This window comes from Natrix helvetica (assembly GCF_964273705.1).
Source record: "Natrix helvetica genome assembly, chromosome: 6".
In the NCBI taxonomy this organism is placed as follows: domain Eukaryota; kingdom Metazoa; phylum Chordata; class Lepidosauria; order Squamata; family Natricidae; genus Natrix; species Natrix helvetica.
The window spans coordinates 44,365,362-44,509,540 of record NC_138553.1 but is presented as its reverse complement, the minus strand read 5'-3'; the positions used below and the strand labels follow the sequence as shown (position 1 = coordinate 44,509,540).

Sequence of the window (144,179 nt, the reverse complement as noted above, 5' to 3'; positions counted from 1 at the left end):
CTTTAAAAGAGCTGATTTTAACAAACTCAAGAGAGACCCTAAGAAAGATTCCATGGATGAAATTCCTAATAGGGAAAACAACTCAAGAAGCCTGGGAAATCAGTGGAACAACTTGCCTCCAGAAGTTGTGAATGCTTCAACACTGAAAGTGTCTATAAAGAGATTGGACAATCATGGTATTGGGCTTCCTGGCTGAGCAGGAGGTTGGACTGGAAGACCTCCAAGGTCCCTTGCAACTGTACTATTCTGTTATTCCATTAAACTCTGAAAATATGATCATAGGAACTCAGTCAAGCACAATACCACTGAAAAAGAAAAACAAGAAATCCAAGAAAAATCAGCATGGTTGCATAAAGCTCTCTGATAAACTGAAAGACAAAAAGGACAAATTCAAAAAATGGAAAGAGGGACACATAAGGCAGAATATCAACATATAGCCTGGACATGCAAGGATTGTCAGGAAAGTAAAAGTTCAGAATGAACAAAGACTTGCAACAAAAGTCAAAGATAATTTTTACAAAGTTTTTTCCAACATATAATTAACAAGAAAAAGTCAAGGGAACAGTAAGTCCACTAAAGAGGAAAGATGGCAAGGAAGTAACAGATAGCAGAGAGCAAGCAGAACTGCTTAACTCATTCTTTGCATGTCTTCATGCAAAAAGAAATCATAGTCTAATGTACCAAAAACCTAACCATAAAAAACAGACTAGAAATACAAATTAAAATAAGTAAGAAAATGATTAGAAAATACTTATCTGATCTTGGTGAATATAAATCACTGGGACCTAATGGATTACATCCCAGAGTTCTGAAGGAGCTGGCAGATGTTATCTCAGAATCGTTGTACCATATCTTTAAAAAAATCCTGGAATAACCCGAGGATTGGAAAAGAGCTGATGTGGTTCCCATTTTCAAAAAAGGAAGAAAAAAACCAGACTCAGGAAACTAAAAACCAATCAGCCTAACATCAATACCTGGGAAGATACTGGAAAAGATAATCAAAACAACAGATCTGCAAACATCTAGGAACAAATATAGTTATAACTAAAAATATGTGTTTCTTTAATGCCAAATCAATTTATTTCATTATTTGATAAAGTGATTAAATAAGTAGACCAGTGAAATGCCGTGGACGAAGTATACTTAGGTTTCAGCAAGGCATTCAACAAAGTAGACCAAAATTTACTTCTTGGTTAACTAGAAAAATGTGGGTTAGACAGCATCGCCACAGGATGGATTTGTAACTGGCTGACAAACCATACTCGGTGAGTAGTCCTTTTTGGTACTACATCTACATGGAGGGAAGTAAGCTGTGGGGTACCACAAGGTTCCATCTTAGGCCCAATACTCTTCAATATCTTCCTAAATTACTTAGATGAGGGAATAGAAGGGGAACTCATCAAATTTGCAGATGACGCTAAGTTGGCAGGAATAGCCAACATCTCAGAAGATAAGATGACAATCCAAAAAGATATTGACAGACTTGAACAATGAAACTAATCAAGGAGAGAAGCAACCTGGAATTAAGGAGAAACTTCCTAACAGTGAAAACAATTAACCAGTAGAGCAGCTTGCCTTCAAAAGTTGTGGGTGCTTCATCACTGGAGATTTTAAAGAAGAGATTGGACAGTCACTTATCTGAAATGGTATATGGCCGTGATGGCGAACCTATGGCACACATGCCATAGGTGGCATGCGGAGCCATTTCTTAGTGCACGTGAGGTGTTGACCTGTCAGCTCCAACGTGCATGTGTGCGCTGGCCAACTGATTTTTGCCTTCATTTTTGGCTGTTTTTCACCCTCTGGAGGCTTCAGGGAAGCCTCCAGCGGGTGAAAAACAACCCAACATGCAAACCAGAAGTTCAGGAATGGACTTCTGGTTTGCGCATTGGGATGTTTTTCGCCCTCCGGAGACTTCAGGGAAGCCTCCTGAAGCCTACGGAGTGAGAAAAAAGGCCCAACAGGCAACCCGGAAGTTTGTTCCTGAACTTCCGTGTGTGCATTGGCCATTTTTCACCCTCTGAAGGCTTCAGGAGGCTTCCCTGAAGCCTCTGGAGGGTGAAAAATGGCCCAATGTGCAAACTGGAAGTTGGAAAATGGGGCATTTGGAGAGGACCTCCAGGGGACAGGTGAGGCCGTTTCCGCCCTCCCCAGGCTCATAGAAAGCCATACATGTATGCATGGGGCAGCGGGGGGTTTCACACGCACATGCATGTGGGGCATGGCATGGGGGGCATAAAGTTATGGGGTGGGCATACAAGAGAGCGTGAGAGTGTGCACGCTCGTGCTTTTGGCACCCAAGGCAAAAAAGGTTCGTCATCACTGGTATAGGGTCTTCTGCTTGAGCAGAAGCGTTGGACTCTAGTTGGACTAGAGACCTCCAAGGTCCCTTCCAGCTCTATTCTGATTGATCCTTCTAGATCCCAGCTCCTTCTAACTGCGTCTGACATTATGGCATTTCAAACTACCCTTTCAGAAAATCTGAATAATTTAGTCCTAGCTAGTGAATTTGCAGCCAATATTTTGCAGGGCGGCTTGTTTTGATAACATGACAACTTTTTTTTAGTTTTGTGATGGTAACCTCCTTGAATTCTAAAAAATGGAAAAAAAGTTTTTTACATCATTCAAAGATTTTTTCCATATTAATATGGATAAGACTTGTTAATATAATTTTTAAAGAATATTTTAGAAATATGCATCTGAACTAGTGGTGAAATTCAAAAAAAATTACTACCAGTTCTGTGGGTGTGGCTTGGTAGGCGTGGCAGGGGAAGGATACTGCAAAATCTCCAATCCCACCCCATTCTAGGAGAAGGATACTGCAAAAACTCCATTCCAACCCCATTCCAGGGGAAGGATACTGTAAAATCTCCATTCCCACCCCATTCCAGGGGAAGGATACTGCAAAATCTCCATTCCCACCCCATCCCAGGGGAAGGATACTGCAAAATCTCCCACTCCCAAACCACTCTGAGGCCAGACAGAGGTGGCATTTGCCTGTTCTCTGAACTACTCAAAATTTCTGCTACTGGTTCTCCAGAACCTGTCAGAACCTGCTGGATTTCACCCCTGACCTGAATCATCAACAGCATGGCAAGAGACAGGCAAGAACTGAGTGCCAACTTCACAGTTACTTTTTTCTATTCACAGATTGTAAAAAAAATGATCGGAAATAGTTGTGGAGACTCATCTGTTGTTAAACCAAGTCTAAATCATAGATGACAGGCAGATCTCCTAGACTTTTTGTTGTGTGTACCTTATACCAGGGGTCTGCAATCTCTGGCCCATGGCCTGCTACCAGACTGTGTCCCACTGGGAACCAAGCTTCTGAAGTGGTGAACAAGCTCCATTTGGGCAAATAGCATACATACTCACAAAATCATCCCATTCCCCCCCTGGGGTCACCACCGCTACTTGTCACAAAGCCAGAAATGTTGGGGACCGCTGCTTTATACAATTAGTGTCCTTGCAAACATGTTTAATAAACTTTGCCAGACTTCAGCACTGTACTTTACAATGAAGAGTGAAGAATCTTCCAACAATAAAGAAGACACCTGCCTGAATGAAGTTCTGATGTGAACTATCAGGTAAACCATACATTTTCAGACATTTCTGCTAATGGGCACATTTGGAAGTTTGAGTTTGTGATGTAGCCATTCTAAATAAATGTCAGCCTCCCAAGTAGACCAGACAAGAAAACACAACAAAATGAGCTACTTCTACTTTATTGTAAGGCTACACTGATAGAATCTTGCAAGTCTGAAAGTACAAATTCTCGCTGTCTCTTTTTATTGCCTGATAAATGACGGCAGATCTTTTCTAAATTACTTTCTGTGCCTATTATTCAGCTGTAGATCCCACACCCTCTACCCCCAGCAGCATCTCTTTCTTTCATCTCTCAGAGTTGTTCCCAAATGCCATTAGGGTTAATGGCTGCCATGGAGGAACAGGCACACTACCAAGTAGCTGATATGCTGTCAGTCGCAAAGTACTGGGAGGTCTTTATCAGAAGGCCAAGTAGCGAGGATGCTTCCTAAGCCCTGGTGTGGCTCATGATCTTTGCCTTTTTTTTTTTGATTAAGCAGACAAACTGCCAAAAAAGTGTAGGACTTTGATCGCTTACTATTTTTATTTCCCAAAAATATGGATGTAACACTAAGAGGCAGGCTTTACAGGGGGAAAAAGTTAGAAAACATTTTCCTTTGCAGTATATTATTTCACTTTAAAAAATAAAATAAAATTGTAACCCGGAGGGGTAGTTAGTGTTTGGCAAATGACTGTAGGTAATACTGTGAGTGAGTATTAACTGTGATCAGTTAAGTATAGGACCTAGTGATATGTATAACCAAAACAATATCCAAAACTAAAGCAGACATTATTCCATGTCTTTTAAAGATACATTTGTTTCTGTTACTTGGATATCCCATGCCATGTAATTTTAAACAGCCTCAATATCTACAATTATCCTCTACTGAAACAAGGAAATAATAATACACAGTAATATATTCATGAAATTCAAATCCAGATGATCAATTTTCAGGAGATTAGTGACAGACAGCAAAAATAAATAATTACATAGTAAACTTTAGATAATTTGCCAGTTATTGTACAGTTGCAAATGATTAAGGATATTTCCTTAATTAATCATTGATTTATAGTATATTAATATAAGAAGTGAATTAAATAATATATAAATTAATGGCACAAAATTTGGGACACTTTCACATAAAGTTATATATTTCAGCTCTCACCTTGCTCACTTAGTGCATCTGTGGTGTTCTTTACTTACCTTAAATATCCCTTTTCTTCTATATTGGGATAAGCATTTTGCAGTTCTTAATATAATTTCCAAACTATCTGAAAACTATCTCTTCAGAACAATAGCAATCTGTCCTAACTATTGTCAGGAAGTGGGTGAAGCAGACTGGAAAAGAGAGGAGAACAAGAAAGGGGAAAAGAGAAAACTAACGTGAAAAAAATGGTCTCACACACCTTTGGCTATGCCCAGGGGTGGGATTCAACCACTTTGGATCAGTTTGAGTGAACTGGTTGTTATGATTTTGCACAGTTTGGAGAACCGGTAAAATCAACCACTGGCTAGCCCCGCCCACCCCACCCCGCCCCGCCCTATATATTATCTTCCCTTTGTGATGTGGTCCAAACCATCCAGCTAATCTCACATTTTCAGCAAACCAATTGTCAAGTGAGTTGAATCCCACCTCTGGCTGTGCCAATTGTTCACTTAAGTCCATCCCATCATTTTCATGTGCTCCTTGATAAAAGATAATTTCCCAGAACTGTTCTGTGCGAACGCTTTGTAAATTTATTGCCAATGACTATGTATGTACACGGCATGCAGTGGCTCAGTGGCTAAGACGCTGAGCTTGTTGATCAGAAAGATAGCAGTTCAACGGTTTGAATCCCTAGCACAGCATAATGGAGTGAGCTCCCGTTACCTGTCCCAGCTTCTGCCAAGCTAGCAGTTCGAAAGCATGTAAAAAATGTAAGTAGAAAAATAGGAACCAGCTTTGGTGGGAAGGTAACAGTGTTCTGTGAACCTTCGGTGTTTAGTCATGACAGCACTGGCTCTTTGGCTTTGAAACGGAGATGAGCACCGCCCCCTAGAGTCGGGACCGACTAGCACATATGTGCAAGTAGAACTTTACCTTTATGTATGTACAAAATACATTCTTTATATAAATAATATAAAGACTGGGTGTATGTAAAGTGTTAGGCAATTTCCTCTCATATAATTTAAGTCTTAATGTGCGCTTAACATTTAAGCCACTCTTGTCCTGTGCTCATATCAACTTGTCTATAAATCAGCTTTAAAAATTGTGTCCAAACTGAAACATCTGGCAACAGTAGTTCAAAGTAGTCCACCCAAATTGAAAACTAATGCAATTCCCCCTCGTCAATCCTCTGCTAATATATCCTCCCATCCTTCTTTTCCAGGAAATCAATGGCCAATTGATGGATCTTTCTGGATAAAAATAAGAGAAGGGTTTTTTTGAATTTTTATAAAGAGTTAAAGCATTAAAATGTACATAGATACAGGTATCTAAACATAATCTTTTCTTACTGTCCAATTACTTTATAATGTCTTTTCGACTTGCTCTTTACATGACAGCTATTAATGGTTTTCTTTGCAAATAGGACATTGGCAGAAACATGGGGATTTCTTACTTTTTTTCTTTCCTTGAACTTCCCAATTTCCCCTCTTTTTAAAAAATTGGTTGATGCAGTGTTCTATCAGTTTTTTGGGACATATATGGAAGATATTAGAGAGCATTCGCTCAGATGAAGGAGTTTTCATTCTTCTGCAGAGTAGTCAATAATCTTTTTGGATTAACCAGAAAAAAACTGAAATGTGCTAAATAAAACAGGCATGAACAATGTAGCTTAACATGGATTGTGTATTTTGGAAGGGAAGGTAAAAAATATGCCTTGAAAATGAGTGAAGGATTGATAGATGCTACATTTTCAGGACAGCAAAAATGTTAAGATTTTTATATAACTTCAAATGACATGAATCACGTGATCAGCTCTCTATAGAGATTCCCAACATTACACCAAGTTAGTGGAAAAAAGTTTGTGATTATGTACATTATTTAGCATTTTCAGTATACATCAAATTTCTGCTAATTATGCTTTTGTAATACATATTTACTACAAGGCAGATCAAAGTTTTTCTTTAGCATTTTATGTACCCCTCATACTTTATTGCCAAGATCCTTAAGATTAGTGACGTGCCAAATATTATATTTACTGTATTAGCAAATGAACAGCTATGAAAAAAGCCAATTGATTTTAACTTGGGTGATCTAATTGCTAGAAGGGAATTGATTTTTATAGTTGGCTTCAAACTACTGGCTGCTGACCAAGCAGATCCATAAGATGTTTGGCTTATTAAGTTGAAATGTTGTGGGATAAAAATTGAATTTTAAACACAAACTGTTCTCATTGCTAAATCCCTTGGTGGCTGTGACTGCCCTGCTCCAATCATAAACTAGGCCTGATGTTTTACTACAGAACTGTTTTCAGACATTTAATGACAGGTCGTTGAATCTGTGTCTGGAAATTGGAAACTAGCCTAACATAACACAGGGTTATGAGCCCTACCCTTTGTTGAAGCCATCTGGGATATTGCTTTACCTTCATGGAAAATGGCTGCAATGTGAATGTCATAAATAATACAAAATAATTTGGGATGATATTGTAATAGCTAAAAATATCTTAAGAAATAAAGTTCAGTTTTTTAAAAAACAGTTTTGTGTGTCAAATGTCTCCCAAATGAAATATTTCTGGATAGAGTTTTTCTTTTAGAGAAAATCCCCACCTGTTTATAGGAAAACAAAAACTGAATAATTGCTTAATTCTTAATTGTTCTGTCTTCTGTATATTTTTTTTCACAATGAAATTTTTTGCTAATGTTAGATTTATTTCTTAGGCAGAGTTACACTGGATTTAAAAAAATAAAACTTATCTAAACAAATTGAAATATATTCCTTAATTCTAGAGTTTCCATTTGTTTTTAAAAAGAACTTTTATGCTTATACAATATTCTTTATAATATTCTTTATGATATAAGAAATATTCACATTAAACTTTCTAAGTGGCTGTATTTTACTGCAATAATGCAATTTTTTAATCTGTTACTAAAATTATTAGGGTTGTACAATGCTCTGGAATACGTACACATACAAAACTTCCCTTTTCAAAAAAATAAATAAATGCCATGTGAAGCAAAGCCAGAAGTGGTGAGGTTAGCCTGAAGAAGTAGATCTGTTTTAACAATTCAACCAAGACACTTTATACATGCTTCCATGTATCTGAAGCACCTCTTTGAAAGGCTTTACAAAGCTTAACATTTTTTTAAAATAGATGCTATCTTTAGGCAAAGAAGGAAGAAAACTTTTTGAAGGAGAAATGCCTGTATCTTTTCTCCTTGGAATTAGGAGTGTACTTTGGAGGATGGAAATTTTGAACAAATGGATTAAAGGCCAGAAAAGGATTTCTGTACAGAAGGGAAAACCTGACATGAAATGCAAGTTTCCTGATGCTCCATTTGGTCTTCCAGTACTGTAAAGCTAAAAATGGATAATAATAAAATGCAATGGAATTTCCATTGCAAGATACAGTGATGAATGCCAAATTGGGCCACTCACAAAGACAGTTAGACACATTCAGGAAGCTACCACTGGATACTAGTTTTGTTGGTATAAATATTAATATCAGAGCAGTATATCTTTGAACATTCCAACCCCAAGAGCTCGTGCTCTGCTTGTGGGCTTCTGTTATCCACCCTCCATCCCCGAAGCATTCTCATCAGAGGATGGAAGTCAGGCATGAGAAGTGGCAAAGTGTCTTGCTCATCTTAGAGCTCTTGGATGGAAAGTCTAAGCCCCACCAATTCCTAAGGAGCATAGCATTTCTGGGTTCAGACCCCAGTTTGAAGGACTTGTCACTGGAAAGCTAAGACACTATTTGGAAGTAAAGCATCTTCTCATAGTGTAGGTTCTCTCCAACTTTATAAAAATTGTTTCTTCTAAAGGGCTTAGACATTTGGCAGCTGGAGCATAAGCAGCATCCTAATAACTCTAGTTTTATATAAATCCTCTGTTCTGAATCATAAGTGCTGAAAATAATGGGTTGCATTACACAATTTGATTGCACCAGGCACTGAAATGTCCAATTGCAGCTGGCAAGATCAATTATTGCATTTGTATACAGGCTGTGACTTCACAGATTTTATTTATTTTGGAAATAGAGGACTGAGAGAATGTACCTAAAATCTGAGCACCTTTAATTGAGCTCCATTTCAAAACTATTAATTCTCCATTCATATTTACTATCCCTTAGTAAAAAGGAGTATCTTTTTGGAGTAATTTATTTCCAATCATTCAACATGGATATGTTTGGCAAATATTCTGGTTTGGGTCTTGGCTTGAACTTTGCTTTCGGAATCTGGCTTTGGCAGATGCTCATATTTCTAGCTAAACTTGAAAAATGAACCTTGGATTCTTTGTGGGCTACTATATATTAAAAGATATTAACTTTATGCATTCCTGATTATTGAGAATACTGGAAACAATTTGCAGGAGCATGGGATCAGGATATTGAACTAGATAAGTCTTTGGCCTGTGCACAGCTTTTCTTATATTCGCCTGCATCTGAAACTTTTAGAGGATACAAATTACCTATATTCTTTGCAATCAGGGTTTAATGGATTGGATTTGGCACAGAGTTGGCCTTGATTCTTAAAATATTGGTTATTTGAAGAGTTTCTATGTGGTTTCAAAGCTGTAAAGAAGAGCACATTTGAATTTGGACAAGTTACTAAAGTACACAAATTTCAGGATGCAGGAGATGTGCTTATTGTGGATGAATTTTCTATAATGAACAATTTCCACATTTTGGAGATTCTCTTGTATCTGACATTGAACTTAATAGCTATACAACAAATTGGATTTTTATTGACGTTGGCTGATAAATATCAGCATCTCTTCTTGCGATGTTGATGAAGCATGCAAGCATTCACAAAACTACATTATTGCAGAAGAATGGGCCTTAAAGATAACTGGGAAATTGTACTTTGTTCAAAATGGATGGCATTTCTAGGAGTACCACTTCATTGCCATGTTGAAACTGCTGGTTGCTTTTGGGCATACAAAGTGATGAAAGAAATATCCTTCTGGGTTCGGCTCCAAGTGGGGAAAAAGACTCTGGAAACATGGAGGCTGCTTGGAAATATGGTTTTAATGGTGGACAGGACCACATGGCCTGAGTTCTGAACAGAAAAGGTGATCACATGCTTCAATGTTGGGGAGAAGAAGAGAAGGGAGGATTGAGATGCTGAGTCCCTGGTTTTATGCCCTCTCTGGCCTTTGATCTTGAGCTTGTATTTTGATTGGTTGTCAGACTCCCAGGGGGCCATGCAGGGGCAACTCTCTAGGCTGCATTTTGAATCCAGGTTTGGTTGAGTTCTCAGATGCCATGTGGTGAGTTGGGTAAAGGGCCAATATTATCATGCCTTAATCCCATCCCCCTAGAGCTGAAGGGGAGAACTCTTTATTATGTAAAGGGACTGGCTTGGCCACCTTAATGGTCCATTGACAAAGTGGGTGGAGGCAGGAAGCTACAAGGAGCTATTCTCTCTTTAAACATGTTACTTCCTTTTCACATCCAGGGAAATGTAATATTCTGCCTTTTCAATATTTCCTAGGATATTTCATTTTTCTGGGAGAGGGCTGGGTGATAACTTTTTACAAAAGCTTTAAACATTTTCAGTCTACATTATTTACAATACTTATCCCCATAGTACTGAAAAAATGGGATTCTGTCAATGGAATGGAATGTAAATAAATTACAGTGTATTTGCTGAATATGTGCAATAAATTGAACTAACATATAATTGTTTAGATTGTCTAATGTTTTATAAACATATTGTGTCATTAAATTAAGAGATATAATACATCTGGGAGACAAGAAGTTTTAGTCCATTTAATGGTAAGAATTGGTATAGATTGCAATAAATTCTCAGCAATAGCATGGCCTTCTGACTCATGAGTACAATAAATTTCCTTATACCTGTGCAATTTCTATAGTACATTTAGAATTTATTTCACTGGGCTTACCTGTGATATACAAATCTGATAAACATCGAACCCTGTAAGTGCATATCAAATTAATCAAAAGATTTCATTTTCAGGCCATTTAAATTGAAATATATAAATCCATACCAATATATTTTGTCTAGGTCAAAATTATTTGATATTTTTAAGACATCTCTTCATTTGGAAATCAAAACAAAAAAAAATGCCAAAAACATCCTGACTTGACTCTGTATTTTATCTTCCATAATATGCTGACCAAGCCCAGAAATTTGATCCCCAAACAGATTTAGTTGTGGCATAAAGACGGAGACATTCTAACCTCAGCTCAATAAAACATTTTGAAAGATGTTATCAATCATTTCCATTCCAGGTGATCCATACGTCTTATTCTCTATCTTTTTGAAAAGTGCCTAGGGCTTTGGGGTTTAAGAAAAAATAATTTCAAGAAATCTTTTTCAGGATTATTAGGAAGTTCAATATAATATGTACTACAAACTTAATGAAAAATGTTAATAATATTCTGAGATTCAGAAAATAGTACTTAAAGGAAATAATTAAATGCATTTATTAAAAAAATTAAAAGTGCATAACACAAAACAACAGGAAATAATCAAGATTTTTATCTTTATCTTAATTAAATGATGCATGGTATAATTATAAATCTTTGCAGTTTGACGTCTGTGAAAAAATAAGTTTAATAGTAAAAAACAGCTGGAAGTCCTCAGTGGAAAAAAAACATCTATAGTTGAGGCTACTGAGAATCCAACAGTTAAAATATAGTCCATAAAAAGATATTTATCCTTAGAAATGAAAAAAATATTTATCCTTTGCCGTCATTAAGTTCAAATAATTCCTTTAATTCAGCAATTTCATTGTATAGAATGAAAGGCCGAATAAGATTTCATTAACAAATATGGAAGACTAATCTGTTCCCTTAATTATTGAACAAGATATAAGCCTGACTTAAAAATAAATATAATTGTAAATTATAGTTCAGTAAGCCTACCCTTACCATTTAGTTAACAAAGCACAGTTAAACTGAAATGAAACCAGGATTCCTTTGTTTTAATATACTTTATTAAATGTTACAAAAAATAGAATTTAAAAAACAAGCAAAAATATTTTTAAAAAAGATAGAGGAAGTGAAGATGCAAAAAAAATTAAGACAAAGAAAAATAACTTCTAAGTTTATTCAATAGTTACAGATATAAAGTAAATTAACCTTTAATCTAAAATTCAATAACATCCACTTTTTCTCTAATCATAAACATTTCTAATTATCAAATACCAAAATTAATGTGACATTTCTTTCAGTTTCTAGCAAAAAGCCCAAAAGTGGTTTCCACATGGAAACAAAGCTAGACAAGGTAGCTAATTTTATCTCAGCCAGACCATTAACTTTACTATCCATTATTTCATTGTGGGAATCTGTAAGTCTTTCCATCTCTGTGCATACAAAAGTCTTGCTGCTGTTTTCATATACAGAAATAAAGTCCCATATTCTTTCTCCCACTGCTTATCCACCAAACCTAAAGAAAAAAAACCACTGGCTCAATTGTTCAAGATTTCTCTGTATTAAATTATATATTTGATTTCAATAATTCTTATAATTCTTACATGTCTGCCAAAGGTGGTAAAAGGTGCCTTCAGAGTGATTACATTTCCAACATATGTTTGAAGTACCATTATACATCTTTGGCAATTCACCAGGTTTAAGTATCAAAACCATCTTCCAAAGTGCACCAAAAATAAGCCATAATTACACTTTCAGCAGAAAAAGTTGACACCATTAGAAAAAAGAAAGCACGTACACAGTTTTGTTGTTTTAATTTACATTACATTTTACTGAGTTCTATCCTTTGATGTATACATAATAGTTAATGTATTTGAAATAAATACACAAGCCAATGCAATCCTAGGATGCATAAACAGAGGTATGACAATGAGAAATGATAGCACCAGTTTATACCGCACTGATGATATCATACTTGGAATACTGCATCCAGTTCTGCTCACCATGATACAAAAAGAATGTTGAGACCCTGGAAAGTGTGCAGAGAAGAGCAACAAAGGGTCTGAAGGCTAAATCATATGACAAATGGTTGAGGGACCTAGGTATGTGTAGCCTATTGAAGGAAAAGATCAGGAAGGACATGATAGCTGTCTTCCAGGACTTGAGGGGCTATCACAAAAAATAGGGAATTTACTTATCCCCTATTTCCTATTACCAAAGGGAAAGACAAGAAGTAATGGGTGAAAATGTGTCAAAGAGAGATACAAGGAGAAATTTTCCGACAGTAAGAATAATTAATCATTGGAATAGCTTGCCTCCTGGGCTTGTGGGTGCTCCATCATTGGAGGTTTTCAAAAATAGACTGGACAAACATTTGACTGGGATAGCATAAGACTCCTGCCTTGAGCAGGTGGTTGGAAGACCTCCAAGGTTCCTCCCAGTCCTATGATTCTATGATACTATGATATCGCTTAAATGGAAGGATAATCCAATTTTCACTTTTTGACATCAGTTCTAATTTGCACCAGTTAATAAAGTATTGTGCCATTTTGATCTTTCACATCAAAACTAGTATAAGGTTTAGAAGTAAACAAGAAAAATGTTGTTTACTAATAAAACCAATGTGTTCAACTGAATTCTGTTATCTCTCTATGTTGTCCAATAGCCCAGGTCAAGTGCTTCATACAGACATTAAAAAGTGAGGAAGAGAGTGGGAATTCTTGTCCAAAGCACCTATATAGTTGTGGCATAAACTGTGAATTTTATCTTGAGAAATAATTTAGATAAATATATGCCCGCCACGTACAAGGAATATCAGATATACCGGTATTTTTTTGAAAAGCTGAAAGGAACTTTTACTATTGTGCCACTGGTCACTGAAATCTTTTGAGGTGAGATTAGGTTCTGTAGTAGCACAGTCAGAGGTGGTATTCAGCCAATTCTGGAGAACTGCTAGCAGAAATTTTGAGTAGATCAAAGAACTGGCAAATAAGGTGGCCCCGCCCCACTGCCTCCCAGCTGATCTTCTTTTGTTGCCCTGAACAGGAGAACTGAGTTGGAAAGCAGGTTAGGGGGGAGGAAGGGAATGGGGATTTTGCACTAACCTTCCCCCAGAAGTGGGGAGGAATGGAGATTTTGCAGTATCCTTCCCCTGTCATGCCCACAAAGCCATGTCCACAAAGCCACACCACGCCCACAAAGCATGTCCACAGAACCCGTAGTAAAAAAATTTGAATCCCACCACTGAGCACAGTATTATCTTAGGTATAAAATATCCAGAAGCATACCTAAAAGCAAAGGACACACACACTCCTATTTTCTTTCTGCAAAGATCTTTGTTATCTAGGCTCTTTCTAATTGTTTGTGAAGTAATTGCTGACCAATTTACAGGATTGTGCTGGGTTTTGTAAAACATCTGATTTTTACTGCTTAGCTAAGATATTCTTACACTGTTAATAGTATCTGGGGGTGGGGGATACTGTAAAGTAATTTAAAAACTGGTTGAAAAGATATAAATAAATACTGTCTTTTTATTTATTTTTTCAAGGCAGCTTGAAGCTTGGCTTTGCAACTAAAAAGCTACCTTGGTTACTCTTGAGAAGGACAATTTAAGGATACAGTTAAAAATGAACAGGGAGAGGGCTATTGGAGATGAATGGTTCAAAGCTGAAAAAGAATTAATGTGGTGGAAGGAAGGAGAAGCAAAATTGAACAATGAGGAAACAGCAAGCTTTTCCGTTGGAAATAACCCTTTTGGAACTTCTGAAGACTGGAGTTTGTGCCTATCAAAGATGGAAGAGCATGGTGAAGTTTCAATCTTCTGCAGTAGAAAGATTCAAACACCTATTTAACCAACAAAAATTAGAAAGCAAAGTACATGGGGAAGCTGGCAGGAATTTTAGGCAGGCAGGCAGGCAGGCAGGCAGGCAGGCAGGCAGGCAGGCAGGGAGGGAGGGAGGGAGGGAGGGAGGATGGGTGGGTGGGTTAGGGTTAGTTTCCCACAAGGAAACTCAATAAACTGGCATAAAGTCAGAAGTCATTCCTGGTCCCACTGCTTTTTTGCCCACCCATGGTCTTTATGTTTCTCTGTTTTGATAAGGAAGTACACCTGAAACAATAACCCAGTGTGCCACAGCTTGTCTAGATATAACGAAATATGTGTAGCCTGAGGAATTATGTTCGTCCATTGTGTTTGAAGAGGACTTTGACATCTAACAGGTTGTGGGCTGTCCACAATATTCACAGGAGGCTGGTAAGGCCTATACGGGCATGAAATGTTCTGCCACATGTCAGGCAGACATGTGTGGGCACCATTGTTGCAGCATTTGCAGCTCTGGCTTTGCGGAGTGCTCACTTCTCTTGTGCTATGGTTGTTCTTCTGTCCTCAGATGTCTGGCAGCCTTGGTGGATCAGCGTGTACCATGTTGATCGATCTTGTGCCAGGGTTTCCCAGAGGTGGTGTCAATTTCCAGGGGCTTGAAGGAGGCTTTCAACATGTCTTTGTATCGCTTCCTTTGTCTCTTGTGCGATTGCTTTCCTTGAGACAGCTCATCATAAAGGATCTGTTTGGGGATGCGATGGCTTGGCATCCTTGCAATATGGCCTGTCCTGCATGTCTGGACTTTCATCAGTAGGTGTGCACTGATGGCAGGCCTGCTCTGGAGAGGACTTCTGTGTCTGGCACCTTGTTCTGCCACTGGATCCTCAGAATTCTATGTAGGTAGGTCATGTGGAAGTGGTTCAATTGCCTAGTGTGCCTCCTGTATACAGTCCAAGTCTCACTGGCATACATCCAAGGTAGTTAGCACTACTGCTTGGTAGACTTTGAGCTTTGTAGTAAGGCTTATTCCATGTCTTTCCCACAGCCTAAGGAATATAAAGCAGGTCATTCCACCACATGAAACCAAACTCATTATAAAGTAGTTGAACAATAGAAATCTTAATTTAATTCATGGTGAGCAGTTATATCTAGCTGTGGTGTCTAACCCATGCTTATAATGGTTACTGAGTTATTAATACATTATTCTCTGTAATATTAAATTGAGAAGCATTTGTCTATGGAGATTCTCATCATTCAGGTCATGATTGTCGCAAAAGAGCTTCTTCCCAAAAAGCAACTAGATTTTCTTTTCTTTTTTCCTTTGAAAATATTTTTTTTCTCATCCAAGAAGCTGAAGAAGCTCTTTGGATGAGAAGTGAAATGTTTTCAAAGAAAAAAAAAACCAAGGAAGCTCAGTTGCCTTTTGGGAAAAAAATCACCTTTCGGACCTTGAGAAACATTGTTAACTAAATTCCATGGTCATTATAGAAGGCAACTTCCTGCCACCCTTCCATAATGAAATCAGTGGGGAGGCCAGAAGGAAATTGAAGACAGACAGCTTGCAAGCAGACTGGTAGACACGTAAGTGTGGGGGACAGTACAAGGGGGTATATTAGGGTGCAAGGAAAGTGTAACAAGGGTAAGGGAGGATACACAGAGATGTGAACGGGTAAGTGAGAGTGTGAGGAAACTATGGCTGTCAGCTCCGGCTGCCATTTGGGGGGAACAACTGGACCAGCTGCCAAGACTTGTGCTTACCAGATGGAGATTTCCCTCTTCCACAAGTAGTCGAGCTGAGAACTCTACAAAGTTCTTCATGATTGACTGCCGGGAGATTTCCATTGAGAACATTCCAGAACTGATAGCTGACTGCGAACAATCCATGATTGATTGCTGGTGATTTTCACTCTGGGTCACAAGGTGATGGGTGTGCACATGCGTGAGGGTGGAGTATAGCCTAATTACCAAGTAACTATAAAAGGTGGTGGGGATTACCAGGTGTCAGCTCTGACAATCTATTCATTGCCTTAGTGCTTTGTTGGCCAGTTCATGTCAGAGGAAGAAGATAAACTGCATTTTCAAACCGTCTCCGTGTTTGGCTGTTTTCATTAACCCTTCGGAACCTGACAATGGCAAGACTCAGGGAAGTTGTATGGAAGTACACACGTAGCCAGCATGGTGCAAAAACAGTGATGCTGTGTTTTACCTTGGTGACCTGCGACCTTCCCTAATGGTTTTCTCATTGACATTCTGGGGAAGCCAGCAAGGAAGATTGCAAATGGTGATCCAGTTATCGTAAGACACTGCAACTAGTCGTAAGTGCAACTCTGGGAATGCTGGGATGACTGGAACTCTGAGAAACAATCATAACCACCCTTAGTTCAGCATAATTTTGAATGACAAATGGTAGTAAGTCAAGGACTACCTGTATTACAGTAAGTCTTCTTTGTTCAGTTTTGATATGTAGACAGACCTTTTCCAATTTGTTGGCTAATTCCAGATTAATTGACATAGTTTGTTTTGAACTTCTTACAGATTCTTTTTCTCTTGCTTGCCATATTTCTGTAGATGTTCTATCAATACCTGTAACTTTCTAGCTTGGTGATGATCAGACTTCTATCAAACTTCATTTTCCAATACTAGTGATTATTTTAAGCAGAGAACATCTTCTAACGTATCTTCGACGTTCATAAGATTACTGTAGAGAATTTCAGTATACGCCTCCATCTTTGTTGGTTTTTGCTGGAATCAGTTATTCTGTAGCATACCAATTTTATGTTGGAAGTTCCTTTTAATTTCAGAGATTGTATTTATTTTCATCTCCAATATCTCTCACTATAATGCTGCATGTGTCTCTTTTAATAATTATCTGGAATTCTTTAAATTCATTCCTGTCCTGAAGTCTTTTGTCTTCTTTGACTTTGATTTCTCTTCTTGACAATTTCCACAATTTTATTCTGTCAATTAGTTTGAATATCTCAAAGACTATATTGCCATTGAGAAAGTTTCATAGATGAAAATTTTTAAAAAGAAACATGAACCTACCCTAGGTTAATGAAAAACTTATTGGTTTTACACACACAAACACACACACACAAACATTAAATAATTTTAACTATATAAACAATGTTGGATTCCCTCTTTTTGGATTCTGTTTTGAATCTTTCTAACTCCCATAATTAGATATTTACCCATTATACTAACTTTTTCAAGAATGTCTTCCTCTCATCATCACATCAATACATTCATTACAACTGATTCATCCATTTAATCATTCATTGCAAATGACATTGAAAAGGGAAGTATTTGAGTACTATTTCTTCTCCAAGTGGATCCATACTGAAAAAGCATTCTAATTCCAATGTAGTTAGGGGGGGAATATCTAGCTTTAGATTTTGATAATAATGATGTTTATAACAACAATAATTATACTTCCATGCCACTTTGCTTGCATTAATTGCATTCACGTTAAGCTATTTTATTTCCTCTAAATCCGTTATTTTGCTTCCCTTAAATCTAATAATAGATATAGTACACCTGGACACATAAAAATCCTCACTACAAATATACACTGAATGCTTGTAGAGATTAATGAAGATCATAAGCACTGATCTCAATAAAATCCAATAATGGATAATGGATTACAAAACTTCTATAGAATACAAAACATAGTTAATGAAAATATAACAGATAAATGAAGGTGACATCAATGTGGTAATGAGATTCATAATTATGCTTAAGCAGCATTGCATCTTGTCTAATTAATCTTAATTAAAATCCTATTACTAAGCTAATATATCAACATATTTTGTTTTTTTATCCAATAACCATCTGAAAGTAACTGAAATAAACTTGTTATTATAAACAAGTTATTAGGAAAGAGCAATATGTTATATGACATAATTATTAATGCTCCTTTGATTACATCCTGTGAAATTAATTACAATGGAAGCAATTTTTACCCTGAACAGTACAATATTTTTGAGTGAACTTCAGTTGTAAAATATTCTATATTTACTGAACCTTACACAAAGAATTCCAACTATAAAAATTAGCCATGGAAATTCAAATGAATTCATACCTGTTTTGGTATAATATTTTGTAATGTATTTTCCAAGGTCATATTAAAAATTCAATTAAAATCAAAGATGTTTATCATGACTAGACTAGTAGTTATTATATACTCTACATGTTGTCATGAGTTCACAGTCCGAATTTTTATGAATATCTATTAAAATTTATTACTTTTTTCAACCCAATGGAAATGGGATCTGTTCTGTAGGGAGAACGAGGCAGACAAGAACTGAGGCAAGGCAGGTTGAAGCTAACACAACCTTTATTAACAGAATAACAGGGCAAAATGTAAGGCAAACCTCGACCCGGCAAACAGCAGCATTTGACACCTGACAGCCCCTTTTATACTAGAGCTGTCAGACGCTGAACCAATAGAATGGCTGCATTCTCCCACCAGCTGGCTGTTCGCGTCTCAACCAATCATGGGCCGGCAATGATAGTCAATTGCGTCGTAGCCTCGAGGACTTAACAGGATCAAATTTGGTATGATAGGAGAAACCAAAAAAAGAAGGGTTAAAAGAAAATAGCTGGATCCAACCAAGATCTGGAAAAAAACATTTCAGAAAAAAATCCCACATCCCACTTAAAGAGTTAGCTAGGCACCAGTAGTTCAGAAAGGTATATTTGCTTTCCCTTCCCTGATATTCTTTTCATCCCAGCTAACCAAAAATTGCTGGGTTTTTTTAGATGAGCAACACTGAGCAGTAATCTGACTGCTTTTGTTCACGAAAGGAATACCTACTTTTAGCATCTTGCTTATTTTGTCTTATTTATTTAGATATCACTGGCAAATAAATTACTGCAGTACACCATCACTGAAGCAGAAAATCAAATAAATGTTTGCATCCTGAATTATTCATACAAATTGTCTTCTGACTTGAGAAATAATTACTATTTTTGGAAGAATGACTGCCAGTGACATACTTTATTACAAGGTATCCTATAATGAAAATGAACAGAAATGAGGTTTTTCCCCTGCTATTTAAGTAACATATGAATAAAGAGGACTTTTTAATATTCAAACTTAGCAACTGCAGTAGTTTGTGATTGCCAATGACCTTTTCCCACTTATACCTAAGTACACTACAAACATAATGTATCTTGTTAACATATTTTTACTGTGATATCACAGCATTGCCTTCATCATTCTCAGCCTATGAGTGAAACAAATCTATGTCATCATTAGCCATTGCAATGTTAATATTTAAAACTGACAGCATTCAATGATTGCTGCAAAGTTTGTAAAATAGGATATACCTTGCCATTATAAAATCAGCTGCAAAAGCAAAAAGGTAGCTAGTGGGATCTGAAGGGCAACTACAATATGTATGTATACAACCTTTGCACTGTACAGTACTATGGTCATCTTGATATGATACAAAGTTAAATAATCAATGAATAAAACATCTACTTAAGGTGTATCTCGCAAAGTGCTGCTTTTTTTTTAGTTAAAGTAGACCTCTGAGATGCATAGCATTACAACTTGACCTTATTAATCTTCAATCTATTATAGGCCACCTAATATTATAATGGACAACTCGCCAATACTGGTAATGTGACTATTTCATAGCCAAGCTATCTTAAAGCAGAGAAGACAAAATAAAAACATAGTTATCAAAAATAGAGAGGCACACACTTCCAATTCATAGATATTAGAGAACACTAATTCTTTGTATCTAAGAATACCCCTTAGGTTTAGCTAAGCATTGGAGGAATTGAGATGCCCAGAGTAAGCTAGATGAGATGGGTAGCCATACAAATCAAACAAATGAATAAAAATAAATAAATATTGAGATTGATTTGAATGTGGATCTAAAAATGATGAGTTATGGGAATAATGCAGAAAAAGAGGTCACACTGGATATGCAGATGAAACTGGTTGATGCTTGACAAAATTAGGACCTGGATAATTATTTTATATCTGATTTAAAAAATGAAATCAAGTTCTAGGACTTTATTTGAGGGAATTAAAGATCAGGAGTGTTAAAAGTAAAGGGAAGGAATATAAAAAGATCAACATTGTTAAAAGAAAAAGGAAGGAACATAAAACTGGTTTATTTGATCAAGGCTAAAATAGTCTTGTTATTCTGCTAACATTTAATAGATTTTTGCTGAACGACTGAATGATGAGACTTTAAAAATTTGTTTGTAAGTAAGAGATTAGATATGGAAGGAAGAGATCATTTGTTGTATTTTAAGAGAAAGTGATACATTACTAATTCGTTTATACTTGTTCCCTGGGGGAAGTCATTTCTTTACATATTCCTTCTTTTCTTTCTTTTATCTTTTTTGCACTTTTTTTCTTTTTCTTTTTTATTTGTATTCTTGTCTTTTTAATTGTAATTTTCAATAAAATCATAAACAAAACAAAACAGAGCGGATTTGACTGCTGGAATGCTTCTGCATGTATAAAGAGGTGTCCATATTGTATAGAAATGTGTAAGAAATCTATATTGCTCAAATCCTTATGACTTTGGGGAAGTTATTAAACACCTGAGTATTTTCCCAGACTTTGGGAATAGAATGAGGATTGAACCACTCTTGGAAGGAAGTTTTTGGATGAGCTGTTTATGATTTCTTTTGATGTGATTGCATTTGCTGTCTGTTTTCTTTTTAATTGGAAGTCATCCAAAGTGATTGGCAGTTGAGGAGCCTATAAATCCAATAAACAAACAAACAAATCAGGATAAAAATTTACCAACTAAGCATATAGCTGTAATATAATATTATGAAGGGCACACACACACACATACACACATATATACAAAACTAAAAACATTCCCGGCCAAAGTGGTCTACTGGAGCTATTTTTCATATATGGGTGACGGTGCTCCTTTTCTTCGTTTAAAAAAACAACCTAACTGAGTAACTCTATTTTTGTCATAACAACTGGCTTCTTCTTTTTTCTTTGTTTTAGTAAATAATACCGTATTTTTAAAAGATAGTGCCCTGCCTAACCTAAAAACAATGTCCAAGCATCTGCAGCTGAGCAAGATATCAGCATCCTTGTCTCCTTTTTCAAGGTCTTTCAGATGGCTTGCTTTGGCATGTTTTCTATTTAGCATTCCATCCCTTTATCTTCCAAGCAAAGAAATGTATGAATCAGTCCATAGCAAAAGATAGACTGCTTCCCTATTCTGTCATAATATAAACCTGGATTTTGTGATGTGGCATCAACAAGGATGTGAGATCATACATTGGTCTAAGTTCTTCTTTGGTCAATAATTAAACAGACTCCTTTCCGAGAAAAACAACTCTCTTTTTTCTGTTACGCATTTCCTCACTTTGTTTGTGCTCAGTCTTATTTACAGATTCACTCTAACTTTACCAAACATCATATTCCCATCATTCTTCATAATTAGCAGATGTCAAATCAATCTGAACTATATATATTATATACTGTAACTGCAGATCTCAATAATATGAATGTAACATCTGGAGTAAAACAATGTACATTTATTTCAAAAATTAAATGATTGTAATTTTTCAAATAATTTTTTCCATTTTTTTCCATTAATGATGTGAAAACAAGAAAAATCAGTATTGGAACCATTCATGATGTATGTTTTTCTTTAAAAAAATATAGTGGATTTTTCATATATCTTTTCTATTAGTGCTCAGACTACAATGCCTTATAATGAAATTAAAACCCTAAATAATCTCTAAACTAGAAAATAAGGGTTCCTTTTGTCAGTGATTAAATACTGAAGGAAGCATGGGCAAAGATTGAACAAAAGCTCCTTCTAACCACAATTGTTGATCACCCGTAGCATCACTCCTCATCATTCAGAGAAAAACAGATTAAAATTAGGTATATCCAATTGAAATACAAAGGATAGTCTCCCCCCAAAAATAGCCCTCAAAGTTATAGGTGACTTTTAGTTATAGGTGGCTACACTGAGAAATGCTTGATGGAATCTCAAAGTTGTCAAAATCATAAATCCAGTTGGTAGTTCATCAAAATATTTATCTAATGGTAAAAAATTCTCTGTTGCAACATGGGTTTTTCGAATTCTACTTGGTAGTTACGTGGCAACCTAAGTCTCCTATAGTAAATAAAGCCTTTTAAAACATTACAATTAGAACAATGTGTACTTGTCTCCAAAAATCAAGCTAGTTGTTGTATGCAACAGGTCAGAAAACAGAACAGTTAAGAGGGTTTCATGAATCCTTAAAATGTTTATAGAATTTCCCAGAGAATCTTAAGTATTTTATACTCAGGAGCCCCAGAAGTTCACTTTTGCTTGGGTTCAAGTCCATAAAATTGCAATCTAAGTAGTAGTTCTAAACAGTAAATAGGATAATAAATCCCATCAATAAATATGTTTAGGATTTTTTAAAAAATCAGTTACTTCTGCTTGTTTTCTTCAAGTGCTACCACTGTCATTTAACTTGTTTTCTTCCTGAATGCTATAGTTGCCATTACTGAATTTTCCATTTTTTTCTTAGTTGACTGCAGACGAACACCTCCTAAAGTCATGTTGATAAAATTCTCCAAACTGTAGTATACTATATCATTTGATGTTTTATGTTACCTCTGGAATCCTGTATTGTGTCTCTTTTTTTAAAAAAAAGTCATGTAGTTCATAGCATATTTTTGCTGCCATATATACAATGAAGTTATTTTATGTATACCATAGATTCTTTGGGGTTATTTTTGTTGTTTGCTTCAGATCTGTATTTTCTCTCTCTATAAGCTCGTTATTTATCTTAAATTGCTTTGCTAATTAAAATTTGCTGCAGCTTTTCTTCCAAATAACAAGGGGCTCATCTCTGACTCATACATATATGTACAGCAGATTGCTTAATCATTGTTTACATAACATCACTCCCCAAAAGGGATTCAAATAAGCCCTATATATTAGCCATGTATGATATAAACAGTCCATCCTCCAAATGTTGATAATAAAAAATCTAAATAATTCAAAAACAAAAATTGGGAACTGTTACCCACACAATCTTTAACTAACCTTTTATTAGTAGGTTGCTAATTGAATATATTATTTAGTATACTGTGATTTTATTAAGAACTGAAAATATGGCTCTCTTTAAAAACATTTGCTACCTACTTAATTCTGGCTAATAACAATATTCTGATCACCTCAAATGAAGATGCCTTTTGAAATATACTCAGGAAATTTATTTTACCAAAATGGTATGGCATGATAATAGTGCATGCAATAAAACAATCAATTCTGCTATTGAAACTATATTGTAAGAAAACAAGTAATGGTTCCAAATGACACTATGGAAACTACTTCACAGAGAATCAGATGGAAAGCAAGTCCAGACCTTGAGTTCAAACCTGAAGGAACAGGCCATATGGAACATCATGAGGTTTCAGAATACTGAAATATCCCAGATGGCTAGCTTTTTCTTTTCCAGATACCTCCCAACCCAGCTCAAATAAGCCAAATTGTTATGTTAGAGTCATAATCATGCCTCTATAGCTGCAAGGCTAGAATTCAGAGAGAGCTATCAACCAACAATCCCTGCCCCCCACCCCCATGAATGCTGGCCAGTTATGAAGCACGGAGAACTATTGGCTAATCCATGTGTGCTCCTTTCAAGATGACTCATAACTGAGGATTTTATCTTATTTGTGACTAAACATCCCATCTTCCCATCTCACAAAATAAAATAAACTACTAGCCCACTTCCCTCCGCATTGCATGTATTTGTGTATATTTATCTGTTTTGCAATAAATAAATCAAACCCCAGAACCAGTTTGAGGAGAAGTAACATGAGGGGAGGTTAACTTTTAACAAACAAATAAATAAACAAACACATGCATTGAAGGCTCTCCCAGGCTTCCCAGCTGCCATGCCAGCATACCTCTGTTACATTCCAAATCATTGCAATTTGTGACAGTAGGGTGCCAGCAGTTCTGCTTCACGCACCTTCTTGAACCATGCTTGCACACTGCTGCATCAGTTGAATTGGAGAAGAAGAGAGAAATTCTATGCGTATACTTTGGAAATTCCAGGAACAAGACACCAAAATTCTATTGTGGGAGGTGGAGAGTGAAACCTTATTGTAGCTGATGCTGTGTTCTGAGCCCAAGAACTGGAAAAAAAGGAAAACAACTATCTCTAAATGGAAGTCCTTAAAGCATAGAAGCAATGCCTTCTAAGGTAGCATTTGGTAAGCTACAATACTGTGCAATAGGGTTTTCCTCTCAGCAGGCATGTTACCAGCATATAGATATGTTGCAATTGCAAGTCAAACATTAATAAATTTGTATTTTACATTATAGAAGAATGGAAAGGTTTCTAACTAAAAATTATAGGAAAAATAACTTTAAAATGTTCCTACTGTTCTACGTCATAATGCAAGGTACATCTAAAGATGGTTTTTAAAAATGATAACTTTGCTTGATCCAAAGTATGTTGTAGTGCAATGTATATCTTATATCACTTTAAAAAGAGATATAAAATTGACTTTGCTTGATCCAAATTTTCCCAAGAAGGTGACTTTGTGGAACAATCCAATCCTTTAGATCAGAGGTGGGTTGCTCCTGGTTCGGACCGGTTCGGGCGAACCGGTAGTTGTAATTGGGCCTAGGTCGCTGAACCGGTAGAGAAAGCTGGCTGGCAATGCCCCCAAACCAGCCACTACAACGCTTGCCCTGTCTCGCCTTCGCCATGTGCATCCATAGAACCGCCTCCTCCTGCCTACACACAGGTAAGCATTCATGCTAGCCTAGCCTCTCTCCCCACTGGCCAGTGTCTCACGAAGCCGCCACCATTGCAGCCACGGCGGGGATGGGGGCAGCATGCTGGAGAGAGTGGTGGCAGCAGGAGAGGGCAGTGGCGGTGAGAGGAGAGAGTGGTGGTGGGAGGAGAGGGCGACATCCCAAGTCCCAGAGCGAGAAACTGAAAGAGACTCCTCCCTTGTGTTCTGCTCTCTCCCTGCTGGAAATGTCCAGGTTTAGTTTGGATCTGGGGCCCACCAAGGAGCCGCTTGGCTTCATCAAATTCCTGCAATGGGTAAGTTGAGCAGTGGTGAAGGGAGGCGCCCAGTCAAGCAGAGCCCAGGCGGGCTGCAGAGCACAGAGCCAAGAAAAACCATAAGTTTCCTAGAAGGAATCGAAACATTTAACTTTGGAAATCAGAGAGCCAAGATTGCACCTGTGCACTAGTGTCCTGCAGTCGTGCATGGTGCCCCCCACCCGAGTTCCTCCTTTTGCATTCCATTTTTGTTCTTTCGGGTAGTGGGAAACAGGCCCTGCATTGCATCCTAGCTTTGCGCTCTGCAGCTCACCTAGTCCCTGCTTGGCTGGGCACCTGCCATCACCACCGCTCAACTTACCCATTTCAGGAATTTGATAAAGCCAAGCGGCTCCTCTGCTCCATCCGAAGGCATGAAAATGGAATGGAAAAGGAGGAACCCGGGGTAGGATGGAGGTGCCATGCAAGACTGGAGGGCACAAGCACATGTGTGCAATCCAGGCTCTGCAATTTCCCACAGCCCCCGCCGTGCATGGGGGTGTTTTTGTAGGTTGCAGTCAGTTCCTCCTTCCCCACCTTGTCCTGAGTCAGGATCAGGTGAACTTTCCTCCCTCCCTCCCACCCTGTTTGCACAGTCCACTGCCTCCGCCTGCATTTTTTCCTATCTCCCACCCTTTTCTTCCCACTGTTCTCTCCCCACCCCACTCTCCCATCAGATTTATAAACACAGGAGTGGTCCCCAGGCTGCAAAGTTGAATGCTTCAATTCTTTCTAGGAAACCTATGGCTTTTCCACACCCTAAACCCTCCGGTGGTCTATTTTTTGGAGATTTTCCCCTCTCTTCCCCTCCCCTTCCCTCCACTGGACTCCCAAAAATTTTCACCACCGGTTTAGTGGGCATGGCTTCGTGGTGGAGAGGTCATGTGACTGTGTGTGTGATTGACATCAAGTTGGCAATGCCGACTGAGTCACATGCCCCCTCACCTAGCCACGTTCATGGAACCAGTAGTAAAAAATTTAGAACCCACCATTGCTTTAGATCAGTATTTATCAACATTGGCAATTTAAGTGGACTTCAACTTCCAGAATTCTCTAGCCAGCATAGGAGTTGAAGTACATCTATCTTAAACTTACCAAGGTTGAGAAACAGATGAACTTTAGATGAACACAGAATTATTTCTCCAGACAGCAGATAGCACTCAATTGTTTCTCAGAAGGGAGTTGTCTTTATCAGGGCCACCACTGAGAAGGACTGCTTATGGCTCCCACACCCCTTTAAAGTCTTGTGAGAAAGAATTCTAACTATTCTGCTTTGAGAATGCTTCACCAAACAGGCCAATTCCACTTGAGTCCAGCAGTTAAACATGAGCCAGCCTAGGCCGTCCACTGTAAACATTTTTTTAAATTCCAAATTCTGAGAATAAACATTAATGTATTCACAAACAACTTTAGCTTCAGCAACGATGTTTTTCAATTCAACTTTACTAACAGTCTTGAATATAATTCTTCCCTGAGTAGAGCCTATACAACATTTTTAATGACATTTTAATGTTTAACATCAAATTCTCGCATTCTCCCCTTTTGGGTGGAAAGAATTGGTAAGGAGATCTTAATAGGCTTTGGGTCTTTTATGTTACTCCATTCATTAAGGAACCATCTAAATGCATGGGAAGAATAGAGGATAACAACACAGAAAAGAAAATTATCATGAATGATGAAAGGCAGGAACTAATTATATTAAGAGGAACAACCCACAAACTTACAGAAAGAGAGGGTGAGAGAGGGTGTTAAAACATATAATTAATTATTTCTTCTCCATCAGGACAAAACCATAGGGGCTTTCACTTATTGTCTGTATCCCTTTCTGTGCTAGCAATTTAAATGGTGTCATGGAGTCACAACCATTGTGCCAATATGACAGTTATGTGAGCAGACTTCATATTAATACAGGTAGTCCTTGTTTAGCAACTACAACTGAGATTGACAACTCAATTGTTAAGCAAAATGGTGATTAAGTGATTTTAAGTTCAGCTTTCTTTTGCTTTATAGACGTGCAAAGGTTGTATATGCAAAGATTAGTTTCAAGTTTACTTTTCATCATCTTTGTAATGGTTGCGGAACAAGGCAGTCTTTAAATGAGGACAACCTATATAAAGATGGTTGGATTGTGCTGTGAAGATTGTGTAAGTCATCAGCACAGAAGCCATTTGTTTTAATTACCGTAAATGCAATGTTTAACATTTTGTGCAATGTTTAAAATCAAAGCCAATTGCTCCCAGTGTCTTGACCATGTAGCCATACATTGTGTATCAACATGCTGCATCTATTTCTAAATTGACATGTGACCAAAAGCATACTGGTTTGCGCAGTGATCTCTCAATTGAAAAGTCTAAGTTGCATAGAATAGCATATTAGCATAAACATACTTAATTGTGGTTATGTACGTTTTGACATGCTGTCCTTAAATTTTCTTACATAGTCCTGTTCTGTAGTGATGCAACATATAAGTGCACATCAATGCCTTGTTTGTAAAGTATCCCTTGAAAGTAAAAACATATCAATTTTCTGGCAGAGATGGTGGGAGGGGCTACAGCTAGGTTTTGTCTAAGCCTGATTGGTCCAAAGACTGAGGGAAATTTCTTTAAGTATCCTCCTTTCCCTTCTGGCTCTCAGATTCCTCTCAGTCTTTGGTCCAAGCACTAGCTTTGGCTCCTTCGAGGTATTGTGATTTTACTAAATTGTTTCTTTCGGTTAATTGGCTAAACCAAATTCTAAATTTCTGGCTGCTGGCCATAGAGACTATCTTGCTGTCTCATAAGGAGGTAGGATAGCCCTGGATCCTGCCTCTGGGCCTTAGGGAGCCCTGCCTGGTCCCTGGGCCTGTGGGGGTGGCAGACTCCTAATCGAGTAGTTGAGGGGCTTTCTTGCTGGCTTCTGCCATGGGTGGGCGTCTCTTGATAGTCCAGCAGCCCTGAAGTCTTCACGCTGTTCTCAAATTGCCTTTGCGACTTCTAACAGTGCCGCAGCTTGGAAGACAGCACGCCGCAGCTGAATTAGCAGCCGTGGCTACAAAGACAACACTGCGGCTCTCAACGAAGCCACGTGGCTCGAGAGCTCTTGTTTTTATCTGAGATTGACTTCTGAGTGTTGTGGGATCAAGTGGCTCGCTGCAAGCCGGCTGTCGGCTCAGAGCTATTGGAACCAGGGGCGCTGCTTCTTCCCCACGAGGTATGGTAGCCATTTTGTGCACCCATGTGGAGGCAGCCATTTTCAGTTGAGTGTGTCGGTGGCCTGCATCACAGCCATAAACCGAGGCCGGCAAGCATAAATCAAAACACCAGCAGTTGTTGCAGGGCTGATTTCTACTTCGTGGCATACGTGAGTCAGACATGTCCACTTCAGGCCCTGACCCAGCACAGGCTGCCATGGGGGCCCAAGGCGAAATTGGTGGAGAAAGACAGAGCAGGCCCAGGAACAGGGCAGTGGCCTCCAAGCCAACAGCTGGCCAGCGCCCTTCTCGGGCCACAGTTCGAGATGAACTGAGGAGACACGCATCACGATATGGGGTTCTCTGAGTATGAGGAGACCATTCCTCCGTATCCACCAGCCTTTCCTGGTCTCTTCTCCCCCAATGTTCAAGCCTCTTCTACATAAGGCTAAAAAGACCACCAAGATAGGGACAGGGGTTCCCCCTGTGGCACAATCTAGGGATCCTAATCTGGCCATGTTTATCAACACCAACACAAATAAGGAGGAAGTTCCAGCTCCTTCACTATTTCTTGAAGTGGTTAAAAACCAGTGGGCCCAACTTTCCATCCTACTCAATCCTGGGAGCAATGATCACCACTTCTACAATATGGAGCAGGCTTTCTTCCAGGTCCTTCAACTCCCTACTGTCGATGCTCCTGTAGCAGCCTTGGCCAATGCCTCAACAGTGATGTCAGGGGATATGGCCAATAAGCTAAAACCAGAGGACAAGCATGCGGAATGTACCTTGCATAAGAACTTCAATGCTTCCACTTGGGCTATTAAATCTGCCGTGGCGGCATCCTACTTCAAGCACACAGTGGTCATCTGGCTTCACCAGCTGCAGGATCACATCCCAGTCCAGGATGAGCATCTTCACCAGGACCTCACAAAAATTATTTCTGCCACACAGTTCTCTGCAAATGCCATTTTGGATGCTGTCAAATTCTCGTCCCGAGCCACTACTCCAATCTGTTCATCATTTTGAAGAGCTCGGGGAGCTGGAGAGCAATTCTGGACCTGAAGCGCCTCAACTCTTACCTGGTTTACAGGAGTTTCAAGATGTCCTCCCTCAGGTCCATCCTTCTGGGAATCCGACGGGGGGATTACCTGGTGTTAGTGGACTTAATGGAGGCCTATCTTCATATACTGATTCTGCCATCCCATCGCAGATACCTCGGTTCTCACACAATGGGCACTACTTCCAATACCGGGCTCTTCCCTTCGGCCAACCTCAGCCCCTCGCATGTTCACAAAGGTCTTGGCAGCATTGGCGGCTCACCTGTGGGCTCTCTGGTGAGATTCCAATGCTACCTAGATGACATTCTTGTTCAGGCACGGTCCCACCCACAAGCGGTCCACGACTTGCAGCTCACCATCCAGACATTACAGTCCCTGGGGTTCTCTGTCAACTTCCCCAAGAGTCATCTGTTGCCTTTGACAAGGATCCTTCACCTGGAGGTGATAATAAACTCAGTTACGGGACTGGTTCGTTTTTCTTCAGAATGACTCATCAATCTTCAGTCACTAGCACGTCAAGTTCACGCAAGTTGGTCCATTTCAATTTTAACCTTGGCCCGCCTATTGGGCAAGATGGTGTCATGCATAGGGATAGTGCCCTGGGCCTGCCTTCACTCCTGGCCACTGCAGTGGGTGCTCATTCCCTTTCAACGGTGTTGGTGACATAGAAAAAGCAGACACAGACAGGAGTAAGGTTGTGATGGGAATGCACCCACCCAGAGCATTGTTCGGGGCTCCCTTTTATTGTCAAACTTCTCAGAATAATAAAAGCTCATTGGACAGAAAATACACTTGGCAACTATTGATTGGTTTACAGATGCATGCTTTTCCTCATGGACACCTCATGGACACTTCATGATCACTTCATGATATAGATATGTGACTCTCTACTTAGTTAATATTTTGCTGCATGGAATGTGATGTCTACATGTCTTTCTTGTAAGCAAAAGGATTAAGAGGAAGGAATGTGAACTTTGACTGATTAATCAATGTGGTTTGCCAACTACTGAATAACCAATTAACCCCACACAACGGCAATGCATGAGCAACTCCCTGAGGACCTTCTGTCACCAGGACTTTGTCTCTCTCTGTGGTGGTGGCTGTCTCCTACCCTGCACTGAGGGTCGAAGATTTGGGAGCCAGATCGGGTTACGATCACAACAGATGCGAGTCTTTACGGTTGGAGGGCGTTGATGGACTCCAAGTTGGCGCAGGGTCATTGGATGATCTTAGACCTGCGCCACAACATCAATTGGCTGGAGCTGAAGGCAGCTTGCCTGGCCCTCCTTCACTTCCGAGACTCGATCCTGAACTGTCACGTGCTTCTCCTGACAGACAATGTAGCCACAAAGGCCCACATAAACCGTCAGGGGGGCACCCACTCCAGGTGCCTCTGGCTGGAGGCTCTGAAACTCAGCTCTTGGGCAGAGAAGCATCTGGCGTCAATAACATCAGGACACATATCTGGAATGGCCAACCATCAGGCCTATTGGCTGAGCCGTAGGACAGTCGACCACAGCGAATGACAGTTGATTCCCAGGCTGCTCTGAAGGATCTGTCTTTGCTTCAGCACACCATTGGTGGACTTGTTCGTGAGCCCGGCAAATGCTCAACTGCCATGGTTCTACTCCTACTTCCAGGCCCAGAGTGCAGAAGGAACAGATGCTCTCAGGAGCAGATGGCATCCAGGCCTACTCTATGCCTTCCCCCCTCTCCCTGATAAAGATAGTAGTAGAGAGGGCTCACATTATCTTGAGAGCACCATATTGGCCCAGATGGCCCTGGTTTGCAGACCTTGTCCAACTGTCCATCTCTCTCCTGCGGATGATTCCTCAGGAGGAGCTCGCCCTGTGTCAGGGGGTCCTGGTCCATCCGAAGCCCCAGTGGCTCACTTGACTGCCTGGCACTTGAGGGGTGCTTCCTGAAGGATGCAAACCTCTCTGCCAGAGTCATTTCCACCATTGAGGCCTCCAGGCGCCCGTCAACCCTATTTACAACGCATCATGGTCAGCGTTCTCCAGATGGTGTGAGACTTCTGGGATTGCCGCCACCGAGACTTCGGTGGTTCAAGTCCTCGACTTTTTGCAAAAAGATTTAAATGAAGGGCTGGCCCCTAGCACCCTCCACAGACAAGTGGTAGCCATTCCGGCGGGGGCAGACAGTTTCCTTTATTTCAGGTTCCCCTAATTAAGAGATTTTTAAAGGGAACGGCTAACATACGCCCTCCTCCAGTACATCGATTCTCCATGTGGGATTTCCCTCTAGTCCTCAGGGCATTGACGGGGGCTCCGTTCGAACCATTACGAATGGTGCATTTGAGATTCCTGTCACTAAAGGTAGCATTTCTAGTGGCTGTGACATCCTCTAGGCGGATATCCGAACTGGGGGCACTGTCATCCAAAGATGCCATCTGTCAATTCCATCAGGATAGGGTGGTCCTCCGTTTGGACACAATCTTCCTCCCGAAGGTCAATTCCCCCTTTCATAGGGAGCAAAAGGTCATTCTTCCCCATTTTTGTCCAGATCCCTCCCACAAGAGGGAACGCCTTTGGCACCGGCTGAACGTCTGTCGCATGCTGCACATCTATCTTCGGCGCATGGCAACAATTCGTTGGTCTGAGGCTCTTTTCATATCCTTTCAACCTGGTTCCCTATGAGCTAGGGTCTCCTCTGCCACTATTGGCAGATGGTTACGCTGCCGCTTATGAAGCCTCAGGTCAACCTCCTCGGCGGGGATTACGGCCCACTCCACTCAGAGTGCTGCCACAACAGCAGCTTGGGCCACCAGGGCCCCATTCAAGGATATTTGTCGGGCAGCCACCTGGGCCTCTCTGACTTCCTTTATCCGTCACTATCGTCTGGATAGTTTTGCATCAGCAGAGGCATCCTTTGGACACCGGGTCCTGCAACGAGTGGCGACCTCCCTGGGACTTAGCTTGGGTACGTCCCAGCTGTAGCCCCTCCCGCCATCTCTGCTGGAAAAGGAACATTAGTCCTTACCTGAATGTCTCTTTTCGGCAGGATGGTGGGAGGAGCTACATTCCGCCCATTAGTTATTCTTAGTTGATCAGAATGGTGAAGGGCGGTCGGGCGGTGGTGTATTCCTGTTTGTTGTCTTACAGCTTCTTCATGCGACCTCAAGGAATCTGAGAGTCAGAAGGGAAAGGAGGATACTTAAAGAAATTTCCCTCAGTCTTTGGACCAATCAGGTTAGACAAAACCCAGCTGTAACCCCTCCCACCATCCTGACAAAAGAGACGTTCAGGTAAGGACCAATGTCCCTTTACAGAAGGAGACCAATATTGGTTATGGAGCCAGGTTAAAAACTGGGAAAAACAGAGTTATAATTCTGCTTTAGACCCAAAGTCAGCTAGGTGACCTTGAGCCAGATACTCTCTCAGCCCAAGGAAAGAGCAAACCACTTCTGAAAAAAGCTTATCTAGAAAACTGCAGGACTTGTCCAGGCAGTGAAGAATGACAGAAAAGAAAAGAAAAGAAAGAAAAGAAAGAAAAGAAAAGAATTCATAGACAAATCTGTAAATTTATTGTCCAAAGGTAGAATCTAACACATAATTCAGCATTTTAAGTGTAATCTAAGAGGTTCCATTATTTTATTGAATTGCATTCTATGTTTTAAAACAGTAAAAGTTTTATGTGCCTGGTCACATTAAAATTTGGAAACTAAAACATACGATATTTAATGGATTTTTAAAAGATATGCCTTCTTGGAACTCTGGAACACTCAAATCATTTCCAGCCAATGGAATGTTGATGCTAAACAGGAATGATGGGAGCTTTGCATTCTGCCTCCAAAGATATGTTGTCTTATACTCAAGTTACTTTTAACAAATTATTTCAAATTATATTTTCTTTCTGCACTGAGAATAAGGAAAGAGATTTCATTCAAAGTAAATATGCACTTGATGTTTAAAAAATAATAGCAGCAGAAGCAATTTTTCCATGAATGGTGAAGTTGTTTTAAATAAACCTATTAGCTTTTGTATTGCTATAGCATGACAGCCGCAATTATACCTGCCCGCTATCCAACGTTTTATGCCTTTCACTTGAGGCAGGTCACAAAGATTGTTTAGTCTACTATTTATGCAGTCCAAAGTCTACCCTATATTCATGGCTTTTTCTAGTCACCTCTGTTAAACTGCAGGACTGGTGATTGATATTTGTGATGGCAGCAGTGGTAGTTCTCTTTCCCTTTTTTTAAGGAGTAGGGCAATGAAGAGAACGGAGCATGCAGGTGTATTAAAAGTATATATTAAATTTCTTTTAGGATGGAAAAATCCTGATCCTCCAAAGGATCATAGTTCTGGCCAAACTGCAATAGTTGGCAAGTCAACTCTGCAGAAATTGTTATTGGAGGACAACATAAGGACAGCATCAATGAGATAGGGGTGACAGTGGGGGTGTCAGGTTATTCTGGTGAAGCAATAAATAACTGAAGACATATCTTATATTTATTCCAGTTGATGCAAAACTGGAATTATCAGAGGATTTTGTCAATCTCAGTGATTTTATCAGACCCAAAGGCTATTTAGCAAGTCACAGGAGAAAACATCTTCCAGTCAATACCATGCAAGTGTCCGTGCTTTGTTCTCTAATGCCTGTATTCAGTAGACCTAATCAGGCTGATGTTTTATCAGGTAATGTCACCAGTATATCCAACACTACATTGTTCCTCAGCATGTGGGCTATTTATAATGTAGATAAATGTGGGGTGTACAGGCTACGTCAAAAAATACCTTCCACAATTATCTTCAGCATATGTGTTTTGAGAAATTGGTTGGAAAAGATAAGGGATGAGAAAAATCTTTTGGTTTAACCTTAAGCAAAGAAGCCAAACAATATTGTCAGTAGGGCCAGTAGTGCAATTGTTGGCTATGGAATGATAAGGAAAACTCTTGTCTCTGAGGAGGTTCATAGCCACCAGGTACTCAGAAGAAGCTCTGATGTTTATTTTATTGATGTCCCTGTATGGTTGCTGCTGTTGATAATTACCTTCTGTCTCACACCTGCACAACAGCCAGCAGTATACTTTGGTTGTTAGGAAGGAATGTAATTGCAGTGCCTTCAGAGAAACCAGCAACAACAACAACAATAACAAAAGAACGTTGATCCATCCATCCATCAGATATTTTGCACATGGAACTTGAAAGCCAAATTCTACTTTTAGAAATAGATTCCTTGTCAGCTTGTCCTGGCAAAATGGACAAAATGCAACCAAAATAAAAACACACAAATCCTTATCCTGAAAAGCAGGCCTGCCTCTGTTTGTTTCCCAGGATTTTTCCAAGCATTTGAGCAGTTTTAGTTTCTACTTAAAGATTTCAAATATTAAGCCAGATCTCATTTCCCCACTCTACATATCCAGGAATTATTTGTTTGTTTTTTGTCTGTCCTAATACAATGGGAAACCCATTGCTTTCTAAAATGCCAGCCCAACTTTCTTTTCCACTTGGATCACTCTTCAGAAGAAAACTGGGTTTTGTGGTTTTTTGTGCCTGGATTATCTGGCATTCCCCAAGTCTTTTAAAGGGATTGGACTCAGGCCAGGGAAAATTACAGTAGATTGAGATGAAATGCCTCTCCCTTTTTCACACTGATATGCAAGAAGGAGTCCAGTTGGACTTCCCAAATGTTGGTGAGTCTGGTCTTGGCACTTCCAATCAATCAGACTTTTCCTGCAGGAGCATAATCCTATCTATCTCTCCTCATAAATGATGAATTACATGATCCCAGATAAGTGTTTATAACAGGGATGTGAACCCTGTGGCCTACAAGTTTCTGGACTCCTGTAATGCTCTTGTAGAATTCCAGAAGCCACTATCCCCACACAACACAGATAGTGACTTCCAAAGGTCAAAGGCAATGCTGATTACCAAAATTGCATTTATTTTTCAGAAGTTGTGTATTTAAAAATATAAATCTGTATCCTTTCTTTGTCTTGTCATTTTTATATCAGATCAAAGAGGGATATTAATTTCTCAAACTATCACCTGATTTTGTCAACTTTCTTTTAGTGCAGCCCCAAGTATGCTGTACAAGGGCAAAGTATGCAAGAAAGTTATTTAGCCTGATTTATAATCTTCTGTGTTGTGTTATTCATTGGAAGCAAATATCAGAGCCTCTAGATGTGAGGAGTGGGGAGGAAAAACAGTGCAGCCAGCCAGCCACCATTTTTCTATAAAGGAGAATGCTACAAGGGTTGTGTTGTTGTTTTTTGTCAAAAATAGGAAAAATACAATGGTATGCACTTAGCTAAGGCAAGGTCCTAATAGGGAATCTTTCAGAGTAGAGTTAATATAAAATTCCTCTTGTGTTATACCAAGGCAATTATTGAAGTCTGCATTTGTGTTAAGAATAATCATATCTTGCTCTCTGGGCTGGACTGTTCTCAGACTCCTTGTCCATAATATGGCAACCATTAATCCATCATCTGACACCAGGAAGCGATATCTAGGTCCTTCACTGCTTGTGGGAAAGTTTGAAGAACAGTAAGTAATAACCTGATAAGCATGAAGAGCAAAATGATCCCACAGACATTTAAAAGTAGAGCTGCTTTGGGAAAAGAAGAGACAATGTGCTTCCTTGTATGAAAATATGACCCAATGCAGACAAAAATTAAAAACTTGATTTCTCTGCTAGCTTTGAGTTTTTCTAATAAGATTCAGCATTCTTTGTAAATGCCTTTGCTTTTTGCTTTCTTGAAAGAGCAGCAATATTATCTGATTTACTGGCCCAGAATCATGTAGAAGAGATGGTGGTGAGCCTAGAAAACGTACAAGAATTCTTCATAAACTGAAGGCCCTTCCAGATAGACCATTCATAACATAGGACTAAAACAAACAAACAAACAAACAAAAAACCCACCCTCCAAACCCAACTCTGTAGCTGTTTTGTCTTATCTCATAACCTTTTTCCTGTGGTTAAAAAGCATAAAAAAGGAAATGGCAGAGTTAAACATGGGAAATGCTGATGATATTCTACATTTCATAAAAAGTCCTTGAAAAATTAGGTTGATTACAAAATAAAAGCCTCATCTGGAAGTACCGGTAAAATGAGAGCTCTTTATTTCAAAAACCACTAGCACAAAATAGCCTTTGAAATTCCTATATTGATGCATTGTAATACCCAATTCAAATATTATAAAGTAGTCATGGAGAAATAACATGGAGAAAAAAAGCCATTTTGAGTTTTAGATTGAAGTGTTAGACAACTAAAACTATCACCACAAAAGATAACAGAAAATATTTATTTAAGCTTGGAATTGTTAGAGTGGTGTATAGCGGAAGTCAGGAGGGGGGGTTGAGTGGGAGGTGGGGGAGGGTTAGGGTGGAGGGTGGGGTAATATATATGCATAATTAAACTAGAAGATGGGATTAATGAAATATTGTTATTTTAAGAGAAATTTATATTATGATTTATATATGTTTAATTAACTTAGAAGATGGGATTAATGGGCTATTGTTACTTTAAGAGAAACTTATATTATGATTGTTGGGAGGTGAGGGGGTACAATATGTGAATGAGTAATCTACTTTAAGACGGGGGAGGGGAGGGGGTAAAGTATTTGGTATAATATTTGAATGAGAATTTTTTGGGGGTTGGGGGGAGGGGAGGGGGCATAGTATCTGTATGTGATTTACATTGTATGGTGGGGGGGTTAAAAGGGGGAACATTTGTTTGTATAAAACTTTTTCAATAAAAAAAAGAAAATATTTATTTAAGCAAACAGCTGATTCTCAAATCATACATACATACATATATTGACTAAGGCACCAAACTAGAAACCAAGAGACTGTGAGTTCTAGTTCATCTTAAAACACAAAGCCAGATGGGTGACCTTGGGCCAGTCACTCAGCCTAGAGAAAGAGGCCATGGCAAGCCACTTTTGAAATCCTGCCAAGAAAACTTCAGGGGCTTATCCAGGTGGTCACCAGGAGTTAACAATAACTTGAAGGCATTATGTATATAGATGCACATGCATGCAAGACAGTGTGTGTGTATTTATCTTAGATTATTTCTCTCAGCTAACTGTATATGAAGCTTATCTTTTATCAGCCAGAGAGAGTTGCTATTTACTTCATTAAGCTGGTTTGCTACACTCTGAAGGTTTTATATTTGACTTTAGTCATTCATATTAAATATGGTTCCATTGAGGCTTCTACTGTAAAGTAGCAAATGTGTATTATTCATTAGGTTGTGACACAGGTCTAAAAATAAACCAAGAAGCATTCTGCTTGTAGAATAATTTAGAATCTCTTACATCGTTTTTCTAGGCCCTCACAAGTAAAATTGGCAATATTTACCTGCAGCCAAATATATTTGAGCTGAAGTTGTATGTTGAAAAGACATGGTGCTTTTGTCATGTTAGTGATTTGCTGCCCAATTGCTTCCTATCTCATAGCTTGTCCATCCTCAATTCACTTAGCAATTTCCAGATTGGCCTAATGTTTGCTTGCCTGGGATTTGGTGGGGTAGTGGTAGTTTTGCAATCTAAAGTGCTCAAGCAGAACATTTAATGCTGCTACAACTAGAATTAGCCAGCTGCGTAATTCTTTTTATCAGGCATGTTGAAGCAAATTGAACTGTGAAAGTGAATTTTTTTTAAAGTTCCATATTGAATTGTTGGCTATATCAATTGAATAAATAAATACATACATATTTGATTTATTAAAATCAGGGAGAAACCTCCTAAGAAAGCAGTGAAGCCCAGTTGTCCTTCAACTGAAACATTTTCCAAATGTTTATAAATTGGATTAGATATAACAATTTTTTAAAAAAAATAACTACAATGTAGCCTTATTGGGTGCTCATGTTATACAGGTTCCAAATATTTAGGACATATTATAGAAATAAAGAACAATTATGGCAGTGGTTTCAGTGGGCCATTGTTTCCTATAATTATCAGTTTGTGCTAATCTTTTAAATATATTTACTGCATGTTTGATATCTTACTTGCAGTATCCATCAGCTCCAGAGAGGAGCAAAATGAAATTGGAGATCAAAATACAAAAAGACTAGAACTGGATTGTTACAATTCATAAAGATACTACAGTGTTTTGCTTTTTTAAAAAGGTGAATCTATTTATTAAATGAAACAAGTCCATTAAATTCCCAGATAACAGTTTATTAAAGCCTGTTTAAGCCTGCATTTTATGTTACAAAAGCATGAAATGACAGGTGAAGTCCAAGCTTAATTGTATTTAGAGCAATGGATCTATCTTAAGTAGGATGAAGGGAGCTTCTGTATTTGGAGGAGGGGGAGTGTGTCTTATGCTAAAAAATGCATCCTGCATTTTTTTTCCTCATCTGAAATGGATTGTTTACTATATGGAAAGAGGCTCCATAGAAAGACACAGGCTAATTGTGAAGAGTATCCATCTTGTCACAAAACATCATCTTTTTCAGGTAAGTAAAGACTTGAGATGTGCTTCGCAAAGGGATATGCAATCAGGCTTTCTAGGAAAAGATTCCACCTAAATGGAGACAGGCAGTCCAACAGCTCAAGAACATGGACCAGTGGAGGTATCACTGAATCAAAAGCACTGCTTGTGCAAGCAAAAGTCACAAAAAGTAGGTTGGATGTGGAGCAAGAAAAGAAGGATGGAAGCTACCCTTATGACAGACAGGCAGGCATTAACAAGGACATTATGCTTTCATGTCCTCAACAAACAGCAAGACAGCTCATGCCAGGGCAAACTGGGTTTATGGACAAAGGAACCAGGAGTCATTTAAAATGCAAGCAATGCATACTAAATGTATTAAAAATGAATCAGAAGGCCTTTATTAAATAAGTTACATCTTTCTGAAAGAAGCAAATATGCAGAGCCTATCTAAACAAATACACACAGAGTGGCTGACAATCCAGAAACGGCAAAAGCTTTCAAGAAAAGGTGGGCTAACCTTTTGGTGGCTTGGGACCATCCTTGATATTTTGAGGAGCCTGAGGGTTACAGTGGATAGGACAATGGTTCAAATGTGCAGGGTTGGGGTGGGCTTCTTAACATCTGAATCCTATGTATAGGATTTGGATTGCAGTTCTCACACATTTCCTGCCTCAAAAGGATGAAAACTATATTATCAAGTGGTCAGATAAGATTCTGGGACAATAGGATGAGGGTATTTCCAGATTGTCCAGCTATGGAGTTATTGAAGTTAAATGTTCTAAAAAGTTAGAGTACTTGGTAAGAGAAAACCTTCATCCAACTGCTGCACTGAGCCTCTGAGCACATAGAAGGGTTTAGGAGAGTGGTGGGTTTCAAAAAGAAGTAACTGAGGCCAGATACTTACAGTTATTTTTCTACTTAGATGCATCCCTGACTTGGGGGCAGGCTCATTGCTTTCTGCAATCAGCACCTAAAGCTACTTCTATTTTGGGGCGTCATGGCAGGCTGAAGGATCTTCAGAAAGAAAATCATAAAGACAAGAAACCCTGAAGCACTCATGAACAATTTTGTAAGAATTGCTACAGCCACTGATAAATGCTTAAGCAATTTGTCAATGGCCTTAAAATATTGCAGATAATAAAATGCCGGCAATGATAATTTGCTGGGGCGTATGATTTTTGTTGTGGGTGATGCATTTACAATGAGTCACTTCCAAAGAATTTGGGTAGGGAAAGTCCGTTCACTGACTGTAAGCCCATAAAAATGTCCTTGACCTTTAGATTTTCCTAGTTCTGATTTTGTAACAATATTGAAAGAGGTAAAAGAAAAGGCTTAAGACTGAGATATAAAATTCTCAGAACCAATGAAGCTTATTGAATGAGAAGCGAGACATCTTTTTTTTCTTCTCAAGGAAAGAAAACAGTCCAGTTACCTTTTAAAAAAGCACCTTTGAAAGAAAAATTCACAACACTATTTCCTATTGGAATGTACAAAAAAATTAAATGCAACTCTCATTTATTTCAATGGAATATCTTCAGGAAAAAACTCAAATTAAGCAGAACTTATTTGTAAGAAAAATTAAATCATTTGAGCCACCATGTTTCCTCCCTGCTCCTGTAAAAGTTTGCCCCTTATTTTTCATGGTTCAGAAATTCTCTGGTTTTCCAAAGGGATGGAATGTAAATATAAATGAGAACAAATTTCTATGAATAAAGCAGAGATTACCAATAAAAGACTTTTCCAAACACCATATTTTTAATAGAAAGAAGCTACAACGATCATATATATTTACAAGTCAAGGAAGAGGATTAATTTTTTGTAGACTGTACAGCTATTTTTTTTTCTACATAAAGAAAAAGTAAAAGTAGCTTTGAAGATTCCTTTGAGCTGAAGTTCTGATGATTTCAAAAGAATATCCTTTTTTTTTCTTGGTTGCAATGAGGAAGTGGTTTGGTGTTGCCTTTTTCAGCTAACCAAACCAACATATATCCCTAACATTTCCTGGTGAATTCATACTTACTAGGTTTGACCATGCATAGCCTTTTTGAGATCAGCCAAGGTCAGCTGCAGTGTTGCCAGCTGTTGACTTTGTTTCTTCTTATCCTTTATTCCTAAAATAGTTTCATTAGTAAAATAGGAAAGGTTATTAGGAAATCTATAACAGATTACTTGGTTGTCACTATGGTAAAATGAGTTTGAAAAGTATTCGTAAGTTTAACATTTGATTCCTACACCTATTTAGTTTAGTTGGCTGGCACTTGTCTTTGTCTCAGAAGGTGGCAGCACTGAGCTGATCTTGTCCAAGCTAGGAAGCTTAAGCAGGAATGAACCTGGTTAATCTAGTATTGGATGGCAGAGGCCTTACCAGCCTGTACAATAGAGAAGTCAGTAAAATGTTCTGGAAAATGGCAAGCCCAAATCATTTTTGTGCAAAATGCCCCTATCTCTCATGAGCTGTGCCCTCATGATATGGCCTTTATCTGAACCAAAGCCCACTCTTAAGCCAGCCATAAATTATCTTTAATGCCCAGAGTTAGTGTTTCCCTCTATTATCCTTATACAGATTCTGAATTAATATAATTTGATACACCTCAGGAATGTCTATGTCAGTCACCACTGACTGATTAGGTGGTGACCCTTTGGAATCTAGATTTAGTTTAATAACTTGTGGCTACTTTAAAATGGTGTCTGGAGACTCTTCCTTGACTGTTGTCCTTCAGACTTGAGCAAAAATAGAGCAAAGAAATGAGCCAAATCAGAGCACGTTTTAACAAACCTTATCAGTCCAGTCATCGGTCAAAATCACCCCCCACCTCAGGTCCATTACATAGCATAACTTGATGGTTCTCCTAGGCTGGTAAACTTTGGTGGGAGGGGAGGACAATTAAGCCAAAGGAACCCATCAATCTCTGTCTTTAATATGTTCTGCATACCAGAAAGAAGAACATCAAAAGTATCATAATGTACCAGTCAGCACAAAGATACGTAATCCATGTTATGATTGTTTATGCAACAGCAGGAAGATTAGTATTGTAAATATTGCACAATGTTGATACAATACAATCTCAAAACTATTTTCAGTTTTAAAAATTACAACACCACATATTCACCACAGTAGTGCTACTGACCTCCATAAGGATGTTTTTAGTTGCGCAAGTCGGTGATGAAATCAACATTATTCAGTAATTAGAGTTAATGTGACTAATAGTTTTACCATCTGGACATTAATATGAACATTTCTGAAATACAAGATTACTAACAACTACAACAATTAAAATGTCAGTTCAGTACTAACATATGGTAACTGTGAAAGACATATGTCATGTGAGAAAGAGACTGAAAACAAAACTGGCAACATTATAATGTTTCAATACAAATGCAAAGTATGACCCGCTTGGAAAAGTGCACATTTATGGTTGTTGCATTTTGCAAAACATATTAGCTTAATTTCTAATTTTCCAGCTTAAACTGCTTGAAATGCCTGCTGAAGTTTTGTTTCAACTCATGGATGAAATGAGAATTGTATTGTAAGGAGGAAGCTATCTTGGCCAACTGATCTCCCGTTTTATATCTTTATTATAGCTGCTTTAGGGTTTGTTCACAGAAAAACAGGATGAATGGATGGACAAATAACATCCTAAAACACAATAAAATCAAGAATACAAAGAATAATGTAACATGAATGAGTTTTTGTAGTACTGATAAAAGTACAGAGGAGCTAAAATGATCAAATAACTTCACTACAAATAGAGTACAATCATTATGTTTGTTTTTTTAAATTTGGAAAATTGTGGAGTAATAAAAGAATATGGAAACAATGGAGATATGTAAAATTGTGAAAACAATGGCAATTCTAGATAAATCCTTTTCCTGTAACACAAAGTCAGGGTCATCTCTTGAATACAGGGAGATACAGGGCCAGTAAAAGGAAGTTCTGTATTGAATGCAAACAGAAACTGGAATGTATGACCAATAGACATGTCATGGCAAAAACCATCAATTTAGAAGAATATAATAGATGGACCAATCCATTTAGGAGGTTTGTCTTGATGGATATTTGCTATTGATGAATGCTATTGATGATACTACTTGAACCCAAGGGCAGCAGGAGTTCCAGCTTCTGGGAATGGTAGTCAAACAGGGAAATCACCCTGGTGACTACAGGTGTAATCTTCTGATATGCCCACAATTAACTATTAGATGGCACAGATGCCTCTGCTCCTTGGACCCCTGACCTGATCCAGGGGATTTCTTGTTCATAAACATTGCAAAGTCTATAAAAAAAATCATGTTGCAGAAAAAGTCGGTGGTTGGTTTTATTTTTTTCATAATACAAAACCGGTGTGTTAAATTCATATGAAACATCTCATTCTGTCCCCTATTTTGGAATGTCGTGAAGCAAAAATAAAATATTATGTTGACATAAAGCACATACTTACTCTCTTAGCAGCCTTATCAACCATGAACTTTGAAAAATTTACTTCACTAATATTTGAATAGTCTTGTATATTATACATGGGCGTATGTTTTCAGGGAGCACTATATGTTACATAACTGTTCCTAGAAACTAGCAATTAACGCTATTCATGGTTTGTCACTGCTGGATGATACACAGCAAAAGGAATGTGATACTGCTTTTAAAATAGCCTATGACAGTTTTCAATTCAATGTGGTAATACAATGCATGATATCATTCTCCGGGTATTGCATTGGATTCTTGTCAGTTGGTTAAATTTGACTGCTTCACCACATACATGCCACAAAAACAGTAGCAACAGTAGCAGAACATAAGTTCTCTTTTAAAAACAAAACAAAACAAAGATAATCTGTCAGAGAAAGCTGCTAAGGAGAACAAGTCTCATAAAGATCCAGAACTGGAACATGAAGTTATTGCAGTCCTTAATATATTTACATCTGGCAAGGATCCTTTCACCATATTACATATATGAACTGAAGCTCTAGTACTTTACAGAATTAATATTATATTCTGCCTCTCAACACTTAGGGTAAAAAAGGGAAGAGTAGAAAATGGAGGGGGGAGGGAAATCATGAAAAAAAATGCACCCTGGTTTTGGAGGAAGCATACCCTGGAATACATTCTAGAACTTATTGCGATTTTGATGTATATATAGGGCTGCAGTTTAAGCGCCATGAAATTTTGAATGCAGAAGTAACTTATTGGCAGTTGTGATTTATGTCAAGATATTATAGAGTGTATGCACACAAAATTGAATACAATGTTACTAAATGGTACATATTTTAAAATAATATTTTAAATAATTAAATATGACCGTGTCCTACCTATGAAAGGAGTTGATTTAATTCTGTCTTTAAAATTGAGGCCACTGTTTCTTATATTACCCTGTATTCTTGGGGGTTGCAGAAAATGTCCAGCAAAAGTTCCCGGCTCTGTTCACTGTCACTCATGTCCTTGTTACCTCCTATCGGCAATGGCTGCTACATGGGGCTGCTTTTGAAGAGCATCTGGAAGCCTTAACTGGTGCAGCTGCGTTGGTTGTTACTTTTCAAGCTCTATATCATTTGGGACTGGGTTACCTGAAGGATATTCTTCACCCAGTTGTTTCTATCAATCCAGTCTAGTCCAGCAGGACGGGCACGTTCTATGTCCCATCAGCCAAGGAGTGTCAATTGGAAGTGACAGCGATGGGATTCAGCCAGTTCGCACCTATTTGGGAGAACCATTGTTAACTTTCTAAGCAGTTTGGAGAATTGGTTGTTGGAAGAAATCTCCTTTTTGTTCCACTTTACAGGGCTAATCCTGTAAGGAAGGCAGGAAGGAAACATTCTGGTGTTGTTTCTAGCCTAATCTTTATTGCCCTGCTTACAGAAACTGCCTCTCCGGTTAACCCTTATTACCTTGTAACAGCTAAGGCGAAGCACCCATCGATGTGAGTGACGTTGAGTTGGCCACGCCCATACGGTCACATGACCACCGAGCCACACCTACCCAGCTGATCATTAGGGCAGAGAACCGGTTGTTAAATTATTTGAATCCCACCACTGGGTGGTGACCAGGAGACATGCCATCTCTGCCATAATGCCTGTCCTCTGGAACATCTTCCTACCATAAGCAACTGTCTGGAAAAGATGCAATAAACTAGGCTTTATTTTTACTAGGTAAAAATCAAACAAATAAATAAGCACACATAACCCCTGGGAAGTTCATTTAGCATAAAATTACAACATGTTTTACAGGTCCTCATGTATGCAAAGGTGATGGTGGTGATGATACTGTGCACATGTGTAGGCTTGGGCTAATGCACCAAGGAAGACACCCATTTTTGGATAGGCTAGTAATGGCTACCATGACTCCCTTCAATAGCATATAGTCAGAACTGTACTTCCCAAGTGCTGGCCATTTATTTATTTAGAAGATTTATATGACTGCCTATCTGGCATGTGAGCCCTGGGCAACTAACAACAGAAAACAAAAACAATATAATGAAACCTCTGTTATGCAAACAAAAAATGCAACATTAAAATAATCATAATGCAGCAATCTGGACACCATAAAACTCAGCTGCACACACCACACCTATATTGGACTTACCTAGTAGTCTGGCTTTGGCTGGTTCTAGCTAGGGGCCTTGCAGATGCAGACTGTTCCATAGGAGCAGTGGTTTATGAATCAGTTTTACAATCCCAAACACAGTTTCTGAGAGCCTGTCCATTTTTGTCCTATCACACTTTCTTCGTGCTTCCTTTTTTTGTTCTTTTCACCCTTGAAAGTTTAGGTACTCCTTTTTAATCACAAGGTACTAGGATCCCACATTACAACAAGCCACAAAGATCAAAACAACAACCCAAATTATTGCAAGCGGAAGGGAGAAAAATGGACATGCAAACTGGTCAACGAAAACATTAAAATGGAGTATTTTGGGGAAGCGTGCAAAAGGTTCTCAACTTCCCAAGCTTCAATATCTGGGGAATTTTGTGTGGTTTATAACTTCCAGTTTGTATTAAACTTTCAGTATTTACAGCATATTTTAATAGTAATATTCTTAACATTTGTACAATTCATTTTAGATAGAAAGTGGTGCTTTGCAATTGATTTTTATGAGCCTCTGTTGGGCTGTTTTTATTACTCAATTAAGTGCTATGCTGCCTAGTTTTACTGCATTTTAACTAATGTAAGCTGCTTTAAGAACCCACTTGGCTAGGAAGCAGTGTGGGTATCACAATAATAATGTGATAGATTTTCAGGAAACTAAAACTGGGAGGCAGATAGATTAGGGAAAAAAGGACAGCCAGGCACCACCATAACTCAGACATTTCTTTCTGATCTCTGGAGAATGGGAAATTTCATCTGACTTCAACCTGCCTTCTAGTTGAAGTGTTTTTCATGAAAAATTCTAACCCTAAGAACACACTGAGGATCTGTCTGTAGCCTCCACATTCTAATTTAGCCCCAAAGGGGACAGGGGTGGGATTAGGTCTCCAAGTGCCTTCCAATCTTGCTCAGATTGTCTGATTTTCTTGCCCGAGGGTTTGCTTTTCTAAGAGACTTGTTTTGAACTGCTGCTTCATTCTTCATTTGTAAACTATCCTTTGGAGATGAGAGGAAGTAATGACTCGTAATGGTGACCTTGCAAAGCAACACAAAAGTCCATGTGTGAAGATTAAGAGCATCCTGGCATTCAGCACTAGGCAGATTGTACGGCTGAAATAAAAATCAGATAATGGATCGTCAAGTTTAGTGTAAAATCTGAAATATATTTTACTAGTTTTTACAACATGCTCCATGTAAAATCCTATGGTTCTTGGAAATTGCCAGACTAAAAACAGGAGTGAATTCTCTAGAAGGAAGAAAATAAATCATTATTAAGTATCAATAAATAAGTATCCTTGAAATAGATTTGTCCAATTTCTGACCGTACAGAAATAAACAATCAAAGACCGCTCCTAGCATTCTAGATTATAGAAAAGCCTGTTTGGAAGTAAATACAGAATATGCTATATACCATATTTTTTGGAGTATAAGACGCACAGGAGTATAAGATGCACCAAGGTGTCTGAAGAGGCAAATTTTTAAAAAACAGGTAGACAGAGGGATAGAGAGGAAGAGAAAGAGAGAGAAATACAGTAGGTAGGTATGTAGGTCGGTCGGTAGGTAGGTAGATAAAGGGAGAGAGAGAGAGAGAGAGAGAGAGAGAGAGAGAGAGAGAGAGAGAGAGAGAGAGAGAGAGAAATACTACAGTAGATAGGGAGAGAGAGTGTATAGGTAGGTAGGTAGGTAGGTAGGTAGGTAGGTAGGTAGGTAGGTAGGTAGGTAGGTAGAGGGATAGAGAGAAACAAATAGAGAGAGAGAAATACAGTAGATAGGAAGGGAGAGAGAGAGAGAGTAGGTAGGTACGTAGGTAGATGGGGAGAGAGAGAAAAATACAGTAGGTAAGTAGGGAGAGAGAGAGAGAGTAGGTAGGTAGGGAGATGTTTCCAGGTGTATTTATTCTCCAGGTGCTAGAGAAGGAAATTTCTGACAATCTGCAGCACCTAAGACTTTGTTTCTGTTGGTACAGCACTTGATCAATGTAATTCTCTTCAATCAGTTAAAGAGCTTTCCAAAAGGGGAAAAAAGGTTTTTGCACTCTGCAGACCTCCCCAAAATGGCCCGTTTTTCACAAAAATGCCCCCCCCCCTTTTAAAGGCATAAATAGCCGGGGGGGGGGCTTGCAGAATGCTCCTGGGGGGGAACAAAAATGAGCAAAAAACAGCCTGTTGTTTGCAAAAACAGGCCCGTTTTTTGTCAAAAAAATTGCATGCATAGCCTTATGGAGGCTTATAGAGTGCTGCTGGGAGTTGGGAGGGCAAAAAACGCCCCGTTTGTTTGCTCATTTCTGCCATCCCCAGGCCCCAGGAGTTCTCTGAAAGCCTCCATAAGGGTATGCACAGCCATTTTGATGAAGGGGCAGGGCTTTGGGAGGCAAAAAATGCTGTATTCAGTGTATAAGATGCACCCAGATTTTCAGCCTCTTTTTTGAGGAAAAAAGGTGCGTCTTATACTCCGAAAAATACGGGTAAGCAGCTTCCTCATTATTTCAGTCTGTCACACCTAATAGTAAAGAAAATATTTAAGATGAAATAAATACATTTGAAATAAGTAAAAACTAAGGCAAAGTAATGTAGAGTAATGAAGAAAAAGAAACAAATCAAAGAGGGAGGTAAAAGTGCAAAAAAGAAAGAAATAGAAAAAAAAGAAAAAATAGAAAGACAAATTTTTCAAGATCCATATCTATTCTTGAAAAGGAGCTGTCTTTCAGAAAGATAGTTATACCCTTTTGAAATGCCATTTTTCTGTCTCTATATATCAACAAATCCTAAATTCTACTTTTTTTTAAAGGCAAGTTGCCATGAATAATTCTTATATTTTTCTTAGAGGTTCTGTCCAGTTATGGAAAATCACTTCAATCCAATCCCTCATCACACCCCAAATTTCATAAGAAAAGCCCATTAATCTCTTCATAAGTCCTTTACATTATTTATGTCATAAATTCTCAATATTTGAATCTTAGCCATCTGCAAATTAACTTCACCCCAAGAAATCTACCATACTCATTAGTCAGTACATGCTCTAGTTTTAAATGAGAGGTTACATAGAGACAATTTTTAATAAATCAAATATTTCACCTTCTTTTTTTCTAATATGCTCTTCTTGTTACAGTGGTGGGTGCCCATTTTTTTACTACCGGTTCGGGCATGCGCACAACGCTTCAGCATATGCGCAGAAGCATCCGGGTGGGTGGGCGGAGCCTCCCGCCACCGCTACTACCGGTTCGCCTGATCTGGGCCAAACGGGAGCAACCTACCTCTGTCTTGTAAGCAGATTTTGTTTTGTTTTGTTTTAATGTTTTTCAAATGACTTTCCTCCCCCTCTCTTTTAAGGAGCATTTACTCCATTGATATTCTGTTAAACATTGAAAAACATGATTAAGCCAAAAATTTAGAAAATTCCGCTCCTTAGCACCTAATTCAATATTATGGCAATTGCCTGTTGCATCTGACTTCTCCAGCCAAATCCCCCCCAACTCTTGTTTGTTTTTCCTCCCGGAAATTCTCTCGCCTTGGACAGAATTCAGTCAAAGCCTCTGCTGTTTAAAATAAAGATCGTATCTTCCAGTTTGCCCCATTGAAATGGAATCTTTTTCTGTCAAAAGGAGCATTTTTACTCAATACTCTAAACAGGATTTGTTTCTTAAATCACATCTGCATTTTTTATCTTCAATTGTGTATTAAAATGCTGCTTCAAAACTTGATATTTTTTCTTCTTCCTGACAAAGTACATAAGGATGTGCCCTGAAACATTTATTATTTTTACAAATGTTGCATTTATTCCATATATTTTACTATTTTCTGCATCTTATATCATCCTATTCCAATTTTGTTTCCTAATATCTTCACAAGAGTCATCTGGAATTGCTCTGCATCTCTAACAAAATTCCTTCTCTTTCAATTCCAATAATGCCACATTATCTAATTCTTTGCTTTTTTTAAAAAAAACAGTAAAATAGCCTCCTAGATTTAATACATTTGTTTCACTTGAGTACATCTTAATTTCCAAAAGGGTGCATGCCCTTGCTAATGAAATATCTGCCACAGTGTCTAGGAATTATTTACCCTCTCAACTAAAAAAGCTACACAATTTTCTATCACCAGAGTTATCATACACATCTTTGGAATAACTAAGGTGTTCTTGAGGTGATTCTCTTTGAAAGTTTCAGAAATTATAGCTAAAGTAGGCAGCATGTTGTACAGTAATAAAGTGCATTGCATTAATGTCATAGATATTACAGTCAGTTTGCATTTTAAGTAAGAAGAAATCAGGCTAATATTAGCAAAGCTCAGATCCTCACCCTCAGGAATTAGATGAAGCATTTATGTTAGAAGACTACGTTCTTTCAATGAGTGAAAGCATAATCACTCTAGTTTCCAGTTGGGTCTAAATTTCAGTTACATGAAAATAGCTTTGATCTTATTACTGTAGCTGCATGAAACCAACAGTGCTTCCTTCATCTGTCATTTGACCCCTAACACAATAAGGATGGATTTCAAGGTGCCCATTAAAACTGTAATTGGAAATACATCATTAAACAAGCAAGAATGTCACAGACAGTTAACAACAAGCCACACTATGCTGTTGAGTTTCATTTCCTATTTTTTCCTCTGACCTATTTTGCAGGAAGAATGACAAAGTCATATTAAATCTAATACGAATATTTGCAAAGCTAGTTTTCAATTGGTGAGCAAAAAAACCATTTCTCTTTTCTTTTTCTAGCAAGATCTTTCCTTGCTTCAGATCTGGAGATAAACACACACACACACACACACACACACACACATGTATGTATATATGTATGTATGTGTGTGTGTTACAGCCCTTTATTTATTTATCAGCACAAATACAACATATATATATATATATATATATATATATATATATATATATGTGTGTGTGTGTGTGTGTGTGTGTGTGTGTGTGTGTGTGTGTGCGCGTGTGTGTGTGTGTGTGTGTGTTTTCTCTCTGTTTTCTCTTTTCTCGTGTAAGATTGAGAGTATCTTGGTGACGTTTTGACGAGGTCCCACTCGTCATCTTCAGGCTGCTGCCTTTGGCTTCGTGCTTGTGCGAGCAAAGCATGATCAGAGCTGCCATCTTTCTATAAATATATTTCATAAATAAATAAATAAATATATTATAAATATATATATTAAACGCACAATCCCATCACCACCCTGCACAGATCAACTCTTGTTCCACAGATCAACTCTGTAGCCAAGACCCTCATCTTCAGAACCAAGCACCTAGCTGACAAAGACCACCTGAAAACTGAATTACACACTCTCACAAACTTATTAATTTCCAACGGATTCCAAAGAAACACATGTTGTGGGGGTGTTTCTCTATTTTGATGGCTTCCATAATTATTCTCTTGTTGAAGTGTTCGGTTTTGGAGATTAATTTGGTTCCTTCAAAATCAATTTCATGTCCTGTTGCTTTAAGGTGCTGCAAAGAGGGAGGAAGTTTTTTTCTTTTTTTCTGACTGAGTTCTTGTGTTCTGCAATGCATGCATTTATTCTCCTATTAGTTTGTCCAATGTATGTGGCAGGGCAGATTTTGCATGGTATTTCGTAGACTCCTTGGTTTTCTAGCTGGATCTTGTCTTCGGGGCTTCTTAAGATGTTGGCTATTTTTTGGTCAGTGTCTTGATATTGTGCTTGTGGAGAATTTGTCTGATTTTATCTGTGGGGCCTTTGATGTAAGGGAGGAGGGCAATGCCGTTGTCCTGTTCTGTGTCTCGGTTCTTGGGGGGAGTCCCCCTTTGGATTTGGTTGGTAATTGTTTTTCTTTGGAATCCGTTGGAGATTAATACTTTTGTGAGAGTGTGTAATTCAGTTTTCAGGTGGTCTTTGTCGGCTAGGCATTTGATTCTGGAGATGAGGGTCTACAGAGTTGATCTGTGTAACAAGAGAATAATTGTGGAAGCCATCAAAATAGAGAAACACCCCCACAACATGAATAAACATGACGATATCTCCTGCCTACCAGACATTTGTAAAGCAGCCCTAGTCAACAAACGAACCCCACCCACCACCCAGGTCGTTACAACACAAAAGAACAATGGACACACAGCCAACACCTCAGCCACACAGGATGATACAAAACAGCCGACCAATCTACAAACATCAACTCCATCTACCAATCAGGATGCAACTACACAGCCAATCAACCCACTTACAGCAACAAAGCCAGCACTCCACACACCCCCACCAAGAATTATAGAAAGATGACAGCTCCAACCAGCTCCGATATATATATTGCTTTATTTTGCTTTATTTTAGATCAACAGTGATGCAAAAAGACAAGACTGGCTCTTTTAAAAATATAAGAAAGGAAGTAGAGTGAAACAATGGAGATCAGTTTCTCAAGGCCAGAACAAAGTGATGAGCTATAAGCAGCCATTTATATGCAGCTGATCTTCCTTCCTTTGTGTTCTTGCTTGAATAACAAGTGGTATCTCTTACTCCTTTAGCTATTCCATGGCAGCAGAATGGTCTTCACCCTCTCTAATGCAGTTATATAGCAGTAGCTACCAACTATCTGATGAATGGAAGTGAGCATATATATATCCTGCATGGCTGATGGTTGATATTGGTGTTCTTTTTTCATATCGCTTTAATATTATTGCTTTAAAGCATGGGATGTGGTATAATAGCAAGTTGTTAGGTGCCTTAACTGATAGTAGAAATCAAAAATATCCCTCCTTTCACATCTCCAGGTCCAGGAGGATAATGGATCTCCTTTATTGAATTAATCCAGATGTTTGTATTTTTTACATTCTATATATATTAATAATATATAGAACTACCTACCTGCATGAATCAACATTCATGATCCAAAGCAGGAGAATATATTGAATCTGGAACTATGGTAAATAGAGCCTCTGTTAGATCCAGTCACCTCGATTCATAAGTGCATATATATCTGTTGCAATTAGAATATTTAAAGATTTCGTTGATCTTTTTTTTTAAAAAAAGTCCTCCTCTATAATCCACAATTGAGCAATACATTAAGATCAACTAAAATAACAATGAAAAAAATATGCAAATATTTGTGTTGTCCAGAACTTTGAATCAGGGAACAGAAAAGAAGCCAAATTCATTAAAAACGGCAAACATTAGTCTTGAAACTAATAGCTTGTGCTATATGCCTTGTCTGGCAACTTATTCTGTGTTGCCTGACAAACTGCATTTGTTATCAACAGATACAATTGGCATTACAGCCTTGTTTTCAAAGTTGGAATCAAAGGTTCACTTTATGCTGAGATCAGCTGAAGAGCCGGAAGCAGCAGTTACCATTTTGGACATTGCAGCAATGGGGCAGCACACTATTTAATTTATTATTATTTTATATTTGTAGTCTCTGAAGTGTATGCATGAATTGCCTTATAAAATGTTTTACTATCAGAATTCATCATTCCCCTTGGTAATTAGTGTCTTTTTCCACAAGTGATTTATAGTATGACTGGCCTGGCTTGAAAACCTCAATTTTACTCCCTGCTCAGATGAAGCTGACCTTCTTGAATCCCCAGACCATGATTGATGCAGCCTTATTTCTTATTTTCTACTCTGTAAAACAAAATATGTAAGGTAGCTAAGAGAGTAAGAACTATGCATCCCTGCACAAGCTGCTCTTTTGAACACTGCAGCAAGGACAGGATTACTCTAAGGATCAGTGCTAAAGGGAAATTCAGTGTTGAATCATTCATATTAGACACAAACTTGAATGCCATTAATTAATCAAAGTATTAACAATCTAATTGCAGGCTTTTCTGCTACGGATGCCCAGACTAAATTGACTTACCCTTTGTATCATGCAGCTTAATTTCATGGAGAGACTTTTGTGTGAATACCACTATTTCTGTCTCAAAAGACAAACCTTCTTTGGTTAACCTCAATAGGTTATTAAAATATAGGCATCAATTGTACCACTTTCCAAATTCTGGAGATATTAAGTTCCAGAATACACAATATTTTTATTTATGATTTATTTATTCAACTTGTATAGCTGTCCATTTCACATTCATGACTCTGGGCAGCCCAGACAATTAAAATAACCACACACACATACACACATAATACACACAATATAGATATAAATAAATCAATAACCCAATTAAAACAGATTAAATTCCATTTTAAAACATGAAACTTAATAAACAGTGAGTGCAAGTGATGCATTAATAAATGTAACAATTTAGCAGACTCCAAATCATAAACGGATCAACCCATAACTTGATCCGGTTAACTTCCGTAACTTGATCCGGTTAACTTAAAGCCATAACTTCAAAGCTTGCGAAAGGGGCAGGACCAATCTAACCGCTACCCTGGGAGAATGTTGTTCTGAAGGATGGGTGCTGCAGCACAAAAGGCTTTCATCCTTGGTCCTGTCTGCCAATTTACAAATAGCACTAGCACTTTGACTTATATACCGCTTTACTGTGCTTTACAGCCCTTCTCTAAGCAGATTACAGAGTCAGCATATTGCCCCCAACAATCTGGGTTCTCAGATTGGAAGGCTCAGTCAACCTTAAGCCTGCATTCGAACCACTGTGCCAGCACGTGTCTTGGAAAATAATGGATATGAACCACTAATGTGTTAACAAAAATGCAATTGTGTATCTTACATTGATTGGTCACTCCCCAGTATAATCAGAGCCATCAAAATTGTTAAACAAGATTTCATGAAATCAATAATATCATTCTAGCAGAATCAAATGAATAGAAATTTAAAATGAAGTTCAGCATTTTCTGGAATCAGCTATATAATTTTCCTTTGCTATTTAATCAAACTACCATCCCATAATAATAGTGTCCAATTTTGAAATTAATTGCAATAAACATGTCACTCTGATTCCAGTAAGGCTGTTCCAAAACAAGATTTTAGGAGGGGAGCTGTTAGATCTGGGCAACGAGAGACAGACTGCGGACACGAAGTGACTTAACAGCTCTTTATTAATAGTAGTAGTGATCCAGCTTGCTCTGTGGTCGGAGGGTTCCCCTTTTATAGGGATCGGGTACGCCCCTCGACCAATCAGAACGATACCTGTTTCCCGCTGTAGCAGCGGACCAGAGGGGAGACTTACTACGATATATGCTAATATCTAACACCCCTCCCCTCCTAGATGGAACGTTGCGGTAGGTAACATAGTCTTTTAGGTATGTGGGTGTTTGTCTTGCTCGGGAGGAGCGTCGTAGTTCGGGTTGGTTAGAAGTGGTTGCAGGATCGGGTGCTTTTCCTGTTTCACGTTCGGGAGGTTTTGTGTCTTCGTTGCTAGGGCGTTCTGGAGTCTGCTCGGTTTCGTTGTCTGGGGTTTGCTCTGCTTCGTGCGTGTTTTCTTGTTCCAAGCTTGGTTCGCAGGTGTCGTAGTTTTCTATGATGGGGCTCTCGCGTGGCTGACTTTCTGTAGGCAGGAAAATCTCATCTTTGTTTCGAAGGTCTGAGTGTGCTAGGCGACCCCGAAGTTGATCGATGTGCCTTTTCCAGTTCCGCCCATCTTCTAGTTCCAGCAGATACGATCGTGGACCCGTGATGCCAATGACCTTTGCCGGCATCCACAATGTTCCCCCTGCATAGTTGTGGGCGTATACTGAATCCCCTATGCTGAAAGACCGAATTTTGCTTGTGGAGTCTGGGGGAGCTGTGGCAGAGTAATTTGGGTGAAGACGGTCCAGGTGAGACCGTAGACGGCGGCCCATGAGTAGTTCAGCGGGACTCCTACCCGTCGTTGCGCTTGGGGTAATATGCTGAATTAGGAGGTAATGGTCAATGCGTGTTTGCCAATCACCTGGACCCATCCTAGCGAGGGCCTCTTTTGCGAATCGCACCATTCTCTCCGCCTGTCCGTTTGATGCCGGATGGAATGGCGCGACGAGGGCATGTCGAATTCCCTGACCTGCTAAAAACGTTTCGAAATGCATGGCCGTGAATTGGGGCCCGTTATCGGAGACTAGGAGGTCGGGCAGGCCATGAGTGGTGAAAAGTCGCCGTAGAACCTTAATGCCTCTGCCGTGGTTGAAGTCATTAGGACTACTTCTAGCCATTTTGAGTATGCATCCACAACTATAAGGAAAGTCTGACCTTGGAATGGCCCTGCGAAGTCGATGTGTATTCGCGACCAGGGTGCTTTAGGTTTCTCCCATTCTGTGGCGGGCGCTTCCGGGGGTGCTGGTCTCGATTCCTGGCATGGGTCGCAAGTGGCCACCCACTCCTCTATTTCTTTGTCCATGTTTGGCCACCAAACGTAACTTCTTGCTAACGCCTTCATTCTAACAATCCCCGGATGACCCACATGTAAAGCATCTAATACATTCCTACGTAAAACATACGGAATAACAACTCGATCCCCCCACAATAAACAACCTTGTAACACTGAGAGTTCGTCCCGTTTTGACCAAAACATTTTGAATTCCGGGCCCACGTTTCCCTTCAGCCATCCCCTCGAAACCCAAGTTTGAACTTGCTTTATTACATTGCCTTTAGAGGAGAACCTTGCAACGTCGTATGAAGAAACCGGTCCAGAGTCCAAACAGTCAATGAGCAATACCGATACTTCTGGAGTGGGGTCTGGCAGAATGTCAGGTAATGGGCAACGGCTGAGTGCGTCTGCGTGTCCGAGAGTGGAGCCCGGTCGATGAATCAATTTGTATGAATACGCAGCCAGGAAAACAGTCCACCTGGTCATGCGTGGAGAAAGGGAGACCGGGGTGGGGCGGTTTCCCGCCAAAAGTCCCAACAACGGTTTGTGATCTGTAATTAGTTCAAAATCGCGGCCGTAGAGGTATTCGTGGAAACGCTTTACTCCAGCTACAGCAGCCAGCGCTTCCCTGTCCATTTGGCTGTAATTTCTTTCGGCCGATGAAAGAGTTCTGGAGTAGAAGGCGATGGGTGCTTCTTTTCCGTCGGGCATCCTGTGGCTGAGGACTGCTCCAACTCCGAAGGGTGATGCGTCGCAGGTCAATACCAGCGGTAGGGTCTGGCTGTATTGGACAAGCAGTGAGTCAGTGGTGAGCAGGCGCTTTACCCCGGCAAAAGCTGCAGCTTCGGATCGTCCCCATTTCCATGGTGCGTTCCTCTGGAGTAGACGGTGTAGTGGCTCAGCAACGGTCGCCTTCTGCCTCAGAAAAACACTGTAGAAGTTAAGTAATCCGAGGAAGGCCTGCAACTCGGTCTGATTTCGTGGTGTGGGGGCATCCTGGATCGCCTTAATTTTCTTTGAAGTGGGGTGTATTCCCTGACCATCGATTCTATAACCCAGGAATTCTACGCTAGGCACGTTAATTTGGCATTTTTCCTTTTTAAGGCGGAGACCCTTTTCTCTGATTCTGGCCAAAACAGTTCTGACTCTTTTATTTAATTGCTCCTCATTTGCAGCGGACACCAAGATGTCGTCAAAATAGGGGACGACTCCCGGTATCCCTTGCAAAAGTCGTTCCATGACGCTCTGGAACAATCCTGGGGCAATGCTCATGCCGAATTGTAGCCGGTTGCATTTGAATGCTCCTCTATGCGTCACTATAGTTTGGGCCTCCGCTGTGGCGCTATCAACTGGCAGTTGCTGGTAAGCTTGTGCCATGTCTAACTTAGCAAATACCTTTCCTGGCCCCAACGAGTGCAATAAGTGCTGTACTACAGGCACAGGATATGCGCTCTGTTGTAGCGCGACATTAATTGTGCATTTATAGTCCGCGCAGATGCGGACTGATCCGTCTGGTTTGACTGGGGTCATGATGGGTGTTTCCCAGCGCGCGTGATCTACCGGCTCAAGGATTCCTTGCTCCACTAAGTTATCTATTTCCTTATCTATTTTTGGGCGGAGTGCAAAAGGCACTCGTCTCGGTTTAAGTCGGATTGGCGCCACTTTGGGGTCTAAATTGAATGATATTGGTTTACCCACATACTTACCAAGACCGGGGCTGAACACATCCTCGAATTCCTTAAAAATCTGTTCAGCGCTGCTGTTTCTCACGGCGTTGATTCCGGTGACTTCTAACCCCAGGGCTTCAAACCAATCGAGCCCCAGAAGGTTCTGTAATGGTGCGCTGGCGATGGTCACGGGCAGCTGGGCTTCGATGTCCTTGAAACGGATGTGGAATGTGCCTTGGCCCACGATGGGGACTTGGTTCCCCTGGTAGTCTCATAGCAGGACGTCTGGAGCGCGTAGTTGGCTCTTTCTGAGGCTAGGGATAGCCTGTTTCATGGATGCCCATGAAATAATCGTCAGGGTCGATCCTGTGTCAACTTCTAGCTCGCAGGGTGAGCCCTCCAAGAGGACTGTGACTCTCAGCCTTTTTGGCCGCTTAGGGCGGACCTGATGTATTGTGGTGAGATACGTTCGCAACTCCTCTCTCTGGGTCAACTCTATCTCATCGTCTACATCCTGAAAATACTCTCGTTGAGCGTCTTGATAGAACGCTCTTTCAGCTCTTTGTGTGTATTCTCTCTGGGGATACGCTCGCTCAGCTCCTTGTGAGTAATCTCTCTGGGGATACGCTCGCTCAGCTCTTTGGGAACTTTCTCTCTGGGTATACACTTGTGGATTTCTCTCTGGGCACCCTTTCTGATTCCGCCAAGCCCCTGGGTTGGGCTTCTGTTGGTGGTACATGGGTGGCTGCCATGAGGCAGGGACTCCGCTCCGGCACACTCGTGCGATGTGCCCAAGTTTGTTGCAGTGCGAACAAACAACGTTCCTGAACCTACAAGTAGACCTGGGGTGATTCCCTCCGCAACTTGCGCAGGGCGGCAAGCGGGATCCGGGTCTCCCCCCAGGCCTCATGTGACTGCTCCGCATCAGGTGACTGTCCTCGAACTCGGGATCCTCGTAGGCGGGGCTTGTGTCCTCGTAGTGAACTTTGGTGTGTCTTGGCGCTGGCTGGTCAGTGTTGAACCCACGTTGAATTGTCTCCGCTGATCTGTCTGCTGCTTCTGAAGCTCTTGCCTCCTCGAGTACAATCTGTAGGCTTAAATTGGTTTTTGCTAACAGCAGCTTTTGTAGGGAAATGTCTCTCAGCCCGCTAACAAGTCGATCCATAATCTGCTCATCCAGGTCTCTGAATCCACAATGTGTGGCTGCTTTACGTAGGGCTGCAACATATTGGTTGATAGATTCTCCCGCCTTCTGGTTCCTTGTGTTGAACGCTTGGTGGCAAACATGGCGGGAAGGTTTTGGCGCGTAATGAATCTGTAGAGCCTGTTGCAACGTCGCCCATGATACTGCCTGTATTGGAGTAGGCGCGGTGAGGTCTCTGGCCGTATTGAAGACTTCCTTTCCGCAGTAGCCGAGGAAAATGTTTTTCTTCCTTGCGTCGGTGATCCCCGTGTATTCGTTCGCTTCGAGGAAACACTCGAAACGAATCCTGAAGGCTTCCCATTCGTCGTTTTCTGGGTCGAAAGGAGCGGGGGGAGCATGCATCGCCATCTTCTCTGTTTGAATTTGCCGCGCTGCGGAGATCTGATATGGCGGCCGGAATTTCTGCCGAATTCCTGGGCTGGATCAAATTCGGAGATTCTGGAGGTAGCGTTCTTCATCCTATCTGCCTCTCGATCCCACCCTCGTCGCCAATGTTAGATCTGGGCAACGAGAGACAGACTGCGGACACGAAGTGACTTAACAGCTCTTTATTAATAGTAGTAGTGATCCAGCTTGCTCTGTGGTTGGAGGGTTCCCCTTTTATAGGGATCGGGTACGCCCCTCGACCATTCAGAACGATACCTGTTTCCCGCTGTAGCAGCGGACCAGAGGGGAGACTTACTACGATATATGCTAATATCTAACAGGAGCCAAGATTTTAATTTATATACAGTAACTGCAGTAAGTAAAACTGTTCAAAATGTTCTGTAACTTAGTCTTGAGAGATTACCACCCTAGAGCTTTATTGCATGTTCAAATATATCTAACCTGATTTGTTGCTATTGAAATTGCCCAAGAAGATAAATAACTGATTCCCCTTACTCCAATTGTTAGTTAAATACCAGTAATAATGAGCAAGTTTGCTAAGGTAGTTTGCATTTTAAAAAAAAGATATTATACAGTTTGAACTTCTAAGTGCACACGTAACAAATTATATTCCAAATGTGTTGAAATACAAATTATAAAAATGCTACATGTGAAATGAAACATGAATGAAATATAGAATAACAGAGTTGGAAGGGACCTTGGGCGTCTTCTAGTCCAAACCCCTGTTTAAGCAGGAAATCCTATTAAGAGCCAGCGTGGCGCAGTGATTATGAATGAATGAATGAATGAATGAATGAATGAATGAATGAATGAATACACAGACAGCATATATAGGGTATAAATAAAGCAAAGGGAAACTCTCATTTATGGGAATCAGTAATTTATTTATTAAGCTTACAGGCCACCCAACTTGCCAAAGGTGATTCTAGGCAGCCTACACTCATCCAGTAAAAATACTACATAAAACATTTAAGCAATAAATAGTGAGTTTAAATTTAAAATCCAGTTAAAATTAAATTGAACAAGATGGAGAGGAAGAGAGCAAGGGGCACATGGAGAGAAGGTAAGATGCTACAAAATCCACCTTCAGAATGCATTAACAATGCACTGTTAGCTAGGTTTGCCTCATGAATATTTATTGAAATAACAGCAAATTATTGTAATAATCCTTCATTCAAAACTTTTCTATAATATGTTTGTGTCCAATGGACAGTTTCTCAAATGTGTAGTGATGAGCTGACAGAAAAAAAAATAAAGATGCAGAGTGAGAATATTTTGCAGACTAGCGAATGCAAATACAGTGAAGCTGTAGTGGAGCACATCGCTTGAAAATCTCTTGGGATGCCAAAGGGCATGTCAATGCTCTTCTTGGAGCTTGTTTGCTTTTTTAAGAAATGGAGCCAACTAAAATTGGCATTGTTACCCATTACTCCTTAGTGGATAGTTACAGAAATACAAGGCTGTGTTCTGACTGTTTTAAAGACTGCAGAAAAGAGTATTGAAAACCACAAACTGTTATTATGATTTAAGGATTTTTCTCTGGTTGCTGCAGAATTCCAATTATGCTATTTTAAAAAAGCTTTGCCTCAGACACCCAGGATGGGGGTCTTTTGCCTTGCTAAATGTTAACATGGTCAATCCCAAAATGTGTTGGTAGTTGTTGTGGTCCAGCAGTGCCTAGAAGAAAGCATGTTCCCTACCCTCAGTATATTTTATCTATCACACAAGTCCAATGCAGATACATAGATAGATATTTTTCAACTGCTCAGTGTAGGAAGGGATGGATGGAGGAATGGAGGGAAGGGGGAGAGAGAGAGAGGTCTACTTAGCAGGTTAGTTATTTAGTAGTTTCACATTTACGTATTTTATTGATTTAGTATTCACAAATTGGCGCTATGGGGGATTCTACTTCCTGTTTCTGTGGACGACGGACATGCTGTCTGCCGCTCGCCGTCCCGGTGGGCCCCCCTGGTCAAGGGGGGGCACAAGATGCCCTGTAGGGGCGTCTTGCTGAGGGGGCGGCTCGCTGGAGCCCCCTGGAGCAGCAGCGGTTGCAGGGGGGCTTCTAGCTTTGCCCTAGGCACTGGGAGGCTTTTGGGGGGGGTGCTTGCCAAGCGCACTTTCGTCCGGAGGAGATCGGAAGAAAATGCTCTACTTGAAGGCAACAGCAGAAATGCGGTGAGGAGGGAACCCCCCCCCAGGGTCTTTTTTTTACTCCCTTTGAACAATTAGCTAAATGGATTAGCAGTATCCTTAAGACTCTTTGATCTCCACAAAGTGCTAAGATTGGAGAGGGGGGGTTTCTCCCCCCCTTCTCAGAAAAGCGGCTTTAAACTATCTCTCTTACAAAGAGGGAATTGGGGGGGGGAAATCCTTTGATATTCACTTCTTTCAAGCAATGGGCTAATGATTTTCTTTAACAATTGTGGAAGAAAGAAAGTGTGTCGACCTTAAAAGCTACGAATCAACTTTCTAAATGACTGTTCTCCGTTGAGACAAAATGGCGTTTCATCCCACGCTCGTGTTGTTGTTACAAATGAACTGCCGTCTCTGAAAAATTCTTTGGGCTGGAATTATAAAACCTGGGTGAACCCTAGAGGAATCTCTTTATACAATCCCTTGGATTGGGGAAAATTGAATATAATCAGAGGGGAGCTGTATTGAAGATCGATATCCCACACTAGACTTTGCCTGTCTCCTGGTCCCGCCTGGCGGCGCATCCCTACAGACACCATTTTTTTCCTGCTTTGAATTATAACTCTTCCTGAACTTTGAAATGCCTCCAAAAAAGCCCCCACCCAAGCCAGCGTCGGCTCCATCTTCTGCTGTTTCAAGACCGGTTCTTCCGCAAATGCAATTAACTTCCTTTTTGCAACCAAAAGCTCCTGAGAAGGAACAACCGTCTCAAGACACGTTTCACTAAATGTTTCAGACACTCTTAAAGGGACAGGATGAAATAAAAAAGCAGCTGGCGGACTTAAAGGAAGAACTCAGACAGAATCAACAACAGACTGTATTAAATAGTCAAAAAATAAATGCTTTGGAGGAGAATGCTGTAGGGGTGGGGGAAGAGATGAAGGCTTTACAAAAAAAAGTGTTGGGTTTGAGAGCTATTTGAAAAAAATGGAATTTGAAAGGATGTCTTTTTTTCTTAGGTTTCAAAACATACCTGAAACAAAGGGTGAGGACCTAAGAGAGATTATGATAACAATATTAGCAGACTACACCAAAAGGGATAGGCAGCAGCTGGGGTGGGATATTGACCTGATATATAGAATTAATTCAGCATATGCCAGAATACACAATGTCCCAAGGGAGGTTCATGTTAAATTTTTCAGAAAAACTACAAGAGATGAGATTCTAGGAGTTCAAAGGGGGGAACCTCTAAGATATAAGGACAAAGAAATAACCATTTTGAAACAGATACCAAAAAGAATAAGAGATAAGAGGAAGAAATTCCTCTTTATAACTAAAAAGTTATATGAAAAAAATATCAGGTTCCGGTGGTTAATTCCAGAAGGCCTGTTGATCTTTTGGGAGGGGGCCAGAGTGAGAATTAATACAGTGGTGGAGGCAGAAGCCTTCATAGAAAAACACAAGGACCTCCTAGGTGAAACAAGAGACGGCACACAAGACATGAAAGGGGGGGGAGCCTTGGCTCAGCCAACAGACAGGGGAGAGGAGACAGTAATGAAACTTAGGTCACAGAAATGAATTAAAAACATATTGCAATTGCTAATATAATGAAATGTAGAAGTGATATAAAATATGGTTGAAGATGCTAAAGAATTGAGTAAAATAACTGCTAATGTAAATGTAACAATGATATTTTGATATATATAAAACATGAAAGAGATGTAAGATTCCGGGGAAGTACCACCTTCCGTATGATGTAGCTGTCAAAAAATTTTCTCCCACATTTATGTACCCTTTTCCCCAAAATATTTGAAAAAAAACCAATAAAACTTTTGTTTGAAACAAATTGGCGCTATGGGGGTGCAGTGGTTAGAATGCAGTATTGCAGTCTGATTCTGCCCCAGCCAGGAGTTCAATCTTGACCAACAAGGTTGACTCAGTCTTCCAACCTTCCAAGGTCAGTAAAGTCAGGACCTAGATTATTGAGGGGAATATGCTGACATAATAAACCACTCAGAGAGTGCTGTAAAGCACTATGGAGGAGTATATAAGTCTAAGTGATATTGCTAGTGCTAGTGCTACTTATAATTTACTGAGTTTGTTTTAAATATTTTTTTTAGAATGTTGCTACTTACGTTTATAATGTATTTTAATTTGCCCATTTTATTTCTGTCAATTATCTAGAACAGAGTTCCCCAATGTTTCTGGCTTTGCGTCCCAGCAGCGGGGGGAGAGAGAATGGTTCCTCACGAGTGGAGGACAAGTATGCGCCAGTGAGGATGCACAAGCATGTGCTCACCTGCCACTTCCGCAGCCGAGTTCCAAATGGCTCAAGGCCCGGTAGTGGGCTGCGGTGCGGGGGTTAGGGACCCCTGATCTACAAAATATTTACTTAACTTAAGCTGAGATTTGTAACCATTTTGAAACATTCTGTGATATAATAAAGGTAATTTATTTGAACTCAAACTGAGTTTCAGAAAGAAGTTTTGCTTGGCATTTGCATAGATTGACCTACCACAAAATACAGTGAATAAAGTGGCTATAGAATGACTCCATGTCAAGAGTAATTTTAGTAATGCCACCTTTCAATCACAACATCATCACAGATTATCTTGTTTTGACATAATATGGGAAACACCGCTCCATAGCTGCCTTACTAGGGATAGAGGTGATCTAAGGATGTGCCCTTAGCAAAAAGGATGTGGAAAATCTTGCACTGGAACAAGGATATTGTAGTGGTAAATTTTAAATTTTCCTTGCAAGTTACTTGGGAAGGCCCTGAAATATAATTTACATAGGATTGCAATCTTGGGCTTCAAAAAATATCAAGATAAAAAACATTGCAGTTGCCTGTATCTTTTTGGCTGCCATCTAATGATTGTTAGTAACTCAGATATCATATTATATAATATCAGATATCAGATGTTTATACATCTCTGTAATAAATCTACTATTTTTAATAGTTAAAAATAGTTGGAACAATAGTTGAGACAACCCCTTACTTTTTTTTATGCCCTTAGTAGTCCTCAGTTTAAGAACAAATTCCATTCCCAAGGTCTGTCCTTAAGTCAAATTCATACGTAAACGGGAACAATACCATTGTATAATACAGTATAAATAATATTGCGTAGTGAACTTGAACTATTGTGTATTTAACTGGAAGTATTATGCATTTACATTAATTTTTGCTACAATAGGCTCCATTCTTAACTGTGGGCCATCCTTGAACTAGGGTGTTCTTAATCCAGAGACTTGCTGTACTTTGATGAATGTTTACAGTAGACCTTCATTGCTCAGCATCTATTCCAATCTTAAGAGTCTAACCCTTTTCATGTAATTTACATTTAAATCCTTTTTAAATTCAGTCTGAAAACACTTAAAGATATTTATTAGCCCTTTAAATCATCTGTATCAGAAATAAAATGGTAGCATCTGCGCTCCTTGCTCTATTCTGCTTTCTTTGTTCTCAGACTTGAAATAAAATCCTGTTATATTTTTTCTCTTCTCTCTATTGCTTTGACCTCAGGTTTGCACTTCTGTTGTTGATGGTGCATGGCAGGCCCTAAATCAACAAAATATGGCTGCAGTAAGTGTAAGTCTTCTATCACAGCTTTTGGGACGCTGGTGCCCTTTCATGTGTTGGGGGTACAACGCTCTGAATTTTCCCCAGAGTAATTTATGAAAAGGAATTCTCTAAGGGCTAGTTGATGGTTGACAAAATATATGAAGTGAGGCACTGCTTTTTAATGGGAAATGTTATGTCTAAGTCATCTGCCTTATCAGGAAAAAAATGTTTTTAGTAAAGATGGGAAGGGAAAGGCTAGTTTAGTATTATCATGTCATCCAAAAGGAAGACTGTACATTCCTCCCACCTACTGCCTGCCTGCTGTGTGACTAAACAATTCCTTCTACATTCAATTTCCTTGTGTAAAATAGAGGTCAAAATGATCTGATGTAAGTTGAATGCACATCAGATGCTAGGGTGCATGAAATCATCCAGTTTGAACAAAGCTTTGCTTCAAAGCCTACTGTTTTCTGTTGTTTTTCTATTTTTCTTACAGACAACTAGATAATCAAGTTAATTTGTGATTAATTAAGTGGTTGATTTCTTTAACATTGTGTAACCTACAGCATTTTTCATGTTCTATAATATGTCACATTAAATTCTACCTATGTATATATAAAATTGAGCTTAGAACTTGGCATTATGGGTTTTCTCTTCCTGGTTGACTCTTAATCTCTATTGACCAAAGTGATGAATTGTCATTTGCCTTTGTTATTCTTCTGGACATAGTAAAAGTCTGAATGGACAACTGTCAGAAGTAGAGATGCCATTACTGTTGGGAACATAGAATCATGTATGATATGCAGACACTATGCTGGTGTCATCTCTGTTTTTTGGTCATCTTCTACATCACCGGGCAACTACTCAGAAGTAAACATAACTGAATCTGCAGAACATATTCGCAGGTAAGAATGTATATGATTGCAGTCCTTAAGAAAGATCAGGATTAGGACCTGTGAGATTTAATTCATGTTTAGTTTCTCCCATGCAGTTCAAACACCTGGGATAAGAACACATTTCTTCTGTCCCTGAGGATTGGTGTAATCTAAAGCCATAATATCTAATACTGTAGTGTCTCTCCCCCCTCTCCCCTGAGTGATATGTTCTCCAACCATTCTTGGGTCAGCAGAAAACTATTTGGACATTTGCTGCTGATCTTGCTAAACATTTATTATGCCTGTGTTCAGAGTTAGTGCAATTTTCTAATCCCCCCCCCCCCAAAAAAAATAGCAGGACACAAAAGTGAATGGATTTTGCACAATTGTAAAAATGAGGCTGTTCTTGAATAGCCCCCCTTGCAGTGAAGGAGTAGGGTAGGAAGAGAATGCAGGCATAAATAAAGGCTACTTAATTATGAGTCATTCATGAGTATGAGATGAAGACAATGTCATGGGGACATGACTGAAAAATTATGGAACTGCAGCATACGCATTTCAGGGTTAGGTACAAGCAGGAAATGCCTTACATTTAACCCCAAGTTCCATGTTAGGAATTACTTGTATTGCAGACATCACAGTTTAATAGGGTTACTCTACATTTTGGGTTTTCTTTCTTCTCCCTATTTCATTTTTGTAATGAGTTCTGCAAAGACTTGCCTATACTGTTGTATTATTTTTGATTTATTAAGTATCATCCAGATATGGATTTTCATTTTTTTCCCTGCATGGATCAACATAGCTAGTCATGTGTGTGTTCAAGAAAATAAAGAAATATTTGCAATGTAATATCTAATATTAATATTCTGATAGAGGGAGCTTCTGCATTTACTTTACAAAACTAAATATAAAACGAAGGTGACTTGTTTCATTTGTAAGATCTCCATTTGTGATCACATAAGTTACCAAAAAGGACATGATTTGAAGATTCAACTCCCCCCCCCCCCAAAAAAAATCCATGGCTATCAAGAGAATGAAACTAAAGTGAATTTTATCTGGCCTGCTGCATAGTTGTTTACCTTTGAAGGTGTTGTGATTCATTTTCATTGAAAAGGATGTCTCTCCTTAAATTTGGCATTTTCCCATTTCATATTTGAATTAGTCCAAGTGAAATTAGCACACATTTTGTAGGAACCCCGCCCACCCCACAAAATAATAAATGATAAATATAGGGATCAAGCAGCTCTGCAACTACTTATGCCAATCTGACAGACTGATTTCAGTGGAAGTTCATCTTTTTTCAGTTCACTGATAGCTGGAGTTTGTTTCTTTTCTTTTTTGGAAATGCTAACCGAAATAGGATAAAATTGCATTTGATACTTTACTTCAGATTCCCTTTAAAGGCTTTCTACCTATTTTCTAGATGCAAGCTGAAACCATGCATTTGCAAAGTAGTAAGTTCACTGTCAGTCACACAGATTTTGATGATAAAATTGTTGTATTGTTTAGTACCATCTGGGTTGCCAAAATCTCAGTGACCATTAGATGACAGGATTAAGAAAAGAACAAATAATTGCACTCTAGATATAAAAAGGTAGAGGCTCCCCTTGCAGATATGTGCTAGTCGTTCCTGACTCTAGGAGGCGGTGCTCATCTCTGTTTCAAAGCCGAAGAGCCAGCGCTGTCCAAAGACGTCTCCGTGGTCATGTGGTTGGCATGACTAAACGCTGAAGGCGCACGGAACACTTGCATTTTTTATGTGCTTTCGAACTGCTAGATTGGCAGAAGCTGAGACAAGTAGCAGGAGCTCACCCCATTAGGTGGCACTAGGGATTTGAATCGCTCAACTGCCGATCTTTCGATCAACAAACTCAGCATCTTAGCCACTGAGCCACCACGTCCCTCTAGATATAGGTAGTTCTAAATAAAACCATGCATTTTGAATTTATAAACAGTGATTACTCACATTTCCTACTGATACTTGTTCTCTATACATTTTAAGTTGATCATGAACGTTCTGCCCAATTCCAGGGCAATCAACCCTGAGGATAAGTAAATTCTATTGAACTCAATGAGATTAACAGCAGTCTATTCGTAATCCAAAACCAAGTTTCAGGATATCTCATAGATTTTATATTTTGTATCATATCATCTAAACATCCCTAAAGATTTCTTTATTTGAAATGGAATGCATATTGAAAAATAAATCACATTTCTCCAAACTTTGAATTGTATTTACATACATTGGTTTGAAACTTATTTACATACATTGGTTTGATACACTGTTTTAGCTCAGAATGCCTGAAACCACATCATGGCAACTAATCTGCAAAAGCCAGTATTTGTAACTGAGGTTATTTCTTAAATTAGCACATTTTTTTTCAGAAGATAATATAGAAAACGTGAGATGATCTACTTTGTGCCAAAAACTTAAAATAACATGTCATTTGTATTTTTGAAAAACAAATATATGACACGGAATATTATTTTTCACCCTACTATTTGTTTGCAACGTAAAGGCTATTTTCTTTAAAATATTATATAGTGTCACGGTATTGCAGGTAAGCACCATATAAAAAGGGTAAAAATGCCTAAATATATGTATGCAAACCAACTGCTGTTACTAATTCATGAAACTTCCCTTCTAAATTCTGGATCAGGTTATATATAAAAGGAATGCATGTGTTAAAAATTAATATTATTGTATTTGTGTCATAAAATATGGCAGCATCCGGTTGACCTTTTTAGGACCTGGAAGGTAAGAAAGTAGAATGTAGTCTAGAATGTCCTTGGGTGAGAAGTAAAATAACCCAGAATTTCCAAAGAGCCCAGTAAGTGCTTTGGTGTTAGAATGCAGTATTGCAGGCTAATTCTGCCAACTGCCAGCAGTTCAATCCTGACTGGCTCAAGGTTGACTCAGCCTTCCATCCTTCTGAGGCCAGTATGAGGGGGGATGTAAAGCCCTATATCATTTAATACTTCAATCCAAAATCTTCTAGAACAGGGGTGCTTAAATCTGGTCCGTGGGGCCGGCCTGGAAATATCTAAGGACTGGGCTGTGGTGCCTCTGCCAGCCAAAACAGGGGCATGGGGGCATGTTGCCCCCATGCAGTCCATTTTTGGCCTCCCTGGCCTCCATCAGCATTCTGCCAGCCCAAAATGGGCCACACAGGACCTCCACACAGTCCATTTTCGGCAAACAGAGTGCTGCAGAAGGACTGGATTGGACTGGATTAGAAATTATGTGGCTTCAAGTAAATGCCTGATCTGGAAAGAAAACAAGCATCATCCTATGTTAATACTACAGTTTAATGCCAGATGTAACATACTATAGATCCATTTATTCTACAATCAACAATCTATAATTGACAGCCATTTCTCTTCACTGTCCTGGAAATTTACTTCTGCTGTTATATCTTGTATTATCATGTTATTTATGCCATTGTATTTTTATTATTAGTTGAATAATAAAAATACAATAGTATAAATAGCTTTTCTGCCTGGAAAAGCAATTTACTATTAAACAGTAGGGTATAAATTTAGAAATAATAATTGGAGTATGAAGAATAACTAATAAATTTTTGCCAGTAATATCGGTTAGAAGAGATAGGGAAAATGGTTATAGTAAAGAACTGTTGAAAGAAAGAAGAGGGGAAAAATGCACCTTGAGCCTGTGTCAAATGCCGCCAAGGCCATGCCCCCCTGGCCATGCCAGCCATGGCCACACTCCCCCCCCCCAGCCCTCTGAGGTCAAACACAACCCTGATGTGGCTTGAAATCAAGTTTGACACCCGTTATAGAACATGCTCCAGGATGGAAAAAATATTCTTTCAATAAGTCAGAAGGAAGCCAGAAATACTATTGTTGTTCTTCCCATCTATGTTTATTTCAAATTTACTGTTGAAATATCTACTTATGATAGCCCACTTGTCATAATTTGGTCACATTTGCCCCAAATATAAGATTGCACCTATATCAAAATGGTTATAGTTGCAATTCTAATACCTGGCATTTCTGTAGAACTGAGCTTTTTGAATTTCCTGTTAGCTCAGTTCGCAACTGGAGAAGTGTGGGAGCTAAGCTGATACTTAGTCATTTCTATAGGACTAGAGTAAGAACTGAAACCTTACAGAAACCTTCCATAATTTAGCAGGATAAGAATGTATAGAACTTCATACAAATATTTAATATTTCAATATTTAGACACTGTGCTTGGTCTAATTTGGTTTTAATTAGATCATAATTAATTTTATTTCATGAAAAACTAGATTGATTTGAAAGATTACATATCCTTCAAAACAGAATATCCAGATTGAAAAGCATAGCATATATTATCAAATTAGTAATTAGGAAATATTATATTGTAAATGAATAAAGGGCTTTTTGATTCTTTAAAGGGTTTTAGAATTCTTCTGTTATATTAAGATTCCAAATATCACAAGATGAACAGAATATTCTATTAAGATGGGGGGGGGGAAATGTAACATAGTTTAAATATTCAATTGGACATTATTATGGTTTATTTACATCTCTGTTCTAAGAAGAAATAATTTTGATTTAGGTGGTATGAAAAATATTGTCTAGGACTTAATCCCATCCCCCAAAATGATAGGTAATATTGATAAAGTTATCTAATTAAGTACTTTAAGACATTCTATATAAAATAATGTGATAAGGAATTTGCAAAGATTTCATAAAAACATAAATCAAGTAAAACTACAGTAAGAAATATTATAGGCTAGGGACAAATTTAAATAAAGAAGTGCAATGAGTTGTCTTTCGTATGTTTTTTTCCAAAAATTCTCATATAAAAAAGAACATAACTTTTTTATAATCATTCTTCTGGTAAGTCAGTCAACTAAGATTTTCTGCTTATGGTATAACTGATTACTACTAAATGCAATGTATAACAGGAGGCTCCAATCTTGGCAACTTTAAGACTTGTGGACTTCAACGCCCAGAATTCCTCAGCTAGCAAAATGGGCGTTGAAGTCCACAAATCTTAAAGTTGGAGAGGTTGGAGATCCCTGATGTATAATACCACAAGTCAAATGACTGTTGAATAAACAAAAAACATCCAGAATTTTAATTCAAAGCCACTGCTTTCTTTGGAGCGGGTATTCTCATTATTTAGAATATTGGTACAATAGTTCAACATAGCAAGATACATTTCATACATTCATTTCATAACAGCCTTCCAGTTTTTGAGATGAAAACTGTTGCAAAACAGTATGTAAAAGCTACATGAAAAGTTTATATCCTGGTAAATTCTTCATCTTTCTGTTTTCTTCTTGCTTCAGTTTCTTCCACCCTCTACAGCAGCTTATGCAATTCACTAAAGCAAGCATTTTCAGCACTTCATTGTCTCTTCGATGATCTACATTTAGAAGTAACCTGAAAACTTAAAATCCCCACTAATAAATATACATACAAATAAAACATAGTGGAATTTTAAAAATGACAGTGCGACATATGTCCTTTGAGGTCAAATATGCCTTTCCTAAGTTTTAGCAGTAGCCCAAACCCAGAACAGCTGAAGTACTTCTCTAAAGCAACCACAGATGGTGTCAAAACTGGACAAAATCCAGGGGCTGAACTGATGCTCTTGTATTCATCCTCCTTTACTTTGCCAGCCTTTGATCACTGTTCTTCTTACTTCCAGAAGCGCCTCTTCAATTTGATCTATAACAACACACACAACATATGATCTGAGTAACATAGCAGCATTCTGTGCTTGCAAATTACAAACAAACCCATTGCTTTTTTTAAAAAAATCCAATATTGCTGATGAAATGGAAAGGTTCTCCCTCCTAATATTTTCACAAAAGAGCATAATGTTAGCAAACCTCTTGCAACGAATTGCATAAGTAGTTTTAAACTTTAGTGAAGACTCTCACTGCTTTCAACACATCCCTATTACAATACTGTAAAGCACACAATCACCAACTGGCTTGGGTCTCATTGCTGAGAAGTCACGGATGATTACATGCCAGTCACCAGAAAACTCTAATTATGTCTTTACAGAGAACATATTCGTAACTGCTGCTTTACATGAACAGGTTGCCATCCCAGATGAGACACTATTCATGTAAAAATGTACTGAATTAATTAACCTCTAATTCTTTCTACTCATTTTTCAGCCCTAAGGTTTTGGGGGAATTATTTGTAGGTGAAAAACATTCCAAGTAAAGATTTGGTATTGTATGAAGGGGGGGGGGGAATCACAAATAACATGGCCCCTCTCTTTTTTTTACCCCAGAACCTGAATTCAAAAGGATCCATACTACACTCAGACCATAACAGAGCTTGCCCATAATAGTCATAAATTGGATCACCCTCTGACTGACTTGAAAGTAGCAAACAATGGATTCACTTAACAACCACAATATCTGCTTTAAAACCATGGTGTGCTGTTAACCGCTTCAAAAAAGGTAGATATTGTGGTTGTTAAGTGGATCCATTGTTTGCTATGAAACATCTTTGCCAAAAACTGGAAGTAAATGCCATTTTTCAGCAAGAACATCATAAACCACGGTCACTTGACCACAGGATATAACAAATGGCCATAAATGTGAGCCAATTGCCAAGCACCCAAAATGCCATCATGTGACTATGTGGGTGGGTGGGTGGGAACCAATGGAACTAGGTTGAAAGTACCTTTTGGGTGGTTTGGCGTAACTCTGACCAGTCATTAAACTAAAGACCCACCTGTTCAATTTAGCCGGCCTGGCCTAATTCCTAATTCCCAATTTTAGTTCCTCAAGCCTGCATTTTTTAAATTTTCTAGGGGTATGCTTTTAGTGGTTTTTAATTTAATTTTTAATTTTTACTTTTTGTACAGTTGTATGAGGTTTAATTCGTTTTTAAGGGTATAGGATATTCGTCTTTTGTATTCGTTTTAATGAGACACCTGTACACCGCCCCAGTCCCTTCGGGGAGAGGGGCGGTCTATAAATACTGAAAAATAAATAAATAAATAATAAATAACTGGTCAAGGACTACCTGTACACAGCAAGGGGAACACAATTAGCTGATTAAGATCTGAATTACTCATTTAGTTTTAAACAGAAGAATCTGCAAGATAGTTATCCAATTTCCCAGCAGCTGCAATCCTTGTAACTCCACACTTTTGCAGGATACCAAGTTAAACAGGGTTTGTAGGAAAAGATAAAAAGTCCATGTAGGGTCATTTCTTTCCCATACTCTATTGCACCACGTGCCTCTGCATATGTACTGAGTATATGTAAGAAAGCCCCTACACGTGAAGACCACAGGAAAATTGATTCTGGTCTCTGGGGTCTCCCATTCCCCAGATGTCGGGAAAGCAGCAGCCGCACAGCAAAGGTGGGCGCTTCAGCAGAACAAAAGAAGGTTCAAGCTGCCGCCGCGCTTCACTTGTTTGTTTTGGGAGAAGCGCTCCTCCGACGCGGGGAGAGCTTGAAGGGTGGGGAGAGGCGGAGGAGAGAACACCCCCCCCCCTCGTGCCCTAGCCGGCCGAAGCCAAGTCCGGCGGCCCCGGGCACAAGATAGGAAGCGGGCGAAGCGAGTACCTGTCTGGGTGGCCCGCCTAGGCGGAGTTGGAGGAGCTTCGGAGGTGGGGCCCGAGCTGCTGGACGAGGTGCTGCTGCTTCTGCCGGGTGGACTTGACCGCCAGGATGGCCTGCCGGTTTTTGTACTGCACTAGTTGCAGCGTGATCTCGGCGTTCCAGCCTTGATCCTGCAGGCACCGAAAGTCGATCTCCTTCCCCTCGGCCATCACCACCGTGAAATACATGTACTTGCCCTTCCGCTCCACGCAGTCCACCGTCTTCATGGTGGAGAAGGGCAACTGCTTGATCTTGGCGGCGGCCACCGCCGTCTCTCCGCTGTGGGCAGGAGGAGGAGGAGGAGAAACCGCCGCCGCCGGCTCTTGCTTGGGCGGGATAAGCAGAAGCCCTTCCTCGGTGAGGATGCAGCGCTTCTTCTTCCAGAGCTGCAGCAAGCCGTCGCTGCGTTTCTCCAGCACGCCCTCCTTCACCGGCTTGCCGCCGCCGCTCTCCAGCATCCTCCCGCCGCCGCCGCCAAAAACTTCCGAAAGGAGTGAAAAGAAGGCGCGCGCGAGCGGGATTTCCCGGGACGCGGCGGAAAGGCTTCGCCTTCTGCCGAACGACGGGCAGGTTCAGCCCAGCGGCTTAATCTGGTCCCGCCGCCGGTCTTTCCTCAGCACCGCTGGAGGAAGCGCCCTCCGTCCCCCTCCCGTTGTTTTAGAAAGCGGCGTTTTCATTTCAGCGACACCGGGTTTTCGGGGAGGGGGGGGCGGGGCGAAGGAAATGCGGGGCGGCGCCTGCCGAAGAGGCTGGCCGAGGAAAGCCCGGCCGTTTCGTCCTCGCCTGCCCGTCTTCAGGGACTGAGGCGGAGGCTCGTGGCTCGCTCTCCTCTCTTCTCCCCTCGGAAGCCTGCAGAGCTTCCCGGTCGCAACAGTGCCGAAGAACAAAGCCTTACTCCGGTGGCAGCCGAGCCCTTCCCGCTCCTGGAACCCAGGAGGCCCCTCCGGCCCGCTTGAAGCTGGAGAAAGGCCACTTTTGAGCTGTCACTGACAACGGCAGGATGGCATCTTGGCATCCTTTCTGGATGCCGCAACAATTCGGGGGCAGGGATGCCTGGATCCAACAAGGAAAACCTCTGTGTGTGTGTGTGTGTGTGTGTGTGTGTGTGTGTGTGTGTGTGTGTGTGTGTTGTAATTATGAGAAATGCCTAATATGATAAAAACAAACCCAATGCTTGCCTACTACTTGGATGTCATTCATACGAGCTAGAAAGCACCCACTATGTAGGATTCAAAACCTAACAGGAACATTCACTTCAATTTCTATTACATACTAACAGCAAAGTTATTTCAGTCTTGTTAATAAATCACAGCATACGTACATCAGTATTATGCAGCATACACATAAGTAATTTCAGGGGAAAGACTTTTAGTCATTGATTATTGTTCAGAAATCTATAACTGCAGAATGCTCAGCATTACCACCTTTGGTGCTAAAAAGTTTCCCATTGTTAATGTAATAGATAATGTTCCTAGTTCTATAAATAAGAAATGCACTTATTTTGTACTTATTTTGCCTGAACGTCAAAAGAAAATCCTGAGAAACAAAACTATATGTACATCAGTAGGATAAAATTACATTTCAGAGTGCTGATGTAAGAATCTCCTTAAAAGTTCCCTACTTGTTTCATCACTCTCAGCAACACCACCTTCCCTTGAAAATGGGCCCATTTTATATACTGATAGGTCATTTGGAAAAACTAATTAGATTGAAAATGCCATAGCTGAACAGCCATCTAGAGGGCGTGCATAATAAGGTCATATCAGTAGTGAATTAATCTGAGTGAATTATCTGGTCATTTCACAACTTAAACCAGCTCAGAACCTGAAAGAAGAACCTCTTCTTTCTCTTTCCAATTATTAATTCCGTATCTAAAGCTTTCCTCCTATTCCAAGTATATGAAATATTTTGAGAAAGGTTTTTGGAAACAGAACCTGTGAAGCTGCCCTTTGCCAACATCTGTTCTAATGGTTGTAACAATAGCTCATGATTGAAATAGGAAAATATCCTTCTCAAAATCATTTCTGCCATCTAGTTGGCCCATTACTGCAAAAATATCTTTCAATAAAGACCTACAGTAACTGAAGAACACGAGTCATTCATTTGCTCTGTACGACATAAAAAAATAAAGAGTATTAACCTGCAAAACTCTTTATGGAAAAAATAGGCTCTTAACAGATTTCCAAAGAAAAATGCAATTTCCAATAACTAAAGGTTCTAGAAATACCTAAGTGGTAACTAGGCAGAAAAGCTGCTAAAAGAGAAATGTGGGTCATAGTACCATAATGGAGTACATAATTCAGATAATTTTTTTTTTAGAATGAAGAAATCTTGAGGATAAGAAGTAAATATTGAGTTTGAAATAGAAATTGCATGCTCCAAGTAAGATACTTATTTTAGCAGCAGAATCCAGGACAATTATAATGCTGGGTTCAACAGATGTTCACAGAAAAAGCCCAGAAATAGTTAGACATGAGATTACTGGAGTTTGATTGTGAGTTTCTGTAAAGTAAAGGGCTATATTTTTGCTTTGTTGTGACAAGACTAACAGGGAGAAAAGGAAAGGGAAGAAATCAAAGATAATACATTGCTACTTAAATGTGGCATCTGTGCATTTGCTGTTTTCCATATAGGAAAGGAAGCCATAAGAACATTGCTTGCTTTTAAGGAAAACTCATATATGTTTAACAATATAGATACCCAAACTGCCTGGAAACAGAATTGGGTACACTTCTCCAAATTTCCTTACAGACTTTATCTTTATTAATCCAAAGGCCTGGGTTAATATGGCTTATATATGAAGGCCTTTAGATACTAGTTTTTAATAACTTTTTGGAAATACAATTTAAAAAGCTTTGACTCATTTTCTTTTTGTACATGCTCACTTTTAATTCCATTTTACCATTTACTGTTTTATTGAATTTATATGCCTATTCTTTCTGCACCCATTGTCTGCCCCTTTTCCCATGTAACTTTGTGTTTTATGTTTTGGCATCCCATCATTAAAATTAGAAACCATTAAAACCATCAAGGTCAGCAGCAACAAGTAAGTTTCAATGTCATGGCTAACTTGGGGTATGCTGCATCCTGCACCTCTTAGGTAATATTGGGCCAATGTAAAATAGTTCTCTGAATGTTAGAGGGGTTTGCTTTCTGAAATGATTAAAAAAATAGGGGCATTTTTCATTCTGCCTCATTCTACTCCCCTCAAATAATTGCAATCCTGTTATCCTAGCTGGGGTCTTGGCCCAAGATCATTTAATGAGTTTCCATGATGGAAGGTGAATTTGAACCTAGTTTTCCAGATATCAGTTCAGCATTTCATATTTGTTTCAAACATCTGGCAGTATCTCTGAAGAGACCAAGGATCTTTTGGCATACAATGAATAATGTGGCCACAGACAGACACAAACAAGGTGTACCTACCTGCCTGCCTACCTCCACAAGGATTCTTAATACTGTTTCCAGCCTGTTACAGCATTGGGAAGTGATGAAACAGAATTTTTATTATGTGAGGAAATGGAAAACTGCTGATACGTCAGATAAATTATGTGCACAAAGTCTATGTCTGCAGTTTTATTTGCAAGATAATTAATAGTTTTGACTAATACACATGGAACAGTATTAGTTTTACCAGTTCTTCAACTGTTGTATCATACATAGTAGATAATTTTATATCAGGACAGTGTAGCACATGTACGCCTCCTAGTGTCAAGCTTAACTGTGTGCACATTTATGATTTGCTTAATGGGATGTACTCTCTCTTGAACTGCTTGCAACTAAGCCATGAAATTTTATAAATATTTCTTAGCAGTTTTTCCTTGAAGTGACAAGGATAGTTTTAAGAAAACTATCAATATTCTAGTCAATCTTAAATGGAATTTTAGGGTCATTTTTCTTATTCATACTCCCACAATAAGACAAAATTGTAACTCAAGCCATTCAAATATGGCATTTCAAGCTATTTAAAAATATTTGAAATATTGTATGATAACCAAAGGGCATAAAATCTAACTGAAACGTGATTTACTTTTTTTTCAAGTAGACCTGGAGTGATATCTCAGATTTGGCATCTTGGAACCACTTGCATACTATTGTATGCAAAGGTTTATTGTTTTTGTATTTCAATCAATGCCTTTGGGAATGCAAGCTGATATGCATGAATTTTCCATGAATCTGAGAGTTTATGCAATTTCAAAAAATGAATACGGAGGTGCAAAATTCCTATCAATACTCCGTAACACCTTGGCAGAAATAACAGCTTCCAAGCATTATTACAGGTTGCTAAGTGTTCCCATTATTGCTGTCAAAATTTCTATTTACTTCTCTTCTTTGCAAAAGTAGTCTCAGAAATATTCTTTGGGCCCCTTGAATGAATTGCTTAAAGTTCCTCGGATTTTGAACAATATTTTAATTTGGTGACTGTGACAAACATTCAAAGCCTTTCTCTCTCTTCTGTATTTCATAGTTGATTTGAAGGCTATGTTTCAGATCACTGCCTCACTGAAATATCCAATCTTTTTTCAGCTTCTCTTTGATCAACGACGCCTAGATCTTCTGATGCAAATATAGCAGCTCCAAGGATTTTGTCAGATTCTGAGATTGTACCTGGGCAATGTTGTTATTACTTACATCGGTAACAGAGAGTGGAAAGCTTGAATTTACAGAAAAACACAAGATTGGTCACTATTTCCTTGAATGTGCAATGATCTGATTATTCTGATTTCTGAACTGCTGAACAGAGCTATCATACTTAGAAAACTTAAAGCTCCATTGTAGGGAGCAAACCGGGCACCTGCCTTCTGGCCCAGAGCACATTTCATTAAAAAAATATAGCACAAGGATCTCTATCACAAACACACAAACATTTTCAAGTTTATTGCTAAAGATAAAAAAAAGTTTGCTAATTTTTTTATTATTCCTCCTGTACGTGCCAAAATGTGAACATTTGTTTCCTCAATAATCTTAAGTATTCCACAGATGTATGTATAAAACATTTCTCATCTTATAATCCCGTTATCTGAACCTGGATCATTTTAACGGCTTATGGTTTCTATAATTTCTTTCACAAGCCATGCTAACAGTTTCTAGATGATTTCTATAATGGCATTGCAATCAAAAGTACAAAATGGGATTTTAAAACTTCCAGAGCAACCAAAAATTCCAGAAGGTAACAAAATCCCCAAGAAAGGCAAGTCATTATTATTAGGAACTACAGAACTACATTATAGTGTTTTACATTGTTTCAAAACTGTTGCCCCAAAATTCATGTTTTTATTGTTACAATGTTGCCATTGTTATTAAGACTTCTTTAATCAATAACAATCTCCCAACCAGTTAGAAGTCAAATTTGGGCTATACAGATCGTCAGAGAAATAAAAACTAGGGTTTTTTCCTATCAGTTTGGATAGATCGTGAAATTGAGTGTGTTTTAATAACTAACTGAGTATTATTTTATGAGGAACTATTCAATGCTTCTCCAGAAACAAAGCTCCTCTTGGAATCTGTTTACATTCAAGACAGTTATGCTGGGCAGCTAACCTTTCTGCAGCCAGAAGCTTCATGTGCATTTTATTATTTTTTAACTGAATGCCATGAATTCCAGCAATGTAAATCCTAGGTTGCTAAAGATGCAAAAATATTGCTAGGGAACATAATCATTGGGTTTTTTTCTGTAATTGGGTCATTCTACGGTACCGTACAATCAATTTTTACAAATCATTCCAAATTCTGCCTTTCTTCAATTCTGTCATTTGAGTGCTGATTGGGATCTATTAGAAATGTTGTTCGACTAAAGATTAGTCATTATTTACATCAAACAGCCATGTACAGATCATCCCTTTTAGGAAGAAAATGGTTATCATTTGTTTCATAAACAAGACAATGACACATTTTTAAAAAGTCAGTAAAAGTAGAAGATCTAAAAAAGAATACATTATCTTAAGAAATCAAGTTACTGCTAGGCATCACTCAAGAATTACGTTAATGTGTTAAGTTAATGTGTTGCAGTATTAGATTTTCCAGCTAACATGACAATATTGATTGGAAACTAGCAGCAGTTGTTTGACACATCTAGATATAATCAGAAAGCAGCTTTAAGGTTAGAGCTGTAAGGTGATTTATTGCTAGATTAATTTTTTAATAGCCTAAGGCAGTGATGGCGAACCAGTGGCATGTGGAGCCATTTGTCAGGGCATGCGAGGCACTGCCCTGTCAGCTGAGTTCACCCTTTTTTAAAGCCATTTTTCGCCCTCCCCAGGCTCCAGAGGCTTTATAGGAGCCTGGGGAGGGTGAAAACAGCCTCCCCCGCCCCCCAGGTCGCCCTCTGGAGGCATCAGGGAAGCCTCCGGGTGGTCCCTGAAGCCTTCGGAGCGCTCAAAACGACCCTCCAAGCAAACCGGAAGTCACTTCCGGTTTGCTCGGATCGTTTTGAGCGCTCCGAAGACTTCAGGGACTGTCCGGAGGCTTCCCTGACACCTCCGGAGGGCGTCCGGCGGGGTGGGGGAGGCTGTTTTCGCCCTCCCCAGGCTCCTATAAAGCCTCTGGAGCCTGAGGAGGGCGAAAAAAGCATGTAAAAATGGGATCGTGCCTGTAGTGCGCGCATGCGCACTCGGGGTCGCACATTGCATTATGGGTGCGGCACGCCCACACACGACACCCCTGCACTCCCTCCACTTATGGCACGCGGGCCAAAAAAGGTTCGCCATTGCTGGCCTAAGGAAACATATAGCTGCAAGCTGTTACGAGAATAGTTGAAGGAATTCTTCACCCTTGTTGTGAGGAGGCGTAGGTGTCAAGTGACTGAATCAAGCTACAATATTGTCAAAACACATTTATGCAAAATGCAAGGCCTACTGAAATGAATTCATGCAGAAATACAGCATTTGACACATTACAGTGTTTTGAATCTATACGTAAGGATTGCTTCCAACAGTAAATGTTTCCCACAACTTTGGTTGCTTATAAGATTTTACAATGTATACACAAGTACAACTAGTTTCTGAAAATACTAGGTTTATTCACATCCCAGTGATAAACAACCTTAATATGATGTTTCTAGAGATTTAGGTCACCATCACAAAATACAAAAACCTAGAGCATAAACAAGCAGACAATTATGAACATTCAATGTGGTCTTGATGGAAATTAACAGTTTATATGGAAGTTATGAAATTTGAAAACGTATGTCATTTCCTAATTAGTACAAGTCACTGCTATTTCTATGACAAAGTAATGAAGGCACAGCCAGTGCAAGCAGACTTAAACCCATTTAAACTACTGGGCCAAAAAATACTTTGGTTGGTTCTCTGGGAAAAGATCTTTTCTAAACAAATAGTGGTCTCCGTCAAGAGTTCTGATATCTTCACAGCTGCAGTCTAATAGCTACATGACAACAGACTTCACTAGAACCAAACTATATATAGCAATGAATTAACAATTCATGCTTTAGGATTTACTGCATTCTACATATTGGCAGAAAAGTACTATTAAAATGCTAGGTACAAGGAACCTACATTTTAAACCGGTTCTGTCAGTTTGTTTTAACAAAATGTTTACTTAATTCTACCAAGATACAAAACATAAGGCTGTAAGTAACTAATAGTTGTATTTAGGCTATTACAGTGCAGATAATCCTCAAGGCCACATACACACTGTTTCACTGCTGCTTGCATTCTGCTGGGTTTTGATCCTTCTGTTGAAGAAAGAAAAAGATACATCAGTGTTCAAACAGGTTTGTTGCAGAATTTACAGGCAATAATTCTAAATCTAATGAGCAAATTGCCCTTAGATTTGTACACTGCTTCACAATGCTTTACCGTCCTCTCTAAGCAGCTTATAGAGTCAGCATATTGCCCCCAGCAATCTGCGTCATTTTACCGATCTCGGAAGGATGGAAAGCTAGGTCAACCTTGAGCCATTCAAAATCGAACTGCCAAACTGCAGGCAACCCGCAGTCAGTAGAAGTAGCCTGAAGAACTGCATTCTAACCATTACGGTACCATCATGACTCATTACTCAATATTAGTAAGGTACGAACTGATCACATACCTTTGGGTCATAATCTGGATCATTTTCTTCATCTGCTTCTTCCTCCCCTTCCTAAAATACATGTATAGTATGTAAGTATATTTGGCCATGTAAAGCAAGACTAAAATTCCCCTCAGTTACTTTTTTTATAACTTTAAGTTGCTAAAATCAATTAAATTATTAATGTTTATGAAATCCACCATAAAGCCTACCTCATCATCAGCTTCCTCACCTTCTTCATCATACTAGAAAGTGAAAAAAGAAATGCATAAGCTCCAAGACAAACACAACATCTAGATTCCAAAAAAAGCCTCCAACTAATGCTGTTATCCCTCTGTAAGCTTATTGAGCAGCTAGTCTTAAAATCAAAGTTGAGAACTTAAACACCTACTAATGATGATGAGTTATAGTTCTCAGAATTAATTTCTAGTCATGCTAGTGGGCCTGCTGCAAGCTGAAACTGAGCAATATCTAAAAGGCAGCTCGGTAGTCTTCAGTGAAGGCAGGACTTACTTCAAAGTAAATTCAAATAGGATTGTTTTGTAGGTATCTTTTCCTATCATTATTTTTAAGTAGATTTAACGCCTTGAAAATAAAAAGTTCAAATACACAATTCAAGTGAAACCATTGATCGAAATGTCCTATTTTCCACATAAGCAATATTAGCATATCTGTCACTCCGAGGGATATTGTTATTCTGAGGAAATGTCTAATGGCTTTTAAAGTTTTTGAAGCAAAAGTGGCATCATGACTGTTAAACAGAGCATAGCCCTCTTAAGACAGCACAATGTTCTCTAAGATCTCTCTTTGCTCCAAATGTTTCTCCACTGTGATTCATCAATTAGAATTGCTGCTTGTTGTAGTAGAAGTCTGTGGAAAGTTCTTTTTAATGGCTGTTTAAAGTTTATCTTCATACTAATAGGCTTGGTATCTGTCATAGAACAATTTTAAATCCTCTCAGGAAAAGGCACTAGTCATTTAAAATCCATTTTTATATTGTCATATGGTGTACATCAGATCAAAACCTAAGCATTTCATAAATGGAACAAACTTCTGCACTATGGTTTTCTTCACACGAGGTCAAAATCAATCAAGAGTTTGAATTTAAAAAACAGAAGCCATGCTGTACTTCACCAGAAAAATGGCAAAATCATATACCAGCAACAAGATATACAAGGCAAAAGCCCTGAATTATCTACCTTATGGAGCTTAGATATGTCAATATCTTTCTGAAGCCTCCCTCAAAACTATTCCATTGTTAATTTTCAAGTGGTCTATTTTATTTCCATATTTGTAAGTGATTAACGGTACCTAAGCACTTTTGGTCCCCCAAGATTGCTATTAAACTCTGTAACAGAATACAAGTACCAGCAATGTTTGGTGTACCTCAAGATGTGCCATAGTCTGTATTGAAATGGGAAGCACGTTTCATCCTGTTGCAAGGTGTAGTTTTGAATTATTGGCTAAAATTAATTTAAATTTGGAGCTCTTTAGCTTCTATGGTTCTTCAAAATGGTTTCATATCCTCCTACTCTAATGGAGTAACTGCAATTTCAGAGTTTTGAGGCTTATCATCACAATACACAACAGCATACTATACTATACAATACAATACAATACAATAGTAGAGTTGGAAGGGACCTTGGAGGTCTTCTAGTCCAGTGCTTCTCAATTATTTTCTGTCATGCCCCCCCTAGGAAGAAGAAAACATTCCCTCCCCCCCCCCCCGCGCAACTGTAAATAGTATCATTTGTCTATAAAATTGTTATAAGTACACCTCTGCATAACATAGCACACCGGTCTTTCCTCGTCTCCCACCGTAGTCACATGCTTTCTTTCCTCTTTCCCTCTTACTTGTCTATCCTTCCTTCCACCCTCCCTTCCTCCTTCCCTTCCTTCCTGCCTCCCTTCCAGTTCCCTCCTTCCTCTTTCCCCCTGCCTGCCTGCCTTCTTTCCCTCCTGCTTATCTATGCTTCCTTCCTTCCTTGCACCTCCCTCCCTTCTGCCTGCCTGCCTTCTTTCCTCTTTCCCTATCCTCCTATCCTTCCTTTCTCCCTCCCTCCTTCCCTGCCTCCCTTCCAGTTCCCTCCTTCCTCTTTCCTCCTGCCTGCCTGCCTTCTTTCCCTCCTGCTTATCTATGCTTCCTTCCTTCCTTGCACCTCCCTCCCTTCTGCCTGCCTGCCTTCTTTCCTCTTTCCCTATCCTCCTATCCTTCCTTTCTCCCTCCCTCCTTCCCTGCCTCCCTTCCAGTTCCCTCCTTCCTCTTTCCTCCTGCCTGCCTGCCTTCTTTCCCTCCTGCTTATCTATGCTTTCTTCCTTCCTTGCACCTCCCTCCCTTCTGCCTGCCTGCCTTCTTTCCTCTTTCCCTATCCTCCTATCCTTCCTTTCTCCCTCCCTCCTTCCCTGCCTCCCTTCCAGTTCCATTCTTCCCTCCTTCCTTCTGCCTCCTTCCTGCCTGCTTGCCTTCTTTCCTCTTTCCCTCCGGCATGTCTGCTTTTCTTTCCTTCCTTCCACCTCCCTTCTGCCCTTCTTCCCTCCCTCCCTGCCAGCAGCTCCTCCAGCATCCCAGCTGGAAGCAGCAGCACAATAGTCGCCGTTACCAGGGGCGAAGGGGTGGCGGTGGCAAGATCGGGCGACCGCCGCCCCTTTGTCCCTTCCCCAACAGCGGCTGTTGCGGTGGAGCTTCCCGACGGAATGCTGGCGGTAGAGCTGCTGGCGGGGAGGTGAGCTACGCGGTGGCGAAGACGGGCGGTCCCATGCTTCCCTCCCTCCCACCCCTGCCCGAGCAGGCTTCTTGCACAGCTCCAGCCCGCGGCTCCAATGAAAATCCACAGTCCGAAGTGCTGCCACTTCCAGGCGGCATATATTATGCCTCGCCCACGCCTTCGCCGCCGTTGCACCCAGATGGAAAGGGAGCCTTCGCGCCCCCCTTTACGGAGCCTCGCACCCCCCCAGGGGGGCGCGCCCCACTATTTGAGAACCGCTGTTCTAGTCCAACCCCCTGCCTAGGCAGGAAACCCTATACCGTTTCAGACAAATAGCTATCCAACATCTTCTTAAAGACTTCCAGTGTTGGGGCATTCACAACTTCTGGAGGCAAGCTGTTCCATTGATTAATTGTTCTAACTGTCAGGAAATTTCTCCTCAGAAATTTCCTGCTTCTCTCCTTGATTAGTTTCCACCCATTGCTTCTTGTTCTACCCTCAGGTGCTTTGGAGAATAGTTTGACTCCCTCTTCTTTGTGGCAACCTCTGAGATATTGGAACAATGCTATCATGTCTCCCCTAGTCCTTCTTTCTCTTAAGCTAAACATACCCAGTTCTTGCAACCGTTCTTCATATGTTTTAGTCTCCAGTCCCCTAATCATCTTTGTTGCTGAGTTCAACAAAACTCAGGCAAATTAATGAATATCTAACATTGATCTTTGGAAATATTTTTGCTTTAATTCAAACGCATTTAGTTGAAATTTTGTCACTAAATTCTCCTTTATCGGCCCTTAACTTCATTTGCTTCTATTTCTGTCCTAAGTTCTGCTATCACTGTTCAGCCTGAAAGGGAATAGTATGGTGAGTATGTACAGTAGTGTGCAAAAGTTTTAGGCAGGCGTGAAAAAATGCTGCAAACAAAGAATGCTTTCAGACATATAAATAATAATTATTTTTGTCAATTTTCAAAATGCAAAGTGAGTGAACAAAAGAAAAATCTAAATCAAATCAATATTTGATGTGACCACCCTTTGCCTTCAAACCAGCATCAATTCTCATAGGTACACTTGCACAAAGTCAGGGATTTTGCAGGATTATAGTCAGGTGTATGATCAACCAATTATACCAAACAGGTGCTAATGATCATCAATGTCACATGTAGGTTGAAACCCAGTCATGAACTGAAATAGAAACAGCTGTGTAGGAGGCTTAAAACTGGGTGAGGAACAGCCAAACTCTGCTATCAAGGTGAGGTTGTGAAAGACAGTTTCATGTCATGGCAAAATTGAGCACAGCAACAAGACACAAGGTAGTTATACTGCATCAACAAGGTCTCTCACAGACAACGATTTCAAAGCAAACTGGGGTTTCAAGATGTGCTGTTCAAGCTCATTTGAAGAAGCACAAAGAAACAGGCAACGTTGAGGACCATAGACTCAATGGTCGGCCAAGGAAACTTAGTGCAGCAGATGAAAGACACATCAAGCTTATTACCCTTCAAAATTGGAAGATGTCCAGCAGTGCCATCAGCTCAGAACTGGCAGAAACCAGTGGGACCCAGTTACATCCATCTACTGTCCGGAGAAGTCTGGCCAGAAGCGGTCTTCATGGAAGAGTTGCAGCCAAAAAGCCATACCTCTGATGTGGGAACAAAGCCAAGCAACTAAAGTATGCACGAAAACATAGGAACTGGGGTGCAGAAAAATGGCAGTAGGTGCTCTGGACTGATGAGTCAAAATTTGAAATATTTGGCTGTAGTCGAAGGACTGGAGAGCGGTACAATAATGAGTGTCTGCAGGCAACAGTGAAGCATGGTGGAGGTTCCTTGAATGTTTGGGGTTGCATTTCTGCAAATGGAGTTGGAGATTTGGTCAGGATTAATGGTGTTCTCAATGCTGAGAAATACAGGCAGATACTTATCCATCATGCAATACCATCAGGGAGGCGTATGATTGGCCCCAATTTATTCTGCAGTAGGACAATGACCCCAAGCATACAGCCAAAGTCATTAAGAACTATCTTCAGCGTAAAGAAGAACAAGAAGTACTGGAAGTGATGGCATGGCCCCCACAGAGCCCTGATCTCAACATCATCGAGTGTGTCTGGGATTACATGAAGAGACAGAAGGATATGAGAAAGCCTACATCCACAGATGATCTGTGGTTAGTTCTCCAAGATGTTTGGAACAACCTACCAGCCGAGTTCCTTCAAAAACTGTGTGCAAGTGTACCTAGAAGAATTGCTGCTGTTTTGAAGGCAAAGGGTGGTCACACCAAATATTGTTTTGATTTAATTTTTCTTTTGCTCACTCACTTTGCATTTTGAAAATTGACAAAAATAAACAATCATTATTTATATTTCTGTAAGCATTCTTTGTTTATAGCATTTTTTCACACCTGCCTACAACTTTTACACAGTACTGTATGTATGCATATTTACTTACAGGCCAATATAGCTTTATATCAATTTAATATTATAATAATTTTAATGTAACTGAAGTTAAAACACAACTTACATCGTCGTCATCATCTTCAATGGCTTCTCCTGTAAAATACAATACTGATCGTGGAACTATGCGCTCCCGTAGAAAATGGCCAATTTCAAAATCAGCTGCAAGAATTGCTTCAGCATCATCATCCTGCATATGTAAATTAATAAATATAATGCCACTAACTGCATTTACTAAATGCAAATACACAATTTCATTCAACATCTTTAGTGTCAGCAGCATTTTCTATTATCCTTCTCAATCTTGGCAACTTTTAAGATGTGTCAATTGCAACTCCCAGAATTCCCCAACTGGAGTGGGAATTCTGGTCGAAGACTTCTGGGAATTTAAGTTCATACTTCTTAAAAGTTACAAAGGTTGAAAAATACTGGTCTAGACACTTCAATGTATAATCTTATCTTATTTTATTTTATACAAAAAATCATTTATTGGCTATTAAGTAATATTGAATTCTTTAGTTCACAAAATATTTATTATCAAATTTGATTCTGGATTCTCCTGGCAGTTAATCTGTAGTAGTCTACAAAAGTGTATTATTTAAATTTGCATTAATTAATACATAACAATAAAACAGTAGTCAAATCATTAGAAATGCTAATCTAACATGAAGTTTATAGCAAAAGAGAAATGCAAGATTGTTTTCAAACTATGTATAAAAATGTTTATAATGGGTGAAAACCTTATATAAATGGAAGAAAAATTTCAGATCATTACAGCCACCACAGTGAACATTTGGCTGTAGCTGATTTCAATCAGGTCTCCTTAACAGAACATCAGTTGATAAGATGTAAATCAATTCTTACAAAAAAAACAATCCCAAACCCTGCAATATTCCATGAATTCATAGATGACAACGACTTTATGATTGCATGGTTACAATACTTTTTCCATAAGTTATACTTTTACATTATCTTTTGGACTCTCTCACACATATATTAACTCTTAAATGGATAATATGATCTCTGCACTGGATCCTTTCATACATAAAGTATGAGAAATGCTGTCTACATGTACTTACATAAACGGCAAGTACAGTATTTTTCGGAGTATAAGATGCACCGGAGTATAAGACGCACCAAGATTTTGCAAAAATGGGCCCATTTTGTTTTTTTCAAAAAAGGGCATGAATACCCTTTAGGTGGCTTGTAAAGTGCTCCTGCAGGGTTGGGGGGGGGAATGAGCAAAAAACACCCCATTTTTCATGAAAGCTGTCCCGTTTTTTGTCAAAAAAGGGCATGCATAGCCTTTAAGAGGCTTATAGAGTGCTCCTGGGGGCTGGGGAGAGCAAAATTGAGCAAAGAACTGCCTGTTTTTCACTCTTTTCTGCCCCCCCCAGCCCCCAGGAGCACTCTGCAAGGCTCCTAAAAGCTCTGCACGGCCATTTTGGTGAAGGGGCGGGGTTTCGGGAGGCAAAAAAAGGCTGTATTCAGTGTATAAGACGCACCCAGATTTTCAGCCTCTTTTTTGAGGAAAAAGATGCGTCTTATACTCTGAAAAATACAGTGATACATTTACTGCCTGGATCCTTCACATGAGCAATCAACTGTTTTTAGAAACTTGTGATTGTTTAATACTGTTGTATTATTGGTGTACATGTATGTATGTATGTGTGTGCGTATATATGTATATATATATATAGTGAACGCACGCACGCACACCTACATACTGCAGGGCCAGGGCACCGCCACCGCTACGCTTCGAGCATAACTTCTTCTCTGGCTTCCAAACTCCAGAACTCGGCTTTCAATTTTTCCAGCTACGGCCGCTCTAGGAGTGCGCTTTATGGTTGTGGGCCAGCTGCCATAGGGCCCGCAACCATAGAGCGCACTCCTAGAGCGGTCACTGCTGGAAGAATCTGAAGCCGAGTTCCTGAGTTTGGAAGCCAGAGAAGAAGTTATGCTCAAAGCGTGGCGGCACCCTGGCCCTGCAGGGAGAGCTCGGCCAGGGCATGGTGAGGCATGTGAGCTAGGAGCGAAACAGGAGCTTGCGCAACCACCCTCTCCAGCCGGGCAGAACTCCATGCACTGACCTAGGTGGTATCCCGAATGTGCCAAGCCGCGAGAGCTGGGAGGCGAGCAGAGTGCCACGTGGCTTGGCGCCTTAGGGATACTCCCTAGGTCAGTGAATGGCACTCTGCCTGGATGGAGAGGGTTTGCTGGGTGGCTGCTTGTGAGCGTGGTCACCTCATGGCTGCTTCACCCGAGGCTGTGCCTGGCTCTTCGGGAGCCCGCTCACAAGGGAGCAGCTGCCCGGCAGCTCCCCCCTCTGGCCAGGCAGAACGGCACTCCCCAACCTAGCGGTATCCCGTAGGCGGCAAACAACATAAGCACCTTTCTCATCCCCCGGCTCCCGCAGCTTTGTGCTTTCGGGATACCGCTAGGTCAGTCAGCGGTGCTCTGCCTGGCTGGAGGGGGGGGTTGTCCAAGGGGCTTATTTTCAGGACAGGCTTATATTTTTGCCCACGCGAAAAATGTGGCAAGGCCTTAGTTTCAGGACAGGTTGTATTTTCAAAACACACACACACACACACACTTATTACAATGAAAAAAAATTAGTTATGTTTTCATTTATAAAGAAAATCACTGAAACTTACCAAGTCTCCACTTTCAGGAACTGAAATGAAAAAAGATGTAACATTATATATTTAAGAAAGCTACATTATTTAACTGCAGTAACTACCTGAAGCACCCACCTTATTTCCATGTAAGAAGGTAAAAATGTCCTAAACCATTGTTCAAATGCCATTATATAATATATAATGTAAGCTAATCAGCTAAAAAAAGACAAATCAGAGGCACTGCTAATAGATGGGTATTAGAATACAGAGCAGTATAAATGGGACAGCACTCCTATTTAAAAATCAAGTGCAAACAAAGAATCTTTAAGCTTTGCTCTCAAATGTCTCCATTTCATGGGGATATCAGTTCCATGATATGCTGACTTTCAGTAAGTTTCTGTAAGCAGGTTCTGATGATCATCTGGAAAATCTTTAAATGGTTTGGAACGAAATGCTGGAAATCCTGCTTCTCACATAAGCAGTTCCACCTTTTCAGTTATCCTTGAAGTTTTGTTCCATGATGTTTGCTTTCAGGATGGTTTAAGCACAAGTCAAAGGCTTCTCAACTATGGTGCTACAGGCTATGGGATACTTATTTCTAGAAAGCCTTTCAAGTGTCAAAACCAACCACCAAAACATTCTTGATTTTCTATACAGTATTTTTATTGTTTAACTGGATGTTACTTCAATAGTTCAGGGTTTTTTCCCATTTGTGACATTAGAGGAATTTTAATCTATGTTCCTTTTATGTATACATTGTGTGCACAATTATTAGGCAAGTGAGTATTTTGACCATATCGTCATTTTATGCATATTTTCCACCACCAAGCTCTATACATTTTTTTCTTTTGCATATTAAGTTTTTTATTTTTCCATTTTCATAACATATAATCACATGTATACTATTACATAGCCAACACCATATTGTATTATTAAATGTTTACATCAATTCACCTTACCATCAGCTCCCAAAAACAATTATTGGCTCTTCTGCTCTCCATACACCGTATTTTTACCTTATCCATCACTTTCTTCTCTTTTTCTCCTCCCCCTCCCTACCTCCTTTCTTCCCTCTATCATCCTTCTCTTCTCTACTTCCCCTTCCCCTTCCTCTCCTTCTCCTCTCTCCCCTTTTCACTCCTCCTTTCTCTCCTCCTCTTCCCCTCCCTGCCCTCTCTCCTATCACTCTCTTCTTCCCTTACCTCTCTCCTCTACTTCACACTCTTCATCTCATTTACTTGGTGTATTTCAGCTTCTGAGCGAGCTCCATTTTATGTTGATGGTATTTATAATTCTTTTTCAGTATACATATTTAATATGACATGCATCTTCCTCCTCCTTCCTTTTTTAAAAAAAGAACAAAAAAGTATACATATATAGTCATTGTGCTTTTAAACCCACCCACCCCCCGCCTATTTTTGGCCGAGATGTAGACCTGGTTACAATTCTCAACTATTCCCATCATTATATTTATATAATTATACATCCTTACACGTCCCCAATTTGTGATTCTGTCTTTAAATCTCAATAGTTTCCCATTGTAAATATGTTTCATGTTCCTTCTCCATTTTTATATATCTTGGATTCGATTACCCTTGTCTATAAATAGCAATCCTTGCTGTTCAATGTTCATTACAATTCCCTTAGTCTACTATATAGAATAACAAATGGTACACATCTCACTTTATTCATCATCTTAAAGGTTCTATATATATCCATGTTTCATACATTTTAACCCATGCTTAATTGTCCTTCCATTGTCATATTCAATCAATTAGCAACTCAGTTTAATTATCATATAAAAAGTGAAACACAAACCTCTGCTTTACAATCTTCCCATATCAGTTTCACATTTATCCATATTCCATGTCCTTTGACCTTTATTTAATTATCTTTCCATTATATTCAATCAGTTAGCAATTCCATTTTATTGCCATATTTAGGAATAAACCTCTTAGTTTTATATTTTCCAATATAACAATTTCTAATTGTTTGATTTTTTTCCTAGTAAGTCTTTTGTTCCACTTCTCTGTTCCTGCCTTCTCCCTTTTCTTTGTTTTGACACATCCACCCTCTTCAATTTTCCTCACTCCACCGTCAAAGAAATCTTTTATATTTCTCTTTGTTGGGGCATAATCTCCTATTTCAATTTTCCTTATGCCACTGTCAACCACCAAAACATCTTGTGTCTGCTTTTTATTCCCTTTTGTTGGGACACATCCCCCATTTACTATTTTCCTTATACCACTGCCAAGCCCAATGGAGTTTTTTGTCTGCTTTTTATTTCCCACCGTTTCTACCCCTTCATTATCTTTCCCCCATTCTTCTTTCCCCTCTTCTTTAAATCCTTGCTTCTCTGGATTCAGAATTCTATTTAGGCTTGATTTTAATTATTTGTGCATATTTTTTATAATTTCACATAGTTCTTCAAATTCCCAGCTTTCCATGATGTCCAGTTCCAAAGTTACAGTTAGTTATACAGTTCTTTCAGAGTTCTGGTCCACCTTAAATTTATCTACTTCAGCTGCTATAGGGAAGTGTGACGGAAGCCATCTTGGTCTTTTGTTCTTCCTTAAACATCCAGTTCCAAAATTGCAGTTAGTTATGCAGACCTTATTTCGAAGTTATGGTCCACCTTAAATTTAGCTAATTCAGTTTATATAAAAACGGAAGAGAAGCTGGAGCCATCTTGATCTCTTTGCCTCCTGCTTTTCCAAATTCTGATTTATAGCAGTTGGTTAATTAAAAAACCCCGCAGAGTCAAGATTCGGTTATCATTTATCAGTGAGAAGGTAGTGCTTTTTTCTTGATTTTTCTCCCAAATTGGACTTGCTTAAGATATAGTAGTTGGAAGAAGTTCAGATGAAATCCTTCAGAACGTTTGGTTTTTATTTCAAATCCAAAACCAAATTTAGAGTTTATATTTGAGTGAGTTTGTCACTTCTCTGCTTTCTATCTTTCTGTCCAAATTATTTCAAACAAATAGGGGGGCTTTTGGGGGGGGGGTAGTGTTTCAACTTTCCATTTTCTTTTCTTTCTTTCCTTTTGCCAAAATCCAGATCTGTCTATTAATATTATTTGCACTCTCAAGATTCTTTTGCCTTTTCCAAGTTTTGATTTATGACTGTAGGCTAAATGAATCTTCTTACCGGTCTTTCATCTCGTCTCCTGTACACTCCTATTCAGTGCTTTGGCTGGAAGCCAGCTTCTCTGCAGCCATGCTGCCGCCCCTACTCCAATTCAGAGGGCAAATCTCCGACCTGTGAGGGAGCTGTTGCCTCCCTCTGGGTCTGAGGAGACGCTGCCCCTTCTTCGCCCCCTTCCCTCCAGGGGGGTTCTGATCCCAAAAGGATCTTGGAATAGGTTTGTCAGACAGGGTTCATGTGAGGCTCTTGAGAACTCACCCCCCCCTGTCTGTCCAGCTGGAAAGCTTCTGGTCGAATCCCAGCTCTATAGATTTGAATGCTTAGTAGATATAAGCATATCAGGTGATGTGTATTTGTGTAATAAGGGCTGGTGTGGCCTAAGGAAATCAACACCCTATATCAGTGATAGCTAACCTTTTTGTTGTCACGTGTCAAAAGCATAATGTGATGCACACGCAACATCACCCTGGGTCCTGCTCCCGTGCTCCCCGACACGCATGCGCGACCCCCTGCGCCCTGTTTTGGGCCTAGTAGGCCTCCCTGCAGCCTAGGACCAAAAATGGGCTGCGGGGGGACTGCTGTGCCCCCTCCATACTCCCATCCACCCCCATGCATACATGCGTGACACACACCCCCAGCCATACATATGCATTTGAACAGAAAATCAGCTGGCCGGCGGGAGGCGCGCACGTGTGGTGGAGCTGAACTGGGGCGACAGCTGGCACGCCCACAGAGAGGGCTCTGTGTGACACCTGTGGCAGGTGTGCCATAGGTTCACCATCACAGCCCTACATCAACATGTGCATAATTATTAGGCAGCTTCTTTTACTCAAGCAAAATGGGCAAAACAAAGAGATTTAACTGACTCTGAAAAGTCAAAAATTGTAAAAAGCCTTTCAGAGGGATGTAGCACTCTTGAAATTGCTATTGGGACATGATCACAGAACCATCAAATGTTTTGTTGCAAATAGTCAAGAGTCACAAGAAATGTATTAAGGGAAAAAAAAGCCTATTAACTGCCAAAGATTTGAGAAGAATCAAACATGAAGCTACCAGGAACCCATTATCTTCCAGTGCTGTCATATTCCAGAACTGCAACCTACCTGGAATGCCCAGAAGTACAAGGTCTTCAGTATTCAGGGACATGAACAAGGTAAGGAAGGCTGAAATCTGACCGTTACTGAAGAAGACACTTATTGTAAGTTGAAATGGCAAGACTGGGCCAAGAAATACCTGAAGACAGATTTTTCAAAGGTTTTATGGACTGATGAGAGTGACTCTCGACAAACCAGATACATGGGCCAGTGGCTGGATCAGTAACAGGCACAGAGCTCCACTTCAACTTAGACACCAGCAAGGTGAAAGTGGGGACTGTATGGGCTGGTATCATTAAAGATGAGCTGGTTACATTTTTTCAGGTTGAAGATGGATTCAAAATCAACTCTCAAACCTACTGCCAGTTTTTAGAAGATACTTTCTTCAAGCAGTGGTACAGGAAAAAGTCTGCATCTTAAGAAGACCATGATTTTTATGCAGGACATCGTATGCATCAAAGTATTCCACCATGCGGCTAGCCAGTAAAGGCCTTAAAGATGAAAGAATAATGACATGGTTCCCCCCCCCCCCATTCCTCAATTGACCTAAACCATATTGAGAACTTGTGGGCCCTTCTTAAATGGGAGATTTACAGTGAAAGAAAACAATATACCTCTGAACAATGTCTGGGACGCTGTGATTGCTGCTACCAAAAAGTTGATAATCAAGAGATCAAGAAACTGACAAGATTCCATGAATGGAAGGCTTATGAATGGAAAGGTGGTTATGTTGGTCACTGATTTTTTTGTTGTTTAAAATGTCAGAAATGTTTATTTGCACATTTTGAGTTATTTATTATTCTCACTTTAACAGATGCAAATAAATGAGTGAGATGGCAAATTTTCATTATTCATTTAGTTGCATAATAATTCTGCACACTAATAGTTTCCAAATAATTGTGCACACATAAGTATTCTCCTAAGAAAGCCAAAACCTCACTTTTAATTTCTTAAGTATTCAGGTTTGAAGTTATTAACATTTTGAATTGACCAAGAACACTGTTGTTGTTCAATAATAAAATTAATCTTCCAAAATACAACTTGCCTAATAATTGTGTGCATAGTGTACACGTGAAACTAAAAAAATTAGAATATCGTGCAAAAGTTCATTTATTTCAGTAATGCAACTTAAAAGGTGAAACAAATATATGAGATAAGACTCATTACATGCAAAGCAAGATAGTTCAAGCAGTGATTTGTCATAATTGTGATGATTATGGCGTACAGCTCATGAAAACCCCAAATCCACCATCTCAGAAAATTAGAATATACATGCAATCAATAAAATAAGCATTGTACATAGAACAATATCGGACCTCTGAAAAGTATAAGCATGCATATGTATTCAGTACTTGGTTTGGGCCCCTTTTGCAGCAATTACTGCCTCAATGCGGCGTGGCATGAAAGCTATCAGCCTGTGGCACTGCTGAGGTGTTATGGAAGACCAGGATGCTTCAATAGCGGCCTTCAGCTCTTCTGCATTGTTCGGTCTCATGTCTCTCATCTTTCTCTTGGCAATGCCCCATAGCAGTGATGGCGAACCTATGGCACGTGAGTTCATCCTTTTTTAAAGCCATTTTTCACCCTCCCCAGGCTCCAGAGCCTTTATAGGAGCCTGGGGAGGGCGAAGAGAGCCTCCCCCGCCCCACAGGAGGCCCTACGGAGGCTTCATGAGCTTCCCTGAAGCCTCCAGAGTGCAAAAAAACGGCCCTACGGGAAAACCGGTAGTTCAGAAACGGACTTCCGGTTTGCTCGGAGGGTCGTTTTGACTGCTCCAGAGGCTTCAGGGAAGCATCCTGAAGGTCCCTGAAGCCTCCGGAGGGCTTCTGGGAGGGCGGGGGAGCTGTTTTCGCCCTCCCCGGGCTCCTATAAAGCCTCTGGAGCCTGGGGAGGGCAAAAAAAGCATGAAAAAAATGGGTAGGGGTCGCTCCTGTAGTGCGCGCATGAGCACTGGGGGGTCGTGCATTGCATTATGGGTGCGGCACGCCCTCACACTAACCCCCTTCTCTTCCCCCCCTTATGGCACGCGAGCCAAAAAAGGTTCACCATCGCTGCCCCATAGATTCTCTAAGGGGTTCAGGTCAGGTGAGTTTGCTGGCCAATCAAGCACAGTAATCCAATAGTCATTGAACCAGGTTTTGGTGCTTTTGGCAGTGTGGGCAGCTGGAAAATGAAGTCAGCATTCCCATAAATTTCGTCTGCAGAAGGAAGCATGAAGTGCTCCCAAATCTCCTGGTAGGCGGCTGCGTTGACCCTGGTCTAATGAAGCACAGTGGTCCAAAGTCCTGTTGCTCAGTGGTCCAAAGTCCTCTTTTCTGATGAGAGCAACTTTTGCATCTCATTTGGAAACCTAGGACCCAGAGTATGGAGGAAGAATGGAGAGGCCAATCAAGCACAGTAATCCCATGGTCATTGAACCAGGTTTTAGTGCTTTTGGCAAAAGTTGCTCTCCTCAGAAAAGAGGACTTTGGAACACTGAGCAACAGGACTTTGGACCACTGTACTTCATTAAGACCAGGGTCAACGCAGCCATCTACCAGGAGATTTTGGAGCTGGGATTTTCATGAGCTGTACTCCATAATCATCACAATTATGACAAATCAACTATCTTGCTTTGCATATAATGAGTCTTATCTCATATATTCGTTTCACCTTTTAAGTTGGATTACTGAAATAAATGAACTTTTGCACAATATTCTTTCAAGTTTCACCTGTATATAATATAAATAAAGTTTACCTTCTGGAGGACTGAAAAAGTTGAAAAAGGAATCGTTGGAAACTGTTTTTGTCACTGTTCTAACGGTTCCACGGCCCTTGTGCTTTTGTTTCTTCTTTATAGTTTTCAAAGTAACATTCTTCCCCTTCTTCCAGTCTATTTGACACCTATGGGAAAACTGTTATGAAACCAAGCACATACCTACATGTTCATTTTAACTATTATAGTCCTGGCACATTGTATCACACAACCAAACCGAATCCTGAATACTTGAGTAATTCAACTGTATGAACAACAAAGATCATTTAGATTTCTCAGAATGTAATTCTTTAATACTAAGGAATGAATAATACAGTACATATTACTTTTTATGACCACAACATAAATAGGTTTTCTCCCTCTGAAAATTTTACATACATACTAAACAATTCAAAATTCTGCAATGTATTCAATCTGCCATAAAATTAAGATGAAAGCACAGATAAGAGTTCCTCTATACGTGTTCCATCTATTACTGCAAAATGAAAAATCTACCATCCCAGCCCAAACAGATATTCCAATCCCAATGAAACTATGGCATTCAGGTAATCTAGCAATTGGTGCTGGAAAATTCAGCATCTAAGACAATTTAAATGGTTGCCTTAGATATATTACACTGAACTCTATCCACCGATCCCCAATGCAGTACAATGAAATATAAATACTTTAGCCTAGCATACCTAGTAGGAAGCTAGGTTAGGAAAGGTTAGCCTAGGCACTCATCAGGGAATAAACAATTATGATAATGAAATCAGAACAGATCCTATGAGAAAACATCTCCCATTATTCTTATAAATTTCAGCTAATTCAAGTGCTAGGGAAAAAATAAAGCAAAATGTTGTAGATTCATAGTAACCTGAAAGAATGTTTTGTTATTTGGGCATATTAATTGTATTAATTATGTAAGAATTCAGTGTGTAAGGTTATAACACAGAAAATGTAAGTGTCCTATTAGTTAACATTGCTATTTCCGACACTAGGAGTGCTAGACACAGAATATGTTTATTTTCTTCACAGCAAAAAAGCTGATATCTGTACATTTATATTATAACATTAAAATATATCCATGCATACTTTTGGATTGTCATATAAGAATTACCACTTCAGTCTAAACAACTATTATTTCTACTTTTAATGGTTGAAATTTCCTGATCTTAGAAACTTTAGTTAAATCCATTTGTTGATGTAGGTATTATTTGCTTGCCTCAAATTTATTCTTTATGAAACAATGCCTGCTTTAATTTCAGATGATTCTGATGCTCTTTTAGCAGACATCCTTTTAGCGCTGCTTACAGCTTTGCATTTGGTACTCTGACTTATCTTGTTGTCAGCTATATTTGTGTGCTGATTCCCTTTTTTGCTTGGTGTTATCCAGCTCCTTGTTCTATATTTGTCCTTCTATGGGTAGTCCTTGACTTACAACTGTAACTGAATCCAGAACTAAGATGATAAGTTATGCCAGTGGTTAAATGGATCATCATGTAACCATGACAGATTTTACCCTTTTGGGGGGGAGGGTGTTCTTAAGCAAATGCCATGGTCATTAAAAATATTGTGGTAATTAAGTGAATGCCGTGGTCATTAAGTACGCTCAATGGGCATCTTTCCTGAAAAGTAGAGGTTAACTCCTGTTTCTGGCAAAAACCGTAAATTGTGATCAACAGTCATTAAGCAACCAGTCATAAGTTGAGGACTACCTGTATATAAAATTGCAACCTTTGACCTTTGAGTTTAGCTTATATCCTTTGAACACTCACATGGTTTCTGGCTAAGATAACAGTTAATAGGTCAATAGAAACAATGGTTAAATTAATTTCTACATCATATATTTTAGGGTTTTTTTCCTCTTGTTGTCCTCATCACCCATGCAAAGCAGAGAGATAGGGAAAGAAGGTAATGCAAGAGAGTAAGCAAGCACACAACGGGGAATACACTGAGTTGGTTGTGCAGTAAGCTTCTGGCTGCCAGCACATTGCTTTCATTATGTATTCCCTATTGTGTGTCTGCTTACTTTCTTGTAATGCCTTCCTCTCCAATTGTCTGCAAAGATGAGGGGGAAGAAAAACAGTAAGTCATACACAGTACAAGTGTACTGAATGTTATGGCAATTACATGACTGAAAAACGGCACAAATGTACCTTAAACGGTCACTGAATGAGATAATTGGTAAACGGAAACTCCCTTATTATAATTAATTTACAATAATCCTTGACTTGACAGCAATTGGGTTTTAAGTTTTAAGCTAGGTGGTCATAAAGCATAATGTCACATGATTATGTCAGTAAAGGCAGTTCTGGCAGGCCTGGCTGCCATCATTAAGTGAGAACCACAACTTCCTAGTGGCTTCCCCACTGACTCTGTGGAATACCAGCAGGGAATGTTGGAAATCGCAATCACATAACCTCAGCTCAATGTTATTAACAGCGGTCTGGGCACTAAGAACCCAGATCACAATCAAGTGACAATGGACACTGCAATGACTGAAACTACAAGAACCTGTTCAGCCCCATTGCAATTTTGAAGTCACTGAATGAATGAGCCAAGGACTACCAGTATTTATTTAAAATACATTATTTATTTACTTTATGAGGCCATATTATACAAAATTACACTTACCCTGTGCAGCCCATAATTTCTGGTCCATCAAAGGAGAAAGGATCAGAATCATCAGGTTCTGACCTCATTCTGTATGTTTTTGTTACTACTTCATTTGTAAAAAATTCATTGGGTTCAAAGTAGAATTCTAAAGTAAAAGTCTTTGAAAAAGTACAAATCAGAATAAGTATACATAATTATAATCTGAACCACAAAGCTAAACTCCATTACATTCTCTACTAATTTTATTTTTTTATCTAAGGGATCAATAATTCTGCCTTTGAAGTTATCAGTTCTTAATGCTGTTCAACTGTAATTTCAATCAATCCAAGCAAATATAACCAAGAGTCATAAATTAAGGGAGGTTGACAACTTTTATATTATTTTGTATAATACTCTGCGCTTCTTCAAGAAACACAAAGTCCATCTTCCTCTCCATTTCTCCAAACACCACAACAGGCTGACAATTATGGCTGAATATGAATTCTGTATCTATTAAAGAAATAGTTCTCCCCTCTGTGCAATCTCAAAAAAAAAATACTTGTATTATATTTCCCATTAATTTCTTCCTTTCAGAGAACTTATTATGAAGAATTCCCTATGGTATAACTTCAATAGAACTCTCACCAAAATAAATTAACTGTATATGCTTAACTAGGCAGTGAACTTATAAATAAATTCTTTAAAAATTTCCTTTTCAGACATCCTTATGGGCTGAAGATTAAAAAGTTTCAGTAATTTGGGAATCTTAGTTAAAAACAGTCTTTTGCTTTAAACTGGTATAATGATAAGCATAATTAATGGGCTGGTCATTAGAGACAGCCATTTCTGATTACTTAACATTTTAATTTAGGTGTTAGTCCAAAAGATGTTTTTACTGTTATGAAATATCAAATTGTTACACATATCTTCAGTGTTTAATTTTGCTATGAAGTCACATAGGTCATGTACAATCTATTGTGACTCAAGAAGCACACATTCTCTATAATAGCACCTGCCCTTTGGAATGAGTCCCCACTCTGCAGATGCAAATAGCCCCAGCTTGCCAGTGTTTTGGAGGGCTGTAAAGACCTGGTTCTTCACCCATATCTTGCTGACAAGGATTAATGTGTTCTCCTAAATGGTGTGGCATATTTCTCTTTCTTTCCTGTCTGGTTTTTTTCATTCTTGCCATTGGGAGTCGATTAGCATACAAATTTAATAATAATCTAAATAGAATAATATTTTAGCTGCTTTATTATTTTTCACAATACAAGCTTACCATGGGTTCTCCAGCTTCTGAAAACTTCACTTTAATATCTTTTAAATGCTTCAGGATAGGTTCATCATGTTCCTATACATGTAAAGTAAAGTTTCAATACCTTAGGCAATGCTTTTTACACTTTTAATGCAATTACAAAGTAGGAAATAATATGATACAATAGAGGGAAATCAAGATTAGTAGATTACATTTAACATCAAACCATTTTATTGTTAGTTTCATAGGTGGTACCGGTAATAATATATATTTATCATGAAAGTATTTATTTCCATAGAACATCAAAAAGACTTCCGCAGAAATAAGGAAATTTATCATATACTTAGTACTATATTTCTACCAAATATGAGACTGAAGAATCCCAGAAAGGATTACTGATGGAACATTACACAAAATAAAGCTACAGCAAAGAAGAAATATTTTAATGATGTCCATGCTACCTAGTTCTGAATAAGATATTTAATTCTTAAAGTTTAGTTCATCACCAACATTTCAAATAATTAAAAGTTTATTCCCTTACCTGAACCATATCACTGAGTAAATCAACATTTTTGAATACTGTCAGCCAAAATTCAGGAATTCCTTTAGGATCATCTTTTTCTTGATCTTTTTTCTCCTCTTCAAGCTTGGCTTTCTCTTTCATTTCCTCCTTGTTAAAATTAATAAGTTAATCTTTCTAATATTTGAGCGCTAAATACCTATCAAATTTAGTGGTATACAGCCAGCTGCAAAAATTGGGTGAACATTCAATTATTTTACTTATTTAAAATATTTATATACAGTTTCAAAGCTGTTTACAAAGTATATTTACACACCAGACAATGAACTACAATGTCCTTACTTTTAGGCTACATGTTTTGCTACTGTTGTTGAGAGGACCAGAAATTTTCCATCACAAAAGCCAATATGAAAAAAACTCAAGATTTCCCGTTTTGCAGTAACTTTCTTAATTCTTATCTTTATATTTATGAAGACAGTAAAAAACAGGAGGTCCCTAAAGACCATGCCTGAATGCAAAACTAATTTTGCCACGTGTAAGTTTCAATTGATTTTATTTATTTATTTATTTATTTTTCAGTATTTATAGACCGCCCCCTCTCCCCGAAGGGACTCGGGGCGGTGTACAGGTGTCTCATTAAAACGAATACAAAAGACGAATATCCTATACCCTTAAAAACGAATTAAACCTCATACAACTGTACAAAAAGTAAAAATTAAAAATTAAATTAAAAACAACTAAAAGCATACCCCTAGAAAATTTAAAAAATGCAGGCTTGAGGAACTAAAATTGGGAATTAGGAATTAGGCCAGGCCGGCTAAATTGAACAGGTGGGTCTTTAGTTTCTTACGGAAGGATTTTAATCTAATCTAATTCACTTGTTAGTTTCAATGGGAGGGAATTTGAATAAGGAAATGAACAATATCAAAAGAAACAAAAATCCATTCTTCCATCCCTTCTGCTTCATAATGCAAACACAAAAAGGCTTTAGACAACCTTCCTATTAGCCATCCCATGAAAGAGGGCAGAGGACTGTCCTTTAAGTCTATTTCCAATAACATACAAGTACTCACTGAAATTTCTTCTTCCGCGTCTGTTTTCCACTCACATTCTTCTTCAGTAGGTTCATAAACAGCATTGATTATTTCACTTCTCTGGAAGATCAGACCATCATTCTTTCAGATTATCATGTTAATATGACCCAATACCTTTTATAAGGTGGTAAAGCACAATTCTTTTTAGAAATAAAAACTGCAAAATTAGAAAATCTACATGAATTTCAGGCACTCCCACTTTCAACATTATGTAGTAAAATCATACAGATTACCTTGTCAAATAAGGGCTGATAAAGGGTAGCATATTTTCTTTCCAGTTCATGAACCTCTTCATAAAACTTTGCTTCTATCTGTGCACATTTAACTTGAAGATTCTTGAGTGCATTTACTCGTCTCTTAACTACTTTAGGCAAGCTGTGGGGAGTGGAAGTATATTGTGTGATTATACTAACAATAATTCATTTAAAAATAAAAATGTTAATAAATATGTTGGTTGAAATGTATAATTTGTAGCACATGCAAAACCAGAACTATTGACATTATACAGAAATAGTATAGTGACATACTATTCATTAGCACAATTTCAGAAAAAAAATTGGAAACTTAGCTTCATTTTACTCACTACAGGACTTGAAAATTGAGATTGAGAATTATCTATTATCTTTACATAGTTTTATTAAATACATATTAAGTATTAACCTTACTATTCTATTAACACATTTTGTCTTGCTTATTATTTCACTGTCTAGAGTAGATTTGAAACAAAGTGACAAATTCAAAAGTTTTATCTCTCTCACTACGTATGTTTAAATTTTAAAAAGTTATTTCAATCTAAAATTGACATTAATATACTTTATCATAAAATATTATGATAGGATGCTATGTTAATACTACAGAAGTGCTTTTTGTGATTAACATTCTTACTAATCCTATAATCAGTTAAAATGTTTATTCAATGCATACATATACTGATTACATAGCTATACTTGAAAGCTATACTTTCCTCTACTTTTCAATTATTAGGTAATAATTATACTTTTCTCTACTTGGCAATTTAATTCCCAAGATTACTTCTCTTAAAATCCACAAACAGTAGATAACATTTTAAAATACAATTCCCTCTCAAAAAAAAATCAAGAGTTCAAATAGCAATGTAATTTAGAGACACATTAGGAAAAACTGAAAGTGAGAATATTTTGCTCTTAAAGAGTATTTTTACGGAGGAAAGAGCAGTGTTCCTCTACAGATAGTCCTCCATCTACAACTGTTCATTTAGTGATCATTTGAAGTTACAACTGCACTGAAAAAAGCGACTGATGACCAATTTTCAGAGTTTTGACCCTTGCAGCATCCCCACAGACCTGTGATCAAGGTTTGGATGCTTGGCATTTATTTATGACAGTTGCATTATCTCGGGAGCACCTGTTGTGACCTTCTGACAAGCAAAGTCAAAGTGGAAGGCCACATTCACTTAACAATTGCAATAATTCACTTAACAACAGTGGCAAGATGATTTGTTAAGGTTGTAAAATGGAGCAAAATCACTGAACTGTCTTGCTTAGGAATGGAAATTTTGGACTCAATTGTGGTCATCTCTATAGTCTGTATGATGTTCATGGAGCAAACCTAAACATGCAAACTGGTAACAAAACTTGGTTCATGGATCCATGCTCCTGTACTCAGTAACTGGTAACTTACTGATAACTCAGTAAGAAGCAAACTAATTAGCACTGATTTGTGAGTCACTAATCAAAATTCCTTTCTGTAACTGTTTATTTATATTTCATATTTCTGAACCTTTTTTAGAACTTTTTGTCCTAAATCCATAGTAATAGCACTTGTGTTTATTGCTGTGGAATTCATATAATATTTTTCCTTTGGTCATCTACAATATATTATTTATGGCTTTGGGGCTTGGTAGAACTATTTTTCACCAATGATTCATAATCCCAAAAGAGAGGGCATGTATGCCAGTGGGTGTCTCACAAAATGATTTAACTAGAGAAAAAAGGAGTATATCAAATTTGTTTTCATATTTATTATATGAAATATATGTAAAATATATTTATATTTATATATAATTATATTTATATAATTATAAATATATGTATTATTATGTTATATAATTTGTTTATTATCAAATATATATTAAATATATTTATGTTAGTAAAACATAAACTGTAAAATTAGAAATTATTTTTTAGCAAAACCCTTCATGAAACAATTGGATTTCTCTAATATTGTTTAAATACTGTACAAGCTGGATCATATTGGAAGAAACAGTTCCAATATATTCTACTCAGAATATTTTTTTTTCATATTGCATTTATCAATGTTTAAAATGTGCTTAAACATTCTGATACGTCTTACAAAATTGGAGATACTGTTCTTCATGTTCAAACATGACAATCTTCATTTTCCTAATGAGCATATGCAGCCATACTCTTCTTTCATGATAAAAAGCTGCCAATTTCTAGAGCTTCAATATTGAGAACAGAAAAATTTAAGACACCTCAGCAGATTCTGGGTTTTTTTGTTTTTGTTTGGTCTGTGGAAGTATATTTTAAGAAGACATTTAAATCCCAGTTTTTCAATAGAATGCCCACCAAAATTTGGGCAATAATTTATAAAAAGAGGCTACCAAACCTGCATTCCTACCTGTAAAAGTAGGAATCCATAGCATTTAAATTATAAATAGGATTACAAAAAAGCTACAGGTCCAATTAAAAATCATAATGCAGAATAGCCCTCTCCCGATCACAGAATCATTTTTATAAGCCCCTTAAGGAAAGGAATCAAATACCACTCAACATGCAATGTTTTATACAACTAAGCTTTCAACTGTAGAAAGAATTCTGTAATATTTTCTATTTAGTCCTAAGTGAACCAGCTAATTACACTCCTACCTGCTATTCAGAGTAAAAAGGCAGACAAGTAATAAAGTTGCATAACAAAGCAAAATGCTTTTAGTGTGATAAATACAGCAAGAAGGTATATGGCCAAGTGATATCACTAATGAAAATTAAATAGAGGCATAGGATGAAGGTAGTAAGTAAAACAAGTTAAAATAACAAGATCTTAAGAGAATGGAAGTATTTCTTCAGAAAAGCTATGTCTGCAATTTTAGAACAATTTTAGTAGATGGTTCTAAGGCTTGAATCCTCGAAGGAGGGAAATAATGCTTGGCTTGAATTGATTCTGTTAAGAAATGTATATCCTACATGTAAACAATTACATCAGAACTGTTCAGTTAAGACATGCAAAATATACCTGCAAAATCTTTTAACTTCAAGTGAACATGCAAAATATTAAATATAGTTCTCTGTGTTATTCTTATTAATTTAACTATTTTCAAACTGGCACAGCTGACACGCTACATAATTTTTAGTATTCAGTTACTTGTAATAAAAATCAAGGTTCTGTAACTTCTCAAAAAGTATATTATTTCATTGAAAGCAGCATCATTAAACCCAGAAAGAACTTACTGATCTTGGATCAAGGACTTTTCAGATTAGCAGAGGTTATTAAATTTACTATGAGAAAGAAAGAAAGTAAGATCACAGCACGTCTGAGATCAATTATGACCAGCAAAGTAATCTGAAAGATCAAAACATGTCATGCACAAATGGATGTGTTCAAATAAACAGCTTCAGATTCCATGACAATAGGAAACAATTGGAGGAAGACTTGACTATTTCTGTTGATTCTATATTTTGTCATCCCACCCCAGCTATTTCTCATGCTAGAATTCTATGATTTCTAGGAGACGGGTTGGGCTGAGAAAAAATGACTGACTCAAATTGTTGTTGGCAAAAAGGATCAGGGAAGAGTATCAGTATGTTTAACACCTTAAGCTGCATATGAAAAAGAAGTCAGGATAAAGAATTTTAAAAAAGGACTATTTGCAGCACGGAGAAAAAAAGATAGGAAAAATGCATATTTCAACACACACAACCTAAAACAGCCTATTTTAGCTAAGATGTCTTAGTCCAATCTTTCAGACATTGCTTCTAGGCCTCTCAGATAAGGTCAACTGTAGTATAACTGTTTTACATTATTATATAATTGTCACACTTGAGAAAAGTTTCCAGAACAACTTTATCTGAGGTTGACTTTATCTGAGGGAAGGAAACATCTAGAAGACCCCTATTATGGTATTTATGAGTAAATTGTCCAGCACAATAACAATTCATAGGAGTAGCCATCCATGATTTAAATCAGGACAAGTCTAGAACTACCTCATTCTGACCAATAGGGCCATACCTTAGTGCTGGTCTTCATCTTTAATTCTAATAGGCAGTTCCACAACTATATTTTCCTTACTATTTTATTAATATATTAGCCTTGCATATCTTGAAATAGCAATTCTCTCCAGTTGATTCTCATTAAAAAGGGCAACAGATGATGAAAACAGAGTAAAGAGAGACAACTTGGTAGTGTAAGAATGAATCAAAGGTTTGGGGAAATGTTATATTATCACTTAGCACTTTTAAGATTTTGGAGTTAGAATAAAGGAAGAAGGGATAAAATAAGAAACAGCCAGAAAGCCTAGAAGTACTCTATTCTCAACACTCAGTCCTGAAGAGAATGAGCCTCCTGATGGATAAAGATGTGCTACCCATTATTTATACTTGAACTGCCTAATAAAGCTACTGCACTGGCTATAATATAAGCAGAATATGGATCTGGACAATGCAGCAATTACATCCATTTCTTAAATACAAAGTATTATGGAATGTCTGCATTTTGAGAAACACTGATACTATTTCTCATACTATCATACATATTTATATTGCCAAAATGAATAACATTTTTCTATTTCAAGTAAAGCTACAGAAACAGCAAAGCAGAATAAAATTTCAAAGAAAGCATTATGTTCTACAGAAGTCAAAGAAAACAGGAAGAAGTCATGTAACTGTATTTAATTACAGATTGTACAAACATAATTGTCTTATTTTTATATGCTCCCCACTACCTTCCATAAAGAAAACCACATACTTTTCTTCTCAACATTATTAGTGGAATCCTATATAGCAGTGATGGCTAACCTTTTTGTCATTGTGTGCCGAAAGCCCTGCATGTGCCCTGCCCCCATGCATGTACGGCAGAAACCTGAAGACCAGCTGGCTGGTGGGAAACACGCGTGCATGCACAGTGGAGTTGGGCTGGGGCAATGGCTGGCGTGCCCGAGGGCTCTACATGCTACCTGTGGCACACGTGCCATAGGTTCACCATCACAGATATATAGATAACTAAAAATTCTCACTGTTAAATACTTGTTTCAAAGAAAGCTTGAATAGTACTGCAGACTGTTCTTTTTTAAGCCATCAATTATGACAGCTTCTCTGAAACAGATTGCAGATAATCCTCAATCGATAACCATTCATTTAGTGGCTGTTCAAAGTTATAATGGCACTGAAAAATGTGACTTATAACCAGTCCTCAACTAAGTGTCCCCATAATTATGGGTCCAAAATTTGGTTGCTTGACACCCAATATGTATGTAAGTAGTTATAGCACTTCTGGGGTCATGTGATTGTTACCTACAACTTAACCAGCAGGCTTCAGGAAAACAGTCACTGAGAAAGCCAGATTCTCTTAAAGACCACATGAATCATGTAACTGCAGAGATTTGCTTAACAATCATGACAAAAAGGGCGCTGGTACTTACCTGAGACGCCTCTTCTCCTAGGGTGGAGGCAGCATCCAGGCTGGGTTAATCTTCATCCAATCATACTGAGGACTGAGTCTGGTAACATTGTTAAGCTTCGCCCCTGTTGCTAGGTAGACCCAGCTTTTGACGAAGAAACAACCCCAGACCCCATGCGTCATCGTCAATAGTTGTAATATACCTGTACTCCGGACATCCAGTTGCGGCCGTCTGCTATGTCGTTAATCTCCTCTGACCGTCCCTACCGTGTCATAACCAAGACGACAACCTTTTTTTTTTTTAATTCAACAGATAAACAGCAAAGGTAAAAACAGTAACAAGCAAGGCATGATCCAGGAACAAATCCCAATCAGGGAGGGGCTGGATGCTGCCTCCACCCTAGGAGAAGAGGCGTTTCAGGTAAGTACCAACGCCATTTCTCCCTAGTGGTGGAAGTAGCATCCAGGCTGGGACGTACCAAAGCAGTAACTGTCCCAGGGAGGGTCTAAGAATGTGGCAAAGAAGCATCAACCCCAACCACCGACTGCAGCACCCTGCGACCAAAGGCCGCCTCTGCTGATGCAAATGAATCCATCTTATAGTGCCTAATGAAGGCATTAGGTGTAGCCCAGGTGGCAGCTCTACAGATTTCTTGCAAGGAGCCTTGAGCCCCCACGCTGCGGAGGTTGACGCGCTTCTAGTGGAATGCGCAGTGATCCTAACTGGCACTTGTAGAGACTGAGACTGATATGCCAAAGAAATGCAGGCCTTTAACCACCTGCCTATGGTAGGGGAAGAGACCTTGTTACCCAGGGAAGTGGGCTGGAAGGACACAAAGAGCGCGTCAGATTTCCAAGTTGCAGATGTGCGTTGTAAATAAATTTTGAGAGCCCTCCTTACGTCCAAGGTGTGCCATTTGCGTTCCAGTGGATGGACAAGAATAACCTCCTGTGTTCTGTGGAAACAGGAACACACCTTGGGGACAAAGGAGGGATCCAGGCGTAAGACCACCCGCTCTATATGGAAAATTCACAATTCTTTCCTGGACGAAAGAGCCTGCAACTCTGAAATCCGACGCGCTGAAGTTATGGCCACCAGAAAAGATACTTTCAACGTTAATAATCTGAGTGAAGCCTCCCTCAGAGGTTCAAAGGGAGCCTTAGTCAAAGCGTCAAGTACCTTGGGTAAATCCCAGGAAGGGTACCTATGGACCGCAGGAGGCTTAAGGTTGGACGCCCCTTTGAGAAAGCGGCGCACCGTGGGCAGCTGAGCCAGGGAAGGAGAACCCCCACATGTCAAAACGGAAGATATGGCTGCCACCTGTCTCCGGATGGTATTTGGGGCTAGTCCCTTATCTAATCCATCCTGCAGAAACTCAAGGAGTTGAGGGATTGTGACCTTAATTGGATCCAAAGTCTTACCAGAACACCAGGAACAGAAAGACTTCCAGGTGGCATCGTAAATTCTGTCTGTGGACGGCTGCCTAGCGGCCTGAATCGTGTTGATGACCATGGAGAAGAAATTGTCCCCCCTTAGGACGCCCCGCTCAAACGCCAGGTGGTCAACTGGAACCACTGAGGGTCCGGGTGTTCCAGTGACCCGACGGAGGGAGATCCTGTCCCGAGGGATCCTCCAGGGTCTGTCCAACGATAGTGTCCGCAAGTCAGCGAACCAAGTCCTGCGTGGCCAGTGTGGGGCGACCAACACAACCTCAGCCTTCTCCCCCAGAATTTTCTGTATAACTCTGGGCAGGAAGCAGAGGTGGAAAGGCGTATAGAAGGCCATCTGCATCTCAAGGCATCCTCCCCTCTGACCGATGTGCTGGGTACCGAGTGAAAAACCTCGGAAGCTGTCTGTTGTGTGGGGTGGCGAATAGATCTATTACCGGCATGCCAAACCTGTCCACTATGTCCCGAAAGATCGAGGGGTACAGTTGCCACTCGGCATTGTCCAGAATCTCCCGGCTGAGCCAATCTGCATGCACATTCGCCACCCCAGAGCTATGTTCCGCGGTGGGGGAGAGCAAGTTCTTCTTGGCCCAAAGACCCAGCCTCATGGCTTCGTCCATGAGTGATCGTGACTTGGTGCCCCCTTGTCGGTTGATGTGTGCCTTTGCAGATACATTGTCCGTTAGCACAAGCACATGTTTTCCCGCCACCCCTGGGAGGAATTGGCGGAGAGCCAGATGCACCGCCCTCAACTCTAGCCAGTTTATATTGTGTGCACAGTCCATCTGGTCCCACTGGCCTTGTGCTACCTGTGTCTGAAGGGTGGCACCCCAGCCGAAAAGGCTGGCATCTGTTGTGATAGTCAAGAATTCTTGGTCCTTGAAAAGTAGACCCTTCGTGATGGCCTGAGACGTCCACCACTGAGGGAACGCTTGACCTCCGTGGGGACGTGCACCTTGGCCAGGGAACAGCTCAAGAGCTTCCTCTGAAAAGGTAAGAGAAACCATTGGAGGCGTCGGTCGAGGCCTTTGGTATCACAAAAAGGATAGAATAAAACCCAAGCCCGCATTCCTCTGCCAGTACCGGTTGTATGGCCCTAATGTCTAGAAGATGTTGGACGGCCTCCAGCATGAGGCGCCTGCGAGCTGGGTTGGAGGGGACCGGACAGGCCCTGAAGAAACTAGGGGGATTGGAGATAAACTCAAGGACAAGCCCTTGTCTAACCGTAGACCTAATCCAAGTGTTGGAGGTGGTAGCATCCCAAACGTCAGCAAACCTAGCTAGCCTACCCCCGATGGGATAACTGGCCCCGGAGGGGCTAGGTTCTGCGATAATAATGCCCCCTCTCCTCGAAAGGGACACCTGGAGGGTTTTCCCCGCTGAAAGCAGTCAGGCTGGGGCCTTTGTCTGGAAGCATAGCCTCCCTGCTGCCTATATCCCTGGCCCCATAATCCGCCCCCCGAAAGGAGGAACCATAGTCCTGGTTCCGAAAGGACGAACCAAGGTCCTGACCTCAAAAGGAAGAGCACCTGGGATATGGCGACGGACAGTTGAAGCCCTTCTTTGGAGCTGAAGGAAGGACCTTCCTCTTCTCCTTGTTTCCCACTAAGTATGGATCCAGGGCATCTCCGAAAAGAGAACCTCCCTTGAAAGGAGTGGAGGCCAACTTCCACTTGTGGTGAGCATTGGCTTGCCACTGCCGAAGCCACAGCAGTCTACGGGAAGCCACGGAGGAGGCCATGGCTCTGGCGGCGAACCTGGCGGATGTCAGAGTAGCATCCGACCCAAACTGAACCGCCGCCATCAATTTGGCAATGTCTTGGTGGGCCCTTATGTCTGAGATAGGAACACGCTGTTGTAGTTCCTGCAGCCACAGCAGACATGGCCGGGTGAAGGAGGAGGCTGTAGTGGCCGCCTTGACCGCCCAAGCTGCCATCTGATGACCCCTTTGCAAAGTTAGGTCTGCTTTCTTCTCCTCCGGTTTAAGGACATCCTCCGGAGCCCCTGGCATGTGAGCTGCCGTGTAGAGGGAGATTACCGGAGCATCTATTGGAGAAATAGCCAAAAACTGTGCCAACTCGTTAGCTACATTGAAGAACTTTTTATCAGCGGCTGATGGGCTTGGGCCTGATGTGGGAGCAGCCCACTGCCTTTGGATCAAGTCCACAAATATCTTAGGCATTGGAATTGTTTCTGCTGGGGGGGTTTGTTCAGAATACAAAGACTCTGCACTCACAGCAGCTGGCCGAGGCGCAGCCGCTGCCAGTTGAGTCCCTATCTTAGAAGCTGCTTTTGCCTTACACAGAAGTGATGGCGGGATCGTATTCTGCCCCATACATCCCTGCGACCAATCCGCTCGCACAGAGAGGGCCTCCTCCAGGTGCCGTCCACCAGACAGTGTCGAGGGGCGGCGCCTAGGAGTAGAGCCTTCTCTGTGGCGGGACCAGCCCTGTGGAATGACCTCCCCCCGGATATTAGGAATACCTCTGACCTCCGCTCCTTTCGTGTAAAGCTCAAGACCCACCTTTTTCAAGTTGCTGGCCTGGCTCAACTTTGATCCAACTATATCGCTCCTGACGGGTTTTTTTATTTGGGGTATTTTAATTGCATTCAATTTATTTAGGGGTTTTTAAACATTGTGTTTTTACTTGTTTTTATCTATCAGTTCACCTCCTCCTTGTATATGTCGTATATATGTCTTGGTATATGTTTTGTTATATGTATGTCGATATATTTATTTCCTATGTTTTGTTGTATGCCGCCCCGAGTCCTTCGGGAGAGGGTGCGGCTAAGAAATAAATATTTATTATTATTTATTATTATTATGGGAAGAGAGCAGGAGGGAATAGGCCTGAAAAGGATTTCTGGTCGGTCTCCCTTCCCTCATCCTCAGATAGTTTGGCCTCCTTGAGCTCCCCTTCCTCCGATTCTGAGTACTGATCTAGATCCTCTTGGTCAGACACCACTGGTTCTGTAGGCAGAGCTACCTGAGCCGGTTAAGTGGGGGCCGTGGTTGGAGTGGTCGTCTGTCTGAATGACAGGGCCTGTTGCTGCTGAAAACTAGCTGTGATGCCCTGAGATATGGCAGAGGCAATAATGTCCTGAAAATTCGGCAGGAGTATTGGATGTGATTGGCCCAAGGGGATGTGGAAGGCAATGAGTCCAGTCTCTGGACCGCTGGTGGTAATTCGATCCCACTGACGGTCAATGGAGACCAGTGGCGCCTGGGATGACCCCCATATGTTGGAGATATCGATAGGAAAGATGGGGTTAATAGGGATGTCCCTATTCTGCCTGTCCCCAGGAGAAAGCATTTTCTGCCTTTCCAGACCTCTTTTTACTGCTGCTGGAACCTCTGCCATCAGAAGTGCCAGGCTGAAGGGGTGATTGAGGCATTAAAACCGCCTCTCCTGTTAGTGTGACTTGTGCCTCTGCAGCACTCTCTGTCGCTGTATTAAGAGCCTGTGTACTGGTGGCCGCCATTTTGTGTGCCACTGACAGCCGTTTGAAAAAATGGTGATTCGTGCTTTTAACTGCTGCGATCCTCGCTTCGCGAAGGAACTGAGGTCTCTGTAACAGCAGCGTTTTAAACGTTTCTATCCTCCTTGGTCGCTTCGTGGCTGTCAAACAATACTTTTAAAGTCAATTTTGTCTTTAAATTACTGGCAGCCGCGGTTCGCTGCTCAACTGTTAACAGGAGCGGCGGAGCGTTTCCCAGCCGTCCTCTCAGCCCGCCGAACAAGAAATCAGACAATGGCAACGCAGTGAACAAGAGTCGAAGGAAACCACAAGGGAGCTCTCTCAGAGCCCTCAGAGACAAATGGTGCAAAAACGAGGTGTCAATTAGCCGTCCTCACAGAAATGGCCACCCTTGTCACGCTGCCAGCCTACATGCCCTGACAGGGCTTAGAGGCTCCGACCACCAATGCCTGGCCCTGCAAGGACCTTAGTGCTGTCGGGTCGTTGTAATTGTCCTTATTTCTGTCAGAAACCAGTCCAGTACTCACAATTGACCAATTTAGCAATTTAGCAATCAATCAATTATCACAAAAGACCCGAGAAAAGCGATGATGCAGCTGTCCTCTCAAGTGGACTGAGTCGAAAGCTGGGTCTACCTAGCAACAGGGGCGGAACTTAACAATGTTACCAGACTCAGTCCTCAATATGATTGGATGAAGGTTAACCCAGCCTGAATGCTGCCTCCACCACTAGGGAGAAAAGGTTATTAAATAGTGTGAGACCCATTAACAAGTGTTTTCCTTAACTAATACTAATTCTAGTCTCAATTTTTATTGTAACCAGTACTTGTCAGTTGCACAATTTCACTACACATATAAGACACATTCCTTACATTATTTTGCCAAATGATTATGTGGCATCAAACACAAAAAATTAACTTATCAAGCTATAAGATGGTAAAATAATAGACTGTAATGTACCTTTCTATATATCCTGTAGGTGTTCCAACCAAGCCATCAAGCCTTTCCTGGAGGGCTGCAAGAATCTGAGGATTCTGCATCATTTGTACAGTTAGTTGGCGTGCTGAACAAAACCAAACCATATTTTTTAAAACTCTATTATAAAATACTGTTAATTTTGTATTTGTTTTAATAAATAACACAACATAAATAATTGTCCCCAATCTGATCACTGATTTACGCTAATTAGATAAGATATAACAGCTATATTCATTACTAGACAATAACAGGAAAAGAAATTACTTGGATAAAGTCTCTTAAACTTTGCTGGCTAGTTGAAAAATTATAAATGTATAAATATTATTACAATATTTCTTTTTCAGTGTATATAAATCAGGGATCCCCAATTTGTGGGCTGCAACACACTACTGGGCTTCAGCCTATTTGCAAGTAGGCCCCATGAGTGGCTGGCTGGTGGATCACTCCTGAGCTCTCGTGGCCTCACTTGCACGAGCAACAGGTGCTCGCAAAACCATCCCCTCTTCCCCCCTTCTGGCCACCAACCTGGAAAGGTTGTGGAACTCTGATACAAAGTAGAAAAAGTCAGAAATACTAACAAAAATAAATTAGGACATGAGGTTAAAGTCAAGAAAACATTGTTAGAATTCATTTATACTCTCACTATTCATATTGCATTCATTATTGGACTTAATTTTCCTTTCTAATACATTCAATTTATTAATGTCCTGCTGCAAAATAGAAATCTGATCCTTATTACTTTTGTCCTGCAAAGCATACTGTACTTTCAAATTTTTGCTTTCAACTTCTATATTTCAATCGGAAATCTGGGGAACATGTTCCCAGCCACTATCTATCTTCTATAGTTTTTGCATTTAAGCGTGCTTCTTTTATTTTGTCAAGGAAAACATAAAACAAACTCTAGTTACCCCAAAAGCAAACTAAGTATACAAAATATTACATGTTTATGAGAAATTCTGCATTTAAATTTAGTGTGTGTTCATTATGAAGACTGAAATCTTGTGTGTATTGACACTAAAATAAGGTCCACTCTATTTAGTGGAGGTCTAATGATATGTGGGAATAATCTTGGGAGACAGAGGAAGAGGTACAACCAAGAGAATCATCAGATAAGACAACTCGCCCACAGCATAAATATGGGCTGGGCAGTAAATGAGACAGGGGAGAGAAGTAAACTTGCAAGATGTTGTTAAAATAACAATAAAATAAAATTAGCTCATCTAATCATACTTCCTTTCTGGTCTACCTCATAAGGCCGACAGCAGCTTATTTAGAAATAAAGCCAGATAGGCTGCAATAGAAAACCTCTTTAAAAGTACTTTTCACAAATATTAATTAGAAAATATTTGACAATGACTTAATAGGTAAAAATTGCATTTACCAAGGTGTTGTTCCCCCATATCACTAATAGGTGTTTGCTTTATTAGGCCTCATATTATCTTTGAAAATGTGCATTTACAGTAGTCACAAACTTAAATGATCTCATATTTGTTTCTGTCTTTACCTTTACTGTTAGCATCCTCACCAGATTCTTCCTCTTCTACTTCTTCAACATCTTCCATATCTTGCTGGTCAAGCTCAGCCTGTTCTTTGCTATTCAAAGCAAGAGTTTTCAATTTGTTATCATATTTGTTATCAAAGTTAACACTTCAAATATATTGTCAACATTCTGCTCAAAATATATACAGAGGTTAGTCTGTCAAATCAATTTACTTAATACAAAAATCGCCAGATTCTGTTATTTCAGCATTCTGCTTCAACAATAGCAAAAGTGGAAAATATCCTTGTTCCGCTTATGGAACCCTTGGATAATTTGCAATTAAATGTGTTTCAGTTTAGGATACTGAGAATATTTCAGGGGCAGTGTATAGTGTATCTTGCTTTGTGATAAGCTTCTGCAATTAAAAGCATCTAAACAATATGTCTGTGAACATTTATGAAGCAACATTATTTTTAAAAAATTAAAATGTATAAATATTAATAAAAAATAAAAAAGAGACACTCCTCAAGCTCTTTGGTGCTAGATGAACCAATTTATATGCCCTACAAAAAGATCATATGATGCAAATTTGCATTATGCTGCAATATACGAAGATCAAAGTTTTCAGCACTACAATTACATAAAGAATCTAAGTGCCAAAAATGATAGATGTTACTGGAATTTAGTTTGTAAGGCTACACATTGATTTTTACTGTTCTGATGGAATTATACAAAGGAATATAATTTGTATACATTGCTTGCAGTAAAATGCTCATTTAAATATTTATGCAACATTTCTACTTATTCTAACTGCACTTTCCCCCTTTCCATTTATATTCTCCAAATGTACATTGTCTTGCCTTTGGCGCACAAAACACTGTAACTGACATTTTAAAGAATAAGTAAGACAACACTGTCATTCCAATTTAGCATTATTGATCAGAATGAAGAGCAAAGTGTCAGGTCAAGCATAAAGCTACTGGTTTCAGAACAGAATTTTTAAAATTTATATAAGAACATGAATCTGACACTCGGTTCTCATTGGAGCAGAACTTAAGACATGTTATGTTCACTATTTTGCATTTGGTATTTATAAGTCAACACAACAAAACACTGATATTGTATTATATCCGTATGTAACCTGAATTCTATTCTTCTATTCACTTGTTCCATATTTATGTTGAATTCTTAAAGGGCAACAATCTTATCTTGTATGTTATTATCATTACTTAAGTATGGTTAGCCCACAAGAATCCTTGGGATAAAACATTATTTTAAGCAAGTTTAACATTGTTACATGTAGATATTCTCAGGCACCGTAAAATTTAATCATTGTTATGGTACCATTATTGGAGAAATATAGAAATATCTGATTAAAAATGTGCTTAGAATTGTACAAATAGTCCTTGACTTACAACTATTCCTTTAGTGACGGTTGAAAGATGCAACAGCACTGGAAAAAGTGACTTATGACCATTTTTCATATGACCGTTGTAGCATCCCCATAGTTAGATGATCAAAATTCGAATGCTTGGCTTGGTATTTATGACAGCTGCACTGTCTCAGGGTCATGTGATCAGCATTTGTAATCTTCCTAGATGGCTTCCAACAAGCAAAGTCAAAGGGGAAGCCAGGTTCGCTTAATGACTTCATGATTCACTTAACAACTGCAGTGTTTTGCTTAACAGTGGCAAAAAAGTCAAATTCTTATTAAAATTCACTTAATAACTGCCTTGTTTAGCAATGGAAATTTTGAATTCAATTATGGATCTAAGTCAAGGACTATCTGTATGTCCAAGAATAAAATCTCATTATTAATACTTCAAATAACTTTGTACAGAAATAGGGAAATGGTGATGAACAATCTTATACTACATATAGCATAGTAATATAGTTTTTAACAAGCAAATCTGATTTTAACTGAAGTAACATTGAATAAGATTATAAGACGTATGCTGCTTAAAAATATCTTGAGAATGATTAGGCTGCTTGTACAAACTAGGCCTATGCGTTATTCTGACTTTTAGTCTGAAAAAGGTGCTTTAAAGCAGGCAATGAAACCAAAACGCATCTCAAAACAATCACAGTCCTAAAGAAATGCAAGCTTCTTTAGGAACAGATATGCAAGGTTTGTATCTTTGTGTGCTCCAAAGTGACATTTTCAGAATTGAATCAAAAACATGGCACAATCCTTAAAAAATCTGTCAAGCTTCTGCACCTATTACAAGCCTGAGGTTTCTGTGTTTAACTTCAGAGTTATGCACTTAAAACCATAAGTTGAGGACAACCTACATTCTATAGCAAATTTATCAAATTATTTTTGCAGAATTTATTCATTTTTGGGCGCAGCCATCAGGTAAACAAATACTAAACACATTTTTGATCACTAAATATTATTCTACCGCAATATGTGCTCCAGATCAAATACATATATTTAATAGAAAAGCATTTTATTTATATTGTGCTGGAAGAGAAACATACTGTTCCTTTGTACTTTATGAAAACTGAGTTATGATACAGATATTTGACAATCGTATATCAATTTCTTTTTTTAATCCTCAAAAGTTTGTCAAAGAGCAACTATAGAAAATATCTTTGTTCATCCTTTTATAATATGAAACAAGCCACCATGACACATTTGAATCAACTATTTGAATTTAAAATTTATTTACTTGCAAACATAAAAGCATTAATATTTAATGTTTAATGCAAATATGCCTAACTGCTCTGAATCTAGCATTAAATGGGTAGCAAGTTGAAAGGATGAATTTTGCAGATCTAAGCTCTTTTAAAAATTAACATCAATCAAAATGCGAAAAAAGTTGTATGCTTACTTGTCAATGTCTGCCATATTTCCAGACTGCAGCAAACCTTTAAGAAAATAAAATAAATAATTTAAAATTGTGTTAAGCAGAAATTATACTAATGTTGAACTATCTTGCAATGGATCTGGGAGAGGTATGTTATTGTAACCATTTTTAAGCCTGTCAGAACCATGATCTTCCTTTTTGTGTGATCACAACCAATGTATTAGGTTGAAAAGTCTTTAAGTAAAATTAAGTAAACTACATGTTACACACTATGCATGGTGCAAGAATCCAATATGTATCCTGATACAAAAAGGGTGTTGGTTCTTACCTGATACGTCTCTTCTCATAGTGGGGGAGGAGTATCCAGACTGGGTTAACCTTCTCCTCTCACTGAGCACAGGAACTGATCTTACCCAACTTCTGTCCAGACACTTCTCATCCATTAGAGAAGAAGTGGCACACTCTGGACATAAGGAGGGCTCTGAGGATTTACCTCAGGAGAACCAGGCCAAGCAGGAAATCGAAAGGCCTGTTCATTTCCTTCCAGCCGGGGACTCTGGGGAAAAAGGTGACCTCCACAACCATAGGCAGGTAGTTGCGATCCTGTATTGCCACTGCATATCAGTCACAGGGCCTGTCCACGCCAGGCCGCATCACTGCTCATTCCACGCGAAGCGCAGCCACTTCTACGACCTGGGCCACGTAGGCTTCCCTGGCCAAAATCTGCAGGGTAGCCACGTGGGCTTCCCCTTCCCCTTTCGTAAGGAACTATAAACTGGACTCCTTTGCTTCGGAAGAGGCCTCTTTTGGCCGCAGGGTGTTGCAAGCGGTCCATAGGGTGGGGACCACACCTCACCAGGCATGAGTGGGGGGGGGCATGGGCCTTAGGGTTCTCCCTCCCTAGGGATGTGTAGGCTTTGGTACGTCCCAGTCTGGATACTCCTCCCCCTCACTATGGAGAAAGGGCGTTGGTACTTACCTGATACGCTTCTTCTCATAGTGGGGGAGGAGTATCCAGCCCCTCCCTGACAATGCTATGTTGATAAAGTGTTATGTTGATGGTTCTTAAGTTATGTTGTTGTTTGATACAATAAAAGATAATATATGTTTAAGAAGTCTGGAGTGAATGGTACAACGAGTCGGATAGAGTTCTTCACCGATAACTGCGTAGTACCTGGTGACCAGTGGGCGTTCCCAAAGATCTTATCTGACTCAGTCCAATCAATGAGAGGACAAGGTTAACCCAGTCTGGATACTCCTCCCCCTCACTATGGAGAAAAAGACACTCATGACTTGAACATCTCCTAGCAACTACATGGATACATTTTTATACCTTTCTCAGTAATGATGTGGAAATAAACAGTAGTATATGCACAAGTAATTTTGATGTTTCAAGCTATAGTTTGCACTTTGAAAAGAAAGTTGTCTGTGAATTCAAAATTGCTCTCAATACTAAGGTAAACCTATCCACAAAGATGAGCGGAAGCATCCACCTTCACTGGAAATGCAATTGAATATTGCTACTCTATTTCAAAATAGATACTTTTAATTGATATTGCTGCAATCAATTATATTTGTGTTAGTCATCACAATTAACTCCCTTTTATCTATATTAACAAAGAGAATGTGTGATTATGGCATGTAAAAATTTATTCACTTCTTTCTGTGCAAATTTTAACAATGTTCAGAAACATTGCTCTTGTTTGAAGGATCTTATTCATCCTAGCACTTGTTTCTCCAATATTGTTACTCATTTGCAGAGATATCCGTGACAGACAGAATCACATAACTGGTCATTGTTAACTGAGCAAAGTTGCTTCTTGTACATAAGCTTCATACTCAGGAATGCAAGACTATAGTAGATAATAATTTCAAAGTATTTCTGTTACTGAATTCTGATATATTGTATTTTTATTCCTACCGGAAGAACAATAGTTATTAGAACTGTGGACATATTTAGTTAAAAGAACTTGCCAATTAAGACATTACTAGTAAAGGTCAATTTTTCCATTAAGTCATCAAATAGCAAGCTTCTTCAATGGCTTCTCTAGAGTCTATTTGATGGCTTTAGTGGAAGACCACTTAAAAAAAGATATTAATGAGATTGAGCGAGTCCAGAGATGGGTAATAAAAATGGTACAAGGTCCAAGGGACAAAACATGTTAGGAGAGATTGGAGGAACTGAGTATGTACAGCCTGGAGGACAGATGGGAAAGGGGTAAAAAGATTGAACATTTAATATATTAAGGGTGTGGCTAAGTTTCTAGAAGGCAGCTAGGTTTTCAATATTAAGCAAAAATCAAGAATACAGGGATAACCTCAAACTGATAGGATGGAAATTCAAAAGTAATGTTAGGAAGTATTACGTCATAGAAAAAGTAATTGGTCAATCATTAGTAACGGTTTAAATATGCTTGGGATAAACACATATCCATCATCACAAAAAAATAAAAATAATTTATAAAAAATAAAAATAAATAAGAAAACAAAACAAAAAACTCAAGGGGGAGACTAAAACTTTTTCTGCATCAGTTTTCTATGTTTCTATATTTTAATTGGTAATCAAATTGATTTAACAAATCATCAGTTTTCATATTTCCAGCTATATTGAGTGATGTATCTACCATTTGTGTAATAGTTTCCAGCTATTTTGAGTAAGATATGTCTCAAAAGACTGAATGCCTTTCAAAGAATCCTCAAACACGGACTTTCTACATAAAACGATTACATCCAAGGCACAAAGAAATTTGTACCATAATTTTTAGAACTATATTTCTATTAGATCCAAACACCTTCAAATTTTGTTTCAAACACAGATGTATCTGTATACACAATACAAAACCTCTTGAACAACATTTTATTTCACTTGAATGAATTATGTAAGATCTCATCTAAATAGTATATAATGAAATAACAATTCTGATGTCTCTAACAATTCCAATTTTCATTATGAAATCTCTACAAAAATATTTTTGAAATTTGATAGCATTATTTACAACGTGTTCCTCTATTCATTAAATTTGGAACTATAAGCAATAACTAAAACTATACTGAAATGTCCTCTTTTTCTGAATGATATAGTATAATTTTATATTAAATTTGCATCAATGCAGAAATGCTAATGTGATCTGATTAAAAGTGGAAGGAAGAACAAAAATTCAGTTGACATCTCTGGAACCAATGAAACTTTCCTCTAAGTTTCCTCTATCTCTCTAAGCTTTATGCATACTCAATATTTATTTGTTTATGACCAGTCATACTGAAAGTAACAAAAGAAAATTATTTACAATTCAAGCAAAAAAAAAACCTAAATATAAAAAGTACAAGATACCAGTATTTTTTATCTATTGTGACTATAAAGATGAGTTAACACCAGTTGCAGCAATGGTAACCATCTTGAATTTTGTTAGTATAGGCTGAATACTTAACATAAACAGTTGGCAACTTAAAAAAATACTCATTTAATTTTGTTTTCCTGTTAACATTACTAGATTTTCTATAAATGGAATTCAAGAAAGAGATCCAAATCTGGTATATGCTTCTGGAAAAACACACATTTATTAATCTAAAGGAAGTAACATAGCATTAAAACCAGACTGCCTGAACAGTCTATTACTTGTTGTAGGATTAATTTTCAGAAAATGTAGTGCACTCCCAGAATGGTCAAATGTGCACACTTTGGAAGAAAATCATGCATTTCCAAAAAAGTGGAAGATTTCAGGATCAGATCCTGAAATTTTGCAGATAGCTGGGAGCTGATTGATATAACAAAAGAGAAGGACAAGAATTCTGCTGCTTGTTTTTGAATCCAAGAAAAAATTTAAATTTTGATGGTGGGTGCAAGGTGTTCCTTCAAGTAAATACTTAATCAATGAAGTACCTTGATTTGACAGAGGTTGATTATAGAAAACAAAATCTGCTGCTCCAGTTCAGTGTATGCATCCTATCCACTCTTATCTTTCTGCATTGCAGAGGAAACCATTTAATCTTTCATTGAATTTTCCACTAGAAAGAATAGCAATGGGATCCAAGAGACCTTAATTTAAGATACTAAAACCACAAAGTCTTGCCAGACTAAACAACAGCACATGGAGACAATACAGACCTTACACTTAAGTACTTTTTAGCTAGGTCATCAGGTTTTAGCTGGATATTTAAAGTAGCATAAAGGTCACCCTTAAGGTCTAAAAAGTTGTCAGAAAATTCATGAAAACATTATAGATATTGTCCAATCTGTACTGCCTCTGAATAACTTTTACTGACTTTTCCCTTTTCCCCTAGTATTCTTAAGATGAAAAGAAAAGACTGATTGAACACATCAAAACTCCTTTGAAAGCAATTTCACTTTAAAAAAAAAAACTATGTTATGCATGTCTTCATGTCAAGTCTTTGCAATTCTTAACATTATTAGTTGGTCTTCCATATTAAAAAAATACTAATTTTGATCAAAGTTTAAAAATATTCAAACAATGAAATTCAGAACTTCATTAACTTCTACTTGATTAAGTATTATTTATGATGCACAATCCCTATTCTTAGCTCTATAGCTTAAAACAAGTCATTGTATCTGTACATTTTCTTTGGGAGATATCAGAAAAAAAATTCTAAGTACTGTATACTCTAGAAGAGAGTTTCTCAACTTTCCCAATGCCGTGACCCTTTAATACAGTTCCTCATGTTGTGGTGACCCCCAACCATAAAATTGGGGTCTCGGTTCCTAAGACCATCGAAAATATGTATTTTCCGATGGTCTTAGGCCACCCCTGTGAAAGGATCGTTCAACCCCCAAAGGGGTCCCGACCCACAGGTTGAGAACCACTGCTCTAGAAAGACTTTACAATCATGAATAAAGCTAGCAGAATACATGACTACATATTTCTTCTGCCAGCTCCAATTCACTAAAGTTGTTTGAAGAGATTAATGAAAATTATAATGCTAACATACATATCTTCACCATAAGTAATAATTTATATAGTTAACACATGACAATCCAAATTATAGATATTCTTAGGCTTTATGCCATAGAAAATATCGAAGAGTAAAATTTTATATGAAGTCCTCCTAAGCCCGCATAAAGAAATTCACATCCTAGAATTTTACCACTAGCACACATATCAATGTAAATGCAGTTGTTTTATTTTTGGGAAATAAATGCTAGTTTATTAATAGATTAACAGTAACATTAACCCCATTTCACAACATTCTTTATTAAATATTCAAGAGAACACAATTTCCAGAAAACACCCCAAATACAGGTAGTCCTCAACTTACAACAGTTCATTTAGTGATTGTCCAAAGTTACAACAGCACTGAAAAAAGTGACTTTTGACTGTTTTTCAGAGTTAGGACCTTGGCAGCATCCTCATTCCTCATGGTCACAGGATCAAAATCCAGATGTTTGGCACCTGGTTCATATTAATGATGGTTGCTGCATCCCAGGGTCATGCAATCTTCTGGCAAGCAAAATCAATGGGGAAGCCAGATTCGTTTAACAATCACTAACTTAACTACTGCAGTGATTCACGTAACTGTGACAAGAAATGTCATAAAACGGGGCAAAATTTACTTAACAAATGTCTCATTTTAATTTTGGGGGTCAACTGTAGTCATAAGTCTACAAAAGGAGGAGGAGGAGGAGCTTCCAGAGGAATGGCGGTCGGCCGATAGAGCTCCGTGTTTTGCGGGGCGTTTTCCGGGGAACTAGGAGTGCTGCCGGCCCCTTTTCCAGCATGGGGGTCGGGTCCCCCAGTAAACAGCTACCCTGGTCTCTTTTATGACCCGAATGGGTCTTCCAGGGTAGCTGGGTGCCTGGGAAAGGCTTGAAGAACGAAAAAACGCAGCCGATGGGGGGAGGCGCCCGGAGAAGCCGCAGAGAGACCGTCTGCGTTTGGAGCTGATTGAGGGAGAGGCAGACGGTCTCGAAATGGCGGACGGAGTGCGAGGAGACGCGCCGATACCAGCGAATTTGGATTTCAGGCTGGAGGCTGGCAACCTAGGACCATCAGGGACTGTGGACTGAGGAGGCGAAGGCTGGAAGCGCCGGAGGCCAAATCCCTCGGCCTGCAGCTTGTTATGAGAGGTAGCTGTGGGAGCTATGGGAGGTTTGAAAAGGTTTAAAATCCATGTTGGCTGAATTTGCGAGGATTGGAGACCGGCCAGGACTTTTGAGGCCGGTAAAGACTGGATGGATAGGCCGAGAAGGAGTTGGAGGAAGGAAGGAAGGAAGCTGGAGGAAGGAAGTTGGAGAAGGAAGCTGGAGGCCGATGAGAGGCCGGTGGGAGCGGCGTTGGGGCCTGGAATGGTGGTTTTTGGGGGGCCAAATTCGCAGTTACAGGCCAAGGCAGGATTGAAAGCCTAGGACCTGGTAGGAATAGGACCACGACTATGATTCAGGAGGCTGCATAGAGACTGGGGGGGGGGGGAGTTTTGTTGGTGGATTGCCAGGAGGCCCTTGTCATCGTGCATTTGACTGCACCCCCCCTACCCCCCCTGCTGACTATTTATTAACAACTGCCCGGATTCCATCTGCGTGTGCCCTAGAGGACCTCTGCCTACCCTATATGATTCACTGCTGATTGACCATCTGCTCCCTGCCTATTTCCAACTACAGTCCAACTACCCCTTGCCATTTGCCACCTACCACCCACCGCCCCCACCTCTTGATTGTCATCTAACCAAACCATTACTATTACCCCCCCATCTAAGTCTAATGACTGGACTATTCTGTTTTTGCTGCAATTGTGTTCTTCAAATTTTTATTGGATCATGACATCTTCAGCACAGACCCTAAGCCCCGACGACGAACTTTTTAACGTTTTATGTATTCAAGGTCAGACCTTATCCTACTGCGAGAGTCCCCCCTCTCGCAGGTGTGGCCCTCCGCCCTTTCGAGGGCCCACCTTGATGACGGTTTTATTAATCCCGAGAGGTGGAGGAAGCGGAGACTTAGGGGTTTTTTAGTTAGTTGCTTTTTAAATATTTGTAGGGGTGGGGTTTTAGGGGTTGTGGGGCGGGTGGGTCAGATCAGGAGCGATGTGAGAGCCGGGCCCCCAGGTGTGGTCGCGAGCAGAAGGGGCGGAAGGGAGGAGGAGGGGGAGGATACCATTCCTATACAGGGCTCTTTAATTCCAACAGTCGCAGGGAGGGGCAGATACGAGGACAGTTTAAGAACTTACAGTCGGTTGGGAGACCGTGGTTGCTGGTTACACCCGGTCGCTTGTACCAACCCCCGCGTTCTAGGTGGTCAAGAGTCACAGACCCAAGGCCTAAGGCTGTTGTTATGCAATGCGAGGTCCGTTGTTAACAAGGCCCCCCTCATTCACGATCTAATTTTAGAGGGGGAGCCGGACCTCGCGGGAATAACGGAGACCTGGTTGGGCCACGAGGGAGGTCTTCCCCTCGTGGAAATGTGCCCACCAGGATACCGAGCATTTCACCAGCCCCGGGCCCAGGGAAGGGGCGGCGGGATGGCAGCAATTATTCGGGAGGACTTAGAGCCGAGGGAGTCTACTGTGCCACAGACGTCCGGATGTGAAACCCTTGTTGTGAAATGGGGGCCTGGGAGACAGTTGGGCCTGCTGATAGTATACCTGGCTCCTCGCTATACATCAGCGGCCCTGCCTGAACTACTCGAGCTGATCGCATTGGTGGCGGTTGAGACCCCCAAACTTTTAGTGATGGGGGATTTTAACCTGCCGTCGGTGGGAGAAGCATCAGAGGGGGTTCGGGAGTTCATGGCTTCCATGACAGCCATGGACCTGACTCAAATGATTCAGGGCCCAACACACGAGGGAGGACACACTCTGGACCTTGTTTTTGTCTCTGGCCAGTGGCTGAGTGATCTGGGAGGAGGGGACTTAACCATCACTCCCCTGTCATGGTCAGATCACTCACTCCTTCGTCTTGACTTCCCTGGTGCTACCTCCCGCCGCGGGGAGGCGGAACCGGAAAGTTCCAGATGGTTCCGCCCTAGGCGCCTGATGGAACCTGATAGGTTCCAGACGGAGCTTGGGCCACCTCCTGTAACCTTGACCCGCCCCCGGGTAGGGGACCTGGTGGTTGCGTGGAATAATGCAACTACCGGGGCCTTGAACCGGATGGCGCCTTTGCGGCCTCTCCGGCGGCAACGATCCACCCTAGCCCCTTGGTTTACCGAGGAGCTGAGGGTGATGAAATGCCGCAAGAGACGTCTAGAGAGTCGTTGGAGATCCTCTCGCTCCGAATTTGATCGAACACAGGTACGAGCCCATTTAAGGACGTACCTTGTGGCATTGAGAGCGGCCAAACGTCAATATTGTGCCACTCTCATTGCGTCCGCGGAGAACCGCCCTGCCGCCCTGTTTCGGGTGTCCCGCTCCCTCTTGTTTCAGAGGCCGCGGGAGGCCCCTTTACAGGGCAGGGCAGAGGAATTTGGTAAATATCTGCAGGACAAAATCGCTCAAATCCGGAGAGACTGGGTTCCAGTCAGTGGTCCAGTGGAGACGCCCATGGCGAGTCTTGAGGTTTCGATCTGGGAGGAGTTTGACTTGGTTGCCATCGAGGATTTGGACAGATTGCGTGGACGACTGCGACCCACCACATGTTTATTGGACCCGTGTCCCTCCTGGCTTGTACTGGCATCCTGGGAGGTTACACGAGACTGGCTCCTGGGCCTAGTGAATGCTTCGTTGGGCGAGGGGTCTCTCCCGGCCGCCTTGAAAGAGGCGGTGGTGAGACCCTTGCTCAAGAAGCCTTCCCTGGACCCTTTGGAGCTGGCCAATTATTGTCCTGTCTCCAACCTTCCCTTTTTGGCGAAGGTTGTAGAGAGTGTGGTGGCCCACCAGTTCCCACGACATCTGGAGGAAAATGATTATCTAGACCCGCGCCAGTCCGGCTTCCGCCCCGGTCACAGCACGGAGACGGCCTTGGTCGCGTTGGTGGATGATCTCTGGAGGGCCAGAGATAGAGGTTGTTCCTCTATCCTGGTCCTATTAGACCTCTCGGCGGCTTTTGATACCATCGACCATGGTATCCTGCTGCACCGGCTGGAGGGGTTGGGGGTCCGGGGCACCGTCTTGCGGTGGTTCGGCTCCTTCCTTTCTGACCGGACGCAGCGTGTGTTGACAGGAGAAGAGAGGTCGACCCTACGCCCCCTTACTTGTGGGGTGCCACAGGGGTCGGTCCTCTCGCCACTCCTGTTCAACACATATATGAAGCCGCTGGGTGAGATCATCCGTGGTTTCGGGGTGGGATACCATCTGTACGCTGATGATACTCAGCTGTACTTTTCCACCCCGAACCACCCCAACGAGGCCATCGAAGTGATGTCCCGGTGTGTGGAAGCCGTACGGATCTGGATGGATGACAACCGACTCAAGCTCAACCCTTCCAAGACGGAGTGGCTGTGGGTACCAGCCCCCCGGTTCAGCCAATTAATTCCATCATTGGCCATTGGGGGCATTCATCTTGCCCCCGTGGAGCGGGCGCGCAATTTGGGTGTCCTCCTGGATGCCCGGCTGTCCATGGATGACCATGTGACAGCCGTGGCAAGGGGGGCGTTCCACCAGGTTCGCCTGGTGCGCCAATTGCGCCCCCTACTGGACCGGGATGCCTTGCGCACAGTCACTCATGCGCTGGTGACGTCTCGCTTGGACTACTGTAACGCTCTCTACATGGGGCTTCCCTTGAAATGCACCCGGAGGCTGCAGTTGGTCCAGAACGCAGCCGCGCGGGTAATTATGGGGAGTACTAGGTACTCCCAGGTGACACCGTTCCTGCGCGAGCTGCACTGGCTTCCTGTGGTCTATCGGGTGCGTTTCAAGGTTTTGATAACTATCTTTAAAGCGCTCCATGGCTTAGGACCTAGTTACTTGCGGGATCGTATTCTGCCCCATACATCCCTGCGACCAATTCGCTCGCACAGAGAGGGGCTCCTCCAGGTGCCGTCCGCTAGACAGTGTCGTGGGGCGGCGCCTAGGAGTAGAGCCTTCTCTGTGGCGGGCCCAGCCCTGTGGAATGACCTCCCTCCGGATATTAGGAATACCTCTGACCTCCGCTCCTTCCGTATTAAGCTTAAGACCCACCTATTCCAAGCAGCTGGCCTGGCTCAACTTTGATCTAACCATATCGCTCCTGACGGGTTTTTAACTGGGTATTTTAATTATATTTAATTTCTAGGGGTTTTATATACTGTTTTTAATTGTTTTTATCAATCGACCTCCTCCTTGTGTATGTTTCAGTGTATGTCTTTGCTATATGTTTGTTTTGTTTACATATTTATTTCGTATGTTTCGTTGTACGCCACCCCGAGTCCTTCGGGAGAGGGTGCGGCTAAGAAATAAATATATTATTATTATTATTATTATTATTATTATTATTATTATTATTATTATTATTATTATTAAAAATATTCTATAAAAATCATATTATTCTCAACAAATTCCACTAATCCAATTTCTAAATGTTTTCCTCAAATGGTTAAAAGATTATGGTACAGGTAGTCCTCGATTTATGACCAACTGCTTATCAGCCATTCAAAGTTCCAGCAGATACTTACAATCCAGATTCAAAGTTTCCACAGTGCCTCCCATGGTCACATGATTGCATCAGGCGCTTGGCAACCAGACCACATTTATAGCCTTTTGAAAGTCCTGCAGATACATAACTGTGTTTTTTAATGGGTTTGCCAAAAACTGGCATTTACTTCCATTTTTTGGTAAAACCACATCCTTAAGCTTAATGAATAGTGTTAATAACTACAGTGATTTACTTAATGATTGCCATGACCAAAGGCTGTAAATTAAAGTCAGTCATATAATCAATACAACCATCATGAAGCCTATTTATCATGAACATATCTTGAAAACTACAGGTGCTCTGTAAATAGAAAATATCTGCCCAATCTGCGCAACTTTGCTGAGGAGTTGAAATCCAAGCATCTCAAAAGTTGCCTAGATTGTGAAACAGTGCTAAAATGAATCTTTAGAGTTTAAATAGAGTTTATGCACTGCATAAATACAAACAGACTGAAGCAACTCTGTCTATAGTTAAGAGTTGAAAATTTGATTATTTTATTTTCCAACACATTTTGAGCATGATATACAATATTATGGGAACCAGAACTTCAGTGAGGCAAGATTTCCCTTTCAGCAAGTTTATTTGTAAGATAAATATTTCCATACAATTTAACTTTCTTGTAGGGACTCAATTCTGCAAATCTCATGAAAAGTTTGGAAAGTCATAAAACTGAGGAAAAGATCCTATTCCCCTATAGCACTGTATACTATGAAATCTAAACTAAAGGTGATTGAGAAAAGGACTCCAGAACAGGACAGACTCAAAAACAGAAAAAATGATGCATTAATCTAATTTGCAGCTATTGAAAAGGAAACCCCTATTAGGTATTCTTAAGAAATCAATAAAAAATAAAGAATGTCAATATTGCTACACTGGTATATGTCTATGGTACTACAATGCTTGGGTTAATACTGTGTGCAATAATGGTTCATGCACTTTAAAATAAGTGCTTAGAGTTTGGAAAAAGTATGGCTATCTATTCCATGACATCAGTTATTAGAGGAAAAAACCAGAAAGGGGTATTGCACCCATTTCTTTCTGAGTTTGCCATAAATATCTGTCTAATAATGGAACAGAATACTGAATTTAAGATGGACTACCGTGTTTCCCCGAAAATACAATCTGTCCTGAAATTAACGCCTTGCCACATTTTTCGCGTGGGCAAAAATGTAAGCCCATCCCCGAAAATAAGCCCCCTGGACAACCCCCCCTCTGGGCAGAGCACTGCTCACCGACCTAGCAGTATCCGAAGGCACCAAGCCGCGGGAGCCGGGGGAAGGCGTTCACGTTGCTTGGCGCCTTCAGGGTACCGCTAGGTTGGGGAGTGGCATTCTGCCTGGCTGGAGGGGGAGTTGCCGGGCGGCTGCTCCCTTGCAAACTGGCTCCCGAAGAGCCGGACACAGCTTTGGAGCGAAGCAGCCATGAGGTGACCATGCTCACGAGGAGCCACCCGGCAAACACCCTCTCCAGCCGGGCACAGCACCATTCACTGACCTAGGGGATATCCCTAAAGTGCCAAGGCATGTGGCACTCCGCCCACTCCCTAGCTTCCGCGGCTTGGCACATTCGGGATATCCCCTAGGTCAGTGCATGGAGCTCTGCCCGACTGGAGAGGGGGGTTGCACGAGCACCTGTTCCACCACCGCTGCACCACGAGCATAACTTCTTCTCTGGCTTACAAACTCCAAAACTCAGCTGCCGAGTCTTCCAGCAGCAGCCGTTCTAGGAGTGTGCTCTATGGTTGTGGGCCGGCTGCCAGACAGTGAGTCTTCCTACTACATGATAAATACACAATACTGAAAACATGGAAAGTCAGCAGTATACAAACACATTAAAAACTACTTTCTCAGCTGTTGTTACTGAACATAAACTGATTTGCAGTGTTATTTTAAAAGCCTGTGCTAGGCCTGCACAATTTATGGAGGCAAATGGGCCACACTGGTAAGTTAAAAATAATCACAGATTGCAAAGGAATAGTTGGATGAACTGTTCAGTGGCTACTGAAGCAGTGACAACAGAGATGGAGACACTAGTGCCATTTGGCAGTGTGTCTTTCAGGGCAGCAGTGGAACCTTCCTGTTGATTGTGACACTTGGCAGCAGCAAATTTATTGAGTATTTTTAAAAATGCCAGTGGGCTACATAAGGCTGTTTGGCAGGCCACATGCAGTCCACAGGCCAATGTTATACAGGCATAGCCTTTGCACATAGTACAGTATTATGTTCTGTACATCAGGTGTTGAACAGGTCATTTTTTAAATTTATTATTTGAACTGCAATCCATAAGTAATATGAAGTTTATACAGGTATTTCTCACAGTTGCAACAGTCCCAGTTATCATTGTTAGGCAAATCCTACCTAAGTGTCCCATGGTTACGTGATTGCCATTTGCAATCTCTTGCCAACTTCCTTAATGACTTTGATTGTCAGAAGCTGGCAGTAAAGGCAGCAACAGCAATCATGTGACCATGGGACACTGCAATGTCATAATTGTGAGCCAGTTGCCAAATGCCTCAGATGTGATCAGTGATTGCAGGGATGCTCCAACATCCAAAATTACAATGTAACTCCTTAGTTGTAAGTCACCTCCATACAATACTATAACTTTGAATATAATGCTAAACACGTGTTTTTTTTTCAATGAGAACTACCTGTATTACTAAACACAAGTAAACCAACCTCTGTTAACGCACTCTAAGACACGACCAGATTGTAAAGTGCAGGACCACTTTTCTGATTCAACATAACTGACCGTGCTTCCTGGAAAGATGCAAAATGCAATTCAATTTATCTGAAAAGCTTCAGTTTAATAAAATAGATTAAATAATGCTTATATTTACATGCAGTAGTATATCCAATGGAGTCAAAACTCTCTTAGTATTCATTACTTTGCTAGATCCAATGCATTTTTATAATTTTGGACATGCACCTTCAGGAATATTAATCACTTCCCTTTATAGAAGGGTAACCAGAAAAAACTAACTTGCCAAAAGCTACTAATCATTTAAAATAAATACTGCTACAGATTTTGTAACAATTGGGGTTTTATGTCTCAAAATTTAACATTAATGTTAATAGACAAAACCTAGATGTGTATTTTTGACATTTAAAGTATCAATTTGTGAAAACGTTTTTACACAACACATTGGCCATCAAAAATGTTTGAATTGGAAAGTCATGAAAAATTTCAAGCCAATTTTTTAAAAAGACAAATTCACTTGCCACATCAGCGAATGCAAAGAATTTAAGGTCATGCCAACTGTCATTCGCACCCTTTCTAAATATTAAATAGTACATTTTAAAAAGCACACATCAAGTCTTGTGTATATGCATTCTTTGGCTACACTTCTTATATTTTATAACCTTAGGCCTTCCGCTAATTCATATTCAAAACCCACCATTACCCAATTTATGAAACAGCTTATCTTTTAATCTTCTACTGAAATGGTACCTCTCATTTTACACATCTTTTGTTGCCACATTAAAAAAAATAGCGGTAGTACACTACTGCATGTCCCACCCCTCTAATCAAATACAACCAGCTATCTACTGAAAAACAATGAAGCAAGGGCCAGTATTTCAAGACACTTTAAACTTGCTTTCATGCTGCCCTGCCCTAAAAACCATATGGCCAGTATCATAAAGGATGTTCTGTAGATTAAAGTGCAGTCATCCTAGCAGTTAATCTGATGCTGTCTAAAACTTGGCACTATCTCAAAAGTTATAAAGTACATTTAGAATACTATTAAACCAATCCATTGAGCCCGAAAATTTTGAACTACAAATACAACACACTCTCTCTGTGCAAAAGGAGGGAAAGTGAAAAAGGACTTTTTATTAGTACGTGTGGGAACTGCCTTTAAATCGCGAGGGGGGGGGGGGAGAATTATAAAACAGCGTAAAGTTATCTGTAAACCGATCGTTTCCTCAGGGAACAGGAGTGATAGAGTCCCCGCCGCAACGCGCACCCTCCCCAAATGCCCACACCCAGCCTCTCCCGGGGGCCTCACTATCAAAACCGGCTGCCTATTTCGATCCCCTTTTCCCTACCCCCACGCGGCAAAATCCTATTAACGTCTCAGCCCTGGTAAGAGGTTTTAATCCACGCAGCACCACTTACAGGTCACCGACTCCAGAGGGAAAGGCGCCTGAGGCGGCCCAGACCTGCCTGTTTTCCACGTGTTTGCTTGTGCTTCAGCCGGCCAGACTAGGCCTGGCCAAGCCAAGCCAGATCCAGCCGCCTGGCCAAAGGCCTCGCCCTGACGCGAAAGTGAGGAGGGCGGAAGGAGAAAAATGGCCTTGGCACCCTCTTGCGCGCGCGACCCGTCTCCCACTCGAGCAACCACCACCGCTGCGAAGTGAGGCACAATTCTCACAAGAAGTCCAACGGCCAAGAAGGGCACCGCCTCAGCCCGTTTTCTCCCCCTCCTCGGTGCCGACTGGACGCGAGGAGGAACCCTGCAACTGGTGGGCCGAGATTGATATCCAGCCGGCGGCCGGTCCGGCTGTGATCTTCACGATCCCACCCTCAAAGCCACGCGTCTCGGTTACCTGCGCCAGGCCGGGTCTCGCAGTGACTCAGGATTGAGGAAGAAGCGTCTCGCAGCCGGCGGTAAAAAGACCCAAGCTCCCGCCGCTCGCGCTCATATAGAATTAACGTCACTACGTAACACCCCCCCCCTCCCACCTCCGCCGCCTCTCTTTCCCGCGCGCCTCGGTCTCCAGGCAACCTCGGGCGCGCGCCTGCCAAGGAATGGCTAAATTGCTGCCTAGTGACAAATAAGGAATCCTCTCTCTCTCTCTCCCGCCAATCAAACCGCCAAACCACAAGCCAGGCGGCTGCATTGGCGCTCCGCGGTTAGGCCACGTGCTCCCGGACTCTGTGATAAGCAACGCGTGCAGCGAAAGGGAAGGAAGGATGCTCGTGCTGGGTGTGTGTTTGAGACACAGCAAATTATCCTTTTTCTGAGGCAGACATTTCCAAATTAACCCTCTTCTATTTCTCCATATGAGTGCTATTATTATCACTACATGAATACCCTAAGTTGACATTATTATTGACTCTGTGTAAATAGTGGATGCAGTTGTCTTATTTTTTTTATTATATTTAACTCAGTTACATTTAGTTACTGTAATTTATTATCTCAATATACATCCATATCGGTCTTACATTATGTGGAATGCACATATCGTCCTTACATTATGTGGAATGCACTAGGCTACAACATACATCTAGCCATGAGTTCAGATTATGCCACCAGTCGGGCTAGTGGGCTGTGATGCAAGCTGTAATCCAAAACATCTGGAAAGAGCTGGATCCACACAAATGCTGTAATAAATCTTACAACGATGTTGGTATTGTATAAAACGTCGGAGATTACAAATAATTCCTAATTTGACACAGGAAAAACTAGGGGAAAAAAGAAACAAAGTAAAACTAGAGTCTTGGACTTTAAGAAAGCTAATTTCAATAAATTTAGAGAGAGCTTAGGAAAAATTCCATGGATGAGAATCCTCAAGGGGAAAACAACTCAAAAAGCTTGGGAAATTTTGAAAAATGAGATTACAAAAGCCCAGTCTAGCACAATACCAATGAAGAAGAAAAATAACAGCTCCCAAAAGAAACCAGCATGGCTGCATAAAGAACTCTCTGACAAACTGAAAGACAAAAAAGATAAGTATAAAAAGTGGAAGGAGGGGGGCATAACTAAGGCAGAATATCAGCAAATAGCCCGAGCCTGTAAAGATGAAGTGAGGAAAGTTAAGGCTCACAATGAAGAAAGGCTTGCCACAAAAGTAAAAATTAACAAAAAAAAGCTTCCAACATGTTAAAAACAAGAAAAAAGTTAAGGAAACAATTGGTCCATTGCTAGGACAAAGTGGCAAGAAGGTGACAAGCAACAGGGAGAAAGCAGAACTATTTAACTCATGTTTTGCATCTGTCTTTACACAAAGGGATAAAACAGTCCAACCTATCAAAAACAGCACCACAAAAATCAGATTAGGAACACAAATTGAAATAGGGAAGAAAATGATAAGTGAGCACCTGTCTACCCTAGACGAGTTCAAATCACCAGGACCGGATGGATTACACCCCAGGATTCTGAAGGAACTAGCAGACGAGATCTCAGAACCATTGAACTATATCTTTCAGAGATTTCAGAGATCCTGGAACACCAGGGAACTACCAGAGGACTGGAAAAGAGCTGATGTGGTTCCCATCTTTTAAAAAGGGGAAAAAATAGATCCAGGAAACTACAGACCTATCAGCCTGACCTCAATACCAGGAAAGATTCTGGAAAAAATAATCAAGCAACAAATTTGCAAACACCTAGAAGCAAACAAAGTAATAGCCCAAAGCCAAAAACAGATCATGCCAGACTAATCTTATTGCATTCTTTGATAATGTGAAAATTAGTGGACCAGAGGAATGCCATCGATATAGTTTACTTGGACTTCAGTAAGGCATTTGATAAGGTAGACCATAACCTACTACTAGGTAAAGTAGAAGAATGTGGGTTAGACAGCATCACCACCAGATGGATTCGTAACTGGCTGACCAACCGCACTCAACGTGTAGTCCTCAATGGAACTGCATCTACATGGAGGGAAGTATGCAGTGGAGTACCCCAATGCTCTGTTTTAGGCCCAGTACTCTTCAACATCTTCATCAATAATTTGGATGAGGGAATAAATGGGGAATTCATCAAATTTGCAGATGACACCAAGCTGGCAGGAATAGCTAACACTCCAGAAGATAGGCTTAAGATACAGAAGGATCTTGACAAACTTGAACATTGGGCACTATCTAATAAAATGAAATTCAATGGTGAAAAGAGTAAGGTTCTACATTTAGGCAACAAAAACGGAACACACAGGTACAGAATAGATGGTACCTTGCTCAGTAGTAGTAACTGTGAAAGGGATCTAGTGGACAACCATTTAAATGTGAGCCAGCACTGTGCAGCAGCTGCCAAAAAAGCCAACACAGTTCTAGGCTGCATAAATAGAGGGATAGAATCAAGATCACATGAAGTGTTAATACCACTTTATAATGCCTTGGTAGGCCACACTTGGAATATTTGCATTCAGTTTTGGTCACCACGATGTAGAAAAGATGTGGAGACTCTAGAAAGAATGCAGAGAAAAGCAACAAAGATGATTAGGGGACTGGAGACTAAAACATATGAAGAACGGTTGCAGGAACTGGGTATGTTTAGTTTAAGAGAAAGAAGGACTAGGGGAGACATGATAGCAGTGTTCCAATATCTCAGGGGTTGCCACAAAGAAGAGGGAGTCAAACTATTCTCCAAGGCACCTGAGGGTAGAACAAGAAGCAATGGGTGGAAACTAATCAAGGAGAGAAGCAACTTAGAACTGAGGAGAAATTTCCTGACAGTAAGAACAATTAATCAGTGGAACATCTTGCCTCCAGAAGTTGTACATGCCCCAACACTGGAAGTCTTTAAGAAGATGTTGGATAGCCATTTGTCTGAAACGGTATAGGGTTTCCTGCCTAGGCAGGGGGTTGGACTAGAAGACCTCCAAGGTCCCTTCCAACTCTACTATTGTATTGTATTTTAAATAGGAACATTTGTGTTAGATACTTGCTCTAACTACAGTGGTTTCCACCAAGGTCCTCTGTTCTGGCGGGAACAGAGGTTTAATCCTATTGGTCGAAGGGTCTGACAGCTCCCTATAAAAGGGCTGCTGTCAGACTCAACCTTCGCTGGATTGTTCTCACTTGGGCTTAATAAACAGCCGTTAAGCCTGTGTATGCCTATCCATTACTCAATCTAACACTGGCGATGAGGATGGGTTTGGAAGGCAACTAGGTGAACCAAAAAGATCGTAGCAATCCAGCATGTACATCCAGCCCGGAGGTCAGCGCGGCTTCGAGCAGCCATTTTTGAGTGGCAAACTCAAAACGCCTTCTGAACAAAAAATGGCCATGCACGCCCCACCGACTCCGTATGACCCAGTCACCGAGTACTGGGACTTGTACATGGTACGATTTGACTGCTGACTGAATGAGGGCGAGTCGATAAATGAGTACGTTGCAGCAGTTCTCAAGGCCACTGCATACTGCGAATTATGAGACCTGGACGAGTTGATTGTGGACCGCATAATTTGCAGCGTGCAGGACATTAACCTATAGAGGAGATTACTTGCCATGTCTGACCTCACTCTGCAAATTGCCTTGGACGAAGCCAGGGCATCAGAATCGGCCGCTAAGTCTACAGAAACCCTGCAGCGCCAGGGCGCTTCACAGGACGCGCGGAAGAGTGCACGCTCACATTGCAAGGCTGCAGAGGCCAAGAGCTCAGAAGGCGAAGAAGATGACAGCTGCTGTATGCACGGTAGCCGCACCTAGGTGGCGCGCAAATTCAAACCACGTCTCCCGCCTTGCGCTAGCTGCGGAGGAGGCCATGCCAGATTGTTTTGCCATCTCCACGATGCTATCTGCCAGCACTGTGAGTGAAAGGGACACATCACCAAGGTTTGCCGAAGCAAGCTCCCCCCGATGACCTGGCAGCCACGAAGCCAAGCTAACCGCCAGCAGAGGCCCAACCAAGGGGCATGGCAGCCACCACCACGGCGCTCAGAGGGCGACAACAGAGTCACCTACCACATGTCAATCGGCCAAGTCCGCACCAGGCGGCCAAAAAAGCTGAAGGTCACAGTCCTCATCGAGGACGCTCCATGTGAGATGGAGATTGACACCGGGTCATCACTGACCATCATGCCGTGGTCTACCCTGAAGCTGGCTATCCCTAGCCTGAAGAAACAACATCTACACACCCCTGACATCCGCCTTCGCGATTACCAGGGGAACCGAGTCCCCATCGTGGGCCAAGGCATCTTCCGGGTGAACTTCAACAACTTCAGTGGCCAACTCCCAGTGACGGTGGTCAGCGGAAACCTGCGGAGCTTCCTGGGGCTTGACTGGTTCGAAACCCTGGGGCTGGAAGTTGTTAACGAGAGCACCGACGAACTACTCGCAGACCCTACCCCTGAGACACCAGTTTTTCACATTGACTGTTTAGAGACTGGTTCCGTCTCGCTTAGTGATGTTGCCCGCCACTCTATCAGAGAATCCACGATTAAACAGGTTTTGAACTGGGTGTGGAGGGGGTGGGCCAAGGGGCTTGTTGGGTCTGATTTCAAAATGTATTATCATAAGAGAAATAACCTGTTGTTAAAGGCTGTTTACTGTGGGGGAACCTGGTCATTGTTCCACCCAAACTGCGCATCACAGTATTAGAGGCTTTACATGTAGGGCATCCTGGAATTGTCAGGGTGAAGTCTTTGGCTAGGAGGTGGCCTAACATGGACAGGGAAATCAAAGAATAGGTGGCTACCTGCACACCGTGCCAGGAGTCCAGACCAGCTCCCCCAGAGGCGCCCGCTAAGGAGTGGGAGCGACCTCAAGCACCAACTTTCATATATTTTTTATAACTTCTGTTTTCAGAAAGGCAAAAAATACAGGATATGCAATTAATGTTATTGTGATGTAAGTGATTCTCCAGCCTGATATTTTCTACATAACATAGATTTTAACTCCCATCATATCCAGCCACCATTGTCAAGCATATTTCCATTTCCATCATATAATAAGAACACCACATAAGCCTGATAATTATTTTTTTCTTTAGTTGTTTAATTCTTTAATTATTGCCATTATGTTGGGTAATGAGAGGTATACTGCAGTGCAAAATCCATTTCTGTTAAAGGAGTTATTACCAAACTCCCTTTTGTAAAGAACTTTCCACAGATATCAGTGAGTATTTAAAGGACAAATGTTGCCCAGACAAATATTTTCTGGTTTTCCAATTGGGTAACCCTAATATTTTATTCAATCAATCAATTTTTATAGCTGCTCATTTTAATCAAATTGACTCTATTGCTAGTTATTTAGATGTTGCTACATTTGGAGTGTGTACACTGTATGCAAAGCACTTTAAGAGGTTTTAATATCAAATATAGTGGATTTAGGTATGGTTTTTCACTCTAAAAGCCTTCTGTTTCATAGGATGCTTCAGGACTCTATACCCATGATGGTGAACCTATGGCATGCGTGCCAGAGGTGGCACACAGTGCCTTCTCTGATGTCATGCAAGCCGTTGCCCTCATTCAGCTCCATTGTGCAGTGTGCGTGCCTCTCGCTGATCAGCTGGTCTTTGGGTTTTTGCTGCGCATGTTTGGGGGGCATATGGGGGAGGCCCAAGTGCATACGTGGGGGGTGGAGGCATGTGGAAGGCATGTGTGCATGCCTAGGGGGCAGGCCACATGGGGGGCTGCACGTGTATCTGCGGGGGTACGGCACGCACAGGGTCCGCGGGTGCATTGCATTTTGGAGGTTTGGGCACACATGTGCATTCGCATGGTCATTCGCACATGCACACGCACGCTTTGGGCACTCGGGGCAGAAAAGGTTAGCCATCACTGCTCTATACTCTCCCATTTCCAATTTAATATCTACATAAAGCTGCTGTCCATTCAGTAGCATGGGCATGCTGATGTTTACCTGTGTGCTTCTATTCCAGGCCAACCAAGTAATATTGGGGAACTTTTATTCTTAGGCTTGGAAGATGTGGAAGTGTGGATAGGAAAGATATGGCTTCAATTCAGCTCAGAAGATTAAGTAACTTTAGTGGACATGGTGATCCTCCTGGTGTCATAGCTCCTGTTAGAGAAGCACGTGGTTGCCATAGCTGGAGAGACTTTTGAGCAACCATGTTGGATGAAAATTTCACCCTTTCCTGGACCAGCTCTGTGCATGGTCCCTCATGTTTTAGTTACTGCCCAAATAGATTGTGTTCTCCATTGGGCTGCCTTAAAGATTATCGAAAAGCTATTAATGATCCAGAAAGCAATGGTGCAGGGTATTGTGCATGTGTCTTACTTCATCCATGGTATGTCCTAGCTTTGTGAGTTATATGGTCTCCCATTAGGTCTTTAGGTGTATTCAACATACTGGTTGTCATCTATGAAGCTCTGAATGGAACCAAAATACTGGTCTCTTCCCACCCCATTAGATCCAGCAACAGGGGCATGCTCTGGGTCCTGTCCATTAAAGAATGCAATCTAGCAGGATGCAGGGAATTGCCCTTTCTGTCATGGCATCTGTACTTTGAAACACTATAACACATGAGATTAGATTGACCCTTACTTTGCTGGTCTTCCAGAAAGACCTACCTATCTTCCCAGGAATGGGAATTGGTGGAGTTTGGTTAATTGCAATTGAGGAATTGTACCAGGCTACAATTTTCCTCTTTATTGCATGATTTAGATGTAGGTTGTTTTTATTAATAATTATTTATATTGTCATTTTAAAATATTTGCTGTTTAGAGTTGCATTGACAGGATAAATGATTGTAGAAATCAATTAGATAAACAAATGCCCCATATTAGTTAAAAGAAACAAATTTTGTTTGCTCAGTATGCAGAACTTTATTCGGTCTGAATAAATTGAGCTCAACTAATTGAGAGCCAGTTTGCTGTAATGGTTAAGGCCTCATGCTACAAACTGAGAGACTCTGAGTTCTTGACCTGCCACAGGCATAAAGCTAGTTGGGTGGCCTTGGGCCAGTCACATTCTCTCAGCCCCAGAAAGAATGCAGTGACTAGTTTTGTTCCATCCAACATTGACTTGTGGGCACAAAAACATATAAAGTAAGGCTTTTTATTCAATAGTGGGAACCATAACTGTACAATACAAATGCTATCCAACTGATTGTCCTTAAAGCTGCAATTAAAGCTATTATATCACTATTACATTGAAAACAATTTATATAAGGTCAGTGTGCTGCTGAAGTATAAAAACCAGCTCTGTGTTGGTATAATTTAAATTGTACCAACACATGGCAGGGTCACCTTGCATTTTATTGCCACTTATTAGACAGTTGACAGACTTAAGAATTGATATAATATGACATTTCATAACAACAATAGTTTCTCATATTTACTTGAAGGGTTGTCAGCCATTACTTTTAATGGTTACATGAAAAAATATATTAATTTATATTATATTTTTTACAGAGATCAGATTTTTATTGGAAAAAATATAGTGCCAAGCAGGATACAACATGAAAATATTTACTTAAGGTACATGGCAATTAAAGTTTATAGAATACAAAGTAAATTAATTGCTTTCAACTGGGAATAAAAGGCTCATTTAAGATTATGAACATCCTCTATATTTATATGCACCATGAAGTTCTCTAAATATTCTTTCAGAATAGTAACTTGTGTTTTATGATGTCCCACCACTTTTGTACCTTTCAGTACCTTTCAGTACTTCTACTCTAGTCATGACTGAAATTATTGGAGTTACACCCCAATATTTTGGGAGAAGCTCTCCTATTCAGAATCTCTATTAGTGACTTCTGAGGCAAAATAAATTATGTCCTTATTACTCTTATTTTATCACAAGGAGTGTCAAAAGACAGTATAAGTTGGAATCTGGTTTAGATAATAACAACTGAAGTGTATGATAGTTGTGATATAGTATTTAGTAGTCAAATAACGATGACTTATTAAATTCACAAATTACATTACCATAAACTAAGCCTTAATTCAGAGAGCAGGAATTGGGAGGAGAAAGCAGATAAGGGCTAGAGAACATAGATGGCCACAAGTGATCACAAGTGTGGCATAGCTTCAGTTTCTCCCTTCCTAAGGATGCTACTCCTAATAGTATTGATGAATTGATGGTATTAAAATCTTACTAATTTATGACCTGATTGTGGCACAAGAACTTAATTGAAATTGGGATGAGTAAACTGGATTGTGTGGATTTGGGAAACTCCCCACTTGGTTCCTGAGCACTGCTTCATTCCAGATCATGGATCCAAGATTGGTGGCCTTAGGAACCTCAATACTAAGGCTGGGGCTGCTCTAGTAGGGCCAGTTAGGCATTCATAATCTCCATAATAGCCATGGATATATTTCAAATTCTCATTGCACCACTTGAAAGACTTATTATGAAGAACCCTGGTGCGCAGTGCTTACAATGAAATATTGCAGGCAAACTCAGTCCACGGCTTGGAATTTAATCCTGATGGGGCTCAAGGTTGATACAGCTTTCCATCCTTCCAAGGTCAGTAAAATAAGGATCCAGATTGTTGGGGGCAATATGCTGACATTGTAAACTGCCCAGAGAGTACTGTAAACCACTAGGGTGGCATGTAAGTCTAAATGCTATGGCTACTGCTATGGTGGACCCTGGAGATATATGGAAACTGATTTTTTTTAAATGTTCTTTGGGATTTTTTGGGTAGACAAACTTGGTTTTCTCATTGATGATTTTGATGATATATGGAATTAAAAATCAAGATGGGCTCCAAATGCAAGAAAGTTTCATCTGATTTTCTGGTTGATAGTGGGCCAGGAGATTACTAGAGTACAAATAGTACACGTCTCTACTTAAAACTGATTAGATATGGCTTAATACAGATAGTTATGCCTTTAGTGTGAGCAGTGATGTTGTGGCTACTGCATGGCAGTGATAGCTTAGTTTCTATCTGTGGACTTCATTGTATGCTCATGTTACCCACCAGCATGACTCTTAAATGTAGTCAAGAACTTGCTATTAGCCACTCTAGAAAACCTTATGATATGACAGATTTGCAAGGCATTCTGAGGATAAAATCACTGTCTTTATGAAACTGGAAATGCTGCTTTTATACAGATCACACTGATGCCCAATCAATCATTTCAGTTTTTAAAGCTTGTTGATGTCAATAAGATGCTATCCCTAACCATAGTCTTTAAAATTTGAGATGCACCTATTATAAATTTTATGTACATGTTTAAGATCTGTCTCATCAGTCAATATTTCTTTGTATTAAGGTTGCATTATTTTCTTCTCCTTACCCCTTTCTACTCTTCTGATGTGCATATCAGCTTTGATCAGGGGTGGGTTCCTGCCAGTTCTAACATCTCCTATAGAAGAGGTTCCACAAATCTACAGTGCCGTTTAGAACTGGTTCCAGCTCCCTCCCCTGTCCGTCCGCACATCATCAAGATGAAGAGCGAGAGGAGGAATTCTGGGAGTTGAAGTCCACAAGTCTTAAAGCTGTCAAGTTTGAACACCCCTGGGGTTTTTTTTTTTCTAAAGGGTTAGGGGTGCAAGGGTCTTGTAACTTGACAGCTTTAAGACTTGTGTGCTTCAAATGCCAGAGTTTCTGAGCCAACATTTTGATTGCTAAGCCAGAGCGTTGTTAAGTGAGTTTCACCACATTTTACAAATTGGCCATGCCCACCCAGTCACATGACTTCCAAGCCACTCCCACTTGGTCACATGGCTGGCAAGCCACTCCCACAAAGCAGGCCACACCTACAGAAGAGGTTCTAAAAAAAATTGAAACCCACCACTGGTTTTGATTCATTACTGTGCATCTTATACTTTTGTAAAAGCTTCAGAATACTTTTGTATAGAGAACTGTACAAAATTAAATAGTGAATGCAGCATATGAATCAAGTTATTTTCTAAGGAAAGTTCACCTGCCACTCAAAAGACAGAGAAATGATCAGAAGATAGACATTAAGCAACCTTTCCCAACCTATTGTCTTTCCAGAGGTATTGAGTTTGAAATCCAATAATCCCCAGCCACTCAGGTTATATTACATAAAGTGCCCCAAACTGTTATTTGCAGACAAAAGGTGAAAGCTGTATTACAGAAGTGGCCTAGGTGCATCTGATTTTTATTTTCTATAGTGTACCTTTGCTCTTGATTATGTACTCAGCAGCAATAAGAATGTACTATTCGTTTGAAATCAGGGAGCTCAGGTTTGCCATTTTCTCTAAGGCAAAAGATGATGCTGTGTGGAAAGTTCATCTTGCAGAACTTGGTGGATCAGTTGTTATCTATCACTTAGTAAAAGCTTTTTGCTTCCTTTGTTGCATCTGATGTGGGAATTATTATCAAATATATTGCAGACATTACTTGAATGAAGCTGAATCCATTTTTGAAATGTAATTACTTCAAGGCTCTTTTATTCTGTCCTTTAAGCTGAATTTCTATGATTAAACACTGTCATCTCAACCTTCTAGAAGATCTTTCCCCTATCTCATGTCCACTAGAAGTGTTCGAACTGCAACGCATAAAGGATAGGCTTGTTTCCTTCAGGCAAAGGTTTGTTTCATTTGCATTGTTGTGTAAAATATAAAATGATATAAATTGATATAAAATATATATTATAAATGTACATGTTATGGGTCCCATCAGCCAAGGAATGTCATCTGTCAGGGACCAGGAGATGTGCCTTCTCAACTGTAACCTTTGCCCTCTGGAACATTCTCCCTTCAGAGATTAGGAAGATCCTGACCCTTCTGACTTTTCGTAAGGCTATGAAGAGTTGGCTCTGTTTCTGGGCCTGAGGCCCAAGTGCAGTAAACGCCCCCTTTCTTGGCTGTATTGACACCCATGGCAACAGTTCTAATTGGTGACCATATATATATATTTATTTTGTATTGTTTTACTTGTTTTTAAATTGTTTTTATGTTTATGATGTATATTTCCCAGATATCAAGTAGATATATTAATATAAAATAATATAGTAGCAAAATATCCTAGCAACCACACAGGATCTGTGGACCAAAACAATGAGGGGAAATTGACACTGGGAAGGACAAGGACTGACAAGGTTCTTTCCTCACTTACAATTTATATTGGCACCAAAACATTCTAGAAAGTCCAGCGTTCACTATTCATGACAATACTGGCTTTCTTATCTCCCCAGCAAATAAGGTAAACATATCTACAATGTTTCCTATAATACGCTGGAGCATGACCAGTTTTTCTTAAGCTGGCAGAGTCCTGCTATAGCCCCAAGGGACATTGCTTTTTTGGGAGGTAATATCAGATGGTTTGTTGCAAGATGTGACCAAAAAATATCAGGTATGTGGGAAGATACGGTCAAGTGGATATCCTAACTATGACACTGACCAGCCATTGATAAATCACAGGCCTAAACGTGCTATGAACACAGGATGGAGATCACAATCAGATTAATGGCAGCAGTTCTTTTCAGGGTAGAAACACCAGAAACACCCTTGGATGCGTTCACTGTTATGCAATATCATGCAATGCTGTTAACCATAGTTAACAAGTAAACAATGTAACCATAGGTAACAAGTAAAGGTAAAGATTTCCCCTCTCCAACTGTGTCTGATTCTCTGTTTCTTGGCTGAGGAAGCAGCATTGTCCGAAGACATTTTCCATGTTCATGTAACCAGCATGGCT

General features: G+C 40.0%; 2 protein-coding genes across 3 annotated transcripts; both read right to left on the bottom strand.

Annotated features, from left to right (window-relative positions):
- Positions 1–73,311: 73,311 nt before the first annotated feature.
- Positions 73,312–73,788, bottom strand: PHLDA1 (pleckstrin homology like domain family A member 1; the record flags this gene model as incomplete). Its single annotated transcript, XM_081957108.1, has 1 exon — positions 73,312–73,788. The coding sequence occupies one exon, from the start codon at positions 73,786–73,788 to the stop codon at positions 73,312–73,314; it is 477 nt and encodes a 158-aa protein (XP_081813234.1).
- A 6,539-nt stretch (positions 73,789–80,327) lies between these two features.
- Positions 80,328–132,595, bottom strand: NAP1L1 (nucleosome assembly protein 1 like 1). 2 transcript variants are annotated; one of them, XM_081956688.1, is made up of 15 exons: positions 132,481–132,595; positions 117,401–117,437; positions 114,591–114,679; positions 113,069–113,171; positions 101,804–101,945; positions 101,550–101,630; positions 100,498–100,626; positions 99,981–100,052; positions 98,741–98,880; positions 96,107–96,252; positions 89,166–89,185; positions 86,579–86,701; positions 81,571–81,603; positions 81,380–81,430; positions 80,328–81,023 (listed from the first exon to the last, which is right to left on the bottom strand). In XM_081956688.1, the coding sequence occupies exons 2-15, from the start codon at positions 117,415–117,417 to the stop codon at positions 80,988–80,990; spliced, it is 1,182 nt and encodes a 393-aa protein (XP_081812814.1). In that variant the 5' UTR covers positions 117,418–117,437; positions 132,481–132,595; the 3' UTR covers positions 80,328–80,987. The 2 variants fall into 2 exon arrangements, with proteins under 2 accessions (XP_081812814.1, XP_081812815.1); XM_081956689.1 differs by having other exon boundaries at positions 100,498–100,623.
- Positions 132,596–144,179: the final 11,584 nt, after the last annotated feature.

Bases quoted from the DNA above. Each gene is read 5' to 3' on its own strand.
- NAP1L1 (XM_081956688.1), bottom strand. The intron at 96,253-98,740 runs GTAAGTGTAATT...GTTTTCCCATAG, and splicing joins GAAATTATGGGCTGCACAGG to GTGTCAAATAGACTGGAAGA. The intron at 81,431-81,570 runs GTAGGCTTTATG...CATGTATTTTAG, and splicing joins GTGAGGAAGCTGATGATGAG to GAAGGGGAGGAAGAAGCAGA.